The sequence below is a fragment of the Plectropomus leopardus genome, chromosome 4 (genome assembly GCF_026936395.1).
Source record: "Plectropomus leopardus strain MGB_pleo_1.0 chromosome 4, ASM2693639v1, whole genome shotgun sequence".
In the NCBI taxonomy this organism is placed as follows: domain Eukaryota; kingdom Metazoa; phylum Chordata; class Actinopteri; order Perciformes; family Serranidae; genus Plectropomus; species Plectropomus leopardus.
The window spans coordinates 32493178-32615073 of record NC_142179.1 but is presented as its reverse complement, the minus strand read 5'-3'; the positions used below and the strand labels follow the sequence as shown (position 1 = coordinate 32615073).

Sequence of the window (121896 nt, the reverse complement as noted above, 5' to 3'; positions counted from 1 at the left end):
GAATGAGCCATTTATACCTACATAGGGAGCAGGTCCTCGTCTATGGAGATCGCCATGTTGCACCGCCATGTTTCTACAGTGACAGAATGGACAGACATGTGGTGGTCTCATTGATAACTGGGCCATGCTTGTTTTTTTTTTTTTGACAATAACAAATGTCTGTAACAACAGAGCAAAAGCTTGCCGGTAATCAATGTAGTCTAACACTTTGCTTTTACTGTTCACTTTAGCTGTGCGATGCCCTCATTTGATGACCATAGTAGGTTTTTGTGTTGGCCACCACAGTTGGCAGACCCTGTGCGACAAGCAGCGTAGGAAAAACACACATTTTTAAACGTGAAACTGCCTCATTTCCTATTTTTACCAGTTTAAATAGCAGGGTCCATTTGTCAACAACAAAATAGATCTGATACACAAGCAATCAGTCAGCAAGGCAAACAAATCCAAAAAGACAAAGGCAAAGTGGTACAGAGGGAAGGAAACACCCAGTATATATACACAAAGAGAGGGGGGTAATTTAACAAGACACATGTGTGGCAGATGCAGGTGAAAAACATTTGGGCGGGGGAGGTGATCACACAGGAGGTGAAACTTGACAGGACATGGGGACCTGAAATAACATGAGACAGAGATTACCAAAATAAAACTAAAACAGGAAATGGACAAAATGAAGAAATACACTCAAACATGTCCTGACACAGAAGCATGTGTTGGACATACAGTCATAAAGTTTAACCTGGCAGACTTGCATATGCTACAATAAAACAAACCCTTATGATTATAATAATATTCATGGTATATATGCCTGACACATTTAGACAATTAAACATTGGACTATTGTGTGTGTGATGACTTACACAATGACAGAATTCATACATGTTTTGAAGAGCAAAACTATTCAACTGAGAAGCAACATCATTGGTTTCAATTAGCAAAATATATTTACATGGTAATTGTTTAAATTCTGCCTCTTCTTTTGCATAGATGTGATAAAACATTTGCAATTTGTAAAACAAATACAAAAAACAAACAAACAAAAACACAGGCAATTTAAATCTGTTGTGAACCAGTGTCCAGTGGTTTGAAGGTTTTGCACCCCATCCAACATTTGTATGTGGGGCTTGTGTGGGTACACTGTGAAATCTGAAATATGATTGAAAAAAACAAAGTAAATAAAACTATTAAATTAATGTTCTGTTTAGTTTTTCTAAATGTTAAGTTTATTTAAAATTTTATTTTGTTGTATTTGCATATCTTTTTTTTTTTTTTAGATATTTGTTTTTGGCTTTTATTGCCTTTATTAGATAGGACAGGTACATGGTGACAAGGAGGAGAGAGAGAGGGGATGACATGCAGCAAAGACAAGAGGCCTGACTCGAACCCGCAGCTGCTGCGGCAAGAATACAGTCTCAACACACCAACCCAGCCACCGGGCGCCCCTTATTCGCGTATCTTTGAGAAGTTGTTGCAACTTAAAAAATGACAATTTAAAGTACTGTGTTACATCAAAGTGTCAACAAATTCAGCAAACCAAGTTATTCTGATTTAACTTGGATTTTGCTAATGATGAAGTTAGGAGATCTGCGAGTTCTGTTTTGTTGACATGATACAAATGACTGACTAGTCTGCAAACAGCAGAATACAGATTTAAGGTATAGTAGACTTGATTTACTGAAGTTGCTAAACTAAGAAAGATTAAGTTAATGTCACTTTTCTCTTTTAAGTTGCTACAACTTCAAAACATTCAAATACAACTAAATTTTAAGTTGATTTAACGACTAGACTAACAGTAATGTTTTCGTACCTTTTATAAGAAAATAAGTTTCCTAGATTTTTTCAGAAGTAATATCAAGTTATCAAATTTACAGTGTAGTAACGGGCTGAAAAAAGGGCCCTACATAGGACTGTCTATAATGGCCTCATGCATGCATGGGCCCCACATGGGTATTGCTAGGGGTACATAGGTACCAAGCAGGTGGTTATCTGGGGCCCACGCGTAAACCTACCTACATGGACAATTGGCATGGGGCCATCACAGAACCCATGGACAGTCCTATAAAGCATACAAATACTGGCTGGTACATGGTGATGCTTTTTTTTTTTTTTTATCCAATTCATTGTCATTTGAGAACTGTCCTGAAACAACTGAGATAAACTGTAATGGCTCAACCATATCAAGAAGCTGGCATGCAACATGCCAAAACACTGGTAGTGGTTTACCTATTTGGAATGCAGCTATCATGAATATTATTACTTCCACTGTTGCTTTTCCTGCTAATATGTCAAATAAAAATGTGAGTATTTTAAAAAGGAACCGTAGTGTATTACTGCAAATACATACTGAATATCCAAGAGCATACAGCAATACTGAAAAACTTCTAACTGCTTAATCATTATCATGCAACTGCCATGAGTGTGTGGAGAGTCAGTGGGTGGAGGCTGTCATTATGGGCTCTGCATTCATTGGTGACTTATAAGTGATTGAATCACTCTGCACTTACTCAATTGTTCCCAGGGGCTTTGTGTTGTTATGTGTTTCCATGGCACATGTCATTTGCTCTTTGATTGGGATGCTTTAGCTTTAGTGTGTGTCATGCGGGTGTGTTCCATGCATTAGGTGTCTAAATGCACGTCTGCATATGTGTGTGTGTGTGTGTGTGTGTGTGTGTGTGTGTGTGTGTGTGTGTGTGTGTGATTGGTCAGGGCAGTCCTGGGAGGCGAAGGTCAAAGTAAGCTGGGTGTGCAGGTCCCGGATAAAGTGCTGGATTTGACTAATCTGACAAGCGAGGGCGTGGAGAGGTGGGTCACTCCAGGCCTGTGACCCTGACACAAACAACCACACTTACTTACACAGCTCTGTCAATAACATTTCTATACACACACACAGCAGCAGGTAGGTTATGTCAATACACTCAGCTGGAGCGTGTTGTGCTTGGCTCGGGCTAAACTGCATTGCGGAGTCTGTCTCGTGTTTCATGTGCAGATTAAACGTAAGGTGTGTCTTTTGGTGGACGCCTTTAGGCGCTTTATGGTAGGATGGAGGCATTATCTGTCCAACACTGAGACAGACAGACAGGTAGATAGATAGATAGATAGATAGACAGATAGATAGATAGATGATAGAACCATAAACAAAAACAAAAAAAACAGTTTTTGGATATTTTTCCAATAATCTGCCTTTTTAAGATAATTTTTAGGTAATTCTCTTGTCAGCTTTTACTATTTTTGCAGCTTTTGGGATATTTCTCAAGATGGTCACTTCCTTTTTCCCCATGTTTTAAAAAAATATCAAACCAGTTTGCTCAGTCTTAAAAGGGTCCAAAAGCTTGTGATAGGCTTTTGAATGTAGCACAAAAAAATGATGTCAATCCAGCTTTCGAAAGGTTAACTCCTTTCTAAAATGAGTCACGGTGGCCTTGAAGGGAAGAGACATCAAGTCACCACAACGGCAATCATCTCAGCGTGTCCATAGTGTGCTCACTACTATCGTCAGGCACTGAGCGTCCTGTCCGCTCCATTGTGCTAAGTCTCTCTCAAAACCATTCTGCGACAGCCCTGACCCTGCTGTACCTCCACTACCGCATACTGAAGCGGACTCATCCTCATGACCTCGACACGCTACTGTCCATGAGAATACAGCTGGAACACACAGCTTTGCTTTCAAAATAACACATGGTTATTACCTATTATATGATATTTTTTGATACCTTTCAACTGCTAAGAGGTCTAGTCATACATTGATATAGAACATCTTAACAGGAAATTGAGTGTATACCCTGTCTATATGCGTTACATTACCACGGATCTTGTAATATTAACTCTGCACATTGCACATATTTGCTCTACACTGTGGCTTTTCCACATACCCTAATTAATATATTTGCACAGCGCTCTGTCTCTGAAACAGCTATAGTGTACATATTTGTCATGTTATAGTACTTTTTTCTAGTATCTCTGTCAATTTTTTATTGTACTTGTATATGTATGTTTTTTAGTGTTGCAGTAGGCTAGTTAGCCTCATTTCTTATTCCTCTTTATATGTTTCTTGTATGTTAAAAGTATGCACCAAAAAAAAAAAGAATAACTACTTACAATACATTTGATCCTGATTCTGATTATTACACAGAGAAACTAAGTGACTTGACTGACTAATCTCATGTTAGCTTGCTAATTTATGAACTGTGTAAAGACAAAAATAAACGGAGCATGGTTTACATCTAACATGACACTTGACTATAATGCTGTTTGATATTGTAGAGATATTACATTTAACAAAAATTACAAAAAATAGCTAAAATTAGATTTATTTACCTTTAATGTCAGACTGTGACCTGAATGTTTGCTAGGTTAGCATGTGTTGATAATTCCTACTTCTTTTTTATATTAACACAAAACCCCTAAACAATAATTCACCATGTATGCCTATATAAATAACACAATCCCCCATACACATGGAAAGCATTTTAGTTGGGTTAATTATTGTTTCCTCCCCAAAACTTCAAAATTTGGAAGTTATGCTAAACCACTGATGCTACTGACTTCCTGTTTACATAGTTGGGTGCCTTTTATTGGACAATGCTACATATGTTTGCCTGCAAATTAATCTATGTGCTGTTTGTTGCTTACTATAATATCTAAAACATGCTTAAGTTTTTAAGTAATTATGCAACAGATTTTCATTTAAAAATATTGTTGTTATGACGAACTGAGGAAGGCTTTAGCTTCAAATAGCTGGCACAACCTAATCCAAAAGAGCTGAAAGTATCCAGTAATTCACAAGGAAAACAAATACTTTTGGATAACAAGCTCTTACATTTATTGTCTGACCCTTTTGTGGACCCAGACCCTTAGGTTGGAACCAATGCCACAAACCAGAGTTGTGATCAATGCTATGATACAAATGAGATTAAAAAATGATTCAATTTATCATTATCATCATTATCACCCAGGCAGGTTTTTAAGATTTCTGAATTAAAGACCAATAATGACATATTTGTTTACTTCACAATAAAATCGACTCCCAATGTCAGTCTCTCCTTTTAAAGCTAAAGGAAGACCTACACTATGCTGAAATGCTATTGGCGCTACAGGGCTTCCCATGATGGAGAAAAAAAGCCTTTTCCAACAGCTCCCCTCCCCCTGCAGCAGCCCGACAGCTCCAGAAGGGATGCGGGATGCTTTTCAAGACGCTCATCCCCCCATCGTTCTCCTCCATCTCTGGCTATACGTGTGTGTGTTGGTTATTGAGCAGCAGTCAGATGGCTGTGATAATACAAACCTGGGATTTGGCCAGAAGATTACTTGGAAACACACTGGGTGGCTGGCAAGGATCAAGCCCCCGTAGAGGCTTTCTTTCATCTGCTGTGCAAAAAAACTCCTTATTACAGTCTACTCAACCTCTACATGTGGCTCATTCATTGTGTGAGAAACCGGTGGGTTGGGTCGCCTTCATTTGCTGTTTTAATTGCCATGCAGGCTTTTCATGAAGCGTGAATAAAGACAATGACGAGGTGATAGGTAGGTAAACAAGGGTTTCAAATGTTTATTTCCTTTAATATCAATGGCAAATATAAATTGCTGCTCCACATTTCCAAAGGGGTTTTTGTCCCCCAACATTTGATTTATTTAGAAGACAATGTCCAAATTACCCAATTCTTAAAAAGTAAGTGCACAAAACGCCCTCCTTTAAGTTTTTCGACATTTGACCTTTCTGAGGGGAAAGGTCGGCAGGCGACGACGATGTTCATGGAGCTATGACGTGGTGTGTTGGTGTGTGTGTGTGTGTGTAATGCATGAAAGCACCACGCCTGAGACCGTCACAATGAAAAGGAATGGCCCTTGCGGTACATGTCGATATATCATATACACTCATATACTTCTGTTAGGTCTGTTTTAAGGCATTATCAGCCGCTTTGTATGCAGGGACAAAATGTGCGAAAAAACAAATTAAATATACACATGAAGTTTCCCCTGACGCTGAAACCTATAGCTTAAACAACTGGTCTGACTGTAGTCTTGTTCTTTGAGAGATTCCACACCTGCTTCTTAAGGCAGATGCTGAGAGCACCAGGGTTGTTTTGAAAGGGGAGGGAGGGTCGGAGGTGAGGAGCGATCGCTGATGCACGCGCTGCCCCACCGCACGCACCTGCCTCGCCTGCACCATGGATGCCAACGCAGCATGTGGAGGAGGGAGTCACGCTCACACAGGCAGGAAACACACACACGTAGACTGGCGGAAGACGGACAAACAGGCCATGGATGGAAAAAAAAAAGTTTAAAAGTCTCCCGTGGACAGACATTAATGCTTAGGTTTATACATGAAGTCTTCGTCGAGTGGACTTTTCTTTTTTTTTGTTTTTTTTGCATTTTACTCGTAAACAAATGAACAAAACAGAAACAGCCTTACAATTTTTTTTTTTTTTAAACCACCCACCCTCTACCACCCCCAAAAAATCTCTCTGAAGACAGTGACGAAATAAACACACGTGCGCGCACTCACATACTGCATACACACACCGACAGATGGCATTTCAGTGAACACACTCACACCTAGTTCCCCTTTAGTCCCCCTTCTTTCTACACAGTTCCTCTCCGTTTGAAAAGGTTTCAATTGGACAAAAAAAAGAAGCAGCATTCCACACTCAAAACACTAAACAATCTTATCATCTAGATTTTTTCTGGTTCGTCTTCATGCTTCGACTGAGATTCACAAGTTTTTTGGATGCAGGAGCGGGGAGGTTCCTTTGGCGCCTTGCAGTTAACGCTGCAGGGTTGAGGACAATCTACATTCAAAAAAAAAAATAAATGCTGCAATCCTCTCCCTTCCCCGTGGTGGTTTCAAACAAAAAAAGTCTCACGAGGCAGAGTAGCCATTTTGTTCAAACAGCTTTCGCCAGAGGAATCACCACCGCCCTTCAACCACCAGCTCCTCTCACTTTTTAATTGTTTTTATCAATTATTCAGATTTTTTTGTCCTTTTATTCCCCCCTTATAGGGGCAAGATGGCTTTGCTAATAATTATAATCATTACGATCAATCACAAAGAAAACATTCAATTTTCCTAGGAGCACCGTGCCGAATTCTGAACAGACACAAAAAGCCTCGAGGCACAAGAGACATTTCTAAATACTCTATGGATTGACTAGGCTGTGCAAACAAACTACACGTAGCAAACTCTCAAGAAACCCCACGAGAAGAACATAGGCTATGACTAATTAAATATATTTCTATATATTCATCTATATATTTAGTATATCTAATAAATACATTTGTTGATAGACATAGAGATCTTTCTGTAAACTATTTACATTAAAAGGTGTTTTCAGAAACAATAAATAGCTATGGAGGCAAGGCAAAGGAGAGAAAATCTGTGGTTTTATCATTTTAGCTTTTCAGATGTGAGAAACATTCTGAGCAACTGAAAAGTCAAAGCCACTCCTTCTGTTTTTAGGGCGACTCGGCTCAAACTGAACTCTCCCGACATAAATAATTGGCAGGAACATCCACTCGCAAAAAAATAATGCTCTCAATCGTACCTGCCTGTCCTCTCTACATAATGGAATGTGCTCCAGTCTCTCGACTGCTCTCAGTAGATCAGCTTTTCCCTTCCTGTTAATAAAATCTGGTGAACGGGGCAGTGAAGAAGCAAGTGTACAAAAACGTACCAGCACCTGCCAAGATATACCAGCATTCGGCCTGGTGGCTGGTGATCAAAGTTCCCAAACCTGCTATTGACCCCTGTCGTCTCCAGGCTCAGACGTGACATACACACATTATGATAAAAGGATGCTGTAAAAACGCCACAGTCATCAGAGAGAGGCAGAAAAAACATCAAACCCACCCCAAAAAACCCTTCCATATCCCCCGGCCCCTTCACAATCTCATGCTGCACAATTTTTTTTTGTCGTTTTTTGAGATACTTATTCCTCTGAATGGCAGGTGTGGACAGAAAATTACAGGGTAAGTAACGAGTCTGCCAATGCTTGATACCGAGGGACGTATTGCTGTCGGCCCGACTGTTTGACACCACACACAGTCCTCTTTAGCGTCCCCCAAATTCTGCACGCAACTGGCATGTTTTTCAAACACTTACGTTGTCTTGTAACATTTCTGAAACAGCTGTGGTGGTGGTGGGGGGGGGGGATTTAAGTTTTTAAGAGACAGCGTTTGAAAAAAGATGAAACAGTTTTGTTTACAAAAGCAATTGCAAGTGCAAAAAATACCATGCACAGATGGCTGACTGGTGAGCAGGGCAGAAAAAAAGCCCCGCGTCATGTCAGTGTCAGACCTTTGGGAGGACTTTGTCTCAGTGGACAACTAGGAGGGATGGAGCAGTATGTGTGCGTGTGTGTGTGTGTGTGTGTGTGTCTGTGTGTGTGTGTGTGTGTCTGTGTGTGTGTCTGTGTGTGTGTGTGTGTGTGTCTGTGTGTGTGTGTGTGAAGGGTGAATCTCATAAGTGCTTCCCATGGCTCTTGAGGCATAGAAAAAGAGGCAGTGGGACATTGTGTGGTAACATTCTCTGGCTGAAAGTTGTGTTTGGGATGGATGGACAGAGAGACGGAGGGGGTGGAGTGTCTTTGAAATCCCACTCGTTTGATTGGTGCAGAGCAGAGCGGGTGACACCCCTAAAGACTGACCGCTGATGATGGGCTGGATGTGAGCGGGTGTCTCAGAGGTGCTGCAGTCTGGATGGAAGTCGTCGTGGGGACAGGAAGTCCGCAGAGGCTCGGCTGGAGGAGAGGCCTCAGACTTGGTCAGTCCTGGTAGGGAGGGAGGGAGGGAGGGGAGGGAAGGGGAGGGGAGGGGTCGAGGTCTGAGCGGGATCAGGGAGTGGTGAGAGAATCTTGGGACGGGATTGGCTGAGGGGGAGGAGGTGGGTTGGGGAAGTGACCAGTTACTGTCTATAGGCTGCAGCCCAGCTGCTTGGTCATCTCCTGAGTGTCCTGCAGGCGCAGCAGGCTGGCGCTGGAGTAGCCCTCGTCGCTGCAGCTGCTGCGCAGGCTGCCTCGCTCGTCCCCTGAGTCGCTCACACTGCTGGTGCTCCACTCCAGGTCACCCAGCAGGTAGTCTGTCCCCTCCACATCCACATCCAGGTCCTCTGTTGGTGCACAGAGGAAAATTTTGATAAGTCTGAATGATCATTCAACATTAGTGTTCATCTATTCAAGTTTTTCTCAAGGTTGCTCATAAACTGATATTACTACTTTAATCTTTCCTGATAGGGTGAGAGACGATACAGGCGAGCTGCAGACAGAACGCATCAGCTGCTGTGTGTGTGGTCATCATTCTGTATGCACTGCATCTGCAGCACGGCCGGATTCCATTTCTTATTTTTACCCCTAACTCTGGTTTTCGAGGGCCACCATGCCCTTCAGAACGGAGGGACAAAGGGAAGCGACTGAAGTCTTCCCCTGTGAAAAGGGACAACCCTTAACCCTTTGCAGCTTGAGCAAATTGGCTTGATTGCTTTCACGTGTCATGTAAAGAAGGCAATGAGCAACAAAAGAAGAATCGACCCCAAAAATGAGTAAGAAGTACAAGAAAATTACTTTAAAATTAGTTTTAAAAAAAGTAAATAGAAAAGAAGCATGGCAAATAAGACCAGAAAAAAGTGTTTTTAAAAAATCGAATAAATCTGTAACATAATTTTAAATATGTAATTGTGATCATTGTCATTGTAAGGCAGTGTTTTCCCGGCACTATGTTTTCTCCTTTCAGAAAATTAAGAAAAAAATATAGGAGAAATTTAAGAGAACGTTGCCGCATAAGACCCATTGTCTCAAATTCATATGAGAAAACGGTTATGAAGGTGGCTGAGCCAGCGGCTAGCAGCTAATGGTGCTAACAGCCTAATTAGCCAACTAGTAAGTTGCTAAGCAACCCACTAATGGTACAAAAACATATTGCCACTGAGGTACACACACAGACACCCACATTCACAACATGCACCAACATGCACATGCGGCCGTCATCGTGAATGTCTTATATTGAACCTTAAAAGAAAGACTTTGGCTTCAATAAGAACTCCAAAGATTGATTTTTCAGCTGGTAACCAGAGGATAGATGCCTCTGGGATTCTTTGAGCTTCTCACCACATTCAGACATCACGTTATGATAGTCCTCTCTCTATTATCTACAGGAATGTTTATTGTTTTTACCTGGATTCACCTGCTTCACTTTATGGAGCACAGTGAGTGTTATACGTGTGTGTACCTTGGTCAGAGTCGGACTTGTCGGACACAGTGGAGCCGGTGCTGTCCATGCGGATCCTCTCCACCCCCAGCTGCTCCAGACGCCTCCTCAGGTGTCTCTGCTCCCGCTGTAGCTGCTCCACGGTGTGCTGAGCTCTCCTATCGCTCTCCTCCAACCTCTGCAGGGCGGGAAGAGGAAAAAACACACAACACTTGAGGAGAAGCCGTCAGAAATGTTGCTCTGCGAGTGCGTACATCAGTGGCTTTTCAGTCACTCAAACACACATCACACACCCATCACAGCGCTCAACAAAATGCCGTCTACACACTGATCAGGTGAGTACCAAACACACACGCACCTTGATATGATCTTTGGCTTTCATCAGCAGGCTGAGGGTGGTGTGCCGGTTAGCATCTGGTCCTAAGGGAACGAGGGATTTCAAGCGTTCTAAACACAGCCGTAGATGTGCCCGTCTAGAGACAGAAGAAGAGAGGAGGAGAGAGAAATGGTCAAACATGATGATGCACACAATAAACTTGATTGTTAGGCGTGCAAGTTCATTCTTGGCCTTGTGTAATTGTAGTTTGACAATGAATAAATAAATGATAAACACAAAGTCCATTTATTTTATTTTTTTTCCCTGGAGCTTTTAACTGCATTTCATGGTCTTCATTGCTGGAGGGAGCTTGCTCAGTTGCATCAGGTAACCAAAGCAATAGAGGTTTGGTCACATGACAGCAGCTGAGCCATCTCATTGTGCAAATTTGAGCCCGCACAAGCCTTACCTAGGGATGATGATATTAATTTTTCTAAACTGGTAACAATAAGATATCAAATGAATACCTTTGTTGATTGCTTACTTTGAGGAATCGAAACATGTTTTTTAAGTCCTGCAAGTTGTGCTAAAAAAACAGAAATAACTCTGGCCACTCACAGCCTTAACCTTTGAGTGACATCATTTTCTTTGCATATAGCCCTATCGTTTCATTAAGCATGCGGTAAGTTATGAACGAGTGAGGGAGGCTGTCATGTGGCTTATCAGGAAAAACATTACTCATTGTGCATCAAGCATGTAACGGGAACAAAGACACAGCTGCAGACTGCCTGCGTAGGTTGACAAAGTCATTGTCACTCATGTCACAGTGACCCAACTATTGAGATGTATAAGAAGCTGCAAGGAGAAGGAGAAGTTGCGCTCTCTGCCTGAAACTCTTTTGAAAGTTGATAGCGCTTGTTTGTAAGTGTGTTATTAAAAACTCAGAAAGAAACTTTCTCTGTGAGCGTGTTAGTGAAGAGTCTCAGTCATTTAGGTCACGGTAATTCTCCGTGCTATATTGTAGGGTAACTGGACTTGCGTGAGTTTCTTGAAAGGGTTTCACCTGTCATCTGAGAGGCTTCTCCAGTTCTGGACCTGAGGAACTGAAAAAGCCTTTTGCATGTGAGGCAAAACATTTTCAAGAAACTAAGGCGAGTCCAGTTGCCTACAATATAGCATTGAGAATTTGTGTTAAAGAAATTCCACCACGCTAAATGGCGTGGCTGCTGGAGAGATGGCCTAGACGGAAATATCTTAGCTACTATTGGATGGATTGCTATGAATCTTTAAGTTCATGGTCTCTGTACTTTGAGTTTGTTACTAATTAGTAAGTGTGAGCATGCTCACGCTAAAAACTTAGCTAACATGACAAATAGAGTCATTGTGAGCAGGTTAGAATGTTGACGTTAGCATTTAGCTCAAAGCACCATTCTGATATAACCTTACAGATCTGCGAGCATGGCTGTAGACTCCACGAGTAGCCTAAGAAGAGCCTAAGAAAACTGAGAGAATTATAATTTTAATCAAAAACATTCTGATTAAAGTATAACTGTCTGAGGTGGCGTTTAATGCAATGTTTGGATATTTGACATTATTTTGTTTCAATAGTTAAAGGGGTTCTATGCAATTTTCAGAGTGCATGAATTGTCTGCACATAGTTCTTAACACAAAGGTGGTTGAACCAGCAGCTGACAGTGCTAACTCCATAAACGGGGCTAGCAATGGCAACTGTTTTGACAGCGCCAACTGTGTCAACAAAAAGGGGAAACGGAAGGTGGGCGCTATGCTTCAGCACTGCCGCTGTCCCAATATTAGCAGTAACCGCCATATAAATGCAGTGCAAAGCGACGATGATGTGCTATCCAGAGGGATTAAAACATACACTAAAATGCAATTTTCAACAACAAATCATAATCAACAAACCACAGAGAAGCTTTGTTGTTTATGACAACAAACCACAGAAAAGCTTTTTTGATTAAGACAACGAACCACAGAGACGCCATAACTCCACTACATCTTTGCTACTTAAATGCTCTCGCACAGAACCTTTAATGCAACAAACACAATTTGGACTGCATCAAAGTAGTATTCAAGTCCCCTGCCTATTATAAGAGATTATTAATGCAACTTTGCGTTAAATAGAACAAAGAAAAACATTTTTTTAATGTCAATGAGTTATTTGTATTTTCCCTCTAATAGCCACTATGCAAGCGCTTTGGCCCCTCTGCTTTCTGATGCAAATGGCAGTTTCACATTCAAATACGTGTTCGTGAGTAAAGGTGTGAACATGCAAAGTTGTATATGAAGTAATGAGACTAGCGTGTGTATCTTCAGCATTGTGACATCGCTACATAGGATATTTGAGAAACAGCATTTAAATCCTCCACTGACAAGAAGAAAACAGAAATGTGCTGAAATCCAAACAACATCTACGACATATGTTCAGACGTGAACTCACTATGAATGTCACCTGTCCTATAACACAGTCCACATTTACATTTCTCATCCACACTCCACTTCCTCCTGTAGCCACTCAGCCTTGGCAGTTGCTATGGTCTGGTGGGTGTTTGCGACCACTTGACCCCACTGTTACACAACACACACCTCCAGCTCCAGCCTCGGCGGAGTGTGTACGTGTCTGTATGCCTGTGTGTGCTGGAGCGAGTGGGCGTGTGTACGTCAGACTCCTCCTGAGAGCGAGTGTAAAAATGTTTTTTTGGCAGCTGAGGGCCCTGCTGGATGAGCTATTCATTTATTGTCTGCTGCAGGTAATCCTGATGTGAGCGTCACTGCCGGAAAGAGTTTATTCAACACTGGACACATGGAAAGAGGACGAGACTGATTTGACTGTGGGGAGAGGACGCACACAAGTACATTCTCACCCCGTGCCCTTTTTAAAAACGCACTCGCACTGCAAGTGAAGCCCACACGCACATACAAAGCAGTGTTCGGGCGCTGAAACCGAGTGCCTGTTTCTCAGCTGACTCAGTCCAAAGGGCATGCAGATTGTCATTACATAACTTGGAATGCAAAATGCCCTGGGCTGTGTTGTTCTGACATAATCAGCAGGGCTGGCTAATATTTGTTAAACAACGCTGACAATCAGCATGAAGCACCACAGGTCACATGGTGTCTGAGTGAGAGGAAAACACTGCAGGTGAGGCTGTAAAACAGCAGTATTTCAGCAACAGGTTATTCTGGTTCAGTGTGGCTTTAGTGCAGTGTGTCAATAGGTGAGCGTGTATGTGGAGCTATAGGTTTGTGTGCTATCAGCCTGAGGCAAAAGCCTGTATTTCTCTGTCCTAGTTTTGTGTCCTTTTGAAATGCACGCAGCCGGTCCAAGTGGTGTCCCAATGTGATCTGAAATCAGGTGCGAGTCAAGTTTCTTACAATGAAAACAGCTGTGGCCGAGTCATTTGAAAACGATTTCTCTTGCAGAAACATTGCAAAAACTGCACTTCTGTCAAACTACAACTAGGTAAGTGTGATGCACGTTGCCTGACTGGCAGTATATCACCCCACTGTCTTCACTCGCCCTCTGACCCCCAGCAGTAACTGCCTGTGGCCATCTGGGAGGAACTCGCATGTAAAAAAAAAGGCGTGGTGGTGTCTGGAGTCATGTTACGTGGATGTAAACACACACCCACATGCACGCTCTTCGTTCCTTATGCATTGACAAGAGGGGAGGAGAGCTGTGCAAAATAGGACTTTGAATGTGTGTATGGAGATTTCACTGAGCCAATATTGCTTGAGGGGGGGATGGGTCTCGTTGCACTCTGCTGGCTTTGCCAGCAGAGGGTCGACACGCGTAATTTACTATCTGCCTATGATGGCTTTCTATCATCAAGCTACTGGTGGGAGAAACTGGCTAAAGGCTATGAATGTTCTCAAGTGTAATACGACGGGCTGCGGTCGTAATTTTGACTTACTGCCGGGCATGAGGTGTCCACACACACACACAAATGCTCAGGCACACACACATGCAGAGGGCTAAATCCCAGGCACAGGCCACAGTGCCATATATTATTCAGGCTGTCCACTGAGCTGCTGGTTTGGATCAACTAGCACAGGCAGGATGGAAGCGCCAAAGTAACAGGGACCGAAAAAAAAGAAGAAAATAAAATAAAAGACTTGTTTTCTGGCCTAAAATGTCTGCCTGAGAAACTGCTGGAAAATAACAGCAATTTGATTTTTTTTTTTTTTGGACTCATTACAACCTCGCAGCTTGCTATTACAAGTGGGACATTTTTTTGCCAAAAGTATTATAGCTAAAGTATCAATGTGTTGTTTCGTAGCAGGAGTCTGCAGCCATGTTAGCAGCCCTGAGAGGCTGTAATTTGGCACTGTGGTGCTTTGAGCTAAACGCTAACATCAGCACGGTAAGGTGCTCTTAATGTCAATGCTAACATGCTGACGTTAAGCAGGTATAATGTTTACAATGTTCAGCACCTTAGTTTAGTGTTAGCATGCTAATGTTTGCTAATTAGCAATAGACACAAACTACAGCTGAGGATTATGTGAAGTCCTTCAAGTATTGGGGAAAATTAAAATGATGATGGTGCTAAACAGAAAGTCAAAGGATCGTCAAAGTGATAGAAAGTCATCCTCTGATGACCATGAATGTGTGCACTAAATTTCATGGCAATTCACCTAATAACTGTCAAGATATGTCACTCGTTACTGTCTTTTTTATTACATTCCTGATTTACACAATCAAATTAAGTAAGTAGGAAAAGTAATATTGGACTGATGGATTCACACAGTCCAAAGCAGAGCAGCATGCAAAAACCAGCTTTATAAAGTTTTCTTGGGACAGATCTAATTTGTCTTACCAGTTACAGCAGGGGTTAAAACCAAAGGTTTTATATAAGATTAAGATCTGTTTCATGATTTGATTTGATGCGGTTTCAAAGTGTGAATGCATGTACAATTTCAAAAGTTCAAACACAGTAAATGTGTTGTTTATCCCCAGCTAATGTCAAATCTGTCATTTAGCACTCTACAACTGTCTCATTTTATAGGGCAACATCACTTAGTTATTGAGGATACTTTTACCCAAAATTAAATTTAAAAGAGAAAACGAAATTAAGAGAAAATGGCAAATAAATGCCTTTCTTTTATACATTAGTGGGATAGCCAGGTCACAGATAATTATGAAAAAGCAAATTATTTACCTATTGATATAGTGAAATGGCAATTTAAAAATGGAAAACAAATTTAAAATCCTACAAATCAATTCCTTAAAACTAAATACCAACAAAAACCCAAATTGAAAACAGAAAAATGAAAAAATGAACTTTATTTTTATTTTTTTGTATTTTTAACATCTTATAATTTAAGATTTAGAATTTTAGCATTTTATTTCAGCATTTTCATTTAAACTTTCCTGTTTTTCACTTTCAAACTGCAAGTTTACAAACAGTTGTCAGTTCAATGCAAGATTTTCTTTTTTTTATGGTTTCCCTATAACTTTTTAACACTTCATTACGGCCTGTTTATTCTGAGTACAAAAATAAAAATGCATCTATCATTTTCTCTTTCAGTTTTAATTTGGGGTAAAATCATCCTCCACACTCAACAGTGATTCTTTGTCTAACATGCAAAAGTTCTTTCCATCTACAGCCCATCAGTTACACACTTTCCATGGTGACAGAGGAACAACAACAATTCACAACCATGCGCAAACACACACACATTTTTACATACCTGTTCTTTTCCATTTCATTATGCGTAGACCTGTGGAGATAAGACACATATCAGAAACCACACATAATAACAGGGCCACTGCTTGAACAGAGTAAGGTTTCCTCTCTGTGAGCCATCAATGCAGTCCAAGGCCTTACTGCAGGGGACTGAGAGAGAGTGAGAAAAGGCTGTGTGGGAGTTTATGAGCAGTCAGAACGGCTGACAAAATGAGATTCTCGGAAAAATAGAAGAACGGGCTGGATATTCTGATGCCCGAGGCTTGTTCTACGGAGGATACTTGTGCTTTTTTTAAAGGACTCGGTGCCACACTCGGATTCGTGATGAAGAGGCCAGGGGTAAACATAGTAACAGTAACTAGAAACAGAAGCCAGGGACTGTGCCCCTCCATATTTGCCTGATTATCCACCGAGCATGTAGAAGTGAGAGAGGTGGGAGTGTAGGAGGACACGGTGCTGAAGGTAAACGGAGAGATGGAGGTGTGCTAGTGGCCAATATGACTCCTGCATTGCAGTGTTGAAGCGGCATTCACGCTCAGGGACAGACAGACAGAGAGGATGCAGAAATGGGGTTATGTGTAATTTTTGGAATGATGGATGAGTGGCGGTTTGAGACAGGGGAGGCAAAGATCGCCATAGCATTCCTGAACTCTCACCTACTGTACCTCCACCTGACCTCTCAATCCTCCCAACCCGCTTCCCAAAATAGCCTCTGCACCTTGAGCTCTGCTAGACTTGACACTGTCACCACGTCATGACCGAGATCTTACGAGGACTATCACTCACACACATCTTCATTCACCTCCATGTTTGACTACTTTCACTCAAACTCAGAATTACTGTCTTCCACTAACCTCTAAACAGCATTGGGGTCATGCGTGCATGTGTGTGTGTGTGTGTGGTGCGGGGTATCATCTTGTTTCAGCGTTGGGTGCGCTCTATCTCACTTGGCCCCCTCCAGCCAGTGTGCATTCCAGTGCAGGGCAGACAGCCGCTGGTGACATAACAGCGCTAGCAGGGAAATGATCCCACTTATTGAGGTTGGATTTCAGGCTCTGGAGCACCTCCTGATCCAGTCCCAAAACCCTCTACCCACACCCATGATATGACGGGGTACAGCTAATATTAAGTAATACTGAGTAATAATGAGGTTTTTTTATTGTGGGTGTGTGGAATAATGGATCCAGTGCTGTAATTCTATATCGGCACATTACACTGAATCAGTCTACCAAATAGTCACTGGGTTTACATTCAGTACGTTTACATGCAAAGTTTAGTCAAGCTATGGTTATAGCTCAATTAGGCCGTTTAACTGGACTTCTGTCCTTGTCCCTGTATACAAGCGCTGGGAGAAAATCAATTTATTGATGGAAGTATGTCCAACTCCACCAAGACAGATGGAGATGTGGCCCCTTTCAGCTAGTTGCTATAGACCTATTATATTGATGTAGTCCAAGATATAGACCGAATCACAATGATCAAAACTGATTATTTATAATTAGGGGTGGACTGATAGGGGTTTTTCAGGGTCGATACCAATTTTAAGTACTTAATGAGACAGAATACCGATATGCATTTACAATAAAAATGACAATATTTCTGTTAAAATGTAGAATTTGGAATCTAACAAAATCCAACACAAAACTTTGTTGAAACTCCTTTAGCAAATGTTTCATTAAAACTGAAACTTTCAACATCATATACAGCAACTTTTTTCAAACAGTTTAGTGAACATTTTAATGAAAAATGAAGGAATAAAAATAGCTCCCTGAAGTTTTACATGGTAAAAGTTCCTCCTATGTTTACACTCTCTTTATATGTATTGCTTACTGCTTTTGGCTTGTCGGTTAAGTGTAATATGCACACTTTTTTATTATATTATTTTGTCAGCGATCATTGGAATGAAACGCTGATACAGATAGTTAGTCAAATATTGGCCCCAATAATCGCCCAGGCCAATAACCTATTGACCCCAATTCACAATTACTCTGCATCAATTACATATAATAATATTATAATATAATAATATTAAAATCAAATGGCACAGAGCAAACTGGGCCGTAACTGATTGGTTTTAAGCCACCTAAAAAAAAAATTAAAGAAGTCAAGTTCAGTGTAGCCTATGCCATATTTGGAATACACGGCTTTACCTAGACATAAAACACCCCTTTCTGCCGGGGATACGAAGCTGTTCTATCAAAAACAGAGAAATACAATGATTTTACTCCGCTGAGCAGCGGAGCTTCTGGTCTACAGCTGCTTCCATCAGCTGTTGTGGACAGTGAGGAGGAGAAAATATTAAAATATAGTGCACACTTAAACCGATATTGATTTTTTTAGGTGGCTAGAATATGTTTTGCTGTGGCCCCGTCCACAGCAGTACATCACTTAGCTTCTGCACCGGTGTTGCTAGACTGGACTGGAAACACGTGCGGATCACCTGGTCCACTTAAAGTCAGATTATGGTGTTTACATGATGGAATCTTGTCACCTTTTACGATTTTTTTTTTTTGCAATATATGTGACATTTCATGCTTAGTTGCTAATTGCCTTTTGCCTTGATTTTGAAAGAAATCAGGGTGTAAATCTGCGTGAAGGGCATCTGAAGGCAGCACAAGAGAGTTGATGTTGACCCAGGTTTTAAAGGGTTAATATAAATGACAGGAATGATGCCCAAAAATACACTAGTAAGACCAGTGTTGTACAAAAAAGACTCTCTGAGTGCTTGTAAGTCAACTTACAGAAGTAATAACTCTTAAATTGTTGTGAAACTACTCTTCGCAGCTTCTGTCGACTTGGTCAGGGCATTAGGTGTTTTCAGACCAAACAGTTCTGGGGACTCCCTATGAGGAACTGCCCACTGGGGAACTTTCCTAAAATGAGAACTACATTCAAGAACTTTCTATCTGTTTGTATTCACACTGCCAGCAGAAACACGGATGACATACCGTAAGCTAGCCAGTAGTTGGTATAATACCGTCACTTTCATTTTGATGAGTCAAAATCCATTCAGTATTTCCACTGTGACATACAGTATACTCACTAAAGCCTGGAGTTCACCGTTAGACACTTTGTCCATGTTTGCTTCCATTTTTTGTCATTATGAGCTGTTGTTTATGTCTTTTGTTGACTGTTGTTTACACAGAGAAAGGGTTTATGGAAATTGCAATTGCCAGTGCTGCATTGGCTGTGCTCATCATTGTCACTTGCGTCACACATTGTTCCTCTTGTGCTGGGAGAGTACCTACTCTCAAACAGGAGCTAAAAAACTCCCTTAAAAATGTGGTTCTAAGAACTGTGAACTTTACAAGTTCTTGTGGTGCAAATGAAACAAAAAATGGGGTTCTTATAACTAGGAAAAGGTTCCTGTGGACCAAAAACGCCCATTGTCAAAAAAAATCACCTTTCTAATAATAAGTCTCAGTCTTATAAACTCCATATTCAGTGTAGACCTTAAGTCTTCCCACACAGATCCTTGAACAAAGTCTTAGTGTGTGGGGTCCATGGGCTATTATTTGTTGAGGGTCCTTGATGGAGATATTTTAAGATTATTACATGCTTCAAATCTTCACTGAATTGTAGCAAGATGATTCACGAGCGCACCTGTCCTTCAGCTTGGTCTACAACAAGACTCTTCTCCATGAATCTAACACTAATCCATATTTTCACTTCTTTAGCCTCGCCCTTCAGCCTGAACAACGCCGGTTGGTGAGCACGGAAAGACTCTTATTTGCCTGCTCAATGAGGATGGCAAGATGACTATATGATTTCCATAGGGCACTGGAGTTGCACAGTGTTTGTGTTAGCGTGTGCAGGGTGGGGGAGGACTCTTCCATCTCTGTAATGGAGGAGCTGGTGCTCTCCACTGCCTGCCAAGAGTGAGAACAGAGCAGGAAAGACACAGAGGGGTGGAGGAGGTGAGGAGCGAGCGAAAACACAAGTGGGAGAGAGCGATGAGGGGGAGGGGGGAGTCACTACTACTGACACACATGCACGCATAGAAACACGGTGACTCCCCTCCCCCACGGCCTCACACATCCATGCCATGGACAACAACACAAAGTGGAGGGGCTTGGACGTACTGGGTTGAGTGGCTTCACCATACACCCATGGCTGCATGCCCTACATTTTTTACCAAGTCTCAGCAGCAACAAAATAACTTATCATGACTGATTAATTAATGATACGTTCTTCTCTGGCAGAAATCCACCCTCCCCCCCCACAAGAGGCAAATTCGTTCAGTCACAGCGCCGGGCTGACTGTTAATGATCAGGAGCCAATATCACAGCAGACCATATCAAATCATCTAGGCTGAGCTGAAACCCTTATTAATATCAAGTCTGCTCTTAAATAGTAATGAGTAATAGTAGATTAAATGGTCGTAAATGACGAGGGAGTTTCTGCAGCTTGATATAACCTTGTTGTCAACCAAATGAAATGGTAAAAGTAAATGCTGGTGAGCTAAAAGGTTTCAGGGCTGGAGGACAAACCTGCAGCAGCTCACAGTCTACTTGACATACAAAGCTAGTCTCACTTCCTGCACTAAGCATGTCTAAAAATATTGCGCTACCTAAGCATGTTAAGACATGTTCGGAGCAGGAGGCAGCTGTGTTCTTGCAGTGCTCCACATCCAGCTCCTTTTAGTGCTTAGTGGCAATGGAAGAACAAATTTTTCACCGTCACTGTCAACGTGCTCAAGCCCAACAGACATAACCCTGGCCGACAGGCTAAACCAAATATTTGAGTAACACAAGAGTAACAAGAGTTTCTTTGAGAGAGTATTATTTACACCTACACACATGTGTACATACAACGAATGAAAACCGTCTTCCTGTTGATCAAGTGCACTAATTGGGTAAATGCTGGTAATTCTTCTGAGTCTTTGCATCACATTTTTGGCAGTCGACTGGCGCTGAAACGATTAGCCAATTAGTCAGTTGACAGGAGATGAATTGGCATCCATTTTGATAATCTAATAATCTAATAATAGAACTAGATGGCACTCTGCTTGTGAGGCTCAAAGTGCTTAAAAAAAAAACCTCTGAAAAATTCAACTGCAATTCCTCTTTCTAGAAATCATGACTCGGTTAATCAAAATAATCCACAGACCTTGTTGTGACCAGTTTCACGGAGGAGTGAGTGAGTGAGTTTATTTACATTTGTGCTCACAGTTAAATCTGAATAGATTCAGAATTCACCATAAAATAAGTAAAACTATGTATGAAATTTACATAATAAAAAAATAAAATAGAATCGCGTTAAAACTGTACAACTATACATGTATGCTCACACACACTATACATCAAATATTTTCATAATACCTTACATACATTTAAAAAGCTATTAAAACAGTAATATACAACAGCACAGAATTACACTGCCAAAGGACCCCAGGAAAAACTTCAGCTATCCCGATACTTTCTGCACACCCCCAGCTGGCTGTAAATGCACTCATCCTTCTGTGCAGTGACATCAATTATATCACTGCACAGAAGGAGGAGTGCATCTACTGCTTGCTCATGTAGCACCACCAGACAGCAAATGAAGGAAGCGTGCATCTACTCATGGACAAGAGGCTATGTTAGCTCGCTTCATGGTGAAACGTGAGCTAGCAGTAGATGCACTATTCCTTCTGTGTGGTGGTGTGGTTGGTAAGGGTAGTTCAGTAGGAATAAAATAACTGCTACACGAAACTGATCAAAACAAAGTCTGTGGATTATCTCTACTAACCTGGTCAGGATTCCTGTTAAGAGACATTGCTGATGAGTTTTTCAAATGAATTTTTGGCACTTTGAGCACTACAAGCTTAGTGCCATCTAGTTCCATAATATTATAGGGAAGACAGACATCTCTATGTCTCCTACATCCTGCAACTCACACCAAAACAACCTAGACTGATATATGGCACTACAGTTAACAGGACATACAGTACATTTTGATAATGGGGTGAACTGTACCTTTAACATAAAAATACTGATAAGTTCTATGAAGGTATGGATTACATGATTTTGTATCGCAGTCTTGTAACTCAAGATCTGCGGATAATATAGCTTGATATAGTACATTGGGCTATGCGAGGTGACAAGCCTATACATAAACATATTTACATGCGTCCTATCACGTGCTCTGTACACTGGATACTGAACATGTCCCTAAGTCATCCAGAGGACATTTTAGGTCAAGGTATTCTGCATACAGACAAGTTTATGTAATGCATCATCAACAGCATCTAAAGGTCTGTTGTCATAGATAGGGACAGGGTGTGCTATAGTGGTTCAAATGGGGAAAACTTTCAGACAGTCTCTCCTTTACAACATTCGAAATGTTGCTATAGTTTGTGCATACTAAAAGTGATGAAAGCAGTTGTGTCAAGGATCAAAAACAACAGCAGTGGGCATTCTTGTCAGATAGTCCGTTTTATAAATTAACAAGCATGCCTAGAGATATTAGAGCTAGATATACAGTACATTGGGTTACACAAGGTAAGAGGCCTATATATGAACCTGTCCATATGTTTACCCTCATGTGCTCTGCATCAACGGAGGCTGCTAGCTGTAGCACTTGAAGTACATCAGCATATTGCAGTGATTGCAGTTGATGTTCTTGCCTGAGCTTTTTGAGCATTTTTGAAAGCACTTATTGCAAGTCACTTTGGATAAAAGCTTCAGCTAAATGCTAACATTCGTGACATAACCAGGTATAATGTCTATCATGTGGCCTGGCAGCCCCTGGTTGTAATATCTGTAGCCCTTTTTACAGCGCCTCTTCAAGGTGGGAATTTTGGGCCATTATGACTACACAGCATTCTGTATAAAAGCTAAAGTCACATAATGGGGGGACAGTTTTATCTCACCTTTAAGGTTGCATGGGAGGTAGTAACAGCGCTGGAACAGGTATAAACTGCATAAATGTATAAACAGGACCGCTGTGCATCCTACCACGAGAGATTTGAAAAGTAGCAAGTGGCTAACTGTAACATATGGCCGTAAATATCTGCAAATTGGTAAAACAATAAGATTCAGGAGTTTTTTTATCCTCCGAGCAGAGGATGAGATCAGCCGCCATATAACAGAGAAGGTAAATGATTGCTATTGTCACTTTATGCCATTGAATTGTTTGTAAAACGCTGCTGACGCATATGTTATATTTCACACTAGAGGCCGACACATGTCACAACAGTCATGCCTCTTTTGATTCCGCAATGCCGGCATTCTGTCTATAATCATACACTGGATAGGCATGATACTTCCATCACTTCTGGGTCTGAGTAAAAATGCAAAAGCGCTATGGAGAAGTGACTTTGTAGCTGCTCTATAATGCGATCTCTGTGTAAAACAGAGATCGCACTAAGAATTGCCTCTTTCCATACACTGGACAGTGTTTTAGTCAGCTGCCCTTTTCTGATAAAAAGACACTACGGTTGCAGCAATATACCAACGTTGTGTCTTCTGAAGAAGCATATCCCCCCATTACACCATTGTTTTCACCATCACTTGCACGAATTAGCTGTTTTTTTTCCTGATGTTTTCATTCAGGGCATCTCATGTGATTTGTGCATAGGTCATATAGATATATTCCACCCATGCTGCTTTTAATCACAGAGCTTTTTCATCCTTGCCACTAAAATAATCAATATGCTCAAAAGCTTTATGTTCAAACGGGTCTCACAAACAAAATTTCTCAATTGTACAAAATCCAAACTGCAATCCAATCACGGAGCGCAAATTGATCCGTGGGGTGTGGATGCAACATAAATCTGTCCGGATATGATTGATCCATGGAACTATACGTGTGTGTGGTAGTGTCCATTGACTGGAGCTGTCAGGACATGCGCCCTCACTGAAATGTCTTCTGCAGTCACCTTGACTGACCCAGTTTGCCTTACACGAGTGGCCACTCGCTTTAAGCCAGACTGATGTTTGCTGCTGTCAGTCACACGCTTTAAAGAAGACAAGGGGAAGTCAAAAGGTGGCTTTAACCCCACCACAGGATCACACATACACATGCAGCCCCTCAAACAAAAAAAACAGATAAAATTATATTGAATGTGCTCACATATGATTCTGTCACAAGCAAATTACAAGTGTGATTGGTAAAAAACAAATACCAATCCAGAAAATAATGGAATGATCCTGCTGCACTCAGTGGGGACACACTCGAAGAGTGGATATTATGGGAGCCTTGTTGCAAGAGCTGCAAATGATACAGTGCGTATTTCCTGGCCCCAAGGATTTGATATGTCTTTACCTGCTACTTGTGTTTTTCTTGCTTTTGCTTTTCCTTTTCAAGCTCTCCCTCTCTCGGCTGCTGATGAAAGGAGGCATGGAGGCATAGCCGTGTTCAGCTTCTGCAAGCAAATAAACAACATAGTGGTCACATGTCCAGATACCTGGCAATGCAAGATATAGCTACTGTGAAAAGCAGCCAAACCGAGAATAGAAAGACTGCACAAATGTGCCACATTTGATCTGGAGCCTTTTTGGAATTCAGTAGCAATGTGTTGCGCTGAAGTGCCGGCATGCAATGGATGGATTTCCTGCAGTATCTTTATACAGTATTTTCTCCCCTTCAGCCTGGACAATGATGTCATCTTGAACTGGAATAAACCCCACTAGCAAACCACAACAGAGGGAAAGGAGGGGCCTGCATGAAAACAATGTCTCCCTGCACATCTGACTGCATCTGCCACATATGCAATCATTTTTAATCAGAAAGGCAGATGCACGTGTTTTTTGCACATTTGCAGCACATCCAAAAATGTCTGAATATTAATATTGATTAGCACATATTTTGTGTAGGCGATACATTCTGATGTTAATGAATTTAATGCATGACCTGTTTACGTTGTGTAAAAAAATAATAATAAAGGGCAGCAAGAGGATTTAAAATAGCCTTTAAATGTCAGGTGCATAAATTAGCACGATTCGGGGGGAGGGGTGTCATTGTAATTTTTTACAAATAGACCGTAGAAAACAATACACTTTACCTCGTTCCCTGCGCTCAATGTACTCGGCTGCTTCGATCAACATCTGCACCATTCCGATCGCCGCCATTTTCAACAATAACACTGATAATATAACAATCCGATGAGGGATTCCGTGGCTGCACACAACCTGCCTCAGGTCCTAACACTGCTCTCCGTCCTACACTCAGGTGGCTTGCTCTTCTGTCAGTTGTTATTTTGGGGGAAAAAAAGGCGAGAGCCAAAGCTACAGAGTTCCTCCTGCAGTGTTTCAAACGGGATATTTAAAAGTTAAAGGTCCCGAATGCAGCACCAATTAGTTAAAACGCCACATTAGCCTCTTCCTTAATTATGAAAATGGTTCAGGTAAAGGGTTTGGTGTTAGCTGGCTGGTTAAGGCTTGACGCTAACACTTCTTCAACAGCTAAGGTTGCTTTGCCCTCTTTATTGAGCAAATTGTTAGCTAAATATCGTTGCTTTCCCAGGTAGTTCTTCGAGAAAAAAAAACGGCTTGTTGACAAAAATAAAACGAAGAGTTGCTTGGCATTAAAAATAGCCGAGTACTGTTCTGTTTGGCAAAAAAACAACAACTTGGCTAACGTTAGCGCTCGTGACAAGTTGCTAAATTAACGATGAAAAGTTGCTGCTAGCTCGGTTGTATCTTGCAAAATGTAGCCAATCAGAAAACAAACCCGTTGGCTTGTTCAGTTGTCACAGACGTGCCTGGTATTAAATGGATAAGAAAAAAAATGAGCTAGTTATCTTAAAGTTCAACCGTCGATGTCATCCAACCTTATCGGTTCGGGGCTATGTGGCTGGCTAGTTTGTGCTGGTTTATCGCTGATCACGCGTGAAAACGTCTCGCTGGAAACGCAGATAGCGACTGACATCAACTGAGGATCAGTGAGTGTTTATCAAACTGCTTCCAAAATAGTGGCTTGTTGATCTGGACGACAGCTAACTACTGTACTTCACCACAAAGCTCCTGTGTGCTGCGATGGGATTGGACACTGGACAAAGCAAATCAAGTTCCTATTGGGTGATCACGCCGTCAATCATCGGGGGTCGACGCGGGCTGCTACTGAGGCCCTGAATCGGCCATTTTGGTTATAATTCACATTGGCTAAAGCTTTCTGTTGAGCCAAAATGGACCCAGTTGCTGCGTGACACACTCAGGTACGGTGATTGGTTGCTTCCCTGAAAGCTTGTTAACTATTGGCTGCTATGCCCACGAGCTAAAGTGACAACGCCCGCGGTTGACAGAAGACACACCTCTCTGCCATGCTGTTTCGCGGTGTATAGCGATGATTGGTTCCCGTCATGTTGTTGGTCTTGTTTCGTGTTCAATGATTGGCCAGATTCACATGTTCTCTTATTATTGGCCTCTTGCTTCGCCTATCACAAAGCAGAAAATCACGCATGCGCACGCCCACTGTCTTTCCGAAACATGATGGCAGTAGAATCGAGTAGAATCTGAGAGTAGAAGTCTGCTTGAAAAAGAGACGGACGCTCATTTTAAAGCAGGAAAGTTGCAGGAATTACACTAACATCATGGAATGAGTTTATCTGCTGGGAAAAGCCCGACATCCAGGATTTAATTAAATGAAATAACGAGAAACTAGCCCATACTATAGCATATGCTTGTAGGACACAAAATTAGATTATACTCGATGATATTAATAAGAAAAAAAACATACAAGCAAGCTACACAAGAATGCATATCCGAGTCCATAATCTGAGTGTGCATTAGATTATCTAATGCTATAATCTCTTTCATCAAGTCACAAATGTCAGTTACATGATATGACAATAACATATCAGAAAATGTTCCTCTGCATATCACATGCAAGAGGCAAAACTAACCTATTTTTTTTTCAACATCTGGACTGCAGCCACACATTTTTAAAATGCTTTTATTTCAAATAAAACTCCATACACCTCAACAACAAAATTCAACAACAGTTGACACAAATCAATTCTAAACCACAGCTGAGTACTGATGGAAGACACTTCAAAACAAAAAAAAAGTATATACAGCGTTGTTGCCTAACACAAAACAGGTTTAAAATAGGAAATAGCACAGTATCATCCACAGCTATGAGGAGAGAACAGAGGTAAGCTTCTTGGATATCGCAATGAGTTGTTGGTGCTTTCAGGCGATGAAGTCCAGTGGTCTGTTGAATCCACCTTTTCTGTTCATGTACTGCCTAAAAAAAATAAATATATAAAAAAACATTACATCACTGTTACCCTCGCAACACTTGCAGATTACATCATCGAGCACCAATGGGAGAGCCAGGATCTCTGCATAGAAACACCTGCGGAGGTGATTGGCTACAATAACGGTGGTTGATGCTGAGAGCGCTCACTGTGAAGGGGCTGAAAAGTTGACACTGAAACTTAGAAAAATGACTGATGTCTGGGTATCAAACAAAAACGCTGAAACAATCACTATATGTTTGCAGTTATGTGCAGCACTGTTGCCATGCTGCAAAATCAACAAACAGCTCCGTGCAAAGAAAAACTTTTTTGTAGTTTGCTCTTATTTCAATTATTTTTAACCCATTATTCAACATTTAGTGAAGACATATAACCAAAAAACAAACAATATTAGACTGGATGTTGGATAAAAGTAAGAAAACAACAACAATAATGAACATAAAGATACTTTAAAAGAAAAGAAAAACAAGAAGAAAAAAAACAAATAGAGCGTTGCCTGGGTTTAGTTACATTTCATGTAAAAGCTTTGCAGGATGGGTTTGGTTTAGCGTTATTAAAACTTTTGTTGTTGTTTTTCTCGACATACCTGTATTTTCTCTTCATGGTCACATTAACGGCGTATGCATTGACTGATCCGTCAGTTTTCTTCCCCTGTTTGGAAACAACGTTACTGCCTCTCACATACAAAACATCACATGTTGCAGTTCAAGGAAAACAGTGGCATATTACAAATTTTACATCAGTTGTCTCTTTTCGCCTTCTATGGCTCCTTTTATTTTCAAAACTCATTTTAAAACTCATTTAGAGTTTTGAATAGCAACACAGCATAATCAGGAGCTACCTAATCTGTGAATCGTGGCTCCTTTGACACTGCAGGAGTCGCCATGCGTTTGAGGAAATTCTGAGCACATGTGTATCGTGTATCGAGTAGACCCAAAAAAGATGAATGCAAACAAACAGTATGCCTATCTTCACTTCTGCTCTGACATGCAATGAAGTTAATTTGAATTAAACTGCACCTCCTGGTGGCTGCAAACCATATGACACCCTTTGTGCTCTTACCTTGCTGGAATCAAAGGATCCAAATCCCATCATTTTCATCATCTCAATCTCCTCTTCTGTTTTGCCCTGCATGTCTTCCGCTGTAGAAAAAAAAAACAAAAAAAGGAGATACGGTTTTGAAATTTGGTTAAAACTTTAACGGTGCACTTGATTATGACGTAAAATAAAGCAAACATTACAAGGGACACATTGATCCAGTACCTGAGATCTGAATGGGCTTCGACTTTTCCTTGGCGTCTTTGCGGTCATCATCACGTCGATCGGAGGGAGAGGAGGAGCGGTGACGTCTGGGAGGAGACCTGCAGGGAAAAAAACAAATGGCTGTAAAATGGCTTCAGGATGGGTTAACCTCGACTACTGAAGTCAGACACTTCTTCAGCTTGAGGTAAATAATACTGTTTATGGTTTATTTAAGTCTGTCAAGTTTGCAGGTAAATGTGCTTGATCCCAAAGAGCAGAATGCTCTAAATGCTCTGCAACAAATCTGAACAAATATGCTTTTCAGACAGTCCACTACACTGACATTTGGTTAAAATATACATCTACTGGATTCCAAGTGGAATTTAAGACTTTTTAAGACTTTTTCAGTGCCACTCAAAATTATATTTAAGACTGATTTCACTATAACCAAAATTTGGGGGACAAAAGAAGACCTGACACCAATTAGTAAGGGTTAGGGAATTTTTTTTTGCCAAAATATTAACTTTTTTTTGTTAATCAAATTTGTATTTAGTTTTGTGGGTACAAAAACAAATAATAACAACAACGAAATTAGAACCTCCCCTCCCCACCCCGACTGGCTTAAAATATTCTTTATGTCATGTAATTTAAAATAAATTAATGAATTTTTAAAAAGAAGAAAAAAAGACATACTTTATTTATAAAGTTAGATTAGATTTTTTTCTTACTTTATTATAAAACATGGCTTTTGGGTGATAGCAATGCCAGCAATGTTCTGTGATTTTTTATTTCTATTTTTTTTGTACCTATCATTTTGAGATTTAACGATGCAATGTCAATAAAAAGATTCATAAAATTGTACCTTTTATGTCTTTGCACATTTAAGATTTGAAAAATCAATTTAAGGCATTTTATGACCAATTAAGGCCTTATTTTTAGATTTACTGATTCAATGCCTTTTAAGACTTTCTAAGGATCCGCAGGCGTCCATTATCCTTAATTTTTGCAGTGGCCAAAATCCAAATGCCAAAGAGAGATACCAGCCGGTTTTCCAAAGCTGCAGAAAGTGTTTCCTCACCTCGAACGTCTCCTGTGAGGAGATCGTGAGCGACTTCTCCGCCTCTCTCTGTCCCGATCTCGAGAACGAGAGCGATCCCTTTCTCTTCTCCTTCGTTCACGCTCCCGTGAAGCTGAGCGGGAACGCCTTCTCTCTGCAGGAAAAATGGGGAAAATGAGATTATATTAGCTGTAAATGGGAGAATTTTAATGCCTTGAAACCTGAGAAAACTGGCCATGAGCAACTTAACAAGAAATGACCCCAAAGTTAGCAAAAATTACAAAAAAGTTACAAGAAAATTACCCCCAACTTTAGTACGCAGTTTAGGTTCTACATGAAAGAAAAGGCTCTGGTCTCAAGTACATGTCTTCAAATACACTTTAATTTGATTAGGAAAACAATCCCTCTATGAGGTGCAGATTAACTAGTATTGCGTAAAATGTGTCTGGTTGACAATACGGATAATGATCGATAAACCGCCCATTAGGAATTTAATCAAACAAGTGAAATTTAATTGATTAAGGCTATGAAATGCTGTCAAAATATATGCAATTTTGCTGTGAGCTTTGACTAAAGATCAAACATATTTTGATATTGTTTGAAATGAGCTTTTTTTCAAATAACAATCGATTAATCTATCGTTACTTTTACCAATTACTCGCTTAAGGAAAGTGCTTGCAATTTGCAACTCTAGTTGACAAAGTTGTGACATGGAGGTTGCTGTTCCTGCAGATCACTGTCAGACGCTGTTATGTGAAAGATGTGTTGATACTCAATATCGTGTCAGCTCATTTGAAAGATATCACTCTGGTCAAAAAAGGACAGAGTTAAACTTAGTATTTCTTTGGTCAATAAATCGAAACCAAAAAAGTCCAGGGCACACTGTTTGCTGAAGTTAAAAGCTTGTAATAAATGGGCTTGATGCCTACAACTTTAATAGTATTTACACGACCTGATGAAGAACACGTTTAAAGAAGTAGACATTAATATAGGCAAAGTTGTAGGCAAAATTATATAGAATTATATGTATAATTTATATTAGTGGTAAATTATCACAACTGGCCAAATGTTACAGTCAAGGTACGACTGCAGGGGCCAAACAAGTCTCCATGCCTTAACTCTGCTGCTAATTTTATGCTAATTTTAATCTTACATTTTGTGTTTGTAAACCCCCCCAAAAATAAAAACGAACTACAAAATCAGCCAAAGATCACTGACAGCTTCAACAATGTGTCATATCTGCACTGACTATAGATGTATAAGATACATACAGCCAGTCACAGTGACCCTGTGATCATGCTGAAGCGCTGAATAATGTTACCTAAATAAATGTTAGCAACAATGTGCAATTAAAATAGGTAGGTGACATCAATGCCAGCGTGGGTGGCATTTTACGGTTTAAGTCATTGTTAAAGAAATAAATTAAGTTTATTCAAATGTTCTCATAATTCTGCATATTTCTCCCCAGTGTAAAAAGAAAACTGAGTTCAAACAGCCAGCTAACGTAACCGAGACGCTGTGTTGACGTTAGCTAACTTAGCTAGCATCACCTCCAGTTTCTTACCTCGCCTCGGAGGAGTTCGACTCCTGCTCCTGCCCATTTCCCTCACAAATGTTGACCTCGTAGATCAATGTATCACTGAATAGGAAACGATGTAAGGTGAGAAATAGTAACAAATGGTGGGTTGTGTGTTTGCGCTGATGATAATGGCTGCTGCCTGGAAGCAGACTCTTCTGTTGACGTTAGGGTTGACAACTTCCGGTGACGTTTCTACAGACGCGCGTCCTCTGCCGGCTCGGAGGAGAGCTGCAGTCTGTGTGTCACAGCTGCAGCTGTTATTAACAGTTATTAACTTGAGTGATGATAACAGTAATAGTAATTTTATTTGGGACTTTAATACTGATGACTTTTGACTTGTGCCTGAGCTTTTTGACAAGAGAAAACTTAATAACTAGGAGAAGATTGCCACTACAGCTGCTAGAGCAATCCTCAGGTAGGCCCACTTGAAATCGTTTTTGGAATTATATTACACTCTTTTAAAACCCTTTAAGTATGACTATTGCTTTCTGCCTATTCTTTATATATATTATATTTTTTATTACGATATATTATATTAATCTATAATTTATATATTATTAATATTATATTAATATATTAATCCTTAATTTTTCATAAGGGATTTTGACTTTGGTTGTAACCTCTTTTGTATGGATCTACTTTTTCCTTTAGCCATGTTTTTTTTTTTTATTTTTATCGGTGGAATGGCTCATCTGATATTTTAACATGTCATGTACCAACCCATTCAAAATCAATACAAATTTGATATATATATATATATATATATATATATATATGTTTAAAAAAAAGAAAAAACATGGTAACTTTCCCCAAACCCAAAGATAAAAAAAACCAAATTTGTTTTGACAAAGAAAAACATTTTTAAAGGCATGCATGATTTTTGTAAATTTAATATATTATTCCTCTATTGCTAAAATGGCATTGCATTTAGTGTAGATTGCATTATGACTTTTTAGGACACGAAACTCAAAGTCAAAGATTTGGGACTGCAAAAACATGACCTGGTTCCAACACTGGTAGCATTTCCTCTTAATAAGGTATTCAAAAGGTAAATAAAGCACAGAAGCATAGACATAAACTACATGTCCAGTTGGTTTTAAATCAAAGTTGATCTTTAATGACTGATACATGGTAACCTTGCAACACTCACTTATACATTCTAATATAAAATAAATTAAAACCATGAGCAAACATCACACATCAGCATTTTGATTAACAGCTACTGGATAAAACGGAAAATAAATACAACTGTTAGGAGGTATTTTGCACACATACATTTAAAAGAAAATGAGAAAAGTGGAATGTTTAGTACCTTCAGTATCTTCTAGGTTTCAAACTGCATCGGTAAGCAACAAATTCTTTATGCTTTATCCTGTTTTGGGTTATAGAGGCATTTATATAGCGGCTCGTGAGCCATCATATTCCCCCCCTCCGGTTTCTTTTTCCTTGTTCTTCCCTGCTGTAATAACGTCAATAGGCTGTTAGTTTCACATAAAACCTGCATTCAGAAGAGCACAATCAGTAGCTATCATATTTCTACATGGACTGCACCTGTGCTCACATGATATACCTGCAACATCGATCTGATCATTAGAACCAAATGGTGACTAGAAGATGCCTATGATGATGAACAAATGCAACATACTAGAATGTTTATATACATATGCCAAGTGCCTATACATGGAGGTGGGGTGCATAATTCAAGAGGACGTAAATCTTCCACTGTGTCTTGCAAAGTTGTGGGTTTAAAAAAAATGGTATGAAACAAATTCTGAGCGGCAAGTGCACAAGATCACACCCAGTTTTAGAAAAGAACGTGAACGCCAATACAGTGAAGTTAAGTAATGGTTTGATAGCACAGCAGGTGAAAATAAGACATGAGTAATACAGGGACTGTGTGTGTGTGTGTGTGTGTGTGTGTGTGTGTGTGTGTGTGTGTGTGTGTGTGTGTGTGTGTGTGTGTGTGTGTGTGTGAGTGTGTGACAAGAAGCATCAAAACGTTGTGTCCGACCTGGGTCAAATAGTATGTGAAAATTATTATCAGTGTTTTTGAATCCGCTAAATATGAATCACCACTTAGATCAAATCAGTGAGTACCAGTGTTACAGTTAAGTATTTGTACGTCAATTTAGCACACCGCGTTTGTAAACGACACCTTAATGAACTGTGTTTGAATAGATCGGATGTGGTTAACTCATCAGCTACTCCTGTCAAACACACTGTAAAAAGAATGATTTGTTTTAACTTAAAAAACAAAGTGAACTGTGCAGGCGGCCTTAATTTTTTTTTTTTTAGTTGACTGAATTTGAAAAGACAAGTTGAATCATTAAAACTCAACTTTTCAAATTCAGTCAACTTAAAAAAATTGAAGGCAACAAGGTCACTAACTTTTTTTTTAAAGTTAAAACAAACGTTTATTTTTATGGTGCGCTAAGAAATGTTTCACAGCAGTATTTCACTGAAACCTCAGGTCTCCGCTTTCTCCTTCTGCTTCTTGCTCTTTTTCAGGAACGAAGGCGGCTTGAACTTCTTCTTCTTCTTGGACGGGGACTTGGAGGGCGAGCACTCAGGGGTGCCCCCTTGTGGTTTAGCAGGTGGAGCAGCAGGGGGGGAGGAGGTGTCGTTGGTTGAGAGCGCTTTCATCCCTTTCTCCAGCTCCTCTGTCGTCTGCTTCTCCTCCTCGCCTCCGTTCTGTATGGCTGGAGATTCGGTCTTTGCCTCCTCTGCTCAAAGTTAAAAAAGAAATCGAAACAAATTGATATTCAGCAGGCAGACAGAGAGCCTTGAGCTGGGTGGAGCTGCAAAGCTACATGCTGGACGTGTCACTGCTGATGAACATGCTTGCTTAATGAGAAGTGGGTTGTCATTCTCTGTACTTACTAGTGAGACAAGACCAAAGCACCAGAGGAGTGCCCTATGAATCAGTGTGGAGTGACACAGAAAAGGACACACAGACAGAGAGGAGAGAGTACAACAGATACAGTGGGTACAGAGACAGATGGGCTGAAATGTAGATCAAATGATAACAGGTAAGAAAACAGACGTGTACCAGACATTTTGACGCAGAGCTGGAAAACATTAAAATGATATCAATATCGTGTTATATTTTAGATATTGTAATATCATAAGTGTTGTCTTTTCCTATTTTTTAAGGCTGAATTGCAGTTAAGTGATTTACTTGTCTGAACTTACCAGACTGTTCTTGCTCTTCTGTTATTTGCATTAACACACATAGTCATTATTTTTGGTATAATTTGGTAAAAAAAAAAAAAAGGTGTCATTTGGCTTTCTCCATATTGCTCCATAATGTCTGCATTCTTTTACTTTTAGAGGTTTCCAGGGTAATGCTGGTTTACCGGCAAAGCTAAATGGAACAGAGCCATTATTAATGCTATGAGTTCAACCTGTGCTTTCCTGCTACGTCAAGTCAAAATGTCTTTCATGAGAAACATCACACATTACACATGCCAATAAAGCCAGAAGCCCAATGTTACTCCTTTAGGTTTCTAACATGTACTGTAGTACTGAGGAGTAGTTAACTTCATGTAGTTGAGTCATTTTTCGGTAGTTGGGTGGAAGTTTAACTTTCAGTTCTAAGCTTTTTCAGTCTTTGACTTTTGGTCAAGTAGTCTTTGTTGTTGTTAGTTATATATTCGAAAGATGTTTTTTGCCATACAGTATGACACATGTTTTCCTAGAAGTTGTGCATTTTTCTGATTCCAGCTGAGAACTGAGTAACCTTGAGAATAGTCATGCAGAAGATGAATAGTGTACATGTACTTTGACTTTTGATTCCCCAACATTGTTAACAGCTTTCAAAAGGACTCTTTCTTCAGTAGAAAACTTTTTACAGTGAGGTCTGTAGTCTATCAATAGAAAGCGGGACACTGTCTGTGGCGTGAGATGTTGTTGCTGAGATGATATCTATGTCTCCATGCCTTTGTCCGTCTGTCCCATTCTTGTGAGCACGATATCTCAAGAATTCCTCCAGGGAATTTCTTCAAATTTGGCACAAATGTCCACTTAGATTAAATGATGAACTGACAAGATTTTGGTGGTCAAAGGTCAAGGCACCATGACCTTGGATCCGTCTCATTATTCTGATTATTCTGATTATTATTCATATATCTCAAGAATGTCTTTGGGGAATTTCTTCAAATTTGGCAAAAATGTTTACTTGGACTCAAAAAATGTACTGATTATAATTTGGTGTTTAAAGGTCAAGGTCGCTGTCACCTCACAAAACACATTTTTGGCCATCACTTAAGAATTCATACACTAATTATGCAAAAAATTTTACAAAAATGTCAAATACAATAAACTAGTCCGTGAGGGCATACCATGAAGCGTTTTTTTTTTTTTTTTTAAATTATGCTATGAGCATCAAAAATAAATTGATTGGTTTTGAATGGACTGAGGCGTGTATATAAATGTTTGATTTTTGTTACCATATATCCTCCTGACTGTGTGAATCAGCGCTTTTTAATGTACCCATAATCAAGAGAAGAGTAGCTATCTCTAATCTCCATTATTCTATATTGAGATTATAATTTTTTGATAAAAGAAATAGTAATCATACCTCCAACATCCTACAAAAGTTTTCTGTCTAAATACACAACAATTTGGCATTAAATGGCCTAATTAATCCAGAATGTGTGCTAACAGATGGTGTAGACGGTACATGAAGAGGTGTAACACAGTTGTTGGTGAGCATTTGAAGCACAAGAAGGCAGAAGCAGCACTGAACACATGAGTCCCTGTAAGGCTTGGAGCAGGCTGCTGGTCGGACACGCAGCGTGCAAAGCGAGCAGGGCAGACAGTCAGCGCTCTGCCAAGCCTTACCTGAGAGAGGAGGGGGGCTGGGCGGAGGGCCCTTTGTGGGGGAGGTAGCGGGGGGAGACTCCTGTTCATTTGCCACCTCCTCCCCTACTTACACAAACACACACAAAGACACACACAGTGAGGGACAGTGAGCGCCCAGCTGTGCAGGAGGTTAGAGTTGTGAGGCAAAGAGACGAGAAGACAGTTTACACGACAGTCACAAGTGAAACCAAGTTTGCCAAAGATGCTGTGTGTAGCTGTTTAGCTTCAAAAATGAGTCTGTGTACATTTTTAGACTTTTTTTTTTTTATCATGCAATGTCATTTAACGGGAAATCTGCTGCATGTTTTACAGAGCAAAACAGAGGAGGGCAGAGACATCACAAGCTTCATGCTTTATTTCTATAAGGGATGGAAGAGGAGAGAACCTATAGGACATTTCAAATTGTAACCTTAAAATATATATTGGCAGTTAATATGTTACACACAGCACCTTTAAGAATGTTAGAAGAAAATGTGCAGAACACTATCAGGAAAATTAATAGAGTAGCATATCAAAATGCCTTTGTTATCGCCTAATATCGCCAAAAGTATTTAGACGCACCTATGGCGCCAGACAATTACTGGAAGTAAAAGACAACAAAATATAATCTAATCCAATGAGTCTAAAATAACAAATAAATAATACGAATAGTTAAATTACTCAAATTCACCATAAACATGTATATTACGCTTTCTGGGTTTTTTTGTTAACCTCCAATCAGTTACAAAAAAAGGGAAAAGCTTTTTATTTGTCCTTTGTCTCAAATCAGTTGATAAAATGAATTAAAACTATGCAACTCGCCAACCACACATATACATTGGTCCTCAATCAATCCCCTCTGCTCCTTTTAGTCCAGAAGAGGAGGCCCTGAAGTTAGCATTTAGGAAGCTATGAAATATAAGACTATAAGAGAGGCCTTTAAGGTCATGGTTGGGGTAAGGGTTACATTTCGTACACGGTGAGTCACGCCTTCATGTCTTATGAATTAGAAGGTGGTGTCACAGTCTGCTCAGTGTCTCTCCTGCTGCTGAAGGATTTTGTCCACTTACTTCACCCCCACCTCCCTCTCCACCCAGCCACTCCTCCTCATCAGCCTCATCAGCTCCACCTGGTGCTCTCAGCTGCTCTTCATCTCCAATCAAGCCAATATTTAAACAGCTTCACTCCACTCTGTCTTTTCAAGATTGTCTTTGCCTCAATGCCTGACCTTCAAGCACTCACTCTCAGACATAAAATCTGTGTAAATAGTTAGAATCTGAGATGTTTGGCCTCCATAGTCAATATGTTAGACTCACCCTGCGTTCCAATAGCCATACTACCATACTATTTAGTATGGCAGAAAAAGAGTAGTATGTCCCAATATGAAAATGTTAAATGCAGTATGCCAAAAATACCAGGATGTCCTACTACATTTGGCCACTTTTTGCAGTGTGCAAGCCAGCTGGGTGACAGCTGACAGAAGCCGCAATGATGAATGACCGTGAATTCAAGTGACTGATGACCAGTCACATGGTGAATATAATAAATCATACAGATAACCACCAACAAAAATAAATAAAAATAACAGTGATAGAGAAATGCATATGTAGGCTCCATGATGTATGCAATTCTAACTTAAAAGTTAAATGTTGTTAAGTAACAATAGCAGAGCTCTCCGGCTTAACCTCCGTCTCTGTTGAGTTTGGTGAATTTGTTTTATCTCCATGGTAACAGTTATATGAGAAAGAGGGTCACAGTTCAAGGTGCAGTATTATGAAGACGTAGTACGTCCTGATTATGTGCATACTGCATGCAACATTCATACTTTGCAAGGGCAGCCATAGTACCTACTAAAAGTAAAAAGAAAAAGAATGCGATTCGGAATGCACCCTCAGTTTCTGTACCCCTGTGATCACTGACGTGAGTCCGCCCCTTAGATGCCTTGCTGCCTTACTGCTGCTGTATTGCTGTTCTCCATGGGAGAAAGAGGCAACACTGCGGTCATAGAAATTTCCACGTTTTAACGAAATCTATAAGTTTACCTGCTGGCTCAAACTTATTGTGTAGCACGTTAACACATTCACACAATGGATTTTGTTATTTACCTCTTTTGTCAGGTATATTGTCTGTGTTTAACCCTTTGAAACCTGAGTAAATTGACTTCATAAAATGGGAAGAAGGCAATGAGCAACAGAGAAAGTAATTACTCCAAAGTTAGCAAAACAGTACAAAAGAATGACTTGAAAATCAGGCAAACAAGATTTGGGAAAAGTGCTTAAAAATGCTGGGTGCAAATAGGCAGACTGCAGCATTGGTGGATTTGTCTTGTGTCAGTAGTGGTGGGAGTTTGTCGGGGCGTGCTGTAAACATTTCAAAGGGAATGTGGCTGCTGCTGTACATGTTTTACTCTGTGTGCCCAGTGATCTGGAAGCAGAGCAGAAGATCTGGGTAATTTTACACATAGAAGTGGAACGTTCTTGACTTCATGCGCCACTGAACACATTCAAAAGGACTGAATGGGAATGGGGGGGGGGGCTCTGACTCTGACTCTGTATCCAGTTCTCTTTATACGTCTATGTTCTTATCACCCAACCTCAGTTGCCAACCCTGACTAAGCTCTTGTGGCTGAACTAGAGCAAATCCCTGCAAACTCTGGTGGAAGGCCTTCCCAGAGGAGTGGAGGCTTACAGTCGCAGATTAATGCCCGTGGTTTTGGAATGAAATGTTCAACCGTCGCATATGGAGACACATGCTTCCAATGTAATAATGCTGAAGGCGCACTCTTCCGCTGCTTAGTGGAAATGTAACGTGGTCGAAAGTTTTGGAAGGAGGATCTTGGAAAGGCTAGCCAGATAACAAAACTATATTGGGCATTTATCCAGCTGATTTGTGGTACAAGTTGATTTTCATAAAATTGTAACTTTTTTTCTCATAATATTATGACTTAATTCTCTAAGTCTCAACTTTTTCCCCCTTCAATGTGGCCATTAAAATCCATAGTAAAAACTCAGATAAAGATACTGTTTAAAAAAAATGGATGTAACATTTGTACTTTTAGCCATATATGGAAATTACTTTGTAAAGGTACATAATAATATGGTTTGAAGGATAGATCAAATTATAAATCTCTCATCTGTAGAACTATAGTACCGTACCTGCATGGTTAAGCATCTAAACAGCATTATTTACAGTCAGCTGGGTTGAGCTGAGTGAATCATACCATTGGTGCCTCCATCCTGTTTCCTCTGCACCTCCTTGCGGTACTCCTCCAGCTCCTGATCTGTCAGCTGGTTGAAGGGGTTGGGAGGTTCTGGCTCTGCAGGGACTTTAGGCGGGCTGACTGGAGACTAATACACAAGCAGAGACAAAATTACAGCTTTTAATACTGCAGTTAAAGAGGAGGACTTGGAGAGGAAAAGAAGGCAGATGTTTGGCGAGCAGTGAGCCTGCAGTTTACCGGAGGACTGTCAACTGTTATAACGCTGGCGAGGACTTGAGACTGCGGTCCTGCTGTCTTCGTGTCCTGACGATTCTGCTGTCGGATCTGAAGAAAGAAGTTAAACATTTTTGATTCATGTGACAGGGTCAGGGTTAGGGTTTCGGGTTAGATGGTGATTGTGGGAGAAAAAAAAAGACCAAAAGCAAAAAGTTACCTTGTTTCGAGTCTCAATCACCTCCTGAGGGTTGGTGAAAAGAGGCACAAACTGGTTTGGGTTTTCTATCTTGATGGCTGTGCTGCCAGCTTGTGTCACCTCTTCTGTCTTCAACCACTAAGGGATAGACAACCAACATTGAGACAATATCTCAAGAAAAATTAGCTGATTTTTTTCAATATGTCCATTAACCCTTTAAAACCTGAGCAAATTGGTTTGATTTCTTTTAAAACATGAGAAAACAACTTAACAAGACATGGCCCAGAAATTTGCAAAAAATAAAATTAAAAAGTTACAAGAAAATAACCTGAAATAAGCAGAAAGGGGGAGAACAAATACAAAATGACCTAAAACATGTTGAAAAATGTATTTATTTCATATATTTTGTAAAAAAAAAAAAAAAATCTGTAAAATAATTTTAAATATAAAATTATTACAATTATTACAATGAATTACAATGAGTTTTAGATAATTTTGTAATAATCCTACCTAATTTCTAAAACATTTTTTAGATGATTTTTGTAACCCCCCCCATGTTAAAAAAAAAAATCTAACCAATCTTTAAACAAAAAGTATTTTTCGATTAAAAAGTATGTTTTCATTGAGAAGTTTTGATCATATGGATGTAAATCCAGCAGAGGGCAGACTCTGCAGTGCAGCAGTCATCACGGGGCAGTGGGTTCTCCCCTGCAATGCAGACAAGAGGAGAGAGAGGAGGGTGGGAGGGACTGAGGAGGAGAGGAAACAGAGGAGGAGAGCAAAGCTCCGCCCACTGATGTAACACAGCCACTCTCTTATTGTTTTGGTCTCGAAAGGAGTCATCACTGCAGCCCTGCTTCATCCTCTCAAAATTAAAAACAAATGCTCCCCTGTGTGCATCAGCCTCCATGTGAATCAGAGGGAAAGCTGTCGATTTTGGATTCAGGGATAGTCGCACATCACATATAATCAGTTTCTTTTTAAATCATCAGAGAGATGGTGAGTTAATCACTGTTTCTGTGTCTGTCTCCTCCTGGCATAAGTGTTTATTTTAAACCCACCAGCTTCAGGCCTTTTTCGATCCCCTCCTCACAGCTCACTTAAACCCTGTGAAACCTGAGCTGATTGTCTTGATGACTCAACAAAAAACATGGAAAAAAGGTAATGAGTAACTTAACAAGAAATTACCCCAAAAATAACAAGAAATGACAGCAAACTGACAAGAAAATTACCTGAAATTAGGACAAAAAGAAAAGTAAAAGAACAAAAATATTACCTGGAAAACAATTTAAATATACAGTTTTTTAAATTATAAATAAATGTTCTTAATATTTCCCTAAATTTTTTTTTAAAAACAACCCTCTCTCTCCTTTTAAAGCAGATTTTCAAGCTATTTTCTTGCCACCTTCCACAATTTTTTTCAGCAATTTGTGGGACATTTCATGCCAAGTTGATGATTGTGTTTTTCACGTGTTTGAAAGAAATTAAACCGATTTGCTCACATTTCAAAACGGTAAATAATTGTGAGAGGTGCCTGTGTGCAGCATGTCAGTTCAGGTTTCAAAGGGTTAAGCTCACTCTCTGTTCTAATCTCTCTGCTCTTAAGCTTATATATATATATATATATATATATATATTATAATTACATATCACGACAGACAATCTACTTTCCCTTCCTCTTTGAAACATTACACAATGGCCACAATAATCTGCACAACATTGTGTATGTTTCAGTGAACAATTAGTGCAGATAACGTATGTGTTTGGACTACAGCTGGGACCATCATGATTATTTCACATGTCAAGGCTGCAACTTTTTTAGTGCAATTTGCTCAATAAATCAAATGATTTCTCACAGTGGTGCGCTGGTGTCCTGGGCTGGCTTGCTCCTGGCTGACTTTTTGGTAGGTGTTGGGAGTGTTGAGCCATCGAGTCCTCTCCTGCTGCTGGCGCTGGGCGAAAGGGTGCTGCCTCAGAGCCGGGTGGACCCCGTCATCATCGAACTGGTGGAAAGCCGTGGCGGTTGCAGGCACCTCCACCTCCCTCCGCTGGCCCTCGATCGCTCCAGCAGCACAGGGAAACGGTAGGCGTAGCCTGTACGGTAGCCCTGAAAAACAAAAGAAGAAAGAAGTGTCAGCTCACAATGGACTGAAAAACAGTCATTTTCCCAACAGTCTGCTATAGTAATTTTTAGATGCACTGCGTCATGTCAAGCTTCAATCAAGCCGGGAATAACAGCACTGACAATGAGAGTCTTTATGGTGTCTTCCCTCAACCTACAGTGTGACATTGCACCTACAAGAATAGTTCAATATTTTTTAAATAACTTTATTGCAGGCAATAAAATCTGCCTACCAGCACCTCTAACGCTCACTTATTAACACTATATATATATATATATATATATATGTATATGTATATATATGGTTAGTTAAACCCCACAAAACAACAAAACAATGTCCAGCACTACATCTCGGCCGGGAGCTTTGACTCTCTGGACTGTTGGAGTCACTTTGAGGGAATTGGACAAACAGCAGAGACCTCCGTAAAACTCCAACTTGTTATTTTTACCATTCTGTTGTTTGAATAAGCAAAAGTGGTATGTGAATGTAAGTGGATTTTGCTACTTCAGACAGAAGTTTCTCAAGAAAACTATAACCCAAAAAAAAAAAAATATGATGAAAAAAAAAGTTGTTGATGGTTTCCTTTGACTCCCTAAAAAAATGGCATTTCACACCGATGGACATGGCTTTGTAGGACGTAGCAGTTGACACAGCTTCATCTCAGCCCTCAGAAAGAAAGCAACCGGTAACTTGTCATGATATGTCACAGGGATTGCTAAAAACATGACATTGTGAAAGACGAAAAAAAGTCCTGAAAATTATCTTTAAAAAAAGAGAGAGAGAGAATCATTAGAAAATCATCAAATGCCGAGGGAAAATATCAAGAAAACTTTTTATAATTATTGCAATTATATATTTAAAATTGATGACAGAAAACAATTTTATTCCATTTAATCAATTTTCAGGATATTTTCCGTTTTTGTTGTTTTTCTTTTTTTTTCTTTTTTGTGCATCTTTTTTTCTGCAAATTTCAGGTATTTCCATCCTATTTTTTTAGGCGTCATTTTTTGTTCAGTTACTCATTGCCTTTTATCCATGTTTTTGCAAGTACTCAAGCCAATTTGCACAGGTCACTAAAGTACTTTCTACTTGGGGCACTGGGTAGCTCAGTTGGTAGAGCGCCCGCCCCATATACAGAGGTTACATGTCCTTGCTGCAGCTGCACCGCATTCGAAACTGACTGGCAGCCCTTTGCTGCATGTCATCCCCACTTTCTCATCCCTGTGTCTTGTCATCTCTCCAGCTTTCCTATCTGATAAAGGCCATAAAAAAGCCCCAAAAAATATCTTAAAAAAAAAAATTTTTAAAAGTACTTTATACTTGACGGTTTTGGTAGCTTTAATATAAAAAAAAATTACGAGGACAAAATTACGCAGGACATTAAGCACTACCCCCGGCTGAAATACCAAGTTTTTATGGGAGTCCCAGCTGTGTTTCCACTCTTTATGCTAAACTAACTGGATGCTGGTTGTAGCTTATAGACAGGTATGAGAAAGGTATCGATTTTATCAATCAAGCCAAATCTTTAACTGATGTCAGCATTATGTTTTGCTTTTATTGCTTTAGTAGTCCCTGTGCAGTGCACAAGTTTCTGTGGTTGGTCTGTATTCAGCAGTTACTGCTGATGCAGACTGAACATTGCATGCTGCTTTACATTAAAAGCTTTCCATCGGCAAACCACAGGAAGGCTTTTATCCTTTTATTATGAATCAGCTGCAGGAAATGAGGCAGTTTGTGTCACAACACTTATGCTGCATTCACATGGTATAAGATTGATGGTAGATGAGAATGATTCCCGCACTCATTCACATCATCAGACAACTCAAGGCGGTCATAAGATTGTAAAAGTGGTCACGTGAGGGTTAAAAATATTGCGCATTGATCATATAGCACCATATCTATTCTTCATTTTGGGTTGAAAAACGTTTTGTGACATATTAATATTTGTCTTTTCAGGCACTTTCATATAATCAAGCATTTTGCTGAGAATATATCTTTGCTTTCTGAAAAATACAAGTTTCCCTGTTATAGTTCTGACCTGGAGGTTGGCATGAAGGTATTTACAAAAGTAAACACATTAAACCTTTGAACAGATTGGCTTTATTTCTTAAAAAACATGGGAAGAAGGCAATGATACCTGAAAATACCTGAAAATTTCTCAAATAATAAATTTATAAAAAAATAAAGAAAAAGAAAATAAAAAAGCAAACAAAACATGTTGAAAAGTGTTTAAAAATTATCTAACTCTGTAACATGATTTTATATTATGATAATTATATATTTTTCCCCCTATCTTTTTTTTCCCCCAGCCATTTTCCCTAGACATGTTTTCCCTAGCTTTTTTTTATTTTTTAAATAAAGTGATATCCCTCCAGGTTTCAGAGGGTTAACCACCACATGAACATGGCATTCGTATCAAACAGGTCATGTTCAATAAAAGTTGGTCTATAGCAGCGCTTTTTGTGAGTGGATTGGGATTTTAAACATTGCATGGGAGGAGTGGTAACAGAAGCAGCAGCCACGGTGATCTGGTTAGATGGAGAGCTGCAGCTGACAGACCTGCTGCAAATCAGCAATCCTCCCACACACATCAAGGTGAGTAAAACCTTTTATTGTGCCACCCTTTAAATTTAAGCAAATCTTAAAAGGGGTAATCTTGCAAATTAGTTTCGCACTGCCGCAAAACTGGAGCAAGGGACACATTAAAGAGAGAATGTTTCAAATCAGTGCAGCACAGACTGACATGTTTTTCCTAGTGTGGGTCTGTAAAGCTCCATAAATAAATAAATGGCATTTTCTTTTCAACTAAGAAACACTGCAAAAAAAAATTTGTGTTTTAAATTTAAAACGTATCACTCACTTCTTGATTTTTTCCCATCTCAACATCTGCAATGCCCTTTACACATGCTTTAGTCAAATTGCCCTCTTGCACCTTCAGCTTGTCCAAAATGCAGGGCTCTTAACTTGAACTGACCGTAGATCTCACATCACTCCTATTTCAGCCTCACTGCATTGGCTGTTTAGGATTGATCATTAGATTAGATTTAGATTTGAATCATTTATAAGGCACTACATGGCCTAGCTCCTGCATACATTTCTGAGTCACTGAAGAAATCCAGCCAAAATCTGCTGGCACTTTAACACCATCAAAAAGACTTCTTAATCCTCAATCATCATGTTTCTGTTTAGCAGAAGTGCTACCCACCAGGTTATCCAGGGTTCTCATGAGGGCCTCGAACTCGTGTTCCCCGATGCGGCTCTTGTGAAGGGGTCCAAAAGTAGAGCCAGCCCAGCCCACGGTGCCGGCTATGTTGGGTTTATGGATGGTCCGGTCCAGCAGAATCAGGTTGTGTTCGCCACCGGCACTGCACAGAGCTGACACCTGGCAAAAAACCAAACAAGGATTTAAAGCAAGGTTCTTTTTATTCAGGGAAAAAAATACCAGTTTCTTTTCTCTTTTCTGTTAAAGTTCTACTTCACACACATTTAACCCCTTGAAACCTGAGCAAATTGGCTTGATTTCTTTCAAAAACATGTAAAGGCAATGAGAAACTACAACAAAAAAATGTCCCCAAAATTATTTATGACAAGAATAATCACCTGATTTTTTTAAAACAAAGTTTAAAAAAAGACCTGGAAAATGTGCTTGAAAAATTATAAAAATTCCATAACATAATTTTAAATATGTAATTATGATAATTATAAATATACTTAGTCCCCAGCTTTCTTTTTTTAAAGACATTTTACCCTAACCTTTATTTTTTATTTTTATTTTATTTTTTTTATTCTTTTTCTCCATGTTTGTTTTTCAAAGAAATCAAAACACTATTGCTCAGAGGTCAAAGGTTTTTTTGAAGGACCACCGACGTCACAGCCGCGTATCTTCTTCCCTACAGGCCACTGTGCGTCCTGTAGGATTACTGCAGTGTCTCTCTGGCACGCGACACTCCTCTAGTGTATTATACTGCAGTGCAGCTGGCTCGATTTCAGTGAAAGGGTACCAAAAGAAGGGCAAGTGCCCCAGTGCAAAATTGGTGCATGTACACAATGTACACATTCCAGCTCACTCTCCCACTCACACATACACCCACATATGCAGCGGCAACACTTTGTCTCCGGTACGTCAACTGTTAGTCACTGTAGTGTGAGTGTGAGCTACCTGGATCTGGCAGGCAGCCTGGATGTGATAGATGGTGTAGAAGGCCTCCTCCACAGACTCCCCCAGAGCCACGATGCCATGATTCCTCAGCACCAGAACCTACACATCATGAAATCAACATTTACACAAGAATGAAAACCACCTTCACCTTTTCTATTTTGCAACATCTGCAGGTTATTGAGAAACATCACTGTACAATGAGAAGGCACCCAGCTAGCAATTTTTGGTTCCAATAACGTTCTGAGAACGGTACAATGCAAGGTTTTAATAACGTTTTCAGTAGCAAGTTTTCTTTTAGTTCCCAGAACGTTCTTCTAAGAGTTAGGGTAACATTCCCTATAAACATGAAAAAAATGTTTAAAATGTTTTTTTGGGGGTTTTTTTTTGTTAACGTATCACATTATATTACATTTGAATTAAAAAATGGTTTGTAATCTCAGTCCTCAATAACATGCTCTCATGTAACATTGTGGGAACGTTTTATAAAACAACATTCTATGATCTGTCACCTCTCAACATCACCAAAACATCCTCAGAACGTTGCAGTTATAACGCTACATCTTAGTCAGCAGTGAACCTTAAAGGAACATTATTTGAAATTATAAACATCCTTAAAACGTTCTTTGAATATTAGATTCAAATGTTTTCTTTAAAACATGATTGCATCTTGTAGACAATGTTAGCCAGTGTTGTGGGAACGCTTCCTGCAAGCTGGGCACACTCTCAAGTTTAGCCTCCAAGCAGCAGCAGCTTCAATAATTAATCCAGTGTAAGACCACATCACCTCCTGTCTTTTATTCATTCACTCAGAAAGCTGAATCAAGCCAAGTGGGACGCACCGTAGCGATAACTACTCAATCAGGCAATGATATGCACGTTTCAGATCAAATGTCTTTTCTCTGGCGTTCTGCTCACCTTACAGGTCGGCCCCAGGCTCTTCTGCAGCTCCACTCTGTCCTCCTCCTCCTCCATGACTCCATTGTAGTCGTAATAAGCCACATCGCCCACCAGCAAAGCCTCATGGGACAGAGGCAAGAGGCCACACTTCATAGCTGAAACCTGGAGACGGTTAGCCGTCAGTCATGGCAGCAAAGGTTACTAAACAGCTGGACTATCAGCTAATGTTATTGGACTCAAACAGAGCAAGACAAAGCTGCAACTGTTACAACTATTGAATGATATCCTAAAATATGTACAATAAAATATGTAGTTTAGATAGTATTCAATATCAGTTTAAGTGTACATTATATTTGTATTTTCACCGCTTTAGCTTGCCATCAGGCAGTGCTTTCCAACGTGGAACTAAAGCCATTATATCCATCAATGTTGTCTTTAAAGCCAGACTCCAATTAGAAAATCAGTGATTTAATATTGTCTTTGGCTGCAATCAGTTATTTTGTTTGTTATTGCTCCTGTGTTCAGCAAGCTAAAATTTAAACACACTGTTACTGGCGAACTGATAATGTATTTGTGTATTTATGCAAATTATGCAAATTTCACAACATATGCAAGTTAGCATCCAGCAGTTTCTCAATGTTGGGAACTCATACTATAATTTATAACATAAAACTCTGAGGTACTTAACATTTACAGGTTCACAGTAGGGCTCCAGGCTGGCAAATAAAAAAACAATATTGATAAGTACTACATACAACCCCACTTAAAAAAGATCCAAACTACTCCTTTAAAAGGATGAATATTTGTTGATGAATCCCTCATTCTTCTGTGTGTATCTGGATGTGACCAGCAGCAGTGTAGTGGTGTCCTCTAAACAGGAGGGGACAGAGCTGTGAGAGAATGCCAACCTGTCCTTTGGCATAAACCCAGGCTGACTCACCGCAGCCGTGGCAGGTGTGTGGAGGTGAAGCAGACAGCGGACATCTGGCCGGGCCGAGTAGATGGCTGAGTGCAGGCTGAACCTCTCTGTGTCCACGCCCAGGTTGGTGCTGCCCTTCTCCACCATCTCACCCAGGATATTCACCTTTACCTGGAAACCCATATAAAAGCAGGTTATGTCTTAATGAATGAATTACTGATTAATTATTAGTTTATATATAATAGCTGAGAACAGAATATATTATATAATAGATTGTATATATATATATATATCCATGACTGGAGCATGCACAGTCACAAATATTATTTATTAATTTTTTTCTTTTTTTCTTTTAACTCTTTATTCACAATTTAGTGCATACATATAATCAAATACAGAGTCAACAAAGTAATTATATTGTATTAGATATTGGATAAAAGGTAAAAAAAAAAAATAAAATAAAGCAACAACAATAATGAATAGAAAGATCCTTAAAAAATAATTTAAAAAAAATATCTTTCTGCTCATGCCTACACAGACACTTTTTTTAAACCATGTCTTCTCGTTTCCTTTCCTGCTTTCCTCCTTTTCTTTTACCTCCCCTCCATTCCCCAGTGACACAGTTATGTTTACATTTGCATCTGTATTGCGGCATCAGTCACAATACAGGTGACAAATTTTAAGTGTGCACATGGACGTCCATAGATCTCCACGCAGCCCCAGTGGGCGGATGACGACTTTTACATCAAACGGACCAAAGTGGACCCTTGCGGACACAGAAAATATAAATTGGCCTTTTTTCCTGACTGTGATGAGCGTTACTCACCAGACTGGATCCAGTGACCTCACTGTAGGCCAGACCGTCTGGAAGCACCAAGAAGTGTTCCTGTTCTTTACTGACACGCAGCTGTCAGGGAAGAAGAGGGATGTTAGTAAAGACACACAGATAATGAAAGTAGATGTTCCTTAAATTCTGCTCTAATTGCACTTTAAATATATTGAAACAGAGCACAGAAACATAGAAACATTGAGATGATTTTATTCATTAATAAATTTACAGCTTTTTCTCTATTCGTGGTTGGATATTACCCTTACAGTACCTTAAGACTTCTGTCAAATAAATCATCTCCTCTAATATCTTTTGCACCAAACCAGCCTGATCAACTCCATCCATTTCAGATATGAGCTACACTTCCACAGAAAACCACTCATAATGGGCTTTAACCCTTTGATGACAAAGTCGGTTCAGTCAGTATGTGTTTTTCCTCATAACAAAGGACAAAAACAATAAGTCAGCTATGTAATTGTGTGAAAAGATAGTGGGACTAACAGTGAGACAGGTGCGGCTGATCTGGGCCCAGCCGTACAGGTCAAACAGGCGATGGACACTGGCCAGCTTGCAGCGCATCAACCTCTCCCCCTTCACCATGCTGCCGGGCTCCCAGCCTTGCAGGTCGTTGATGGGTGTCACCATCATCATGTCTGCGGGAGGAAGGGAGGACACCATACAGAGACAGAGACAGAGACAGAGCAGTGAAGATGATAGGCTGAAGACACAAATGATAAATAAGCAGGAGGGTGGTTCATCGATTCCTTTCAAGGTAAACATTAAACATCAACATGCCAAACATCAACCTAAGCAGAGGTCTAATCAGCAAGAATGACTGAAAAATCCCCTGTGCATGGGGCCTTTAATGTTAACACAAATGAAACAATAGCACAAATACAATATTATCCTTTTCTCTCTGTGGACTAGTTAATCGTCTCCAGTTAATTAGTCTTCATCCACACTGACGTCAAATTTTTACACCCGTTTCCTTTTTTTAAAAAAATAATCATACTTTGCAAATCTGTGGACGGTGTCAGTATATACTTCACTTTTTACAACCTTAATATAATCTTCAGTGGCACTGCAACAGACCTTTCTCACAAAAGATATTTTAGGTTTATAAGGAAGGTTTATTAACGTCAGACGAGAGGTGAATGAAGTTTTATGTGGAAAATAAGAACTCACCTAATTTGTTTAACCCTTTGACACCGTAGTAATTTAGCTTGATTTCTTTTAAAAACATTGGAAGAGGTCAATGAGCAATAAAAAAAACTAATGACCCCCCCCCCTTAAATTACTGATTACATCAGAGCTTTATTAAAAAGTCTTGCGCACGTACTAGAAGGGGAGACAGGCAGGGCGGCCGGGGAGCCGTGTGACGCCATGAAATCAGCCAGCTGTCTCAGTGCCCATAGGTTGGATGAGCTGCCACCTTTCTTCATCTGTTCCTGGATCAGCACATCCAGCTCCTCCCTGAACGACTACACACACAAACACAGATGTTTATGCATATTATCACACACACGTAGAACCAGACCACACGTTACAAAACTTTTCACTTTTCTTGTGATACTGAGTGTGTAGGAGTTGGACAAGAAAAACTCCATAAGAATAATGTGAAAGATGCTGTAATCACATCAAAATTCACGGGGGCTTCGAACACACTCCTACACTACGAGGGCAAAGGTGAGTGAGCATATCTAATGAGTCAGCCTCTGCATCAGTCCTTTCACTTCATGGACAGCCTCTCCACTCCACACACAACTTCACTGGCATCATGCAGCCTCACTGTTGCCCTCCCATATACATAAACACACAGTCATTCAGAATGAGTTCAGCACTGACTGCAGCTCCAGCTGTCAAGTGGCTCTTGAGAACAGACTTATTGTAATGTGAGGAGATAAGCACATCTAGAGGAGAGGAGAGGAGAGGAGAAGAGACGCAGAGAGAGGAAGAGGACTGAGGCAATAAATCTCACACACACACACACACACACACACACACACACACACACACACACACACACACACACACACACACACACACACACACACACACACACACACACAGCCGTCTCACCGGACTCTGGAGGAGGCTGGAGATGCGTTTCTTATGCTGGGGTCCGGAGCTGGGTGTGGAATGCTGAGGAGACTGGAGGACCTCGGGGACCTCGGGGACCCCATCACTGGGGCTGCGCTGCACCGGGGTGCCTTTGGGGGTGGGGGACTTGCTCATCTTCTACTGGTTTGCAATGGGTGTCTTACAAACAGCGCTGGGTGGAGATAACTGTAAAGAAAGACTGTAAATATTATAAATGCTGCTTAAACAGTGTTTTTTACAGACCTATCATAATCATAATAACAATCATAATAATACATCGGACTAACATCATGTTTGTGAAAGTCCTCAAAGATTCTTTACAGAGTGTCAGATATATATTAGGGGTCAACAGGATCTCGGCCTCGCTGATTATTAGAACCGATTTTTGGCGTTTTGCCTGTTACACCATTTTATTTAATGATCAATGATAAATTTAATAAAAAGAGCAAAGAAAGTGTCAGCGCTGGAGGAACTTTTACTTTGTAAAACTCAGAGAGCTATTTCCTAAATTCATTTTTTAAATTACAATCTTTACTTGACTTTATTTAAAAAGTTGCTGGGAACTTGTACTTGATGTTGAATGTTTCACTTATGATTTAACATTTGCTAAAAGCATTTAAGCAAAGTTTTGTGTTGAGGTTTGTTACAGTCCAAATTCTAAATATTGAAAGAAAGATTTTCATTTTTATTGAAAATGGATATCAGTTTCAAATATCAATTATGTGTCTCATTAACCACTAATAATCAGTATCAGAATCAGTCCTGAGAAACCAATATCTGTTGACCCCTAATTTAAATAAATAAAAACAAGCAGTAAAATTCTCCAATAAAGGCAGTAGAATACATGAAATCAACTACTATCAACTAATAAGAATATGAGGGGTGTAGCTTAAGAAGGTAAATCTAAAAATTTGGGTTTTGAGGGCCTTTTTAAATGTTGAAAGTGTTAAGGCATTTTTGATGTGGTTTGGTAGTTAGTTCCATAGAGAGGGGGCAGCGACTGAAAACGCTCTGACACCCATGCTTCGCACTTGGTCCTGGGGATTTGCAGGAGGTTGGAATCAGCAGAGCAGAGGCATCAGGAGGGGGCGTGCTGGTGGAGGAGGTCAGAGAGAAAGGGGGAGCCAGTTGTTAAGGGCCTTGTAGGTGGTGAGTAGAATCTTGAAGTTTATACTTTGTTTAACTGAAAGCCAGTGGAAGTCGTGGTGTACTGGGCTGGTCATGTGATACTACTAAGTAGGCAGGTGGCAGAGTTTGTACTGGAAATTATTAAGAAACTGTGTGTGGTACCATGAGTACCCAGACTTACTGCATGGGAGTTGCCAAATTAGCTCTCAAAACATATAAACTTACAAGTTCTGTTTAGTAAGATAACCTTTACAAATAAACACTACTTGACACTTCTCAGGTTTGAAGCCTAAATGCAATCACCACAAGTGAAAAGCTAACGGTACGCCACGTCGCACCACTTAACTCCGCCACCACAACAAGGCTGTAAAGCTGCGTTCTGCTTGATGACATTCTGTAGTCTTATTTAGCCACTTGTAAGTAACCACCTTTTTTAAGATGCATAAAAGCTTCAGAATTCAAGAGTGGGGTATTTGCTGATATATGACATGGCATGATATTTTATGCCATTTAAAAGAAAAATTGAAAGTCTGTTAACAGAGACCTTATATCAAGCATTTAAACGAAAACCTATTCCCAAACCCAAAACCATTTGAGACAAGGGAACCAGGAGTACTTAAACCCTAACTCATTTCCGGTTTTAGGTCCTGGGGATATGCAAGCTGTTACCCATGAGTCTTTGTGCAATCATGTGAGCTAGCAAATGCCTTATCAATGTGCTGTATTGACACATAATGTCCAGTTAGCTGTATTATCATTATTATTATGTGTACGGTGACACACCGTCGACCTCAGAGACCATTGGCAAAAGTGCAGTCAGCGCAGAGCAGTCTCTGATCTCCTGTTGCTGAGTGAGCCAAAATCACATCTCATCCACTTTCTCCTGCGACCGGACATTAGCCAGAAGAAGGCTTGGTAGAGGAACAGCTCTCGATCCAATCTGGGTCATCCTTACCCTGATGCCGGCTCTCCTCCTTCTCTTCATCCGGCACTTTTGGTTTTGTTTCTCCCCTCTGGTCTGACTGACCACTTAGTTTATGCCGTTGTTGGGGATCCTCTCGCGGTCTGCTGCATTCAGTCCAAACTCCACACAACTTTCCTGATGTTGACAAGTAATTCTCTATCGCAGAAAAGTCGTGCTTCAGCAGAAGGGGCCATAATTTTGAAAAAATAGAAAAATATAACAAAATAGTAGCAAGGATTTTGAGGAGCTACAGGCTGTTGCATCTATATGCACTGCTGTCGTCATAGCATGGACAAAAGTACAGCAAAGTGGAAATGGGTGCAGACCCAAATCATATTCAGGGAATTATCTCAAGTTAATACGATATAGTATGCAGTAGAGGGGCCCTGCTCCGTCTCTCTTTGATGTAAGGATTCCTTGGGTTAAAAGACATTAAATATGCATCAAGTATATTAAGTACTATGCCATAGAGCAGGGACACTCAACTTGCTTTGCTTGGGGGCCACTTGTAAATTGTAATTTATTGTTTTAAGAGGGGACCAATACAAAATCAAAATATACACCACCAACACAAACAATAAAAAAGAACATTAAATGCAGTTACCACAAGGAAGGACTAAAAAGTATGTTAATATATGCTAGAAATAAACCATAAAAACCAGACAATCATAAGACCAGTGAAGATACACCCTGACATTGACATGCAGAACATGACATACAAAAGTCGTGCAACAGTGCTTTGAAACGGCCTCAAGGAAAGGAGTGCAGCTTTAAGTCTTCCTGCAGAAGATTCCACATAGTATATGGAGCTGCATACATAAAAGCTATTTTGCCAAACTCTGTATGAACCCTAGACAATAAGAGCAAGTTCTCTGAACAGAGAGCACAGCCATTTTTTCATTTTTTTGTAAACACATAAATATGCTGGAACTAGGCCAAGAACAGCTTTGTAAATAAGAGAATTCCATCTGCATCTAGATTTTGCAACCCTGACTTTTGTATCAGGACATGTCTAAAGCTAGGTGTGGCTGGATATGATTGCAAAATTCACTTCTTTACTCAGACGACCACTCCGCCTAATTTATCGCATGAAGTGACAACTACACTTTATCAAATGAAATCTTTTGAGCAACAATGGCAGGTAAAGCGATTTTGAGCTGAATTTACCCAGAGTTTGAATTCTTGAACCTTCAAATTACTAACAAGATGCAGTCCATTTACAAAATAGAAGAAATACAGTAGGTTCAGCTTCAGAAACTTCTGGAGATCAGCCTGAAGGCACATCATGACACATCATGAATCAGAAATACATTAGAAATCGCACGTCCCCACTAATTGGAATAATGAAGCAATTTGTGGCAGCTCAACCGTCCCTTTCTTATGGCAGGACAGGCTGAGTCAAAGGTGCCGGCGGATGGCAAACATGATACTGACCAGCAGACAACAAGCTGCATGTTGCTCCACGCTGGATCCAGACGCAAGTTTTTTTTAGTTTTTATAATGGACACACTCTGTATTTTAAAAATGTTTCAAGTCATCACTTCCTGTAATACGTCGCCAAGCAATTGAGGTAAGAGTGCAGTACAACAGGGACGGAGCAAATATGACTTAATGATTGAGAAAAATATATATATTATGAAACTTAGTTTTAAAAGAACAACTATTCTTTTATATTTATATTCTTTTATAGGCCACATGCTCCTAAAGCAGCAGTCATTATGTAATTTGCATGAAAACATATAAACAGGAAAGAAATCCAGGCACTCCAAAAATGTGAAAAACAAGGAGGAATTACATGAAAAGGCCTTTCTCATAGTGGCTAAATCATTAAAAAAGCCAACATGTTTCGACCACTGTTGGTCTTCATCAGGGCTTTAAATCATGTTTTAAAGTGGTCAAAACATGTTGGCTTTTTTAATGATTTAGCCACTATAAAAAAAGGCTTTGCAATGTAATTCCTCCTCTTGTTTCACATTTTTGGAGTGCCTGGATTTCCTGCCTGTTTATCGTGTTAGTTCCCATTTTCCATGAGAACCTGACACAAGTGTTTGACCTAAGTTTGATCATAGCCTACAGAGCAACCAGTCATCCCTCTCTTTTGCATGAAAAGTCTTTGTTGTCATGGTTTACACAAAGAAATGTAAGTGAATGTGCAAATGGTAGAAGATCAGCATTCAGAATAGCGTTTACTCTTTCTGAGCCTCAAGGGGTAACAAAAGCCCTGCCCATCAGCCCAAACTACGAAGAGATCCAGCAAAAAAGATCAAATCTTAAACAACTGTCAGTTCGATCAATACTCTCACTTATGTACAATCAAACCCAAGCAAATTCGATATCCTGCATTACCATGAGAACAGAGTTTCCTATTGACAACAATAAACAATATTTGTATTTCCAAACGGCAGTATTTAGATGAAAAACCTACCCTCACATTAAGGATGCTGTATTCCTCAGGGCACTGGGTGCTGGAAGTGCACAGCTTTGGAAAATGCAGCATTAGCAGAGCTCACATGCAGACAGGAAGTTAGCTAGTGATACGGCTTGGTAATTGGAGAAAGGGTAAAGAGTTACCGTAAGGATCTTCAGAGAGAAGCTGGCCACTCCCCGACTGAAACACACTCAGCTCACACATGCACGCACGCACACAGTGCTGCAGGGAGCAGATAAGGTCCCAGACACACCACGCCCTCTCTCCTGTGCTACATCTCACTAACTGACTCAATGACTTACTTGCATTACTGTAGCATCACCAGCTGTGCATCCCTGATCACATGCATTCACATCCAGGACACGCTTTTCAGATGCACAACAGCACAACAGACTGACATCACATCCATGTGTATGTCCAAAGCTCACTGCGTTACACACGAGAGACTCTGACAGATGACTAAACCTTTAATGGAGTTTGTGGATAAACTGTGCACTTTAACCCGACAATATCGGCCTGTGCTCAAAAGCACTGAAATGTTACATCAGCTATAGCCAACAACAATCAGCCACACTCTAAAGAGCTAGTTTGAATGTTTTTCCTTAAGGTTCCCCTTTCCTATCATTTTGCCAGCTGACAACCCCTGACTATGTAACAGGTTTTATGGATATTTCATATTTTAAAGCTGATGTATGGGGACAAACCTCTTATCTCTGAAATTTCTATTCTTCAGGATTTCGAAAAATAACCCACTGTGTTTTTAAAAGGATCCAATGGAGACAGGGGTTTTTTTATACATAAAAAACATTTAAAAAAACCCATTTCATTGGTTGAGAAATGGTAAAACCCACTGACAGACATAGAAGGGGACCAAAAAAATCAATTAAATCGATTTATATATATATATATATATATATATATATATATATATATATATATATATATATATATATATATATATATATATATATATATGTATATAGTGAAATGTGGAGATATGAGGCTGTGCCTGACAACGATGATATATTTAATGCACATAAACAATAACAGCACCAAAGAACTGATAAACTGCACAATTAATGTGAACAGTAACTGCAGAAAGTTTGCATAAAGTGAGCAATTTGGATGACAAACAAACATACATTATTTAATTATTTTTTGCTAATTTTTGGGCCATGTCTTGTTAAGTTACTTGTTACCTCCAAGCTATGTTCTTGAAAAAAAAAGAACCAGTTTGATCAGGTTTCAAAGGGTTAAAATTAAGAAGGTCCTGAGCTCTCCCTTGAAGCTTTGGTGGCCCTTAGTGGGTGTTAAAACCCCAAGGTTGGGAACGAACCAGTGCACGAAAGCACTAACTGAACTCTACTTACAACTGAATCTAAGATATTTCTTTTTCCAATAGCTGCTGTTTCCCTTTTAATTTGATGTTCAGTTCTAAGCAATCACACAATCTCACTTCATCCAAATGTATCCATGTGGATTTTTTAAATAATGTTTCTTATGTTAAGCTACTCAGTCTAAAACAGCCTAAATTTGAGGCAGTAGCTCTCTCACAATAGAGGCTGGTTCACAGTGTATATGACTCTCTCTCTCTCAGGGGGTATCAGGGGCCCAGCTGCTGACAGGCAGCAGACAGAAAGCCTCTCTCTCCAGGGAGGGTCCTAATGACTGAGGGGAGACATGGGGATCTGGCTGCTGGCCCACCATCACTTCCTCCTGCTCTTATCCTTACTCGCACTGTGATGGCAGATCATGCTGCATCATCACCTTGCTTTTGTTGCATAAAATCTTAGCACACAGGGGGGAGCTGGCTTCTTGTAAAAGCAGAATTTCAGTATTGCATAGCTATTGCTTTCTGCTGTGTATCTTTCACCGATCAACACATTTAATGCTGCTGTGCTCTACTGCAAGACTGAGATCTTTGGCTTATTGCGCACATTCAAAGGACGTGAACTCAACCACCCGTTTTCTAAGTTTGCTCTACAATATCTTTACATATACATCTACGTCTGTATTGACTGCTGTTAATCTACACACATGCAGTGGTTTTAGGAGGTCTGTGTCTGAGCACTCACATGCAGCAGCAGAGATGCAGATAGAGGTATAATTACCTAAGTAGCTCAGGATTGATTTTCTTTGGCTTCCCTTTCATTAGGTTTATGTCATAATGGCTGTCTGTGGATCCCAACCAATTATGTCACTAGTTTTAAGCTATCTAAAGGTGAATAATTGTGATCATGTTTAAACCCATTTAAAAATAATTTACAAACAAAGCACGTTTTTACTTTCTAAACCCATCATACCTACTTGTAATTTTACATGTATTTTATTTTTATTTATTCATGTAATTTTTGTGTTGAGTAAATATTTTCCCAGTATTTTATTTTATTGTTTATGCAATGTCATTTTTGTATTCAGATTTTATGGCAGTATTGTATGCCTTCATTTATCTTCTTATATTTGCTTATTCATTTTATCATTCCAGTGTTTCTCAATCTCTTTGTGAAGCACTTTTGTCATATTTTTTTTGTCTTTTAAATGTGCTCTATAAATAAATCTGACTTGGCATTATAGTTCCATAAAAAAAACAACTTGTTTAGATCTTACGTGTTGTCCTGTTTGAGAATTAAAGAGCAGGCCATCAGTTAGCTATCAAACTTTGTTTACTTTTATATTGCGTACACTCAGGTGCATTTATATTGATTTCACACGAATCTCAAACTTACATTCCTGCCTGACACATAAAAAAAAAAAAAAAAAAAATTCAGATAAGAATACACTGTTGTTATGGTGTGTTTCTTTTTTTCAACTCCAGGACTTCACCTTTTAACTTTCATACAAAGAACAGTAAGTTTTTAAATTCTAACAATTAATTTATGGCGGAGGGAGGGTCATGCATTTTCCCTGAGTCACTCATGGAGGCTAAAGGAGAAATATTTGTGGCTCCAAGGAGGGTAAAAAACAAAACAAAAGACTAAGTCACACCCATGCCAACCCCCTCCTCTGATAAATAAAGAACAGTCCCTTATCTCAATCATTTTAGTAGAAATAATCAAAGACTTCATTTATACATATTTAGATAAGAGCTAATAAAAACTAAATTCTACTGACAGAATTTAACATCAACTTCTCCACTGCCCTAGCTGAGATTAATCCATCCCATGTCTGTCATTGTGCTGAGAAAGATTAAAATCTGCATCCACTCCCAACCATCCTGCTCCACATGGGGGGAGGAAGAAGAGGACAGGCTTATCGATCAGATAGTCATGTGAGTGCAAGGATCCACATTGTATACCAACCGCTTCATATTTCAACGTGAATGCACAATATGGTTTTATGGCTCTATAGCATCCTCCACCCGCTAGCGGCCCGCGCTCTGCATGGCTGCCTAGCAACACTCGCACGCGCTGCAGCATCAGCACCAGGATCAGCTAATGGCCACCCGCAAAATGCAGAGGCCGACAGCGACGGCTAAATGACACTCTGCTCTGCCCGTGTAGCAAACGCGCATCTACAAATATGTATATATATTTCAAATGACTTAAGGAGCTCATGATGTCCCACATATTAATCCTGTTCAGCGTCCAGAGCACGCACAACACGAGCTACTGTAAAATAACAAACAGCCATCGCTGGCACGCTAATGAGGGAGATTTGACACTGCACGGCTTAAAGCGCTGCCATCACAGACTTGCAGTAAGAATGCCCGACACAAACTGCACATAAGGGACCCTGCACTCGCCACAGGCCTCCATCTGCAGAGCACAATGAAGAAGAGAAAGCATGTGCAATATGGAGAGGCTGCCGTGTGCCGAAGAATAACAGTGCAAACAAGCACACAGCACAATCTACGTGTAAAAAGGCAGCGGGATGCGCAGTGAGCAACAACAACATGCTAAACATCAGGCCATAAGAGCGTGCACACACGGCCGATGCACGCCTCAGGGAGGACTCTGCATCACGCCCAGCCATTTAAACCACGATTGTTCGACACAACTCGATAGAAACGTTAGCAGGCAAGTGTCCTCACCTCAGTGCATCCCCAGGAGCGCGTCCTCTGTGCGGGTGCGGCACACCCACACAGGAAGCAGATGTGCTTTAATTACAATAAATCTGTCACTATTGGTTCGCAACACCAGGGCTCCTTTGTCAGACTATTTCAGGGCCTCAGCTGATACCAAGTCAGTGGACCCTGATGTTTTGCATCGCTCGGTGCGCCTGGACCAGCCCACTGCCACGCCTGTCCACAGTCTGACACCCAGGGGCTCCCACTCACACAGAGAGTCAGCCTTTGCAAAGCATTTGTTGTTGTCTTTTCTTGAAGCCTACATGCAGCCCTGGTGTGAATCTAATGTGTCCAATAAATGTTGTTTAGTTGGCTGATCCCAATTCAAGTAAGACAAAATATATCCCATCAAACAGGCGCCACCTCCTGTCCTAACGGAGAAGAGCCTGTACATTGTTAAAAGGAGATTTAAAGTGATTTTGTCACATCTGAATCGAGACTGACACCCACACAAAACAAACAAAAACTAACAGTATCTTTTCACAAGTACTTCAGTTATATGTGAGTTTTAGGTTCTTTTTACTTTCCTTGAGAATTTCCATTTTCGGCCACTTCATACTTCTACTTAGTGGAGGAGGACGTATAATGTTCCTTTACTTAAATAAAAGTAGGCTACTGGTACCACATTAAGAAAATACTCTGTTACAAGTCAAAGTCCTGCAGTGAAAATATTACTGAATTTAAAGTAAGTAGGATTAATTACGAAAATGTACTTTAGAATTAAAAGTACCCGATGGAGAAAAATCTTTAAAAACTAGCCCAAAAAATTTAACAATTGTTTGTTTTTGTTTTTGTTTTTTTTTAAAAAAAGACTTAATATTTTATCAGTGTAGTTCCCAATTAATTTTCTGTCAGTGGGATGATAATTGATAGATTCAGCAGTACTTGAATAAGCTGTGACTTTTATAACAGAACATCATATTGTATAAACTCCTTTGTTTTTATACAAAATTATTAATTTGTAATATATTTGTAGTATCTGCATGATAAATGGCAGGCGACTATGTGATGACGTTGGTCCAAAGTGTTCTCTTACCCCAAAAAACAAACAAACTAAACACTATTATTCTGACTTATCCTTAGAAATTCACAACTTTATAAACTCTGAGAATATCCAACTTATTTTCTCAGAAATTTGTGCATTTTTTTCTCACACATTTGTGACTCTATAAACTCAGAGAATATCCAACTCTTTTCTCACATATTTGCAACATTAATCTCAGACTTTTTTCCTCCAAATGTTGCCCTTCATTTTTTAACATTTTTATCTCCAATTGCCCTAATATGCCATTATAGTAACTAGTAACTAAGCTTTCTGATGAATGTTGTGAATTAGAAAGAACAATATTGACCCCTGAAATGTAGTGGAATAAGGAGTATAAAGTGAATGAATAGAAAACACAAAAATAAAGATTCAAGTACAGTACTTGAGTAAATGCACTTAGTTACATTCCACCACTGCTTCTACTCTATATTTCAGAGGGAAATATTGTACTTTTTTCAGCTTGACAGCTTTGGCTACATTGAAAATAAAGCTGATGAAACATAGAGTAGGATCATCTAAGATACTTTCCTATTTGTCAGGCATCATGAGACAATTAACATCTTAACAAAAGTTTGCTTCTCCTATAATAGTTACACCATTAAAATGCTGTTTAAATGTTAATGTATCAGAAATAAAACTTTCTTCATCATGAGCCCCTGTGACTTTGATACTTTAGGTTAGGTTTGTCTGAACATGCTTATTATAGTTATACTTAAGTAAATATTTGAAAGCAGGCATTTTATCTGTAATGGAGTGTTCTTATGCTGTGGTGTTGCTACTTACACTTCATTTAAGTCTTTTTTTCATCCTCCACCACTGCAAATTTAAATGTAATTATATCTTAACAGAGACTTCAGTAACAATGGGTAATTACAAAATTCAAAATACAGAATCATGCATTTTTGATATTTCCAGTTGTAGTTTAATTTCAGGTGTGATGAAATTAAAGCTTTTAACACAGAGAACAAAACATTCAATTATATGGTCAAATCAACATGAAAGCAAGAAACTAATAATCATTGAATATTTACTAATAGTAGTCTTGGTATCATAAGGTGCTAAAGTTGACCGAGAAGGCATCCAATTGCATAAACTCTTTCAGGCAGTAATTTTAAAAACGGAGGCTGTCTTTTACATTTTATTTTAGGGCTGCCAAGGGTACAGTTTGTAAAACAAAAATAAAAACATGTTCATATTTACTCAAAATTTCAAAAGTTAAATTAAATGAGACAAATAAAATTGCATTTTCTTTGAGAATAATCCTTTCTTCAACACGCCCCTAGAAAATAAAACAAGAATTATCTTAAGTAGCACATTTCCACAATTACTACATTCAGTGAATTGTTGACAGAAGTGACTCATCTGAATGTTTCTTTTGGTAGCTAAACGGTCCCTGACATCCATGTAAGATCTGGTAACAGGTGCAAAAGAGCATTCTACTTATGCACATCAGTGACGCTATGTGCAACAGACTTGCAAAATTCAACCAGCAGAGTCTGCTGTAACAATGCTTTTCAAATAAGGTTTCTCTACAAAGGTCTTTATCACTGCACTCCACTGTTGTTGCAAAATGAAGTATAAAAAGTCCAAGAGGGGAAATTACTCCTATATGCTGGAGTTTGTCGATTTGAACATAGTCACACCTAAATCTCAACTTCAAATGAGCTCTATTCAGCCAGAGCAACTGAAAACATCTGCATCAGTGTGACAGGCCTGTAAGCACAGTGTCAGTGTAGTGGTGACAGCAGGAAGGTACCACAGTTTAACACTAAGAATACACCTCAGTTTTAAATAGCTCAATTAACATACTAACATTTACTCTGGTTGTAAAAATAAATTAAGTAGCCCAATAAAAAGGACAAATGTCAACCAATGGGCTCTTCTCACAGCAGACATTTTGACTTGTCACAGCTAAAAAAGTGCTGATGTTGCAACATGAACAATGGCTGTTTTAATTGCATGTCCAGTATGACGAGACACTGATCCATCATGCACAATTCATAGTTTTCACGTCACGTCACATCCTCATTAGAAACGGCCAACTGGAGGGCAAAACAATGCCTTTTGCCGATGCCCGCAAATGCATTTTTGTCAGGACTGTGCTTAGCTTTGCTATAATGTGCTGATGAAGACACAAGCCTGGGCTTTGCTTTAACATAATCCCATCTGAGAAAGGACACCCAAAGAGTAAGAGATTGTGGATTTGTGCTTGTCGTTCCCAAGAAGAGCAAAGAAGGGCAAACCATCAAATAGAGAACATTTCATCAAAAGGTAAGCTAAAGTAAACACTAAGTATCTCAATCATAGTTTTAGTCATTATATCTTCTCGTGGGTGTTCTGATGAGGTTAATTTTTGTGGACCGACAGCAACTCCAGTGGCTTTGAAGAGTTACTGTTACACTAGCTATCAATAACTAATTAGCACTCACCTTTTCTTTGACAATGAAGAACTTCTTGTCTTTTGCCTGCCAAATGGCAGCATTTTTGGCCCATCGAGGTTGGAAATAAATAGAAATGGCTGTACTTCTGTATGCTTTCATCCTGGCAGCAGTGTAAGCAGAGGGATTCTCCACAAGAGGAACTCTGGCAGGAACTAAGCTGTTTTGGTGACAGAAACTTTATGGTGGGTGCTGCAACTGGATCGGAAGTTTGTTCTAATATCGTTCTTTTTCTTTTTTGGAGTGATCCAAATATTCATGGCATGAAAAAATTGATATTTGATGGGTTTGTGCTGTAGTTCAACTGAGTTTCCACTGTTGGCCACTGTGTTTGAATGTTGTTTTGCCCTCCAGGGCTCCGTGCCAGTCACATGACTGAAAACTGTGAATACCAAGACCCTGAAACTGATACGCCTAAATGCAATCTAGTTATATTTCATTTTATTATTTACACGTGTGCTTTTCAATGTTCCTATTTAAGTGCGTCACAGTTACTTACTACTACCACCACAACCTATAATAATATTAATATAAATAACAAAACAACAAAAATAATAACATCGTAACATTTCAAATTATTATAATCTCTGATATAACCTGCCTGTATTCCAGTTTGTGTTTTGGCATAATTATTTACACCCTGCTAGACTCTTTAACGTGACACCCTGTTAGACTTTTAATAATCTTTTTTAATTTTCGGTATGATTTCAGCAATCTGCATTTTAAAATTGAAACTATATTTCTGATTATTTGACATCCATGTATAAAAAATAACTTACCTGGCAGGTTTCCAATATTGGCCTAAGGCATCAGCTTTCAACACCATTTAGCAGGTTTTAGACATCTGTTGAATAAAGAAAGAAGGTGATTACATACAACACTATTGATATTTTGTCCTTACGAAGAAGCACCACATTTGCAATTATTCAGAGTTTTTCAGTTAATGGGGATAAATGGTTCTGTTGTGCTAAATGTTGAATTTTCACTTTTCACTCATAAATCTCCTAATCTGAGCTTAAACTTGGTTTCACTGTTTGCAGCGTACACGTGTACACACACACACACACACACACAAAAAAGTATCCTTGTGTATACCTCTTCACCTTGATTTATGCAATGAAAAGACAAGGTTTTAGTGATGATGCGAATGAATCACTTGTAATATGAGATGCTAAAGGCATAAAGTGCCTGGTGGTGATTGCAACATGTAACATGTTCCTGCAGAATGAATTCAGTAATAACACAAGTGTCTGATTGCCTATTGTGTGAAGGGCCTGTATTTATTCCTGTATACAATATGAAGGCTGCCTTCATTGTATTTGAAAGGTTACATTCGTTCGTAACTGAGGAAGATTTTGCATCCAGTTGGTCTGTTATCTGAATGGTTTGATGGTGAGTGCTAAACCAACAAAACAAACATAATTAATCACTGATTTTCATTTTAAACTCCAACTGTCATAAAAAGCCTGGGGGAAAGCACAGTAAACAGCATTTATCAATAATAATAATATTTATATTTATCAATAAATACGTTTATGTGGACTAAACTGTTCAAAGCTTTGCCAATACAAAAATCATTCAATGACCACATCTTCAAAATTCATGACTTTCTCATTCAAACATCATCAAACCTGTGTATTCACACTCCATTTTGCATGATATTGTAAAAACCGTTAAATTTACATTGAAAAACACATAATGAATGCAAGTTAGACCGCAATTTGCTGCATTCTTCTTTATAAAATATATACTATGCAGGATTTTTCCAGAAAAACAGTCTATAGAGACTCATGCAGAACTCTTAGTCATCTCAGTCACCTAATCATTACTTATTGCACCGGTGGTGTGCTGCCCTGTATATTTCTGCAGAGACTCTGGTGCGCTCAGGTGAGAAAGGTAGCGACCAGGTGCTACACTGTAAGTAGCAGGCACCCTAGAGACACGAAACCCCTGCAAATGTAGCAAGGCAAAACGCCAAAAGAGACTGAACCTGGGGTCGGATTTAACTTTCACTTTTGCTAGTGAGCGTGTTTACAAACTGTAAACACTCCTGCATAGTAAACCTTTAACATTTAGAAATATATAAATAAAAATGTGCATGTGCTTTGTGGACTTGGAGAAGGCATTCGACTGTGTCCCTTGGGAAGTCCTGTGGGGGGTTCTCCGGGAATATGGGGTTTCAGACCTCCTGATACGGGTCGTCCATTCACTGTATGACCGGTGCCAGAGCTTGATCCACATTGCCGGCAGTAAGTCGGACTCATTTCCGGTGAGGGTTGGACTCCACCAGGGCTGCCCTTTGTCACCGATTCTGTTCATAACTTTTATGGACAGAATTTCCAGGCGCAGCCAGGGTGTTGAGGGGGTCCGGTTTGGTGACCTCAGAATTGGGTCCCTGCTCTTTGCAGATGATGTGGTCCTGTTGGCTTCATCAGGCCGTGACCTTCAGCCCTCACTGGATCGGTTCGCAGCCGAATGTGAAGCAGCTGGGATGAGAATTAGCACCTCCAAATCCGAGGCCATGGCTCTCAGCCGGAAAAGGGTGGCGTGCCCCCTCCAGATCGGGGATGAGATCCTGCCCCAAGTGGAGGAGTTTAAGTACCTCGGGATCTTTTTCACGAGTGAGGGAAGGATGGAACGGGAGATCTACAGGCGGAATGGTGTAGCGTCTGCAGTAATGCGGACTCTGCACCGATCTGTCGTGGTGAAGAGGGAGCTGAGCCGAAAGGCAAAGCTCTCGATTTACCGGTCGATCTTCGTTCCTGCCCTCACCAATCATCATGAGCTTTGGGTAGTGACCGAAAGAACAAGATTGCGGGTACAAGCGGCCAAAATGAGTTTCCTCTGTAGGGTGGCTGGGCTCTCCTTCAGAGATATGGTGAGAAGTTCGGTCATCCAGGAGGAGCTCGGAGTAGAGCCGCTGCTCCTCCCCGTTGAGAAGAGCCAGATGAGGTGGCTCGGGCATCTAATTAGGATGCCTCCCTGGTGAGGTGTTCAGGGTATGTCCCACCGGTAGGAGGCCCCGTGGTAGACCCAGGACACGCTGGAGAGACTATGTCTCTCGGCTGGCCTGGGAATGCCTCGGGATCCCCCGGGAAGAGCTGGACGAAGTGGCCGGGGTGAGGGAAGTCTGAGCTTCCCTGCTTAGACTGCTGCCCCCGCGACCTGACTCCAGATAAGCGGAAGAAAATGGATGGATGGATAAATAAAAATGCAAATGCATCAAGTCTTAAATGGGGATATACATATAAAGACATGCAACGGAGATGGATCAGACATGACCAACCCCACCCCCCCGGTTAATGTAAGAAAACTAAAAACTCAAAGTACACTTCAAATAATTGAATCAATTTTTCCCAAAGATGTTTTCTGTCATTTTAGGTACTTCATTTCACCCTGATATTTGTTCAAGTGTCCATTTTCTTGATAAGTTTGCTTTAATTAGTTAGTTGATGTTATAAAAAGGGGGTTTGACATCATGACTGACAGCTGTGTGTGCCAATCGATGTGCTTGCAAACAATGGTGCTGCTCATGATTGGGTTGGACAGATGTATGGGCGGGAACTCAATATAGAGGAGATGGCGAATGTGTAGACAAGTGCGAGATGGCCGTATCCGGATATTTTAGCTTCATTTTTTTTTTTTTTTTACAGTTGGAGAGAGTGGGGACGCATCGTCCATCTTTATATACAGTCTATGGTTGTTTTGTAATGAGTGAAAAAGTGTTGTCAAATATTGTCAGTGTTATGGTGCAAGAGTTGATCCTGAGATGTGTGTGAGTATGTTATGAAAGAGAAACAGTTGGAGAACTTATCTAAATGTAAATGCCCCCATAAGAGGTCCTATCCCTTTATTCTCTGTAACATACATGATAACACTCATTCATTGTTATTTTGAATTACTTTTATCTTGAGCACCCTGCTGTACATACAGATGGTGGACAGAAACTCTGATAAACACATGATTAGTGCTGTTACGCCACAGACCACAGCTGAATCGCCACTCCTTTGATGTGGTCTGATCATTACAAGCTTCAGAACAGGAGCACAAGAGGGCTGTTGTATTGGACTGTATCAGAGAGTGCTGCATTAAAGAGTGCTGCTGTTTTTATGTTCTCCCATCAGGTATTCAAGAAAGTGAGAATTTAATATATTGTAGATTCATTACATGTAAACTTTGGTGCTTCAAGCATTTTTCTGTTTCAATTTTGATGATTATGGCCTATAGCTAGAAAAATGTCAAAAAACATGTTTCAGAATATTAGAATATTTCATTTCAAGTTTAAGTAAATTACTATTCAAACAGTAAAAATACCATGTATCTCTCAGTCTAGTTCAGTATACACAACCACAGTCATGGGGAAGACAAGCAAGAGAGATGACCGCAGGCTTGAGAGGATTGTCAAGAAAAGTCAATTCAAGAACTTGGGGGAGCTTCACAAGGAGAGGACTGAAGCTGGTGTTGGGGCATCAAGAGCCACCACACACGGACGTCTTCTGTAAAAGGGCCAAAATAGTTGCATTCCTTATGTCAAGCCACTCCTGAATCAGAGACAACATCAGAGGCGTCTTACCCGGAGCAAGGAGAAGAAGAACTAAACTGCTGCTCTATGGTCTAAAGTCCTTTTTTCAGAAAAGAGCAAATTTTGCATTTTATTTGGAAACCAAGGTCCTAAAGTATGGAGGAAGAGTGGGGAGGCACAGAATCCAAAGTGTTTGAAGTCCAGCTTGAAGTTTCTGCAGTCGGTCATGATTTGGGGTGCTGTGACATCTTCTGGTTTTGGTCCACTATGTTTTATCAAGTCCAAAGTCAGTGAAGCTGTCTACCAAGAGATTTTAGAGCACTTCATGCTTCCATCTGCTGACAAGCTTCATGGAAATGCAGATTTCTTTTCCAGCAGGACTTGGCACCTGCCCACAATGGTTAGCTGACCATGATATCATGTGCCTGATTGGCCAGCCAACTCACCTGACCTGAAACCCAATAGAGAATCTATGGGGGATTGTGAAGAGGAAGATGAGAAACACCCGACCCAAAAATACGGACAAGCTGAAAGAAGCTATCACAGCAACATCGGCTTCATGACACCTGAACTTTGCCACAGGTTGATCGCCTCCATGCCACGCCACATTGACGCAGGAATACTGAATACTGATTTTCATGAGCTGTAGAAAAACAGCATAAAAGGCCTGAAATATTTCAATTTTTTTTCATGATTTTCTAATTTTTTGAGATGCACCTGTACGTATACGCCATCTAAGCAGTGAACTAACATTAGCTACAGCATGGAGCTGAAAAACTTCTTAAGAAACGAGCTGCATGGTAACTGGGCCTCTATCCGTCACAAGGTGTAGCCACAGCGGGCTAGTAAAAGGTATTGGGTGACAGGCTTATATTTGAAGTTTTCGGAATGTATGTAAATTAGGAGTGCACAAAATATTACAAAACTCTATCAAATACACATAACATCTTTTTTTTCATCACATGGGTGGAATAAACTAAGAAATGGGAATGATGTGCAACAAAGGTACCTGGCCAGAAGTTAAATTCAAATTTAAGTTTTTTTCTTTTTTTCTTTTAACTGTGCAAAATATGAAAAACTATACAATGTTTCGAACCTAAGGCTTTATTATATTGATTTATGATTGGGATGAAACAGCAATTCCTAGGATTTGATGGTTAATAAACAGAAGTTCTTGTTTATACTTCTACTGATAGAGACCTGTGTCTTGAGATAACTGAGGTGTAATGAATATGAGGTCACCATATTTAAATGCACATATTCAGTGTAAAACCCTAGATGGAAAAATGTATAACCATGACAGACGTTAAATATGTTTCTCTGTTTGAGGTGTGACTGGGATTTTTTTCCCTAGACGCAGACTAAAAGGTAAAGTGTTAGCGTAACATGGATTCCTAACCAACTTGAGCGCTCCATCTACATAACTGCTGCAGCTCCCTGCTTAGCTTTAGAAATGTGCAGCTGACAATCACCACACATACAGTAGCATTAGTCACAATAAAAGAAATGTGTAATGAGTTACCATAGCCTGATCAGGTGCTACTTGGATGATGAACTGGTATCCAGGCATCACGCAGTGTTGCAACAGCAGTCTGGTCATATCAGTGTCCTCTGTTATCGGCTCTGGGGTAAAGCCATCTTCCATGCGCTCCTCTGACATGTTCAGCAACTGCTAAGAAAATAATAACAACAATAAAAATAATACTTTTATTTATATATCACCTTTAAAACAGTTGTTTACAAAATGCTTTGACAGACAAAGCAGAGTACCAAAGTTAAAGACAGGGACAACCTGAGCAGTTTTGTAAAAATCTTGTCTAAATATTCAGTGTTCACTTTGGTTTGTGTGATTTGTTAAAGTAGTGCAACCGACCAGAGTCCAGTAAGATTTACAGTTATTTTTTGATATTTAAATGAATTTTCACACAAGGCTTCTGGTATGTTGGAGAGAGGGAGTTGTTGATTTCAAGATTATCAACTTGTTCACATGTTACAAGATGCAAAGCCAAAGTCAGATGTTGAGATTTGTTCTTTTTGATATTTAGATCCATAACTGACTGGAGATCAGTACGATTCATAATTCATACGTTTGATTCCTATAGTCTGCATCAGTCCAAACATATTAATGACAGGAAAAACTCTCTCCCAAACCCAAAAATTAGAAAGCTGAAACTAAATTTTTTGTTGTCATAGATCATATCGCATTGCAACGTTTCACACAGTGCACGTAATGAGAGCGTGAGCAGCGCAGGACATGTTGTTTTTTGTTTTGGCGCTTGTGTATCAAGTTTGAGCGTGCACACTGCTCGCCCGAGCAGCGCCTGTCAGGCGCGTCTGAGCTGCCTTATCGCAACTTCTTTGCTTCACTGTCAAAACAAAAGCCATCTGACTGTGTCTCTGTGGACAGAATGCCATCAGTTGCTGATACAATGCATTTTATTTTGAAACATTTACAGGATGGGGGTGTCAGCTGTGCAGGAGCTCATATAACTTCATATATGAGTGGAATATGTGCTTATAAATATGACAATACAGCGCTCATATCAGCAGGCAGCGGTGTGCCTTACGGCCCAGTAAAGGATGACCTATTCTGATGCAGAAAGAATGTACTAGTTATAATTATTTCTGTTAGAGTAAAGTTATAATGTTATTCAAATTGCACTAATTTTACTGTAAGTTGTTTTAACAAAGAGTAACTGTATTGTTACTCCTCCAAAAAGTGACTTGAATTTTACATTGTTTTATTTATTTAGCTGTTGTATTGATAAATGTAGATTGCACTAGAGTGGAACAAGCTCTCGCATTAATTTTATTTTCAAGACACTTTATATCAGACTGTAAAACACAGATTACCAGTTAAGACTGGGATATTTTTTGTTGGGGAATAATGCTATGCAGTGTATGACAAGTTTTAAAATGTTATTTTCAGTAAATTCGTTATTTATATTTATATTTATTGAGTAATAAAAAAAAAATGCTATTTAGATCAATTAAAAAAACAATCAATAGATTAATCGATAAAAAAATCATTGTTAGGTGCAGCCCTAATATAAAGTCTGCAGCTGCTTTGTAGACAATGAATGGTGAGAGATGTTGTAGATGGCACTGAGAGCATTTACATTTTTGGTTACACAACTGAGAACTCTGCTCTAAGCTCATTTGGGTATAAAAAAGTAAACAAATATTCCTTGGGTTCACTAAATTTGTTTCACACTCATTGTCGGTGGAGCAGCTCCAGACCTTATACATGATGACATGGTAACTTGGAGATTTACTTAATTACGACTTTACTGTTTCTGGCTCTACACGAGAGTAGCTCATGTTCACAAATATTGATTGAACTGTCTTTGGCCATGGAATCATATATGGGAGTTCTAAATTTAGATGGTGTTTACTTAAAATGTTTACACACGAGAGCCGCTGTGCTGGAGTATTTTGTTGCTCTTTTTTCAGATTTGATTAAAGTTAAATTAACGTGATTACAGTTACAAGTCATAATATTCTAGTGTAACTGAAGGCTTTTATAATTCAACTGCTAAATAGTTATTTCTTTCATATCGATTCGCATCTATTAATTTCATTGTATTACAAGGCAACATCGTGACATCCCCTGAGAAACTGAGTTAAAGATTATGTGGTTTCTATGCCAACAGCACAATGATGAGACACACCTGCATCCTATAGTTTACATAACCTGACTAAAAAGAGACAAAAAAAGATAGTGGAAAAAAGACAATAGCTCACATCATCCATTCTCCATAGTTCATTGCCAAAGCTTTCAGTCTGACCATAAGTGATTGCAGTCTTCAGGAAATCAGTCCCACTGCCATCATCCTGAGAAATAGAAAAATAACACTTATCAACAAATGTTGTCCTTGGAAAGCAACAGAGGACACTTATTAATTGATTGGGTCCTGCTGAATGCAGTACTTACATGGTCATTTTCTTGCAAGACTCCAACAAGCAATCGAATGTATTCCGTTGCAGCTTTGAGTGTGTCAACTTTACTGGGCTTCCTGTCTGGTCGCATTATTGGCACCATGCGCTTCAAGCGGGAGAACATGGTATTCAAGTTCCTGATCTGCATTAAAAAAGATTCATATTAAGTTTCATTGAAGGTTTCATGTAAACTGTGAGCAAAACTGAATCATACAATTGCCTCTGTAGTTATGTAACCAATATTAAACAAAGCAAAACAATCATAAATAAGATAATTATGAGTATCTTAACTTTAAAAGCTCTTGAAGCAGGAACTTTTTTCTTGAGTTCATGCTTTACTTCTGATAGATAGCCAGACTCCACTGAGAAAAACAGTGATTTTACATTGCTGAGCACAGGAGCTGCTGGTCTATCGCTGATCCGATCAGTTAGTTTGTGTGATTGTGGGATTTGGGCATTTAAAAGGTTTAGTTCACATTCACCAAAGTCACACAATAACGCAAACGAATGAACTGATCAAAGCAGCGGCAGTCCAGCAGCTCCTGTGTACAGCATGCTAAAATTTCTGTTTTTCTCCATGGAGTCTGGTGGCTTTGATGAGAGCAGAAATGGAGAACTGAAGCCGTTAACAGCTTCTCCATCAAAACAGATGTCTGACCAAAAGGTAAAGTGGTGAAAATACTCTCAGTATAGCATAGACTTAAACTCATATTGAGGTGGCTAAATGTTACAAGCCCCTCCACAGCTCTACATCGGTTAGCTTCTGCGTCACACTCCAGCCTGCTTCTCCAAACTGGGGACATGCCACATCTACTGTAGAAAATACACTGACTACACCCTTGCTTCAAAGAAACTGAACTGGCTTTAAGATTTTCCACAGGTAAATTCTTTGTGATTAATAATAATGTTTCCCAAACCTTTAAAATAAACAAAGAGTGGTTGGCCCAACTTACACTTAAGTTACTTTACAAATTTATATTTTTACATAGAAAACATAAGTAGGGTTTATAAAATATGATGTTTTCTTTTATAAATTGAAAGCTGCCATGATTTAGTTGTTTAATCAGTCGTTCAACAGAAAATGAATTGTCTACTATTTTGATAAACATTAATCTCTTTTACTTTAAAAGAAATTAATAAATTAAGTATTTTTCAAGTATTATTTTGATAATAATTAGTAATTAGTAGTTTTTGTGTATTTCTATATTTAAATATAAATAATGTTTTTTAAAAAATCAATTTCAGGGTATTTTTTTCTTTTTTTTTTTCCCCCCAACTTTTTTTCTGATTATTTTGAGGTTTTAGGATTTTTTTTCTTTTTAAACATAAATTTTGGAGATATTATATATATATATATATATATATATATATATATATATATATATATATATATAATTGTTTTAATTGTTATATTTCGGAATTTGGTACTTTTACTTTTAATACTCTCAGTACTTTTCCCCTGAATATACTTACTTATTTTTACTTAAGTTGCCTAAAACTTTAATGAAGGACTTAACCTTGTTCACAATATGGTATTACCACTTTTACTTAGGTAAAATATCTGAATACTTCTTCCACCACTGTAAATATAATGACTGGCAGATCTTAACTAGCTTCATGGCGTTTGCGGACAACAAGCGAAACTAGCTACATTTCAGGAAAAAAAACAGGGAAAGCTAAGCTAATTTATTGCCGGCAAACGTTAGCTAACAGAGTTTTAAGTGAGCTTCTCCTCTCGGCTGACTTGAGTCAGTTTAGTGCAGTTCACTCCTGTCAAACATATTACCAAACTATCAAACATTTGACCGTGGTTCATACACTTTGATTAAAAATGGAGACTCACTCTTAGTCGCTCCTTGGCGTTCACCAACTCTCTTTTCTTCACAGTTTCAATGAAGTCCTCGGCAACAAAGTAGGAGCCGTCCTTTCCTCGTTTGAACTTTTCAATGTTGCTGTATGCAGGCAGAGCAGACTCGCCCGTTAACCGCTTCAAAATATCGCTCATTAATTCCTCCTCTGGCGCCTTCATTTTAATGAGTAGCATGTGTCAGACTTCACAATCTGCTGCTTCTGCTTATTTTTCTTCTATATTAAATCCTGTTCTCAGAGCAGACAGGACGGGCGCTGCAGGGGCGCGGGGATCACACCTGTGGACGGTACGTGTTTAATTAGGCCCCTGCAAATGCAGGCTGCCCATCAAAACGTGAGTCAGATCAAATGTGTCCATGCTCCATTTGTATCCTCTTGTGTCCGAATCGGTTTAGCCTGGTCCCTGTCTTATCTGGAGCAAAATGTTCACTTATCGGACCATAACACAATAATACACTGTAGCCTAATTTTACTATCTAAAAGATTTGATGAAAGGAGCCTTTACCTCCACATTCTGTAGAGAAAATGTTAAACTGTATACAATCATTCATCGTTTTATGTTACAGATTTGATCTGATCCTTTGATAAATCTTAATTAAATGGGTTCAGTTTAGTAAGTTGGCCCTGGGCAAAGCAGGTTGAGTATCCCTGATATGCCTTTCAATCAGGTACACTCTGTTCACATACCAGCTATTTTTTCATTCAGGCTACTGTCACCGCCTATGGCCAAACTTTAAAGTTCAGGCTATAAATAGTTATTCATGTGATACATGGATCACTGCTTATTTCACCATGAAGCTTCAGCTTGACCCGTTCCTTCATTAAGGAATGATTGAAGCTTCGTCCACAAGCTCACCTAGGTGCCCACATTTGTGTAATATAATCTTTTATGAATGGGTGTGTGACTAAACGTATGCAGGACTGAGACAGATCAGACTGAGAAATTTGTATATGTATTTCTAACCTTAATACACTGTCAGGTATAGTTTTGGAAATGCTGTCTGTCCTGTGGTAATAATGCACTAATCACTCTACAATAATCTCAAACTGGGGATCTTCTTATTAAAACCATCATAAGAAGCAATGCAAAAACAAGATCAAACACACAGGCCTTCGGCTTCTGAGATGCAGTATCACAAAGGTACACACACACACACACACACACACACACACACAGGGTATATATTATCCAGAAACATTTAAGCAGTAGAGGTGTAAACATAGCCTATATTTATTTTATAGGCTATAGCAGTTGGTTGAAGTGGCGATAATTTTAACTTCTTTATAAAGCTACTTTTGGGTAGTTTAGCAATGTATCACAACCTATTTAATAAGAGGATAGTAAATTAGGTGTAAAAAGTCAAAATTTGCAAAGTAAACTGAAACAACAGCTGTCCAATAAATGTAGTGGAGTGAAAGGCCCATACGAAATTGAATTCCCATTTAGTGAAATACAGTGTAAAGTGGCTTAAGTTTTTTTTTACCTAAATGACAAGAAAATAACAAAACAACAACAAATGGATATTTAATGCTTCACGGAGGCACCACCCACCACCCTCTAAACTCTGTGAAAGCTGCCAAGTAGTCTTTGACAAAACAAAACAGCGTCACAACCAAACCTGGAGAAAGCAGGAGGAAAACCTCAAAAAGATCAGATCTGAGCTGAAAAAAAAAGTGCAATGCTTGTCCACCCTCTGTACATCCAAGGACAATATCTCAGTAGGTAAAAAAGAGATCACGCCGCGCCTTCTCTGCAGCCAATCAGCGCCCTCAATTTGGCATGACGTCAATGAACTACCAACTTCAGGAAGCTGGAAGTTTCCTTGTACGACTCTGGTTCTGACTAACGTTACAGTTTTAACTGACGAGTTTTAGACAGTAAACCGGGTGGCGGGTGAAACTATTATTGTTTTATATTCATTATATAAAACAGCAGCCCTTGTTTACCAACTTTGTGCAAGTTTAAAGCAGGAAGACGAGCAGGACGTAAAGACGCCACACATCACTAAGTAAAGATGTTAGCCTCGAGCCTGCCGGCTAATTACTGTACCGAGCTCCACGATGACCAAGCGCAGAAAGTGAGTACTGCCGTAAAACACTCGGCTGGGTTTGTTCTGCGGCGTTTTGTCTTTGCTGAGGGGGCATTTGAATGGTGTCTTCCTACAGTGTTAAAGTGAAAACTACAGGGCACAGAGTGCAGCAGGTAGCCCGACTCATAGCATGTAACGATATGAAAGCAGCAACGTCACTACTCACTCATATCCGCCCTTACTGTCCATAAGTTGATTAACATTAGCTTTGACTTCAGACAACGTGTGCAACGCAGTGCCTAAAATTATATTAGGACTGGAGCAGCACTTTGTGAGAGCACTGACACACTTGTGTAGCTATACTGTAACATTACATGCATTATGTATTGTAGTCCGTTGCATATGGTGTTTAACCTTTTAAGAACTGAGCAAATTGGTTTGACATTTTTCACAAACAGGGAAAGTAATGAGCAGCTTATCTAGACATGGCTCAAATATTAGCAGGAAATTAGTAAAAAAACAAAAAAAAAAACAAAACACACACACACACACACATATTTGAACAAGATATATGTAAACTTTTATTTTTTTTTTCTGCATTAATTTTAAATATATTGTTAGAATAATTATACATATAGTTTTCTGGACATTTTTTTCAGTAGATTTAAAAAAAGTTTCCTCTTAAAAAAATAATTTAGAGGTCATTTACTGTCGCTCTTTAATAATTTCTTGCAATTTGTAGGACAGGTTGCTCATTGCTTTTTTTCGTTGTGTTTTTGAAAGAAATCAAAGCAATTTGCTCAAATTTCAGGGCTTTAATAGCTTGTGAAAGGCACCTCAACATAGCAAAAGAAAACTGATGTTGATCCAGGTTTTCAAGATGTAGCCACTTTCAGTGTATCTATGATTAACTACTGCATTCATAGCTTTCTAGTTATATATCTATGGAAACTTTAATTATGCATTTTCTGTTGTCCCCAGTGTCATGAAAGTGTGACTAATAGATAGAATATAGTCTAAGCTTTACATTGCTATATAACATCATGACCCTGGCTCTTCGCGTAAAATGGAACAAAAATAATGAAAATTGTACTGATGGAGCAACAGAAAAAGGAGTGATAGCACATAGAAAGCTACAATTGCTGCTATGCATTTTTCAATACTAAAGACACAAACTTTAAAAAAAATAATATGAAATCCCTCAAAATATGCACAGTGACCAAATATTGGGGGTCTGGCTCATTAACTACAGGTGTAAATACAATTTCTGATAGTGGTGTTGTCCAATCACCAAAAATTCCAATTGCATTTTTTCAGAATAATTATACTAATAAGCTTTATTTCTTTTGTGCTTCTCAAAACCAGAGTTCCTTAGCCACAATACAATACTGTATAGTATAAGAAAACTAAGTGGTTAGAGACCATAAATCATAGAAATTGCTCGCTGGTTTAATGGAACTTATTTGTCCTGCTGTTTCTTGCTATTGTTGCTTAAATGTCATATTTAAACGTCCTTACAGTTGAATGTAGGACTAATTGCTCTCTTTGAACCAGTACTTTGCTTTGGACTGTTTTCTGTGTGGCCACTTACATGCAGAATGGCAAAAATAAATGCTCTTTGGAAAAAAAAAAACCCAACTGGGATCAAGATAGATTATTTTAGGGCGGGGCGATTTTAATTTTCCCCATATTGATTGATATTGATACTTATCAGGATATATAATTTGTTAACAGTGCCTGTTTGAAAATTATTCTGATAATGTCCAAACGGTGGCCCACAGATCTGTATTCAAATTGACCAAACGATATCGCCGTTGAGCTTTCAAAATATTTATGTTCCCTGTCCCCAACTGCCCCACTGTGACTGGAGTCTATAAACCCCCTTAACTCTTTCCCCGCCTGAGCATTTTTATTAAGTTGCCAGCCAGCACTGGCATTTTTGGTCATATTTACCAATCTTTCAAGTTCTCCAGAATATTTTGTGTTTTGAATATATAAACAATGAATACATCAAGATAAAGAAGAGATCTTCTGCTTTCATACACAAAAAAACCCCATTTAATTCTAGCTTCTTCTGTTCCTTTTTTTTTTTTATCAACATCTGAATTTGTGCATTTTCATAAAAAAAAAAAAACAACATTTTGGACAAAAAGCTGAAAAATGGCAGTTTTGTAAAAGAAAGTCGTTTTCAATTGCAAAATCAGTTTCATTTTTAATTTTTTGCTTTTTTCCCCTCTTATTTTCTTATGTCAACTTGAATTGTACAAAAATAATGCAGAAAATAATATTCTGTGTGAGTTACAGTGGAACTATAGAGTGGAACATTCCCCAAAATCTCAGGAAGCACTACAGCTACAGAACAGTCCCTAAGTAACGGCCGTGAAAGGCTTCTCTCCATACAGTTTCTAGTGCCCTGATCCCCAAAAGCAGTCACTGGCTTCAGGCTTGATCAGGACACCTGTGTCCTGTTAGTTAGACTAAAGCTGCCAATTAAGTGTTTTCTCTCTGTTGTTCCCACTGAAATGATTAAAAATTGGCTTTTTATAAACCAGGTTTTCTGTTTGTTTTTGCATTTTTCATTTTTTCCACAATAGGTATATTTAGCTCTTTGTTGGTCATTGTGACTGTTGCAGCCTGGGCTGAGGAGAGAGGGGGAGGGTTCCTCTGCCTGTGGCTGTGATCAGGCCCTGGTGACAAATAGAGGATTTGGGGACTGTGGTTCATCCTAGGGATATCAATGAAGTGATTCTGGTATAACTGTTTACGTTTTGGTAACTAAATACTGATATTGACCTCTAGGATTAGTTTGATTGTTATTTTCCTCTCCTCGTTTACCCTACCCCTTTGAAGTGAGTCTAATTAGGGTGGGGCCAAGAGGGGTTATTAGGACACCTGGCCATTGACTGGGGTTGGATGATTTTTTGTTTGCACCTTGTCGAGAGGCTGTGGTTTTTCTTTTCAGTTGATATTGCCTCAGTTGTTTTTTGCTAAGTTTCCTGGGACTCTTCTGTTTCTGTTGCAAGTTTTGTTAATAAATTACTGCCTTTTTTTTTTTGCATGGACCTCTACCTAATGAGCTTCCAATACACCACCTGGTCCACTTAATTCCAGAGCCAGCCACCCACACCCAAAAAAACCCCCACATTTTATAGTGCTGCTGTTGCAGCCTTACAATGGCTTTGCTGTGAACTCTGCATATGTACATATTGCTCTGCTTGTTGTGAGTTGGAAGAAATCAAACATTTGTTATTAGTTTATTGATTCAACATAACTGAGCTGGAAACTCACGACACATGAACTCACACCACGAGCAGTGTTCCCTCTGATTTATAGTGTTCTGTACTTTTTTTTTACAATGCTACACTAAGTGGATTTGAGAGCAATTTCTGAAGACAGTTTTTTGTTTGTTTACATTGTCCTTTTTGTAGAAATAAAATAAAAATCACAAAGGAACTGTTTAGATGCAGACATTTTTGTTTTACATTGTAGAGCTATTTAACTATCCAGCAATGCACTGAATTGATTTTAATAACTTCAAAGTACTTGAAGTGTGCAATGGAAAAAAAAACTGATGGGGACATCCCTAGTGGACAGTGTGGAGTCAATAAGACATCTGTGTAGTGCTGTTGTGGGCAGTATACCTGGGTTGTCAAACATAGACGTACTGACTTTTTTTTTTTGTTAGCACAAAAGCAAAAAAGGGCAACCCAAAACCAAACATTGCATTTGCCTGTGTCCCTTTGGTTAATGCCAGGCCCATATAGCTTAATTTAGCAAATAGCTTAATTGCTTTGTCAGACAAAATGTACCTGAGTAAACAGGTCCTTTTGAACATCATAACATCAGATGGGAAAATGTGGTTTTCATGGTCCAGAAAAGGTATTCTCACCTGATTTTGTCGAGCTATTTCTGGCTAAACCCTGCCATCCCCTCCCTCTCAAGTTTCTGAATGTAGTATAGTACAGACACTTTGTGCCTGTAAGCTAGAACCTTCTGTTCTTTCCTACACATGGTCTGTCTTCAATGTTTTGCCAGGATACATGGTCAGACGGGGTTAAAGTGACCTAGTAGAAAAGCTGATACCGCCTGTATCTTGTTTTACATTTATTCTTAAACAATTTCTATGAACGGTCTCTGAACACAATTTAGTTATTTAAAAATCCTGAATTTCTCTAAAATGTCCAGATTTTGATATCATGTATCATGTATATCATTTTGTGAAGCACCTTTTTTTTTGTAGTTTTATTCAGTGTTTTGCAGATCAGACTGAAATATCAAGAGGCAGCAGAGAGTGCGATTGTATTTGGAATTCAGCTCTGATAGCACTGCAAACAAGTGTTAATCAAAAACCTTTGTGGCTATGACTTGGCATTTTGAGCAAATTAACTACAGAGCTGTGCTGAATACAGCTGCAGCAGTCTGAATAAACAGTGTCCACACTTAAGTGTTAGCCAGCAATACAAGCAGAGCTACTTTTGACCAAACAAAAAAGGTTGTTTTGCATCTATTTCACATACACCATGCATTCAATATGCTGCTTTGGGTACTGACATACCCCTCTTCACAGACCATGTACTTCATAAAAAAACACCATGAACCTTTCTAAAGAAAGCTGGGGTGCAGGTTATATTTTTTCAATACAGAGAATGAGATGTATAATTTTATGTAATTTGTTAGTGTGTTGAATGACACGTTTTTATTTATAATTCCTCGCTGATGCACAGCTAATGTGACCCCTTAGCTTGCATGTCACTGTTTCTCATCTCTTCGATGCCTTAGGTGGACAAATACCTGCATCATTTTCAGCTCTCGGATAGGACTCTGATGGATTTGTCACTAAGATTTCGACGGGAGATGGACAAAGGCCTGTGCAGAGACACAAACCCCACAGCTGCTGTTAAGATGCTGCCCACATTTGTGCGCTCCACTCCTGATGGAACAGGTAATACCCCTTTTCATCATGGGAAATTGGTCTGTACATTGGGTCCACTTTGCAATTGTTAACCGGTGTTAGAGCCATTCATATTGTACTGCTGTCTTGGGTTCATCACTGGACATTTAATTCCCAGAGACTCAGGTACAACCACTACCAAAACCACAACATTATATTATAGGGCTGCTTGATTATGGCAAAAACAGTAATCATATTTATTTAAAGTGCTTATTAAATCACGATTATTTAACAATTATTTAATAATGATGACTCATTGTCCTTGAAACATTATGCATTTAGTGAACATAAACTCTGGTCATAACCATGTAACACATCTACACATTAACATTCACATAATAAATAAAACCTTACCCAGCTAATAACATTTAATAATACATAACAGGTACAGTATTAATAACAGTAAAAAACATTTTGAGTTGGGACAGACATTTCTCTATTATCTGTGTAGGAGAGGCTGAGATTGTCTTTAAAATGACAAAATCAGGTCCTCCTTAACAGTCCACCTTAAGGGAGCCTGGTCAGTTTCCAATGGGAGGCTAACTTAGCTTGCTAACGTTTGGGGCTAACCCCTGTCACTTTAATCAGCAGGTGGCAAGCAAGACATGGGAGCTCGTCTTGGGTCTCGAGAATTTGCAGCATTTATTCACTGACAAACAGCCTCAGCTGTACACGCATTACATTCATTTGACTTCAGATTCTCTGCTGCGGTTGCTGCAGCATCACTGTCACCATCACTGGCACACACACACACACACACACACACACACACACACACACACACACACACACACGTTTGCCCTCGCCCGTTTGTGCTTGTTGTCGTTCCCACTCTCTCTTGCTACGCACAAAATCTGAAACAAAACGAGACACCAAAGTTTGTAAACAAACGCTGAGGCCGTGCATTGTGACTTGCTGTTTTCAAGTAGCACATCTTCTAGGTAAGGGTGCACTTGATTTACAAAATTTGTCATCAGTTTTTTAGCTCTCCCTCTCCAATTACATTCACCAGGGAGGAAATGCTTGACATTTCACCACTTTTCACTCAATGTTTCATAGAGCTTTTATTTTGAGAGGCAGCTCCTCTCTATGGGATCTTTAGGAGACACCCTCAGGGAAAGCGTGCTGGTTAAGGCCAAGACACACCAAACCAACATCCAAGACTGTTGAGTTGCCTCACGTCGCCTGTGTCTTGGCCAAAAAGTTGTGTTTGAACACATTAAAATAGTGCGTGATGCACCACAGTGACTAAAGCAGGGGTGGGCAAACTTTTTGACTCGCAGGCCACAATGGGTTCTGAAATTTGACAGAGGGGCCAGGCCAGGAACAAATGGATGTTTGTGTGAACTAATCTAAATGACATGTAAAAGCCATTACATAAAAGGTTTTGGCCTTTAACAGGTAGCAAAGCATGAATATGCAAGGCTTATTGTACGAATTATTTTCCAAATGAATTTTTTTCATAACACCAGTAGAGAAACTCACTTTCAATTTTAGTGGGAACAGTGTTGTTGGTCTCCCTTTTTTGCCAGTGTATCAAAGTCTGGAGTTAGTTTTGTTGTGGCAATTCTCAGGATAGATCTGAGGTGTTGGTCAGTTAACTTTGATCTGTGATGACCTTTGTTGATGTTCATGACACTGAATGTCTGCTCACACGTAGGTCGAGCCAAACAACGCCAGCATCTTCTGTGCCGTCTTCCAGAGGTTTAGAAACGTGGCTTTGTTAAGTGAAGCATAAAAGTCATTCAGTTTAAGAGAGTTGAACTTCTCCTTTAAGATGGAGACAGACTGAAGATCGATCGGTTCCGATTGCAGCTCCTGCGTTGCTGTTTCATGGTCTTGTGACAGGGGACAGGACACCAGCTGAAGTGACTTGTCAGTTTTTTGAAAATCAGAGAAACGACAGCAGAATTCTCTGTGCAGGTCGTCCAGTGATTTGCTGTATTTCTTCGCGTTTCGGGTGGCCTTTTTCTGCATGCCTAGTGTGGGAAAATGAGCGAAAGATTTGTTTGAAATTTGTCTGGAGAATAAAGTCAGCTTGGATTTGATGGCTCTCACATTTGTGTACATGCTGTGCAAAATTGGGTCTTTCCCCTGTAGCTTCAAGTTCAGCTCATTCATGTGTGAAAATATGTCCACAGCAAACGCAAAGTCACAAAGCCAAGTGACGGCCGATATTGTATTCTTTGAAAACTGCAACAGTTTCGTGGCATATCAGACATACAGCCATTGATTGGACTTCAGTGAAAAAATATTTTGTTGTCCATTCCTTATTAAACACTCGGCACTCACTGTCCACTTTTCTTTTCTTTGGTCTGCTCATTTTTACAAAAGGGCAAAGGGCAAAGGAAAAATGTGAAGCAGAGTATAATACACCACACTCACCACACACTATTTGGGAAATCCAGGCATTGCAAGGAAAAGGCAAAATGAATGAGATTGTTGCTAAAATTTTGACATATACGGCGGGCCGGATTAAAAAACCTAATGGGCCGTTTATGGCCCGTGGGCAGTAACTTGCCCATACCTTGACTAGGGCAACAGGCACTCACTGATGGTCCAACTTGATGGCCAACCTGTGTGGCTTTGTGTGTCAGGGCTGTGAATTCAACCTGCGATCCTGTCAACTCATCTGGTGAAAGTCTACTCTCTGGCTAACAGAATGGATGAACTGCTGCAGGGCTTCCTTTTTTGGTTTTGCATCTATGTATGCATTAACAGCTTATGTGTACTATCATACAAAGGAAAGCACCTACTCCTCGATTTTGTGTGCAGGCACTCATGTCTTTTGTGGCAGTAAAGATACTACAGCAGTAACAATCAAAAGGAATTCTACAGTTTGTTTCAGCAACCTACACAAGCTCACTCAAAGCCTAATTCCCACTACACAAAAAACCTAACACCTAACACATGCATTTACACCCGGGTGACTCTGCAGTAGACGGGCAGTTTTACTGCCTCTGGCATCAATGGGAACACAACATCTAGGTGAACGCGGTAATTTCAGCTCTTCAACCGGCTAGATGCATGTCGAGCTGTTCATTCCCCCCTTAACAGTGCATCCAAATACATCTGCACCAAGTTTGAAAGAGAGACTGAATAAGTAAGAGATACATAAAAAAAAGAAAGCACTGAAAAGTTTTCAAAGACCTCTGTTCCTGCTGCTGTCTGCTGTTTACCTGTTTTCCTGCCTGTCAGTGATGTCACCCGGACACACCAACAACACAACCCAAACACACACACACGCCAGCTGACAGAAAGGAGGACTCTCTCTCCAGTGGTGAGTTCAGTGTCAGTGGGAATATAGCCAATCACTCCTTTTTAGCAGGTTTACCTGTGCTTAAAAAACCCATGTGTGCAACTTTGGTGGGACAGAGGTATAGGACAAATACTCAGGCACTGAGATGGGAAGATTGGCATTCCATTGTTTGCCACCGGCCTCCACTCAAAGTGCGATTTAAGTTACAACTCCACACCACCGCACCGCATAGGGTGCAAGTGAAACCTTACTGGGAGAAATTAAAATCTTCTAAGCCTTTTGTTGAGAATGAGGAATTAAAGCCTTGCTTTGACCTCACTGATTGTAGTGTTTGTTAAGGCAACTGGATGAAACCACAGACACTGTGACTCACATCAGCTTTTGTCAGACCGTGTGTGCTGACTAATTGCACAATAATACAGCGGCAAACCTGGGTTTGCATGTGAACTCAGGCAGCCTTGTCAGGCAAGAAGTGGGGACAGAGTCCTGTATAACCAGGCTGAAAACATGCAAACGGAGGAGATCAGAGCAGCAAAAATAAGCTACTGTACACTGAAAAGTGGAAGAACAGGTTTTCAGCCAATGACCTTGCATCAATGTAAGAGGCCTGCAGGGCATCATCAGCTATAGGAGACCATCCCCCCACACTGGAGTCCCGTCAACTGGCCGACAACCTCAGGGTGTTTTTCTGCCGGGTTGATAAGCTGACACTCACACTTCTCACCTGCTCTGGCTCAAGCCTGATTCCCACTGAACAAAAAACCTTCTAACATCTTGCTGTTTACTGCAGTGGGAATGCGTACAAAAACAACCCCCGAACACACGCGAAAGCTGACAGAAGGGCAGACTCGTGCACTCCAGGGGTGTCTTCACTGGATGAAGTTGATCGCCTGTATTTATATTTATATATACACATACATTTAATAAATGTAACTGTGTCAGTTTTTTTTCAAAGACAGAAGGTCAGGAAAGCACCGGACAGCGTGTCAACCTGTGGCACAGTCTGAAAAATTTGAAGTTCAAAATGCTCAAAACTGTGGAGATGACTGTGGAGTTTAGGATGAGCCCTCCAACACTTCTCTCCACCACCATACCCAACAACACTGTGTTAGCTGTGAAAACCTTCAGGGTTTCTTGGATCCACTATCTCGCAGGGCCTGAAGTGGGATTCCAGGAAAAAGGCTCAGCAGAAGTCAGAGTTCAGAGCTCAGGAGGTGCTCATATACCGCAATAACCCAGCCTGTTCTCCTTACCTTCGACCCTGTATTGTTTGGATTAGCTGCCAAAATGAACAGGAAAAGACAGGTCAGGACTGAAGAAGAAATAAATGGTGTCAGCCTGCCCTCCACCCAGGACCTATACACCTCCAGAGTCAGAAAACAGCCCACAATCTATTTGAACTTCTCACCTCTATAAGGTGCTACCGAACACTGTTCGCCATAACAGTCACATTCAACAGTTTCTTCCTACAGTCCACCACTCTGAACAGCTAATTTAATAGTGTCAGATAAAACCCTGTTGCACTGCAGCATCCACTTACCTACAAATGACATATTTAGTTTAAAATACGTACTTTGTTTTTACATTTACGTCTACAGCCTTGTTTCCATCGCACAAAAAACAGCTAATGTCTGGCTTTTTAATGATGTAGGAATGTGTACAATCAGCATTCACACCTGGGTGAAATTACTCTACGGTAGTCGTGGGTATTTATCACCTCTGGATCTGATTGCCATTGATTGAAATGCAACACCCAGGTGAACGCACCAATTTCAGCTCCTTAACCAGTGAGATGGAATGATGTGCTGGCTCTAATTACTGCCGTTCCCTATAGCCTGAATAACGGCCAATTTGCAAGGCACAATTTGGCACAAACGTACACTTGGACTCAGGATAAACTGATTAGAATCTGTTGGTTGAAGGTTAAAGGTTAAGGTCACTGTGACATTATAAAACTTGCTTTTTTGCCATAACTCAAGAACCTTGACTGCCCACCTCAAACCTGTGCTGTCTGTGTAGATCTTGATCTGTGAAGTATCCATGTTTTTTTTACAGACATGGATGTAAATAACTGTGAATGTAACTTGACTGGTGTGCTGAGGCATACAACTGTGTGGCGGTATATCTATTTTTTTTTTCCTCTTTACTAGCATGTGCATAAGGGTACGCAGGTATATGTAAGAGCACACTTCTGTTTAGAGCTGGAGCCATATTCTGTGAATCAACACATAATTTATCATCTATTTTTATAACTGGTTCGACATTTGAGTTCTTTTTCAAGTAAAATGTGGAATACTTGCTTGCTTGTTCTCGCTTTTCATATTGAATGATTATTTAAAAATATTACTAATTGAAAATACAGTGTTTAGATAATAAAGCTTTTGCCAGAAAAAAAAGGAACAATTTGAAGACATTACCATGAGCTCTTGGAAATTGTGATGGGCTTTGTTATTTGTTTTTTTAAATTTTGTGACATTTTACAGACAATAATAAATGGATATATGAGTTATGAAAATAACTGTTATTTCCATCCCTACTTCTGATACAGTATGCATTCCTGTCAAATGCTTCACGCAATTCCACTGAATGATAGTTGGAAGTAACGCACCAGCAATAGGTGAAAAAGAAGAAGGCTGCTATATAAACAGGGATGTAAATAGTAAAAGTATTGGAAGGAACTCTTGATTATAATTTGAATTCATTGTTTTTGTTTGTGATATATGATGTTGCATGTGGTTATATTTTTTGTTTTTGTTTTTGTTCAAAGAACAAGGTGAATTTCTGGCACTTGATCTTGGCGGATCCAACTTCCGGGTGCTCCTGGTCAAAGTTATGGCTAACGGCAAGCAGGAGGTGGAAATGGAAAATCAGATTTATGCCATTCCTGAACACCTCATGAGAGGCAGCGGCTCCGAGGTAAGAGGCATGGCACATAACACACAGTTTATATGTGCTGTATACAATGAAACTGTCATCTGTGGTGTTAGTGCACTGCTTTTTGTCAGATATATTAAAATATTAATTTGCTTCTTCCTCTTAATTTATAAAGTAGTTATCTGACAATAGTAGTAGTGGAGTAAAAAGTATATATTTCCCTCCTAAGTGTAATGAAGTAGAAAGGGGCATGAGATTAAAATACTCATGTAATGGAAAAGTAACCTTAAATGATGTTTTTCTCTTTATTTTGGTACGAGTGCTTTTGACCACTCATAAAATTTTCTTTTATCTAGGAGAAAAGCAAAAATAAAAAAAAACATTGGTGAATCCTAAAAATCAGTGGGCAAACAAAACAAAACAAGAACATTCAAGAACATGTTCGTATATTATTTCTTGCATGAGGCCCAGTCTTTGGCAGAGTACAGCCAGCAGTTTGGAGTGACTATTTTAACCAACAGACACAAGTTTTAGTGTAGCTGTAATGGAATTAATATTAAGTAGTTATAATGGTCAGTGATGGCTAAAAGTAAAAAGCTTGCTGACTATACCTACATGTTTTCAACATTAGTCTTTGATAATAACAAAGAACAAGGGGAGATAAAAGGTAGAGATTTGCAGTGGCAGAGCTCAACTAATCTGGGTACTTTGCAGAAATCAATCCATTTCATAAGACACCCTTCACAGTGCACGGAGTGATGGCATGTGTATATGTCACATTAATTAACTCAAAAAATAAGTGGAGTGGCACATGTTGCATAAGATCAATTTATTTTGTAAGCCTGGTTGGCAATATTTGACAGTGGAGACCAGAGGTGTGTCATATCATATCATCCACGATAATGCCAGTATATTTGGCTCTTTCTGTCTGTCTGTCTGTCTGTCTTTCTCTCTCTCTCTCTCTCTCTCTCTCTCTCTTTATATATATATATATACACACATGTATATATTGTAATGTGCGATAGTCATTGTAGGATAGTCATTGTGTTATTTTTGATAATATTTACATTTTTGCACAGTTAGAATACCACTATGTGTTACTGTTGCTGCTTACAAACTCAAGCACTGAGAGTTTTTTGTTGAAGTTTTTGCTGCATATTTGATGATAAAATATATTAATGTTTACATATAGAACTATTACACTTATTTTGTTGCATCTGTATGTTTTTGAAATTAATAATAACATTCTCAGTATTTTTGTCATATTGTCATGAGTATGAGTATCGTCATTGCAAAAAAAAAAAATTGGAATAATATTTCACGGCCAAATCACCCACCCCTTGTAAAGACAGAACTAATAGGGAGCCATCAGGTGTGCCAATTCTAACTTAAACACATATTTAGGAAATGACTCATGGATCAGCAGATTGATGAGGATGTACAGTATAGACTATTATAAAATAGATTTTGCCACACAGCCACTCAGAGAACAGTTTTATAATAGGCAGAAGCATCAGCAGCTGTCTCTTTTGGTAGTAAATTGTTTCTCTGTGGATTGCAGAAAAAAAACAGAAGAAAAACAGTGAGAGGCTACTGAAACATCAGGACAGCAGCATGCTTTAGGTACTTGGGTCTCAACAAAGAGACGACCCTCAGTTTTTTGCTATTGCTAAAATGGAATTTTTCTGTCTCCCGTAGTTATTTGACCACATAGCTGATTGTCTGGCAAATTTTATGGAGAAGTTGGGCATAAAGGATAAAAAGCTTCCTCTGGGTTTCACCTTCTCTTTTCCATGTCAGCAGACCAAGTTGGATGAGGTGAGTGATTTAAAAGTTCTTTATCTTCTTCATGTAATAGTTTAACCTTAAGTGAAACTGGGTTGGTATTGTCTAAACAAACACTGAAGTGAAATTTGTGAGTACAGCATACTGTGAATATTATCACAGCGTTTTGCTTTAGCTTCAACAATAAACATGGGACCGACTTATCTGTAAAGGGCTCTTTGATCCAACAAATCAACTGGAGACTCATTGGTTTTATTAAGAAAGCATTAGACATGCTTCTTAAAGGCAAACTGTGCAGGATTTGTCGCTTATTGTTTATCAACACAAATTATGCCTAAAGCTTGGGCCCTCCTCCTCGGCTCAACGACACAGTTGTCAAGCAAGCTAGAGAATAAATGTACAGAGGGAGGCTGACATCCAAAAATGCCCTAAACAAACCAAAATCAGAAGAAAATAAAAATATTAAGGCAGAAATCAGGTTCTCTGCAGATACAGAAATTACCACATGTTGCTAGTGGGACATAAGTGATGATTGAGAAGGATTTCTTTCGTATAAGGTTATAAATTGGACCACTATATGCATTTTCACACTACTTTTCATACTCACCCATTTTCTGATAAGAGGATGACCCACTCTAACCCCTGAGCCACAGCTGCCCTGTCAACATTACTTCAACATGCTTCAACCTAATTTAGCTTGGAATTATGAGACTTCACTTATGTTATTAACAACAAAGTGGTGGCATATGCTAACATTGTAGTTTAGTCTTTGCTGTATCAACTGCTTCTGAAAATGGCTTTGCAGGCCCACACTGTCACCATGTCATAGGTTGCTGACCCCTGCCTTACAATATGAATAATAAATTATTCAATGTGATCCTGCATCAGGAATGGCCAAAAGTAAATTGCTGATACAGCTGTATATCACAGTAGATTTTCATGTCATACAAAAACAGTAAACATATGAAAAAGTGTGTCTTGCCTTTTATTAAATACATGTTTTTTAGACATACATAGTAATTATTAATTTTGTGTCATTTTTTGGATGTTTTGGCAGAAAAGAGTCAGCTTTTAACTTTTGCCCATTTATGGCAAGTCACTATATCAGACTATTACCCAGTGAGGTCTATGTAACTCCTCTGAACAGTGTTTTGAATAATTGTATAATGACACCATTTAACAAAGGCTGAAATGAAATGGGTGGATAACTTTTTTTCTGCTCTATGTCTCCATTTTCTTTTTTGCAGAGTGTTTTGATGTCTTGGACCAAAAGCTTCAAGGCAAGCGGAGTAGAGGGAAAGGATGTGGTCAACCTCTTGAGGAAATCCATAAAAAAAAGAGGGGTAAGGGGTTTCGTAGTACATTATGTACCATTTCAAAAAAATCCCAAACTTGGGTGCTAACTTACAAAGACAAAGAAATCATTTTTGTTTAGTCTATGAAGTTAATGCAAAGAACAATACTTGCAACCCATACCAGTGAACACTGCAGACTAAAATATGACATAGCAAAAATGTACATAAGAAATGTAGATGAATTTGTATTTGGACCCCAAATCATAGTTACATAGTTATAGTTATATTTAATTTAATAGTCTAAGATCTGAATGAATACATGTTCCCCTGCGCAAAGGACAGGCTTAGTGTGAGTGTATTGCTGATACTCTCTGATTATAGTGTGTGGGAAATTTGCATAATGAGCTCTGAACAGCTGTGGCAAGCAGCAGGGCACACCACCAAGTCACTTCTGACACTTCTTTTTGGAAGTGTTTCAGTAGGGAGCAACTGAACTCATTCCTGTTTGTAAATCAAGTCAAGAGGAAATATACACATCCTCAGGAGCAACTATTAAGAGTGTCGGCTGGACCTGTCAGACTATGTTCGGGCAGAATGCAAAGAGAAAAGGTAGCACGATTGCATACAAAGTCAATTAAAAGGCAGGAGTAGATGGAAGGTCGCTTTGAAGCCTCAGACTGATGCAAATGTGTCCTCACTGAAAATGTCTAAATGTGAGAAAAGACTTCTGTTCTGTCTGAACACCCCTTGGTACTCATCAACAGCTAGGGATTTGGGTAAGGTACAGGAAGGTGAACAGTAGCTTGTTTGTGGCTTATGTGTAAACAGCCACTTCATGGGAGGATTCAGCATACAGTAGAGATAGATGGAGAGGTGAAGAGTCCTGTCCATTGTCATGTGGCATGTCGATTCTTCATAGCTCACATCGATTGATTCTCTGTGGCTTTCCATTCGACTCCTGCCGAATTGCTGTCATTTTTTATAAGTGGACTCTTAACATTATTTTCCTGGGCAGCATCATTCATGTATCTGCATCCCAATAATGATAATGTGTCTGCATTGCAATCACAGCAATGCAGGAGGCTGTCTTCTCCAGCAGTGTTCTGCACTGAACTTACTTTAGGTGCTCCTTGCAGTGGTCCAGAACCATGCTGGCGACTGTGGTAATATGCAGCACTGTTCTAAAGTCATAAAGTCCAAGCTTAAATGTGCAGGCCACCTTTGCATGCACCTTGCCAAGTGACCAAGTCAACTAGGTAATGACTAGGTGAGCTCATACCATGAGTTATAAATTGTGGTCATAGACATCAGTGATCTAGAATGACCAAACAAGTGTGGCAGAATCCATGTCAAACCCAGGAAACAGCCAAGAGTACTTGAAACTGTTTCAAGTACCTATTTATTTATTTATTTATTTTATTTATATATCTTATTTGATAGAGACAATGCAGATTAACATAGTACAACTTCTTCCTGTTACAAACAAGCTGTAGTAACTGATGTTTCACATATAGAGATTATAGCTACTGCTAGTTTCCAACTCCTGTCCCTAGTTAGCTTTTAGTAAAGAAAAAGAAGAAAAAAAGAGAAGATATCAGGGTTACATACAATAGTGTGCATAAAATAACAGTAAAAAAAAAAGACAAAAAAGTAAACACAGTTACAGTGAAAAAAAGACAAATATCAATGTTACAACATGCACTTAAAACACTCAACTACTAAACTAAAAGACATTATAAAATAGTTAAAAATTATGTCTGATTTTGCTTCAGTCACCCTTCAACAAATCCAGTCCAATCCAGAGTGTTAAAAATCTTAATACCTTGTATTAATTTTATTATGGTTTGTAGTGTGTTCTGCTTTTTTTTTTTTAATTAAATGACATAAAATATCTGGAGCAAAATCTTAAAGGCATTTGAAAATCAGTTTGAGGGATGAGAATTGTGGAAAAACGAAATTATCAAACCTTCCAGCCTAAACAATTTTCTCTTGTGTTACAAACGATTTAGCATTAAGATACCAAGCAAACACTGAAAATTTATTGTGTTGCAATGTCAAAATCTATTTATGTTTTTTTCGGCTTTAATGTACGTACTAGTACCTTGAAATACTTTTAAATACTGAAAAAATATTGTATAGTAACTAATATTTTTTCAGTCGAGCACATTATATTTATAATTTACAAGCTCTATACGTATTTCCACACCTATGAAACGTTACAAAGCCCATATTGTATTAACTTAAACAATCAAAGAAAATATCATTGCAGGACTTTGACGTTGACATTTTGGCTGTGATCAACGACACAGTGGGAACTATGATGACCTGTGGCTACGATGATCATCTCTGTGAAATTGGCCTCATTGTGGGTGAGTCCAGTCGAACTATAAATGTGAATCCAATCAGCGAAGGTCAGCACATGCAAGTAAGCATTTGAATAGTGTTGCTGGAGATAAAACTCAGTGAACAGCTGCTTAGAGAATATGCATTGCCCTTGCCAGGTTTGTCATTGCCCATTGTGCACTAATATTGGTGGGGAAAACATAACTGTATTGTGTTGGGAAGTGGTGACCGTTAAGGCCATAGCACATGTTTTATGTACTATTCCCATTCATTCACCCATTTAACAAGCCCTTGTTCATGTATATTTATTGATAGTTTTCCATTTATTTGTCTCCTATACATGTATGTGCTGCAACCTGCAATTTCATTGTCTGTGCCACCATAATAGGGTGTATAATGTGCAGATTGAAATATGAAAAACGAGCCAAAGGGGGGTAGTAATGGGTGCATCTTTCTCCTCCATCCAGTCTTGTTAGTGAGGTAGTATACAACTTTTCAAAAAATCTTTGTTGAATTGCATGGCTTACCCTTTGATACCACCAGCAGCGTGTTGATGACAATATGTCCGTTTTGCTTCACCCTCCGTGCTGTTCCATATCCCTACAGGAGCGTCTATGATCATTTCAGAAGCGGAAATTCCTGTTAGCTGATATTATAGACAAAACTTTTTTTATTTCATTTCACGTCCTCGATTTTAACTATTCTGTGTAGGTCCATTACAAAAAATCCCAATAAAAATTGTTTTGTCATTCTGGGTCTTATTGTCATGCCACCATCTTTTCCCTCAAGGAACGGGGACCAACGCCTGCTACATGGAGCAGATGAGGAACCTTGAGGTGCTGGACGGTGACGAGGGGCGGATGTGTGTTAATACAGAGTGGGGCGCTTTTGGAGACGATGGTGCCCTGGAGGACCTGCGCACTGACATCGACCGTGAAATAGATGCAGGCTCTCTCAACCCTGGCAAGCAGCTGTGAGTTTCTTTGAGCTTATATGACTTGGTGCACTTGGTGTCTACTCCATGACTTTTAAAAAATGAAAACATTCAGAGATTGTGAATTTTGCTTTTTAAGATTTACAGGGTAACTAAGCACATTTTCAAAATTCATATATGCTATTTCTAAAATCGAAGACATTCCAAAATACAAGTAAACAAACAACTCTCTCTGAAATCCAGAAACTACAGTGCTTAATCTCAAATGTGTGATTTCATGGGTGTTTAAAGTCTGGAGTTGCTCTATAGAAAATGAATGGGGACAGATGTTATAGATGACACTGAGAGCACCCAGAGGAATATTGAGTATATAGGCACTTGACTGAGGAAACTACAGTAGGGTGTAAAAATAAGGTATTAAAAAAGAAAGCACATTCTTCGGCTCCACAAAATCAGTCATAACTTTGAAGGCCTCTGTTTCTGAAAGGTTGACCATTCTGGTAAATCAAACCACAATCTAACAATCCCTCATAGAGGTTAACATGTAGGAAAAAAAGTTTTCAAATTGAAAGGTGCATACGGAGCCCTTAAAGGGACATGGGGAGAAAAAAAAAAACAGGGAAAAAAAACCTGGAGGGGTAAGAAAAAATTGGTTAGTGGTTACCATGACAACGGATCATGTGTGAACCAGAAAGTATTAGGTGCGCACCAGAAATGGTATTGCATGCACATTGGAAATAGTATCGCATGCGCACCAGAAACGGTATTACGTGCGCACCAGATAGCACAACAGGTGTTTACAGGTTATCTAGCAGGCAAGGCTGATCAGTCTCCATCTGTTTGGAATGAGTGTCCAGGAATTAGTTGCGCTTTATTTCAACAACACTCATTTCGAAAACGGATCGAGACTGGTCAACCTTTTCTACTAGATAACCTGTAAACACCATGGATCTATTTTAAATAGTAAGCACCTGTTGTGCTTTCTGGTGCGCATGTGATACCATTTCTGGTGCACACATAATACTTTCTGGTGCGCATGTGATCTGTTGTCATGGTAGCTACAAACCAGATGGGCTTTTTTCCCCCTCCAGGTTTCTGTCTTCTTTTTTTTTCTCCCCATGTCCCTTTAGGGGCTCTGTAGGTGCAAGGTCAGAAAGTGATAGATATCTGACTAACCTAGCTTGGTTGCCCTATTTCACACCCCTGAACTACACTGAGTTTGAGTCGACTGTGTGAAGTTAACACATCTGTCTGATATCAGGCAGCTAGCTTGGAGTCATCTTGATATTTTTACGTTCTGCCTCTGCATGTCTTCTTTGCAGCACCATTCATTTACTTTTTTGATGTCTCGTGTGCAAGAAAAAAAACTGCTATTATTTTCAACAGAGTCGATTACCAATAGGTTTCCATCTGAGGAGAGGTCAGGGAAAATCAGGAGTTCAGTGCAAGCCGATGATAATCAGTCTAAACTAATGAAGATTTCAGGTATAAACATGCTCTATAGATTGAACAGACTGAATACATAGTATATAAATTGAATTACTCAAGGTTAATTTGTGCATAATTTTATGAATAGTGTGTGTTTTTCAAAGAACTGGGTGAGGGAGTTTCCTTGTGGTTTATGTTATTATGTTGTCTTCAAAAATACTCTTTTATGGGCCTTTTAGGGTAAAAAGAACTGAAGTGAAGAGATGCATTTAATACAGGTTTTCTATAAAATCCAGTGCTGTCCAGAATAATAAAGAAGATTAGTGGTGGGAAGCTCTTTAGATTGATATTGGTCAGAGTGAGCACTGACTATTACAAAATGAACGGGGTGACTCTTTAACACAAGGAAATTAATAAAAATCTCAAATGGACCCAAAAGGTATGTATGGACTTAGTTTACATAACCCCAATTATCACTTGCTATCAAAGGCAGGTCAAATATAGAGCATGACTGCAAAATGTGAATTAGCCCTCTTTGTGATGTAGTGATGTGTCATAGCATAGTTGCTGAGAATTTTTTCCTTGGGTTTTCTACAATTAAATGTCTGTAAAACTAACAATAAGGGTATAGAGTTTAGACGACTTCCTCTGGCTCCCCAAAGCAATGTCAGTGGAAATGCTAACACGTTTTGAAATACATGGGCACCATGATTGATAGTCACCCGACATTTCACTCAGATACTGAAATGTTGCGTAAGAAAGGCCAACAACACGTTTTTGCTTAAAGGCAGAATGTGTGGGACTGTTAGGTTGCGGTTTGTAAACGCAACTTTCAAAGTTAAGCCCCTACTTCCCAGTTCAACGGCTCCTATTGGATATGTGTTTGTGTTTTGGCACCTGGTCGCTGCTTTTTCATAGAGTCCCGCCCTCACATCCTGCACACTATTAATGCCCGAGGGATACACACTACTTACAAAGATTGATGCCCAGAAACACCTGAACAGAGACAAATAACAAAATGTTGGCAGAGGGCAGGTTCTGCGCAGATACAGACACTGTCAAACTGAGAGCGATTACTTTTGATGATTACTTTCTCTGCCTCTAAGGGAACTTACTTATTCCAGGACTCTAATGACACTGTTTTATACTCAGCTTTATTGAGTCTGTTGTCAATTTCTAGTATCTGCAGGCATGGCAACCAACAGTTTAGACCTCATGGTCTCATGTTTGTCTCATTCTTGTGAACTCAATATTTCAAGGACGCCTTGAGAAAATTTCTTCAAATTTGGCACAAACATCCAAATGATTAACTGATTAGATTTTAGTGGTCACAGGTCAAATGTCAATGTCACTGTGACCTCATGTTTGTGTCATTCGTGTGAACATGACATTTCAAGAAGGCCTTGAGGGAATTCGACTAAATTTGGCACAAACATTCACTTAGACTCAACTGGGTCGGGTTCACTGTGACCTCACAAAACATGTTTTTGGCCTTAACTCAAAAATTGATTTGCTAATTATGACAAAATTTTTACGTAAATGTCTAATAGATTAATACGATAAGTGACAGCAATGCATATCCAAAATGTCAAATGTAAACTTGACACACTGTGACATTATAGTGTTCTGCTTCTAAAACTTCTATGGCAGTTATTCATTTGTCAGATTTGTCCGTGCTTTAGAATTTGTAGCATCTTTGCAGCAATATCCATAATTAAAGTTTTGTCAACTGTCATGGCTACATATGAGTCTGGACAGACATGGATGTAAAGTTAGTGGAACTTAACTGGTTCACAGAGGCATACTAGCGTAAGATGGTAATTCCAGTGTCAGAGTACAAGCCATTACCATCTGACCTACATTTGTATGCACTTATTGCCATGAAAAATGGATATCTTTCATCCCTCTGCCCGTTCAAGGCTTAAATGCTGATGGCAGGAGGAGGTAACTGCTGTTGTTGTTGTAAAGCTCAGTACCTTAGTGATGATGATGATGATGATGATGCAGTGATAGTGACAGATACGCTTCTTTAATATTGCTGCACAGTTGATCATATTTGTAGTAGTGATGATGATGATGATGTCCAGAATATTACAGTTGAGAAGAGTCTTGTTCTGTTGATGATGATGATGCACATTACATTGTCAGTTGTGATGTTGATAATATTTAGTTTTCACTGTATTATTTCGAGCCCCTGTGGGATAATGGTCAACACTTAAAGCCTGCTCCAGAGGAGCTTAAATGACAATTTTCAAATGTTCAAATATGAAAACCACCCTGGGCACATACTCATGTCAACTGCTATATATTTCTATGTTATATTGTATGTTTTATGTCATGCTTTGTGTTTTCATGCCTGCTGCAGTACAAGTTGCACACTCAGGACAAATTTTAATTACATTTGGGCTCACTTGATTTTACTGATTTACTGAGTTATCAGCATCTGCTAGGCTTTCAGTTAGCTGCATTTGCTTGGTCAGACAAGGTTTGAATGAGGCTCTAAAAATAAGTAAAAATGGATGTGACAATATCTTTATCTTCTTTTTGTGTGTTGACGTGCAGGTTTGAGAAGATGATCAGTGGCCTATACATGGGGGAAATAGTGCGTCTCCTCCTGGTGAGAATGACCAAAGAGCAGCTGCTGTTCCAGGGCAAGACTACAGCAGAGCTCTGCACCACTGGAAGCTTCAAGACCAGCTACATCTACGCCATTGAGAACGACAAGTTAGTTTGTGTGTGTCACTGTGTGTTTTTGAGAAGGTTGGATGTAGAGATGGTACAGTGGCTTTGTACGAATCTGACAGATAGTGCCCAATTAGAATTGAATATTTTTTAATCTTATTTGCGGGTGAGTTAAAACCACTTTTTATGGTTATTGAGTGCCCATATAAATATAGCAGTAGATATAGGCAGGTTATGCTGTCAGTTCAAAATGAAAATGAGCAATCATTTTGCATTGTTAGTACAACTGCCACATGTCCATCAATCTGTTTTCTTCACTGCTTACCCTTTTCACACTAAGCAGTCTCAGATGAAGTGGATTTGATTTGTATTCTGCTTTGCTTGCAGAGATAATGAAGGTCTGGTGAGTGCGGAGAAGGTGCTCCGTGACCTGGGTCTCAATCCTTTGGTTGAGGACTGCATAGCCACTCAGAGGGTGTGTCAGATTGTATCTATACGAGCTGCACACTTGTGTGCAGCCGCTCTAGTGGCAGTGCTGCGACAGATCCGAGATAACAAAGCAGCTGAGAAGCTGCGTACCACGATTGGAGCGGACGGCTCTGTTTACAAAAATCATCCAGAGTAAGTGATCCTGATCACCATCACTTCTAGTGTATCTCAAATACAAAAACACCTGAGCTATCATTTTTTTGGTTATCGTTCCAAACACAGTTACACTCTTATTATATCTAATCTGTCACAAAAATACGTTGGTGTAGATGTTTATGTTTTATAGGTGTAACATTTTGTATTCTTACCAAAGGGTAGGTTACAGAGAGCAAGGATGATTAAACAAAGAACCCATCAGTTTTACTGTAGTTAAAGAGATGGTTCAAATGGGAAGTGTTGATTTTAACCGACATTAAGCCCAAACCTAACAAGACCGTAACCACAGCGCAATCACACCATGAAATGGCAAGACAAGAATATTTTCAAGCAGCCTGTGAGAGTTAGGCAAATATAGGGTAACCATCTAGCCGCGACTGTTTTGCTGTTACCACCCTTCATCAGCAGAACATTGCATTGGTTCCATGCAATTCCGTCTGCCTGCTTTTCCTAACTAGGGGGATGCTGCCCGCCATCTACTGTGAGTAATACACTGAATGTGGATAAGAAACTCGTACAACAAAAAATCTGAACTATCCCTTTAAGGCAAACAGTGAACACCCAAAGCATACTTTAGCTAAGACCTGAAGATCAGTAGGCTGTTACTTTCAGTTTCACACATTCATTCATTCATTCAGGAAGGAAGGTCTCTGCTGCTCTAATTACCAACCAATAAGGAAAAGTTAAATAATTCCCCATTCATTTTCTATATACTATAGTCAGCTATAGTATTTATTTATTTATTTACTGACTTACCAAGTTCAGTCTTGTGGAGCCTGGCTGGTACTTTGACTAGCAGCAGATCTGATGTTTGCATCCTTGCCACTGATGCTATTTTCATGTTGTGTGCATCTATAAAAAATGCAGATATTTTCGCCTGCTTTTCCAGCAGTCGGTGTCGAGTCTCTCCATTAAGGATTAAGTTGTTGGCTTTTAGACTATTGGTCTTTGTCAGGTGACAAATCACTTGCAAAAGTGCAGTGCTTTGCGATACACTTAATGTAAGATGTGTAGAAGCTCTCTTCTGCTCCACTCTACTCTCTGTCTGACTGTGGGTGTGTGCACACCTGTGTGTGTGTGTGTGTGTGTGTGTGTGTGTGTGTGTGTGTGTGTGTGTGTGTGTGTGTGTGTGTGTGTGTGTGTGTGTGTGTGCGCAAAGCAGTAGAGAGTAAAACATAAATTAGATATAAAACATGGTGTGTATTCTATATGAAAAGTGACCTTAGGTGACTTCTGTTGGAATTTCGCGCTCTACATAAAATGAAATAAAATTGATTTGACTTCTCAGGGGGGGTGCAGGGTATACCGTATAACGGTAGGCTAAACACTGCTCCATAATGAGGGCTGATGACATCCTCTCACACACTGTAGGTACTTCAGGTTAGATTTTTTTTTTTACTTTCCAAACTCTACCATATACACTTAACCTAAACTATGTGATTGCATTTAAAGAGGTAAATCGTAAATGACGGGGTATAAAGAAGAGTTTTTATACTTTCAAAGTTTAATGAGCCTCTCTGTGCACAAGAAAAGAAATAACAGAGGGAAATGTAAAACAAGACACATTTAACTTAATGTACCCAATTTTCCTAGGTTTTCCAGGAGACTCCACAAGATGGTACGACGACTCATGCCGGACTGTGACGTGCGTTTTTTGCAGTCACAGTGTGGCAGTGGGAAGGGTGCAGCCATGGTAACAGCAGTAGCCTACCGTCTTGCAGCTCAACATGCTGAGCGTCAGCGTATTCTCGATACCTTGCGCCTGAGCCGTGAGCAGTTGCTGGAAGTGAAGAAACGAATGAGTAAGGAGATGGTGCGAGGCCTGTCAAAGCAAACCCATGAGGATGCGAGCATTAAGATGCTTCCCACATATGTTAGAGACACACCAGATGGCACAGGTAGCTGTAAGAGGCGAACATACTTTCCATTTGACTTGTTGTTCAGTTTAGTTTTCTCTGTTATGCTTTCATGTAGGTGTTCTGAATTGTTGTCTTTATTGTCGTCATCAGAGCATGGCGACTTCTTGGCTTTGGACCTTGGGGGCTCCAGCTTTAGGGTGCTGCTGGTGCGAGTGCGAAGTGGAAAGAGACATAATGTGGACATGCACCACAAGATCTACAGTATTCCACAGGAGACTATGCAGGGCACAGGGGAAGAGGTAAAACAACACAGGTGTTGAGGTACTTAAGTGTTTTGCACTGTAAGAGATTACAGCAACTGACTTGATGTAACTGAGGGACGTTGGCCAGGTTTATAAAGTTGAAAAATCTCTCTCAATGTGTAAAATTGGTCTTCTGACAAAAGTGTCAGTAATTGTTCATTGTGGTAAACACCACTTTGGTTTCTACTTTTTCATATAGTTTTCTTATGAAGATATGTAACTTCAGTGTATCAGAATATTATTCTTATTATCGTTGCTGTTGATTAGGGGGAAATATACAGTAATGTCCAAGAGCACATTGTGTGGTTTCTGTAGAATCTTAAATACTGAGTCGGATCACACAACACGCGAGAGAGACAATCAGACACTTTACTGTGTAGAAACATGCTTTTCTCTTTTACTTTATTTTTACAAAACTGATGGTCACCCACCTTTTTAACCTGCCAATGTGTCCAACCTGTGTCTTTACATATTCTTTTTTGTTTGTTTGTTTTTTACATCTTCTGTCTCTTGTGTGTCAGCTGTTCGACCACATTGTGCAATGCATTGCTGACTTTCTGGAATACATGGGCATGGGAGGTGCATCCTTACCTCTGGGATTTACATTTTCCTTCCCCTGTCATCAAAGCAAACTGGATCAGGTAATGTTTGATTTAATACTCTTTAAAAGTACAAGATTACCTTTAATACATATGATGACCATAGGCTGTATAAATAATGGACGTAGCTACTGTGACGTCACCTATTGGTTTGCAGAATGCCATTTTGAAGGCTCGAGTTTAGCATTTTGGCATTCGTTATCTTGCTTGTTTTGGGCCAGAAGTGGCCATATTTGGTGAAAGGCAGGTGTTGTAGAGAGGCAAGGGAAGGATCTCACAGAGAAGCCAAGAACACTATCAGCAGACAGCTTGTCACTCAAAACCGTCTGCCCTTAATTTTGTGTGACTGTAAACCTTAATTACATGTAAACAAGTCAGTTATGAAAAAATTCATCCCCATACAGCATCTCAAATGTTGTAATTAGCTACAGAGACTTTTGAAACAGGCTGTAAATATGTTTATTTCTACTGTAAAGGTATGTGTTTTAACATTGTGGTGTGTGGGGATTGACTCATTCTTGGCCATTTAAATAACTGCAATTTTCAATTTTTGGCACTTGGCTTCATGTTTCAGCTTCTTATGCTGCTGCTTGAAGATAATACACCGTATCGCCCAACTTTTTTGCACCTTTTCTCAAAATTTGGCAGAAATAACATGTTTGTTTACATTAATTCCCTCTCCTATTCTCTAGTGGATTTCTCCAAACTAATTAATGGATTGTGTTTCAATTGTAATTAGGGCTGGACAAATACAGACTTTTTAAGGTATATTGATATATTTTCAGTCAAGATATGTGATTAGACAATACCATCTATATCAATAGTTTGATGTTGTCCAAAACCTGTTTCTTCCATAAAGCCATGGCAGTGTATGTGCATGTAATGATCAGCTGATGATGACAAGAACCTCTGCATTAGGTATATAAAGTAAATCCTTCGCCTCCTCTTAAAATTTCCAACATCTAAAATAATTAACAGTTCAGCCATAGGTTCACACAAGAAACATACTGTGTAGTGAAGGAATGCAGTTGTTTTCCATCTGTGGTCTGGTTGAAGACTGAATTCTTGCAAAATAACCTTGGTGTACACAGAGTAACACATTTTTATGAAATGAATGTATGGCAGAAAACTGGGCATATGGGCATTTCAATGAAAAGCTCTGCATTTATCAGTGTTGACATGAGCAGTGGTTGCTATCAAATCTCATATCATTTCTCAGCTCGCATACACAAGTTTGAGTCAGTGTGGATTGGATGTGTTGTTAATTGTTAGGCCATTTTCTGACTGCCATCTATGTATTTACAGCTAATTATTAATCACTTAAAAATGTTCAGCTGCCACATGGATGTGCGCTCTTTGCCTGGCTCTGTCTCTAGGCTGACTCAGGGAATAACATAACTGGTTCCTGCCTCTAATTTTTTCCTTTTTTTTAAAAAACACACGGGATCTTTTTCTCAATAATCATTAAGACATAACTGAAAATGTTGTTGGTTATTAAATGTTTACTGTTGTTGTGGCACAGGTGGAGCCTCTGTCTCTTTTAAATAGTGTTTCTGATCAACATGGACACAGTGGATTTTTTACAGAAAAGCACTATGCATTTATCAGGCTGATAACATTTGAATTACTGCAATACCGCAGTTTCATTATGGCAAAGAGCAACTTTTGATTTAGATTTTAAATTCTGTAATTTTTTTATATATATACGATGTACTATTAATGACAAAAAAAAAGAAAAGCACGCACTCATAAATCACTATTGTCATTTGTCCAGGGCATTCTTCTGAATTGGACAAAGGGTTTCAAAGCTAGCGGCTGTGAGGGAAAAGATGTTATCACATTACTTAAAGACGCTGTCCACCGCAAACAGGTCAGTACACAAATCACAAATCCATTTCAAAGAGTATTGAGAAAGGTGGCCTGTAAATGTTGACACTTGAACAGTGTAATAAAAAGTATACCCAAGTGGCTTACAAGCAACAGTTATCCACAAACAGCATTTTATTGCATATAATGTAGAAACCAAGTTAAAATTGTCTCACTGATCGTCTCCTTCCTATAGAATTGTATTTTAATTCAGTTTCCTAAAACGTTTTATCTGCCTATCCCTTGTTATTTTCCTACAGCTATAATAGCCCTCATTCTTTCTTCCTCCCTGATTCCCCTCAAATCTAATTTTGCAAACTGCTGTAGACAGCAACATGTAAAATTTTTAGGTTCTTAATATTAGCCCTTACAAGAAAGCTTTTTAATTAATGGCAACATCCTAGAGGTTTAATAAAGAAACCTTTATTGGTTTCTTCTAAAAGTTTAATTTTGGCAGAAGTACCATAAAATAAGTATGTTTTCTTTAGTGTGTAATTACCTGAAGGTAAGAATATTTGTATTTTTGTTACCTTAGAATAAGCTATTTATATTTACATAAGGAGCAGGTCCTTGTCCGCGGAGTCCGCCATATTACACCCCCATGTATCTGCGGAAGCCCAGAGCAGACAAACCAAACACTGGCTCTATATAGGACCATTTGTGTTTTTGTGTCAGCCACAGTAGTTAGCAGCCCCTCCCCAACAAGCAGCATAGGGAAAACACAGATTCTTGTAATGTGAAACTGCTTCATTCCGTGTTTTTACCAGCATGATTTGATGATTTGGCTCACAGTAAAAACTTCCTAAACAACTAATACTGTAGGAAATTGAAGCCGTAGGAGTTTGTTGTAAGATGCCATTGAATCCTACACACTGCTCCTTTGAGAATCAGTAGATGTGAAATAATCAGCCATTAATTTGAATTGACCGTATTGTGAGGTTCAAGACATATACAGAATATACACTACATACTTCTTATTCTGAATGCTTGCAGAGGGTTTTAGCTTAAACCCAAGTTTCATATTAAACCTGTGCATAATACAGAATGTAGTAATAATAATGTGTGTGTGTAATCCATCTTATGGGGTCTGTGTCAATGACTATTAATTATAACAGTTATAAAGAATATTGTTAAATACACATACTGTTTAAAAACATAACTGCTGTAACAGGGACATGTAATTTTAAATCTTTTACTACCAGTAACCAAATCAATATTACCAAATCTCAGCACATGTAATGGTTATTATAAGTGCAGACAGTTAGGTTAATGTGTGTTTCCGTTATAACAAATTGCATCACTTAATCACTGCTTCCAGGAATTTGACTTAAACTTTGTGGCGGTGGTTAATGACACAGTGGGAACCATGATGACCTGCAGCTATGAGGACCCCAGATGTGAGGTGGGACTTATTGTAGGTAAGTTTGCCCCCCCCTCCAAAAAAAAGCCAGGCTCTGTGTCTTTGAGCTATTTTTGACCGTTATAATTCATCAAATCAGTATTAATTTTGTGTGAAAAAAATTACTGCATTTGAATTGCCTCTGCGCTACCAATAGTCATTGCTGTAGTCATTGTGTTTTTCGGGTTGTCCACACATCTGTACATCTGTCCCATGCTCATGAACGTAATATCTCAACAACACAATGAGGGAATTTCCTCAACTCCGATACAAATGTCCACTTGGACTCAACAATGAACCTATTAGTTCTCTTTCAACATTCGTTTCGGTATCTCACCATGGGACACGCTCCCCGCGCTGTCCCCCAGAAGCTCTTTTGCACTACGCCAGTCCTGACTGGCAGACAAACGTGACATCTACCCCTGGAGGAGGGACTTCCTCCTACTATAAGTGACTGACGTGACGTTGTCTCTTCAGTCTTAAACCTCTTATCGCTCCCAGAAGCAACATCTCAGACGGCACGTGCAGCTAACGGGCTAGCAATACTGTTCTCAGAGCGAGCTAACACCTCGGTCGCCGAATGTTACCTATTGCTTCATAGCTATGTTTAGTAGCTGGGCTGTCACCAAACAGTAGCTGCTACAGCTAGCCACCAAGCTAGCTTCTATCGCTTCTCCATTTGACGGAGCTATCTCAGCTACGGAGCTACCCTTCCCTCACCATGGATAAGGACAAGCTACTGGCTAGAGCGTGCACATGCGGTAATAAGATTGCCGGGGCAGACACCCACTCTGTATGCTCAGCGAAGACTTGACGTTGCAGGCTAGCACACCAAGCTAGCTTGTCGGCATTGGATCCTATGGTGGGGGTAGCCCCACGAGAGTCGGAAAAGAGCACTCGGGGCACACGTTGGACTGGATCAGCATGGATAAGACAGATTTCACTCACCTGCTGCCAGTCGAGCCTCTCCTGGTGTCTCATCTCCACCCCCACACAGAAGTCCACCATGACCTCTGCGGGCCCTGCCCTTCCCTCCAAAGCTGAGAGGAAATTATAACTCTGCAAAACAAGGGAGGTATTCGAATGGTACCGCCGGAGCGGAGCCGATCAGTTTCTATTCAAGATATTTTGTGGTTCCGAAAAAGGTCGGGGGTCTAAGACCGATTTTAGACCTGCGTGCTCTTAACAGATACATGAGAAAGTACGCATTCAGAATGCTGACACACGCAGCTCTGATACATTTTGTGCATCCAGGCGATTGGTTTATATCCATAGACCTGAAGGATGCTTATTTTCACATCCCTATTTATCCCCCTCACAGAAGATACCTACGGGTTTGCCTTCCGGGGTGTAACATACAAGTATCTGGTTCTCCCGTTCGGTCTTTCACTGAGCCCACACGTGTTTGTCAAATGCACCAAGGTAGCCATTGCGCCCCTCAGGGAAGAGGGGATGCGCTTGGCAACATTCATAGATGACTGGCTGTTAGTGGCACAGTCGCCCCCGCGGCCCCAGGTGCACATCAGACTGCTCACATCACAGCTGGCGGCCCTGGGTTTACACGATAAACTGGGAAGAAAAAGCGTTTTGATCCCGACACAAAACATCACGTTCATAGGCATGTCCCTAAATTAAGTCACGTTCAAAGTGTGTCTGTCAGCAGAGAGGGTGAGAGCCTTCCAGGCTTGTCTGGCACTTTTCCGCAGAAGGGCGATGGTAAAGTTCAGAACTGTCTCAGGCTGCTGGGGCTGATGGCATCAGCGCTGGCAGTCATTCTGTACGGCCGCTTGAACATGAGGCCGTTTCAGCGGTGGGTGGCGTTGCTCAGATTGAACCCCACACTCCACGGTCACCGCCAGGTTTTAATTACCATGGTGTGCGTCCTCGCTCTGCGCCCTTGGGGACTCACAGCGTTTCTCACTACAGGCGTTACCATGAGAACCATTCTGGTCATTAAAGTTATTACAACAGACGCCTCTCTCGTGGGCATCACTCACAAAGGCATGACAGTAAATGGCTCATGGAGTTTACAGTTGCAGTTTGTTCACATAAACTGTCTGGAACTCCAGGCCGTCTCACTAGCGCTGAAACATTTCTTGCCTTCTCTGAAGGGACAGCATGTTTTGGTGAGGATGGACATCACCACTGTGGTGGCGTATATCAACAGACAAGGTTGGCTGCGCTTACATCATCTGCACACGTTGGCACACAGACTGATTTTGTGGAGCAGCTCTTGCCTGTTATCGCTGAGAACCACACATGTGCCAGGGATTTGCAACCGAGCGGCGGACTTGCTTTCCAGAGGCGATCATCGCTACAAAGACTGGACTCCACAGCGTGGTGGTGACCAGGTTATGGGACAGATACGGTCGGGCGGAGATAGACCTCTTTGCATCGGAGGAGAACGCTCAGTGTCCTCTGTTTTATTCCCTGACCGAACAGAGCGACCCGATGGGGGTGGATGCTCTGGCGCACGATTGGGCGAGTGTCCTGCTGTATGCTTTTCCCCCATTGGAGCTGATCACTCCTACTCTCGCCAGGGTGCAGGAGAGGGGTCTTTCGCTGATCCTGATAGCTCCCTGATGGCCAGGGAAACACTGCTGGCTGGCGGAGATATTTCAGCTGCGGTGCAGCCAGCCGTGGCGTCTACTGTTACGCCGAGATCTCCTGACGCAAGCGGACGGGGAGATCTTCCATCCTCATCCAGAACACATGGCTCTGTGGGCTTGGCCCCTGAGAGGCTAAATCTAGTGTTCTTGGGGCTTCCACTCAGTGTCATTACCACCATTCAGAGTACTAGAGCCTCCTCTACACGCCGCGCATATGGTGGCAAATGGCAGCGTTTAAGGAGTGGTGCATAAGCGGCTGACGTTGAGGCTTTCCAGAGCCCTGTGTCTGTCATTTTGACGTTTCTACAGGAGCTGCTGGACAAGGGTCTAGCTTTCTCTGCCATCAAGGTGTACATGTAGGCTTTGGAGATAAAATGGCAGGCCAACATCCTCTTATTTGTCAGTTTATGAAAGGAGCGTTGCGCCTTCGGACAGTATCGAGGAGCCTAAAGGCCCCTTGGGACCTGTCCATGGTGCTGGATGCATTGTCACGCCCACCCTTTGAGCCATTGCAACAGATAGATCTAAAAATGCTCTCCTTTAAAACGGCATTATTACTCGCGCTGGCTTTTGCTAAGCACGTGAGTGACATTCACGCACTGTCAGTAAACCCGTCAGGGCTGCATGCACTCGCCCCGTGCGCGCATTGCGCACATATGTTGAGCAAACAGCTGGCTTCAGGAAATCTTTGTTTGTATTTGTTTCATGGCTATGACACATGAGGGGAAACCCCTTACAAAGCAGCATTTGTCACACTGGATCATGGGGGCTATTGCTATGGCCTATAACAGCAAGGGGCTGCTGCCCCCCGCTGGTCTGCGTGCTCGCTCCACTCATGGAATGGCTGCGTTTTGTGCGTTATTTCGAGGTGTTTCTGTTGAAGAGATATGTGCAGCTGCCTCCTGGGCTATGCCCCACACTTTCACCAGATTCTACATGTTGGATGTGACTGCGCCTACACTGTCACATACAGTGTAAAGCGTGGGTTAAGTACCAACTGCGGCCATCTAGCTGGCAGGGTTTTAATACCAGTCTTCGTGGTGAGCTTGTCTGGCAATATGGGAGTCTCTATATCCCATAGTGAGATACCGAAACGAATGCTGAAAGAGAACTTTAGGTTAAGAAATTAACCCCGGTTCTCTGAAACATGAGTGAGGTATCTCACCAGACCACCCTCCTTGCCTAGAGCTCAGCAACAGACATTTGGTCAGATACTGAATTGGTGACACTAATCTTGGGTGCGTAACAAACTGTTCTGAATGGGGGAAAGATGTGTGTTTAGCCTCCATTTTTTTCACAGACATGGTTGTAAACTGTGAGTGCAACTTGACTGGTAGAGTAGTCATACAACTATGAAAGGGTCATTCTTTAGTTTGTTGTCTTTTTGAGTGGATATGTATTCATTTGGAATGAAGCTCTTCAGAAACAGAGGTTTTCCTCCCAGGATAATACTTAGAACAATACCTTTCCACCTGTCTGTAAACAGGCACAGGGACCAACGCCTGCTACATGGAAGAAATGCAGAACATCGAACTCGTGCAGGGTAACGACGGCCGCATGTGTGTCAACATGGAGTGGGGAGCATTTGGTGACAATGGCGAACTCGATGACTTCTGCACCCAGTTTGATCGCATCCTTGATGAGTGCTCTAACAATCCTGGGAAACAGAGGTATTGGATGGGTTCATTTAATACATATTAAATTTATATTATGTCTATCAAAAACAACCAAAAATGCCAACACTAACTCAAACAGCATCACATGTAGTCACAAATAGAGAAAAATATAAACTAATTCCAAGGATTAGAGGATTCCAAGGTCAGACTGCCACAGAGAGAAAGACTAGTGACAGAAAGCAGCTGGGGCTCTTCACAACATTATTGTAAAAGAGTTGTGCAGCAAATGAATAGATGTGTGTGTGTGTGTGTGTGTGTGTGTGTGTGTGTGTGTTTGTGTGTGTGTATGTGTATAATTATGTATGTGTGTGTGTGTGCGCACTGTAACATTCATTTGAATAGCTTATGTAGCTGCTCCCCTTCAGTTCAACCATGGACACAAGGCATTTGTATTGTCTACAGGCTTTTATTAAACAAACATGCAGTTATACATGTTGCCAATCATGCCTTGAGAACTAAAAACACACACAAGATCAAAATATACAGCAATCAGTACAAACATCTCACAGAAAATGCATAACAAATGTTGCTATCTCATTAGAATAAATAAATAAATCATAAGCTCAACAAGCAAAATAAAATTCCATGCCTCTTTGGCCGCATTAACTTAAAGAGGAGAAGAGACCAGTGTTGAGCATCTTCATTATTTATGCCTTATCTTCACAATTCATCTTCAGCAGCAATTTCACTACTCAGCCTCCATTACCTTGCAAGTAAGGAGCTCAGCTCTCAAGGAAAAGGAAATTTATAAGTTCTGCTGTTCCGGTCCTTACAGAGACCTTTTTATAATTCATCTTACACACAGAATTATTTACCAAAAGACACACAAAGCATGATTTGATTCAACTCAAATATTGATTCAATTGATTCATTATTAAAATTCAACACAAATACATATAACTGCCACTTATGGCAGCTACAGCTTGAGAGTCCTAAATGCACACACTGGTGGTTGAGACTACAATGCAACTACCTGCTACTCAGTAACCAATCATACATTCACACACCAATTGCGCAGCATCACAAGCAATTTGGGGTTCATATCTTGCCAGAGGATACTTCGACATGTTGACAGGAGGAGCCGTGGATGACACTGCTGATTCTCATCCACATTCCCCACGGTTTATTAGTTGTGCACACTCTATTATTGATATCATCATCACCTAACTTAAATGTGAGAAGACTGAAGTCAAATTCGATGCCTGCAGTTAAGTGAAAGCTCTAAAATGTTGATAGATTTTTACTAAATATGATGGGAGGGCAGGACAAGAAACATTTTTAGCAAAAACATTGCTGATGAAGTGACATAAGTATCTGCTTAAGGTATTTCAACAGGATTACTTTGGGCAGTTAGTTTATCCCATCATGTTCCCAGAGTTTTTGCATAAGTGGCAGTAATATTACAAAATGATGCTAGTTGAATGCAACATTTTAGTCACTTAAGTAAAACAAACTATTATCAAAGAAATGACAACTAAAGAAGCTGGGGTAGAGAGCAGTGCGCTAACATTGATACTGTTTGCTGTGGATGACAGTTGGATGTTGTTCAATATAGAAATTAAATAAACCAAGAGGACAGAAATAATCTCTGACTCAACAAGATTATATTGCAGTGGAGTTTGCCCGGCAACCAGCAGACTTACTGCTAATGTCAAAAAGAGCGTCAAGCGCTGTCAACACGTCTCACTATCAGTTTACCATTGGATTCCTCTGTTATTGCAGTCAAGGTTGACCTATGATACAGATCGTTGCATGAGCTTCATCAGTTTTATTTTAGCGGTAAATAAAAAACTGTGATTAATCTTTTCATAGATTCAATGCACAGCAGATCTCAGGTTGGTAACTACACTTAGATTGTCATTTGATTCAATCAAAAGTAACTTTTCATTCTGCCCACCTGTCCTTTATCACCTCCGATCCTGCATTTCTTCTTTGGTGGCTCCAACTAGTTTGTCACCTTCAGTTTGACTGCACATAATACTAAGGCGTGTTATGCTGTTAACCATTAAATAATTGAAACCCATTTATTGTTTATTTATTGTTTATTGCAGCTAACCCTGCACTCTGCAGCAGCAGCCTGTAGAAAACTTTTCTGACTGCTGGGACTGCAGACAAGCAAAACCAAAATTATCCATCAACAGACTTCATTATTCATTGTTTAGAAGCACTTTGGATTTAGGAGAGAAATGAATCATATGCACAACACAGAGTCCACAACACTTATGTTTGTACCGCAAAGCAACACAACTAACTTGTTAAACCACCTAAAAAAACATTACAACTTGCAGAACAGCACATGCATGTATGCAAATACAACCCTGTCTCCAAAGTTGAGACACTGTTTAAATTATAAATAAAAATAGAATACAATGAATGCAATACAAAGAGAAGACATTTGATGATGATAAAATACATGATTATATGAAGTGTATTACTACATGTGTCAGGAACACTTTGGATCACACAGTTCATCGCTACATTTGCAAATGTAAGAGAATACTCTACAGTGCAAAGTGAAAGCCATATCATCTGACTGTTCTGGGGCTGAGCTCATCTGAGATGGACTGACACAAACTTGACAAATGTCCTGTGGTCAGCCAAGCCCACATTTCAAAGTTTTTAGGAAATCCTTGACATTGTGTTCTCCTGGCTAAGAAGGAAAAGGCCATCCAGATTGTTACCAGTATGGTAGTTCAAAAGCCAGTATCTGTGATGGTATGGTAGTGTGTTATCACCCATGACATGTGTAACTTTTTACATATGTGAAGGCATCTTACATGCTGAAAGGTACGTACAGGTTTTGGAGCGGCATACGATGCCATCCAGATGACATCTTTTCAGGGGCATTCCTGCAAATGATAATGGTATTGCTGACATCAAATTCAAAATGGGTGTATATTTACAGAAAACACAGTCAAGTTTATCAGTTTTAACATTTAATATCTTTTCTTTGTACTGTGCTGCACTTTGTACTCAATGAGGTAACATTTGCAACATTACATTCCATAAGAGAAGCACTGAATTCAGGTGAAAAAGAACCTTATTTAGTTGTAGTTTCAGTCTTAGTTTGATGCGAAGATTTGTTCATTAGTAGCAATGTATTCAAATGCTTTGCTTTGCACCCTTCTTGAGACCAACATTGTTCTGCTCTCAGGAGACACTGGTCTGAATGCATGAGATGACATTAAGTCATAACATTGGCCAGGATTGAAGCCTTTAAGCAGCTATGCAGACAGTCAGTGTTTTGTTTGGTCCCTGTGCTGTGACAGGTGGGATTTAGAACCACATTATAAACTGAAGCAGTTGGTTTTATGAAATTAAGTCAAATTTCCTCTTGAAAGAAGTTTGTCTGGACTGTCTGTTATGAGATCGTCTCTATGACGTGTTAGGGAGCATATTGATGAGAGGAGCTGTGATCACTTGGCATAATTGATTGCAACCTCTCCTGGTAGTTTCTTTAAAATAAACCCACCTCTGTAGCAACTGAGCTGCCAGTGCATCTTTGTTTGTGCTCTGAGCTTTCATTCATGAAAAGTTATAACTAGTCTATTTGATTAAATAAAGATTTATTCATTTTGACATTAGAGTTTGTGACAGTAGAATAAAATATAGGTCTATAGAGTGATAGAGGACTATTAATGTGCAAATTGTGAATGTAATCAGTGTGTGGCTGTGGAGAGTTTTCAGTTTCTGTGTCTTTTTCTCTGAGGTATGAGAAGATGATCAGCGGCATGTACCTGGGAGAGATAGTGAGGAACGTGCTAATTGATTTTACTGCCAAGGGCTTGCTGTTCAGAGGCAAACTGTCTGAGCGACTCAAGACCCGCTGCATCTTCGAGACAAAGTTCCTTTCACAGATCGAAAGGTGAGTATTATAGACTAGTCCCAGTGTCTCTCTTTAGCTCAGTCATGTTTACCATGATATATGGTATGAATAAAAAAAATCACAAAACAATAGTGGACATTAGTGATGTGCCACAGCTGTCAGACTTGATCGCATTAGTCAAATCTACACAATAATTGGCTGTTTCATGTGTGGCATCCCTTAATCACAAACAGCAGGCTTGAACATTTTGAGTGTCAAACACTTCATTTCCTGCAGTCTGGGGAATTTTTATCAATCAAGTTATGGGGGGAATATTTTTATTTCTTTTAAGGTCCAGTGTGTAGGATTTAGGTGATATATTGGCAGAAATAAAATAAAATGAGCATTATTAGTGATATTTTCTGAAGTGTGTTTTTGTTACCTTTGAATGAGCCATTAATATCTGCATTGAGAACAGGTCATCGTCTACAGAGATCTCCATGTTGCACTGGCATGTTTCTACAGTAGCACAGAATGGACAAACCTACACCGGCTTTATATAGGGCCATTTGCACTTTTGTGTTGGTCCCTGTAGTTGGAGGCCCGCAACTATTTTGTAACATGAAGCTGCTTTGTTCTGTGATTTATACATTTATCAGTTATCCCTGTCACTGTGTGTGACTGTCAGAGGTGCAGCATTATTGTCATGATAAACAGAGTTAGGGAAGGAGACGCTAAATGAATTAATACGCAATGCACAGTGCTTTAATAAAATGAAAATGTATCTGTTTTAATCAGTCTAATTTGCGTTAAAGTTGCAAGGCTGCACAGAATTGGTAAAATAAAAAGGTATTGGCTTAATTTGCAATTGCAACATTGCAAAATTTTGGAGAGACTGACTGAGTAAGCCTTGATCATCAAAATGAGTTACAGTGATTTTTGAATGGCCTCTCAGACACATTTGTAGACATGCTTATCATGTAAATCTGTAAATGCAAAATATTTCAACCAACAATCAGAAGCTTTCAAACCTTTTTGTTCCAGTAAACAGGAATTGTGTCAGTGCTAAATAAATAGATATAAAGACAATAATCCATCAATAAGTTCATTTCCAAATGTATTTGTGTAACCTTTCAGTGTTTTTAAAATTAGCTTGAAAGCTGTTACAACTAAAATGGAAGAAGAAAACAGAAGAGATTGTAAAAAAAAAAAAAAAAAGGTACTGAAATACTTAAAGCCAAGAAACAGTGCTAGGTGCACAGTTTCTTGGTCTTATTGTCCGTTTTATCTAACAGTGGGCACAGAAATTATGTCCAACCATTACCATCTGCCTGAGACTACAAAAATGTTTTCATTTTATAAAATACCCAGAAAGGCTCATTGAGCCAGTTCCTCTCAGAAATTCATCTCAGGAAAGAAACAGTGTCAGTGCTTGTCAGTGCTGTTTATGCGCAACACAAAGTTATGTTAACTCATTAACGGATTAAATCAGTGAGCTAATGGCCTCACATCTTTGAGCAGCTTTTACCTTTACGACATGAAAGTGTTGAATATTGTCAAAAAACAGCAACCTTTGTGTGGCTGCAGTGCAGTTTAACAGTATTTTTTCTTTATATAACAAGCAAGTGAAATGAAATAAAAATCACTGCAACGTAGGAAGTCCACCATGTAGGTTCACATAAAAGTATGTAAGCTATGTCTTTCATGTGTGTAACTCGAATTCTCTCTGACATAATAGTGACCGCCTGGCCATGCGACAGGTCCGCTCAATCCTGCAGCACCTGGGCCTCACCAGTTCCACGTGTGACGACAGCGTACTGGTGAAGGAGGTCTGTAGCGTGGTTGCTCGTCGTGCCGCTCAGCTCTGTGGCGCTGGCTTGGCCGCTGTGGTCGACAAAATCCGAGAGAACAGGAACCTGAATCACCTTTCCATCACTGTCGGAGTGGACGGCACACTTTATAAAACGCACCCACAGTAAGGAGTACAAGTATTCTCTCGATTAATTGATTGGTTGTTTGGACAATAAAATCTCAGAAAATGGTGAAAATGTTTCGATCAGTTTTCCCCATAGCCCAAGATGACAACCTCAAATTTCTTCTTTTTGTCCACATTATAAAAATTATCAGTTTACTGTCTTTGGGGAGTAAAGATATAAAAAAAAAAAAATATTCAAATTTTTAAAAGCTGGAATTCAGAGAGTTTTGACTTTTTTTCCTTAAAAAATTACTTAAACCTATTAATCTGCTATCACATTAGTCTGTAATTAATTCAGTAGTTCACATGTAACTTTAATTGTTCCAGTTCCAGTTCACTGCAGCCCTAGGTTGTCCGAACAATTTTTTGACCGAACACTTAAAAAAAAATTTAAAAAAAGGTTTCCAAACACTCGGAAACATTCATTACACAAAGTAATGAATTTAAAGGCCCTACATTGTAAAAATACAGATGTTGTATGCCTTTTTATAAAGCAGGTATAAATGTTGTATCAGACTTTGAAAGTATTAAAGAACTTCATCTATAGAGAGATGCACAAGGTCCGTAATCAGAAATTGTGCCTTCAAATGAGACGTCAGGACTTCCGTAAAGTTGTGATAATTGGTCTGCATGGGCTTAAAAATTACTGATGAATGAACTGCTCATGGTGCCGCGGCCCAATCGACAATAAGCCTGATAGTGATGCAGCATTAGAAGCCTGCACCCGAGTCTAAACCTGAATATCGGGAATAATACTGTCACAAGCAGAGGGAGTGTCATGGTGTGTTTCAGCTCAGCTGCCTGTTCCATCAGTACACTGGAGACTGAACTCTGGTGGTGCGTGCTTTCTACATACAATGAGTGTAACAGAAAGAGGAGCGCCTGTATTGATGTTGAAAAACATACCGTAGTAGGAGGATGAGCAGGAAGGATGAGTCTAATAATGTTAAAGCTTCCTTAAGTAGCCTAGTTAGGATGGGGTCTAGCAGGCATGCTGATGGCTTAGATCCAGAAATCAAAGTAGAGAATCGGCGAAGGTCAATGGGGGAGAAACGGTCCAGTAAATTCCAGGCCTTGCTGCCATATCCAAGCTATCTGTGTCCGGGGTCAAGTCGGTTAAGGGCAAGAGGTGATGGATTTTATTTCGAATAGTTATAATTTTATCATTAAAGAAAGTCACAAAGTCGTCACTGCTTAGGGCCGAAGGAATACAAGGCTCTATGGAGCTGTGGCTCTGAGTCAGTCAGGCTAAAGTGTTGAAAAAAAACCTGGGATTGTTTTTGTTTTGCTCAATTAATGATGAGTAATAGTTTGCTCTAGCATGGCGGAGGGCCTTCTTATACATTTTAAGACTATCTAGCCAGACTAAATGGGACTCTTCCAGGTTGGTTGAATGCCAATTTCTTTCAAATTTTCGCAATGGTTGTTTCAATTTGCGGATCTAGATGTTAAGCCATAGAGCAGTGTGATGGAGCTGAAGCATCTTATACCCACCCTGTAGAAACGTACAGGCTTAAACTGTCTTCACTGCCCTGGCAGTTGGCTTTGACTCATCTTTCATGTTGGCACTTACAGTAGGTCATCATCATAATGAATTATTTGCAGGACAATAATAAAGGTCAAATGCATATCAGAAGTGTAATGATATTTTTATTTTACCACAGGAGCTTACTTTCACTGAACTATTTTTATTCTCTTTGCTCCCTCACTCTTTGTTAAGTTTCTCAAGCATCATGCAAGAGACGCTGCAGGATTTGGCACCATCCTGTGAGGTGACTTTCCACAAATCAGAGGATGGAAGTGGGAAGGGAGCAGCACTGATCACAGCTGTGGCCTGCAGGATCAAGGGCGAAGGGCAGCCCTGAATCGTCAAGACAGGTAGAGCTAAAGCTACTAACGTCTGCTTTTCTATACCAGGTCACGTAAAATAAAGTCATGTACACCTCGACCTGAGTTGAGATTTTAAGACTGATAAAAATCAATCTGACCTGTGTATGTGTTCACATATGTGCATGTGAGTTTGTCTTGTTTGTGTTTGGAATAGACATGCGTATTTATAATATGAGCTGAAATTGCAAAAAACAGTGGAAAATGAATTTTAGAAATAACTTGTGTGTTAGAGAAGTTGCACCTCCTGTGAAATATGACTGTTACGAGGCGTAGGCTCATTTACACTCCCACCTTTTCATTTGCACACTCAAACTCATAGGTTGCCTCCAAGCCGACTTCATTTATCAATTGACTTGTGTTAGTACGTAAGTAAAGCTTTGAAAAGTTGATTTATAATATACAGCAACCTTCAAGACACACAAAGTGCCTCACAATGTGCCTCACAATTTAGGTCTAAAGCAAGACTTCAATTAAAGAAAGCTGAAAGGAAATTTTAGTAAAGGAACAACACAACCAAGAAACCACCAGTGTGCTAAATCATAACGTATGCTTGAAATGACCCGAGCAATAAAATGAAACTCAGCTGCATGATTTTTGCATTTAAAATCCTTTGTTCTGTAACAATTTTCTTTTAAAACGAGAATAAAATATGTTTTATCACAGTGAATGTATGGTTTTAATCAGTTTCAAGAATAATCAAATACTATTTGGGGGAAAAAAGTACTTTTTAAACAACCTTTACTTATTCCTGGTTTCTTTACCTTCCTAAATGTCATAAAATAAGTGTGATGTACTTCCAGCACGGTAGCCAGAAGAAAACATTTGAATTGTACATTTCTGCATACCCAGGATGCATTACATTTGTACCATACAGATATTTCTACAGTGATCTATTTCTGACTACATGTGTTCCACCATTCTGGTAGAGGTGATGGTGGATAGCAAGAGATGCTGGCAAAGACAGCTGCTTAGCTACACACCACTGTTCGACACCAACAAATGACAAAACTGGTTGATTTTTGGATGTTTTGTGGCAAGACATTGGCAGGATTTTTATGGGTTTTGTTTAGGTTTTTGTGCCTAAACATTACCACATGTTACCCACAGAGTTGGTGAAACATAAGAAAATGTTAATTTTCAACAAATCTGCTACTTAATAACATAGTGTTATGTATCCATGGCTTGCAGAAACGTATAAAGCAAACATTAATTCTGGTGATTGGGGTGTATACTCCTTACATCAATAAGAAAAGATTTACTGCAAGTTTTAAAAGCAAGATTTAATAGACAAATGGAATCAAAGCGTATTCATACAGTATGTAATTTACTGCTGGCAAATGTATAAAAACATGCCTAGCTCTTACTATCTCCTATTTATCGCTTGGTCTAGTGACTGCAACAAGATTATTCTGATGCCATAAGAAAAAAATTATGTGAAACATAAACTACATTGGGGGTAGAAAAGTTGAAAGGGGAAGTGAATTAAACCGCAGTGGTCAGAAAATACAAAGTAAGAATTAGAAGCACTCTTGGGGCTGGGATTTTTTTTGGGGAATATAGATGGTCAAAGGAGATTTTTTTTCTTTTTAGACATGTTTGCCCTATTTTTTATCTGTACTGTATTAAATTTGAATGGTGCGTTGTACAAAGAAAAAAATGGCATGAATTTTTGGCAAGTGTCTGTACAGAAGAGACCTTAGATATTACTGAATCAGAGGGAAGGACTGATTAGAATCAGTTGTTCTCCCTTAAAATATTTTTTCACGCCATAAACATCAACATCCAGATGTAGAGATTGCCATAATCTGTCTTTTTTCATGAAACAATGTTTATGGCATGAATATCCCATTATATGTACGACAGCAAATGTTCTTACCTGCTGATTACATCAGGCTTACATAAAGCACTCTGTGCTCTGATACTTAGACTTTTTGCTTCTTTAAGAACTTTTGTTTCTTTCAGCTATTACACTACAGTGCTGTTGTTATCATTGTCACAATAAAGTTGACCTTCAGCTGCTGTTGTCTGCTATGGAAGTCTGAAGTCTGCTCTAGTAGACATCAAATTACATTCGCTTGGGAATTGCTGTTTACCAAAAGAATAATCAATGTCATCACTTTATTGTTGAGCTTTGTCTATTCACTGCCCTCAATTTTCCTGTTCCACTGTATTTCTGAATGCTGCTGCACCCAATTTCACCCCATAAACAAGCTCATACTAAACACTTGAAAATGTTTATCCAGCATTCGTGTCCTTTACTGTGAGCTTGCCAAACAGGCTGATCTGCCACGCACCAAACTTAAATCACTAACATATGAAAAAAAAGAATAGAATGGAATAGAAAAAAACATGTTCTATGAGTTTTACAGTGTAAAACATTCTTAAGAATTTAATTTAACTTAAGATACCACAACATTAAGAGCTGAGTCTCTGGAGTAAAATATGACACCTTTCAAGTGTTACTATGGAATCAGAAAGGTAAATACAAGGTGAATCTATTCAACACAATATACACGATCAGATAACATGCTGAGGCCTTTACTGGAACAAAAAACTAACCTCATGTTATTTTGTACCAGTCTGCTGCTGCAAGGGGGGAGTTAATTAAACCACGGTGGCCGAAATGTGAGGATTAGTGGCACTCCTGGGGATGGCTGGTTTAAGGGAATAAAGAGGGTCAAAGGTGATATTAGATTTAGCCTCACTTCTATTATTTTTTCCCTCATTTGTAGTAAATGCATCTCATTTTGTACAACTGCACATTGTGTTTAGAAGACATGTGTCCAACAGAGATTTGTTTATTACTTAAACTTTTAAGGGATTTCATTAAAAAGAATAGTGTTTTGTTTAAGCCTTAAACAGCAACATCCAGTTGTGTGATCGCTGCAACAAAAAGCATAAAAATCATATTAATATGTCCAATGGCAAAATGTTGCCACTGGTTACACTATAACATTTCATCTGCTTGATAGAGCAGATTAAAAAAACAACAACTTCTTTTTCAAAGCAGCAGAAACCCAGATATTCTTGAAACAGTCTGCACGATGACATAGAAAGTTCTGAACAAGATCTTTCCGGTTGAGCTTTGGGCTGAGCATGTGCTTCCTGCTAACAGCAGATTGCCTGCTCTGCTTTTAGATCTCAACCTTTGACTAAAAATTTGCATACTATTTGCTGTTCGCTATGCGAATCTCTATAATGAGCCTTCATTTCTGCATATGGCACATGCCAGCCAAAGATGTCATATAAATTACTGAGATGCTTTTCCAGTTGCATAAAGAATTCAGTGCATTTAGTTGGTGTTGTTTTTACTGCAAATAAAAGCACGTTCAATCATAAAACTGCAAGTAGCCATCCACAATAATGAATCAGAATACAAGGTTTTCAGCTTGTTGTTACACTGCAGTTCTATCAGTACACAATTGCAGGTTTTAAGTATAATTTCAACATTCCTGATAATGCTTTTAATGCTACAGCCATATTCAAAGTCTGTATGTTTTATCCCTATGGGCTAAGACATTCTAAAAAAAAAATATCAGTAAACATGAAGACGTTCTTCCTAAATCCAAAAAAAGTAAAGTGCCAAAAAATGTTTATATCATAATGCCTGGACATGCTCCACAGACCGAATGTGGAATGATGCACTAGATCATTTGGATATAAAATTTTTAAAAAAAAACATTTTGCAGATTCACAAAATCAGACTCCCATTCATTGTCTGTGGAGCAGTTCCAGACGTTATACATCACTAGTTTTAGACCTAGTTTCAAGTAATGATTGAAATTTCTGAGGCCATGAAAATAACATACTGAAATTCTTTATTCATGTGGTGTTTAAAATGGTTGAAATTCGTTTGTTGATTAGTGTTGCTTTCAATGGCCATGGATGGATTATTGGTTAAGGTGCCTTGAGGTGCAAATATGTAAAAGGTCCCTTGTCCCTCCCTAAGACTTGCAAACTAAAAGGGACACACAGTGACCACACCTGTATTTGTGGTCATTTTGTGTCACTGTGGTTGTTTTGTTTTGTTTTGTTTTTTTTTGCTTCTCTTTGTGATTGTTTTCTGTCTGCTGTTCTGTATCTTTTGGTCTTTTGTGTCTTTGTGATTGTGTTTCTCTGTGGTTGTTTTACTTTCATTTGTTTTGTTTTTTTCTTCGTGGTTGTTTTGTGTGTCTTGTGGTGTGTTTTTGAGTGTGTTAGTGTTTGTGTGTCTGTTTGGGTCCAAAGTACCTCAGGACCTCTGGGCCTCTGCTCATTACACTTGTAATACATGATACCAACATCACACCATAATGCATTTTGAATATTGGCATACATAAACTGTATGTGCAAATGTGCTTAAGACATGGGTATTGTCAAGCGGGAGTCCCTCTAACCCCTCTATCCTTGAGTTCTAAGATCCCTCTGAAAGATATGTTGCCCAAATTAAATACAGAACATTACAATCTAGGCAGTTATTGTCTGAAAACTTGCAATAACTTGTTATTATATTGTCAAGTATAAGTCATAAAATAATACACTGGCTAGACTATACGGTGCAGTACCTCCAGATACAACTGAATGCACACATTCAAAACAAAAAGACAAATCTCGCTTTAGAATTCCCATTTCACCACATTAAGCATGCATATTATTTTAAAATATTAAATGATATTTAAAAATCATTTTGACCCATATGACTTCACAATTCTTTGATGTTCCTTTTGTGCCTTTTGGAAATCTCTTTTCTTTTATAAGTTTTCATTATCTGATTGATGGAAAATTTGCCACAATAAGATAAGATTTTATTTTTGTAACACTACCTTCTGCACTACCCTAAAGTTACGATGATAGATTTTTCATGTATTATATAATGTGTTTCAAATCTTACAATGAAGTTTATGAAATCGATGCACTTTGCTATATAATGTTCAGAATAATGCATAGTACAAATGACCCCTTGAGTGCTACCCACTCTGCTGCCTTGTTTTGAATCTGTTGCTGGTCTGCAAAGCACTTTGTAACCTTGTTAAGAAAAGTGCCATATGAATAAAGTTTCATTGTTCAAAATTAGTCATTAGCTGTGTGTGCACCCATTATTTAATTAGTCTTAATGTAAAGCAGAGAACAGAGACAGTCCTGCTGTGATTTAAATAAGCAAATGCAGATACTCACCTTGACTGGGATCAGTGTTAAACAATGAGTTAATGTTGGTGCTTTTCCCCGCATTGTATACAAAGTGGAAACAAAGACCAAAACAGGCCAGAAATGTCATAATTTAGCATGTTGAAAAAATGGCAATAAATCTCATACTATATTATGGCAAAAAAGTCAAATTTTGACATCCCCCAAAAATGGCTAAAAACGACTTAATATACAAATTGGTCTACACATTGTCTACAAAATGGCAACAAAGACAAAAAAAAGGCCAAAAACATCATAATTTAGCATGTTGAAAAAATGGACAAAAAATTGCATGCTATACTATGGCAAAACTGTCAAATTTTGACATGTCCCAAAAATGGCTAAAATGACATATTACGTTTGTAGAGACGTGTAATTGTCTACAAAGTGGAAACAAAGACCAAAAACGGCCAAAAACGTCATAATTTAGCATGTTGAAAAAATTGACAAAAATCGCATACTATAGTATGGCAAGAATGTGAAATTTTCACATCCCCCAAAAATGGCTAAAAAATACTTATGGCTTGTAGAGACTTGTCATTGTATACAAAGTGGAAACAAAGACCAAATGAGGCCAAAAACGTTTAAATTTAGCATATTGAAAAAATGGCAAAAAATCGCATACTATAGTATGGCAAAAAAGTCAAATTTTGACATCCCCCAAAAATGGCTAAAAACGACTTATTATGGTTTGTAGAGACGTGTAATCTTCTACAAAGCGGAAACAAAGACCAAATGAGGCCAAAAACCTTTAAATTTAGCATATTGAAAAAATGGCAAAAAATCGCATACTATAGTATGGCAAAAAAGTCAAATTTTGACATCCCCCCAAAATGGCTGAAAACGACTTATTATGGTTTGTAGAGAGTTGTCATTGTATACAAAGTGGAAACAAAGACCAAAACAGGCCAAAAACGTCATAATTTAGCATGTTGAAAAAATGGCAAAAATCGCATACTATAGTATGGCAAAAAAGTCAAAATTTGACATCCCCCCAAAATGGCTGAAAACGACTTATTATGGTTTGTAGAGACGTATAATCTTCTACAAAGCGGAAACAAAGACCAAATGAGGCCAAAAACGTAATAATTTAGCATGTTGAAAAAATGGCAAAAAAATCACATACTATAGTATGGCAAAAAAGTCAAAATTTGACATGTCCCAAAAATGGCTAAAATGACATATAATAGCTTGTAGAGACGTGTAATTGTCTACAAAGTGGAAATAAAGACCAAAAAAGGCCACAAACGTAATAATTTAGCATGTTGAAAAAATGGCAAAAAAATCGCATACTATAGTATGGCAAAAAAGTCAAAATTTGACATCCCCCCAAAATGGCTGAAAATGACTTATTATGG

General features: G+C 39.4%; 5 protein-coding genes across 7 annotated transcripts; 1 reads left to right on the top strand and 4 right to left on the bottom strand.

Moving 5' to 3' along the window:
- Positions 1–5514: 5514 nt before the first annotated feature.
- Positions 5515–26157, bottom strand: mxd1 (MAX dimerization protein 1). Its single transcript, XM_042488244.2, has 6 exons — positions 25196–26157; positions 24457–24556; positions 16214–16243; positions 10550–10664; positions 10213–10369; positions 5515–9097 (listed from the first exon to the last, which is right to left on the bottom strand). Exons 1-6 carry the CDS (start codon positions 25260–25262, stop codon positions 8901–8903), a joined length of 666 nt encoding a protein of 221 aa, XP_042344178.1. The 5' UTR covers positions 25263–26157; the 3' UTR covers positions 5515–8900.
- A 909-nt stretch (positions 26158–27066) lies between these two features.
- snrnp27 (small nuclear ribonucleoprotein 27 (U4/U6.U5)) lies at positions 27067–31445 on the bottom strand. The gene is made up of 6 exons (XM_042488725.2): positions 31255–31445; positions 29712–29844; positions 28655–28752; positions 28454–28533; positions 27978–28042; positions 27067–27378 (listed from the first exon to the last, which is right to left on the bottom strand). Exons 1-6 carry the CDS (start codon positions 31289–31291, stop codon positions 27324–27326), a joined length of 468 nt encoding a protein of 155 aa, XP_042344659.1. The 5' UTR covers positions 31292–31445; the 3' UTR covers positions 27067–27323.
- Positions 31446–32348: 903 nt separating this feature from the next.
- add2 (adducin 2 (beta)) lies at positions 32349–59663 on the bottom strand. Its single transcript, XM_042488466.2, is given in 16 exon segments — positions 32349–33992; positions 36112–36195; positions 39332–39458; positions 39569–39655; positions 39765–39881; positions 41600–41791; positions 41794–41850; positions 45072–45248; positions 46026–46124; positions 46941–47084; positions 47863–48012; positions 48668–48748; positions 49172–49323; positions 50010–50151; positions 50750–50956; positions 59321–59663. Coding segments are annotated over 15 exon segments (2022 nt in total). The 5' UTR covers positions 50906–50956; positions 59321–59663; the 3' UTR covers positions 32349–33735.
- A 1863-nt stretch (positions 59664–61526) lies between these two features.
- figla (folliculogenesis specific bHLH transcription factor) lies at positions 61527–73499 on the bottom strand. Of its 3 annotated transcripts, none has more exons than XM_088077141.1 (6): positions 73144–73499; positions 71296–71442; positions 71106–71195; positions 68884–69030; positions 63619–63683; positions 61527–61680 (listed from the first exon to the last, which is right to left on the bottom strand). In XM_088077141.1, exons 1-5 carry the CDS (start codon positions 73342–73344, stop codon positions 63666–63668), a joined length of 603 nt encoding a protein of 200 aa, XP_087933267.1. In that variant the 5' UTR covers positions 73345–73499; the 3' UTR covers positions 61527–61680; positions 63619–63665. The 3 variants fall into 3 exon arrangements, with proteins under 3 accessions (XP_087933267.1, XP_087933264.1, XP_087933265.1); XM_088077138.1 differs by having other exon boundaries at positions 68884–69033; positions 73144–73498; XM_088077139.1 differs by lacking the exon at positions 61527–61680 and adding an exon at positions 62842–62999 and having other exon boundaries at positions 68884–69033.
- A 1429-nt stretch (positions 73500–74928) lies between these two features.
- On the top strand, positions 74929–116042 carry hk2 (hexokinase 2). Its single transcript, XM_042488790.2, has 18 exons — positions 74929–75247; positions 79979–80141; positions 86177–86325; positions 87982–88101; positions 89316–89411; positions 91633–91732; positions 92496–92679; positions 96631–96792; positions 97138–97371; positions 98989–99293; positions 99405–99553; positions 100078–100197; positions 101930–102025; positions 103340–103439; positions 107516–107699; positions 111415–111570; positions 113249–113485; positions 115206–116042. The coding sequence occupies exons 1-18, from the start codon at positions 75185–75187 to the stop codon at positions 115348–115350; spliced, it is 2763 nt and encodes a 920-aa protein (XP_042344724.1). The 5' UTR covers positions 74929–75184; the 3' UTR covers positions 115351–116042.
- Positions 116043–121896: the final 5854 nt, after the last annotated feature.

Excerpts from the sequence above, each read along its gene's own strand:
- mxd1 (XM_042488244.2), bottom strand. The coding sequence starts at position 25,262 with ATGGCGGCGATCGGAATGGTGCAGATGTTGATCGAAGCAGCCGAGTAC. Across the intron at positions 10,665-16,213 it reads AATGAAATGGAAAAGAACAG|ACGGGCACATCTACGGCTGT; the intron begins GTATGTAAAAAT and ends TTCTGTCTCTAG. Across the intron at positions 9,098-10,212 it reads CAAGTCCGACTCTGACCAAG|AGGACCTGGATGTGGATGTG; the intron begins GTACACACACGT and ends GTGCACCAACAG.
- snrnp27 (XM_042488725.2), bottom strand. The coding sequence starts at position 31,291 with ATGGGCAGGAGCAGGAGTCGAACTCCTCCGAGGCGAG. Across the intron at positions 29,845-31,254 it reads TCGAACTCCTCCGAGGCGAG|AGAGAAGGCGTTCCCGCTCA; the intron begins GTAAGAAACTGG and ends TTTTTCCTGCAG. Across the intron at positions 28,534-28,654 it reads GAAGCCCATTCAGATCTCAG|CGGAAGACATGCAGGGCAAA; the intron begins GTACTGGATCAA and ends TTTTTTCTACAG.
- figla (XM_088077139.1), bottom strand. The coding sequence starts at position 73,344 with ATGCTACTCATTAAAATGAAGGCGCCAGAGGAGGAATTAATGAGCGAT. Across the intron at positions 71,443-73,143 it reads ACGCCAAGGAGCGACTAAGA|ATCAGGAACTTGAATACCAT; the intron begins GTGAGTCTCCAT and ends TTTTTAATGCAG. Across the intron at positions 71,196-71,295 it reads TCTTGCAAGAAAATGACCAT|GATGATGGCAGTGGGACTGA; the intron begins GTAAGTACTGCA and ends TCTATTTCTCAG.
- hk2 (XM_042488790.2), top strand. The coding sequence starts at position 75,185 with ATGTTAGCCTCGAGCCTGCCGGCTAATTACTGTACCGAGCTCCACGAT. Across the intron at positions 102,026-103,339 it reads ACGCTGTCCACCGCAAACAG|GAATTTGACTTAAACTTTGT; the intron begins GTCAGTACACAA and ends CACTGCTTCCAG. Across the intron at positions 111,571-113,248 it reads TTCCTTTCACAGATCGAAAG|TGACCGCCTGGCCATGCGAC; the intron begins GTGAGTATTATA and ends CTGACATAATAG.